Below are 144,179 nucleotides of genomic sequence, written 5' to 3' on the forward strand. Positions count from 1 at the left end.
TCATGCAACCAAGGCTTAACAATAATAGAAAACCCTAGGCCAAGGTGTACTTCCCACAAAGGAGAACCAAAAATTGTCGCGGGCACTTGTGCCCAAAGGGGCACAAGAACCGTAGATATACAATTAGTGGCTCTCTAAGTCTTTTACATGTTCTCTAGGGTTTTCTATTATTGTTAAGCCTTGGTTGCATGAAATTGTAGAGGCTTAACGAGATGAATTTTCATTTTGACTAGTACCTGTCTTCACTTCAAACACATTAAAACTCGATCAATCCAAATTTATTGAATAGGCTACAAGTTGAATATGATCTATAGAACCTAGGTAGCTATCTTGACTTCAAAAACATACTTCCAAGATACATAGCAGAAACATTTTTGTTTAGGGTTTGCCAACCTAAATTATGGAGCTAACAAAATCAATTTGACATTCATTGAACAAAGATAGTAGAAAGAGAAAAACCTTTCTAGAGAGAGAAAGTTTTGTTTAGGGGAAAAATATTTGCCAAAAATTGAAAATGGTTACTTAAGTGAAATGCAATATTTTATCATCAATTTTCTCTTTTTTTGTGCTCTATTTCAGCCTAGAAATAGAATAATGTAAATGAATAACAGAGATGGGCATGGGCTTCAAATTGAAATAAAATTCATAAGTCTAGGACTTCAACTAACAAAATCAAAAACTTGAGACTTAATTTAAAATAGGAAATAAACTCTGGTTCTCTTTATGTAATTTCCTTGAATAATTTTTTTAACTGCTTAGGTATTACATTTCCTTACCTTGTATTAATTTTTCTTTCCATGTTTCCTCTATATGTATACATCGAGTTATAGATTCTCAATAGTAAATACTCTTACTATTTCAACACTATGAAAATTTTACATCGAGTTTAGGACTGTTGTTTGACATAGAATATGTGCTATGTACTAAGGAGGTGGTATACATGCATCGGGCGCATTTATCCTCCGTTTCACACAGAAGGGATACATGCACCTGACGCGTGGTAGATTTTCTTGCAACAGAGACCTCAATTTGAAATGTCATTTTGTAAAAATGAGAATAATAATTCTGTCTATTTTTATTACAATTTTGATCACTTTATCAATGTTTGTGTTTTTCTTTTTAAAAAAAAAAGTGCTTGTGATTTCAAACATTGTGGATCCATGTTGTAATCAAGATTTAGTCGTGAACTAAATGGTCTGCCTTTGTTATCACACCATGAGTCCATGACACAAAAAAACAATCATAAGAAACCATTTTATTTGATAGTAATTATCTCTGCGGTGTTACAGTGAGGGAAACCAAACAAAATTTATTCAAACAATTTAGTGGTTCACCATCCCAATTTACACATATTTTTCCTATTTGTGGTTTGACTAGAATTGTTTTTGAAGATATTCAACTACATTCTTGTCTAATAGGAAGGCCTTGGCAAGAACATCAAGATTGATTGGAGGATTAGATCCGAAGACAGCATTTGCTATGGTGATCACTCTAGGATTTTGACTACTGAGACCAGCAAAGGCAACAGCATTAGTTTGCCCTATGTTGAATTGGAAGTGAATGAGACCAATTGGGAATACAAAGACGTCGCCCAAATTTAGAACTTTGGTGAAGAGTTTGCTTGTTTGGGTTGGAGGTGACAAATCCAACTAAGATAGTACCCTCTATGACAACCAAAAGCTCAGTGCTGTGAGGGTGAGTGTGAGGAGGATTCAAGCCATATGGAGCAAAGTCAAGGCGAGCCAAAGATACGCCTAGAGTGTTAAGACCTGGTAATTTATCGACGTTCACAAGAGTGACATTTGATTCGACTTTATTTGCAGCTATGTTTTCAGGAATATTAAGTCCAGAGAAGAAAAAATCATTGGCTGTGACAAGCGTTGGGTCCTTGCAAAATTTTCCATTCACAAAAACTGCACAAAGAAAAGTCTGTTATTGACATAAATAAGACACTTCTGTAACAATGGACAAGAACATGTCTTGCAGAAGAAATAAAATAAATCTAAGGTAGGTGGTATAAGTGTTGGACATAATTCAAAGGAATGTGTCAAACTTATAATGATTTCAAAGGAACGTTATGATAATTCTACTAATAAGAATGAGAGTATGTACATACCAGCAGAATCGGTGTTGTTAATTGCTACACAAAAGTCTTGCAAAGGACTAGGGTCATAAGCTGAAACAAGGGTGGTTGCCAAAGCCAAAATGGCCACAATTACAACTTTCATCATATTTGAGGTTCTTTCTCTTGTTGTGTAGTATTTTGCGTATTCTTGCTTTGGGTGAGGGATGGGAAACAATGCATATGGGAATGTCTATATATTGAGAGGAGTCACAGAAGCGGTCTATGTTTTTGCACAAACAGAGAGCATATAAGACTTGGTAATTCTTCAAAGGTTATCACATTGTTTTTATTTAATGAATGAACCATTCTTTAACTACTACTAGTCGCAGACCCATGCATTGCGCGATATAATTTTTTTTTAGGGTGATCTTATTAAATATATTTGGGGTAATAAGTAATAACACTCTCCGATTCTGTTTATATTAATAACAAAATATTTTAACTTTATTTAAGAATCCATTTATAAATGTTTAACCATGGTTAGTAAAGACATTACTCATAATTTTAGAATTAAGATACAAATTTATAAAATACCAAAACATTTGAAATGACAAATCTCTCTATAACTCATTGGAAAAAGAAAAGGAAAAGACATTACTTAATATTTTGAAATACACTTTAATTTAAAATTTTAAAATAAGAGAATTTAATTTTAAAATTAAGGTTAATTTTGGAACCTACCTTAAGCACATGCAAGTTAGTACACAATATTTTAATATTAATTTAACAAAGTTTGGTCAAACAAATGTAAAAGGTGAAAATATTTTTTCCTTTCGAGTTTGAGGTAGAGTGTCATTTCTTCAAACCTCAAGAAAGAGGAATGTAATTACCTCTATATTATTATTATTGTTGTCGTTGTTGTTGTTGTTGTTGCTGCTGTTATTAATAATTGATTTTTCATTTTCTTCTAAGTTAATAAAAACCTTACATATACCTTTTTATTTATTTATAGAATATTCATTTTTTAACCTTTACATATCTTTTTTTTTAATGTCAATCTTTACATATACCTAAGTAACTCTATATATTGCACTTATTAGATGGCACAAATATAGACTTATTTCATAATGGAATAGCTAATTAGTTTTAATCACTTTTTTCAATAAATCTTCATTATAATTTTTTTAACTATTATAATTTCATTTCTGAGTAATTTCTATATTATATGAAGAACATCTCCTTAAGTTATGGATATTTAAGAGTTTGATTAGTTTAAGTTTAAAATATGCATGAGTGTTTAATCTATTGATATTGATTCAATTTTTTTAAGTGATGTACAATGATTTATTGCACTGTAAATTTTAATGTTCTCATTTGGTCATATTTTATTTTTATTTACTTCTCTACAACCCATTGTTTTTCAATAATAGTTACTAATATGAATTTGATTTTTTTTTTTCTTACCATTCTCTTCCTCTCCGTTTCTCTCTTCTCGTCTCCCTTCTCTCTCTTCTCTCTCCATCTCTCTCTCCCTAGGCCAAACTATTGGTTCCACTTGACTGCTATTTTATTGCATTAAATATTGCATTGTAGTTTTTTTTTTTTTTTTTCATTTAATTTTGCTACCTTTAAGTTAGTATATCCATAACTATTAGTTTCTTTATATTATATTTGGTTTGATATTCTCATTATTATTATTATTATTTTTAATTTAGTGTTTCCCAATTGGCATTTGTTTTGTATTATATTTTTTCTTTGATGTATTGGGTTTGAGAATGAGTGTGTCCCTAGTATTACTCCACTTAGAGACACTTTTATTTATTGAAGTTTAAGTAAGAATTAATTTTTAAATAAAAATAAAAAGAGGAAATTAAAATATAAAAATATTAACTGATATGAAGAGGGGGAGATGAAAGAGTGATATTAAGGTGAAGTAGTGGGAGATGAAAGATAAAAGGTAAGGAAAAAGCTGGATCAACGGTAATGGAAAAAAAAAAAAAAAAAGAGTACATTTTTTTAAGGATAATTTTATTGATTTAAATTTAAATAAAATATTCCATGTTTAATTATATATATATATATATATAGATGTGACTGAATTTAACTGTAGAATAACATAAGATGAGAAGAAAAAAAAGTAAAAATAAAATATATAACAATAAATACCAATAAAGAGAACAATTGCACATAAAAGATTTTTATTCTTTCTTATAACTCTAATTAAGATTGATGGTTTTTTTTTAATATGTGTTTTAGTATTGTGTTTTTTTAATTTCCCATTAGAAAATATTTTCTTTCCCTTTCATAATTTTCATTGAATTTTGGTTTGGATTAATACTTAGTTGTTCTTGGAAATAGGAATTTGAATATGCCTACCAATTTTTTGACTAATAAATTATTATAAAATCTCTTTTTTATTTCTTTAGTTTTATTTTAATTTTGGTTAAGTTAACCTTGTAATTTTATGATGATTTTTTATTATTATGGTAATTTCCTTATTCCATAAGAGATGAGTTGTATATTAAGCAAATGTAACACACTGAAACAAAGTTAGAAGAATATGGTTCACCTTAAAAAATATTAATGAAATACACAACAAAAATATATTAAAATGATATCCACCCCAAATGTTTTCCTATAATGACAAGCTTTATCTTTTAACCTCTAAGAAATGCAATGCAATGACCAAAGGATATGCCCCTTTAATATATTGTCTCTAATCAAATAAACAAAGGCTCTTGTCCCCTTTAGGTACAGGTTTATATGGAATTCAATTGTTTTCAATTTCTTCTTTCCTCTATAAGAAAGAACCATCAACCTTAACTAACCAAAAAAAAAAAACCAACATTAATTAGAGTTATAAGAAAGAACAAAAATAGGATAACATTTAACAATTAAAGAAAAAAACAATTTAAAAACCATATCTAAATGGCATTAACCAATGTGGAGTTTTAATGAACTCTTGGTCTATCTAGAATATAATAGAAAAAAATAAAAATGAGACTAATACTAATTCTAGGAAACATATATAGAGAATCAGAAATAAGGATGCTAATTAAAGAACATTGGCAATACCATCAATCCCGTTTAAAGCTTAATCATAACTCCACTAATTTGCTGACTTTCAACTTTTGGCTAGTATATATTCAGGCGTTCTCCAATGCCATAAAATTCCTTATTGTCTGGTTTTACTTGAATTCCGACAAACTACCCAATCAAATTAAGGAGAAAATAAGAATAATGATTCTAGTGTAGAAAAAAAAATCCCAAAGATTAGTAATTTGGCATAAATAGAAGAATGTATAAAAAAATTCATCGAAAAATTGAGAGAGAAAGAGAGAGAACATTTTTTTGAATTCTGGCAAACTAACCGATTAAATTAAGTGAGAAAATGAGCATAATGATTCTAGTGTAGAAAAAGAAAAAGAAAAAGAAAAGAATGGATTCCCAAAGATTAGTAATTTGGCATAAATAGAAGAATTTATAAAAAAATTCATCGAAAGATTGAGAGAGAGAGAGAGAGAGAGAGAGAGAGATAATCTCTTTTTTGTGAGAGAAAACCATGCATAGAATGGAATAGATAGTTACAAATTTATAGTGAGAAAATGTGAATAAAAAGAGACAAAATAAAGGAAGATGAAGAGAAAGAAGAATAAAATATTTATGTAGAGGGTAGTGGGGAGATGAAAAGAAGAATAATAATATTTATGTAGAAGGTAGTGGGAAGATGAAAAGAAAAAGAATAATATTTATGTAGAAGGTAGTGGGGGGATGAAAAGGTAAGGGTGGAGAAAGTGTGGAAAAAATGTAAATATTAAAATAAAATAAAAAGTAAATGTTAAAAACAATTATAGAAAAATTAGAAAGAAAATGATAATGAGGTGGACGATAATATAGCTCAACTGGAGCGTAGCAACAATAAATGCTACGCTTCAGCTTTTAGATATAATATAGATTGATTATGCAAAAGACTAATGAAATTAAAAGCAAAATTTCAGCTTTCCATTGTCAAACTATGAAATGTACAGGTTAGTATGGTTCAAGACTACAAACAAATGTATTTAAACTTTTGCCTAGGTGGCTATTTCACCGCATCCTATTCCTAGTTTCCCTTTGACCAACTATCATTTCAGTACAGTTCTTTAGATGAGTAAGTCACACATACACCCAACGGATCTTGAACAACGGCACATTGGCATAATGTGAATATAGTCTTGCTGCCTCAAACAGTGACCATGTATGATAGGGAAAAAACTATGACTTTAGCAGAGGAAAAAATTTTCTTCTAGGACCATTCCAGGAAGTCGTAACCGATCAAATTACTGGAAGCCTTGTGTTGATCAATACTACAATGGTCTGTCTCTTCTCAAAAACTCAATTGATTTTAGGCTTTGGTCGTCTTGGCCTTAACACGATATAGAGGACACCCAAAACAACCAAGAAAGCAGGAATTGTTGTCATATCAAAAACCACATGTACTTTTCTTTCCCTTGTGCAATGAATTGGGTGGAGAAGGGCTATAGTTGCATTTACTTTATCAACAAACCTGTGAGAGATATGAGATTAGAGATTAAGGGTCTGTTTGAATAGAACTTATTTTGCTGAAACTGAAAACTGAAAACACTGTAGCAAAATAATTTTTAAATGTGTGAATAGTATCGTGAGACCCATTTTTAATGAAAAAATTGATAAAAAAAAAAAAAAAGTGCACGGATGCACTGTTCAAAAAACTGGAGAAAACGCAGAAAAAGGAACGCAGCAAACACAATGCACTATCCAAATGAGCACTAAGTCAACTTTACATACAAACATGCATGATCAAATTTTGGCCTTTTATATTGTAGATTTTCTTCCAAGCAAAAAGGTAACATGACAGGCACATTACATGCTATATTACTCCCTAAAAAGATAAATAATACAATAAATTCTATTGCAATGGCAAATAATGCTCGCAACACATGCATCAAAACAAAACAGGCCAATTATGTAGTAAGCTATGACACAGATCCCAGCCAATCAGAGGAACCGACTCCTCACTCTTAAGGCTCCATTTAAATTCAAAATGAACAACAGGAAGGAGAGGAAAATGCTCATGAATTGCTTCCTTGATCACTTTCATCATCTTCAAATTTTCCTTCCCATTGTTATATTAAATATACAAACATTCCCTAAAAGATTTGAACATCTATCATTTTGAAATTATGGAGGTTACAGCAGTGTTCAAAATAAAAGTAAAAAAGAAAAAGAAGAGAAAAACACACACACACACAATCTCTTGCTTACTTCAAGTTTTGCATATCTAGAAAACATTTGTTGCCAGCCTATTGAATGATTAAAAGAAAACAGGTTTCATTATCTTCAAATTTTCCTTCCCATTGTTATATTAAATATACAAACATTCACTAAAAGATTTGATCTATCATTTTGAAATTATGGAGGTTACAGCAGTGTTCAAAATAAAAGTAAAAAGAAAAAGAAGAGAAAAACACACACACACACACACAATCTCTTGCTGAGTTCAAGTTTTGCATATATAGAAAACATTTGTTGCCAGCCTATTGAATGATTAAAAGAAAACAGGTCTCTTTAGATTGATATTTGCTTGCATGTATCTTCTAAAACTGTCCCTTTTCTTCTCTTTTTGATATATTTCTGTTTTCCAATAAAAATTTTCAAAAAGTTTGTCTAAGATACTCAATATGTGAAGCCTAATGATAACATGCAGATACATGAGCAGTTATTTTTGTTGTTATTTCTGTTTCACTTGGGCTTCAGAAGCCCATTGGTTTTTATTTTTTAAAATGGCATCTCAGGAGACACATAAATAAACATGCAATATATAAACTATAAAGAATTGTGCATGTAACCCAGTATTAATAGCCAATGGAAACAATAAAGAAATATTCCAAGTGCCTACCCTTTGGATGCTTCCTCTACCGTATACAGCAGTCTTAAGGCATCCAAATAACGCAATTCTCCAGTAACAGTTGAAATCTGAAAAGACACATTTTACTATCCAATTGTAAAATTTAACAGTTTCAACAGACATGAAATAACCATCTACAAAACAATTCAAGAACAGAAAAAGTTAATTGTATCTAAACAAAGGAGTCATTTGCAATGTCCACCCTGGACAATAAATTTTTGAGATCAACACCCTAATTTGTGATGAATTTGCAATATTCATCCCACCGTCCAAATCAGTGTGAAAATTAAAAATTAATAAGCAGATTGGGTTGTAGCGTACATTATCTGCCAATATTAACATATTGGTGCACATTAATTTGCAATGTCAACCCCATTCTAACCTAGTAATTTGTTAATTTTGACATGAATATGGATAGTATGTAGTATCATGCACATTACAAATTAATCTTGAATTAAAGTGTCAATTAAAAAAATTTAAAGTTGAGGGTAGACATTGCAGATGATCCCACAGTTTAAGGTGAATAGCTACAATTAATTTAATAGGAAAAGAAAAAGAGTTACAAGGAAAGGGCATAATAAATATTAAGATAAGATAATGACCAAGTCACTCACCCTTCTCCACAGGCTGACAACGTAGTTATATTGGTTCACAAGCTCACGTTCATGGGACAGAAAGAGTTTATAGGTTTTTTCAGCTGCCTCTTGTTAAGTTTCCATCAATAAAAACTTCAATTCCTATAGCAATAATATTTCAGGACAAAATAGAACCCTAGATGCAGATTTAAATAAAAGGTAGAAGAATGTTACAAGTAGCAGCATTTGTCAACTACAACTTTTACAGCATTTATACACTAAAATAAGTGGAAACCCCAATAATAATAATAATAATAAGCCATAATTTTTGGCCTTGCAGTTGAGTAATAAAATATATAAAGCTGCTGCCAGACCAAATCTCATAAGAAATCAGTCACCTCTAACAAGGACTCCATTCCTGGCTTTGCTTACCATGCAAAAGTTGCCTATACTGATACCACCATTTTATTGAGTTTGTATAAACTTAAAACTGACATTATATTGTTCATTTGTTACAAAACTACAGGAAAGGATACTTGTACGCTCCATGAGTAGAAGATGAACGGCTGAATTAACAAGTTGAATAGACTCTTCAAGTGTTGTGATGATATAGCTCCGGGCAATCGTATCAGACTGAAACTGTGATATATGCCAGCCTTGAGAAGTAATGGAAAACGGATTGCATCCTACCGACCATGCCCAATCCTGTCAAGTTGCAGACAAATGAAAAAAAAAAAACAAAAGACCTCTGAGTGTGTGCTCGCATGTGAGAGAGACAAATAAACTTTCCTTGGTATTTCTTTATTAATAATTTTGAAATTGAACAGAATGCATCAGTATACTTTTTGTCATCACAGCAAATGACATACCTCAATTGCAGTTTCATGGGCCTGACTGTAAACAAGATGAAGAGGAAGCAAACCAGCAAGATGCTCTGAAGCAGTGGCCAATGCAGCTTTTACGGGCCTCCTGGAATTTTTTTTTTTTTTTGGGGGGGGGAGGGGGGAGCGCAATAAATAAATTTGTCATGATTGTGCTGCTTTTTGTACATAAATACCATTCTTCTATGCAAAATGTTCTAGACAAGGGTGAAGCATTGGTAATATATATAGGTAGACCAAAATAGAACATAACTAGCCACCTCCCCCCACACGCACAAAAAAAAGGGGCTTATCAGCTAAGAAGCACAAGAGATTCCAAAATTCCCAGCCTCTGTGTCTGACATTTGTTCATGTCAAACATGCTAAAGACACTCTTGCATACATGTCTCAGTGTGTTGCAAGGAAAAAATTTATTTAAAAAATATCGTTTGATTTTAGATATATTTTTAAAGAATTTGATAGTTGTTATTTATTTTTGAAAAATTAAAATAAACATAAAATATACCTAAAGATATATATTAATTGTCGTATCTCCACCATGTCATGTCCTAAACTTTCAAGAATTGTAGTGTCATTGTGTCCCATGTTGAGTCCATGTCCATGCTTCTTAGTGTATCAGTATATTGAGGAGCAAGAAGCATTTATCCAAGTTAAGCAACTGAATGCTAGTCGCATGTCCAGATGAGCACCAATAACTAAGGCAGCTACTTATCTTGTCTGTTACATTTCAGTTATAAAAGTCTTCCTTCTTAGAAACAAATTGTTTGATTTTATAGCCAATGAGAACTAGCTTCAAATGGCACCTCCTCTTCATGTAAGAGCAAGATGGAGGATGAGTGGGCATGAAGTCAAGACTTCTAGGGTGCATGTATAGCTTTCCAAAAAATAATATTGATTGATAAAATAGCTCACAAGCAACCATTATGGACAATCATTCAAGTTCCATCAATTGATCCCAACATTTAGAGTTCACCATAGGTCACACTGGTCAAAGCCTAAAACTAAAACAGTGTAAATTGTAGGATTCAAAGGCCACACAAAAAATTATAATGTTGTAACAGGAGTACCAAATTAGATCTTGGCTATAGTAGGATGAGGTTGTACTTGTCAAAAGAGGGAGTAACGCCAATGTGGAGTATCAAGTCTCTCTACTTATTATGTCTCCTTGGTCACTATTCCTACTAGTGTGGCAAATAGGTTGTACTTGTGGGATGGCATGGGTGACAATTTTAAGCATCATTTGGTAAGATGGGACACTCTGTACTCAGACTGCTAATGGGGGTTTGGGGGTTTAGGAAGTTAGTCACTTTTAATCAAGCTCTTCAGGAGAAGTGGTTGTGACACTTTGGGAGGGAGGAAACGCATCTTTAGAGGAATGTAGTGGCTACGAAGTATGGCGAGGATTGGGGTGAACAGAGCACAAAATCCATCTGAGGAACTCATAGGCATGGTTTATGGAAGAGCATCACGATCGGGTGGAATAGGTTCTTACAGTATGCTCGTTTTGAGGTTGACATTGTTCCATAGAATGTCCAGTCTTGTATTATTGTTCCATAGATAGAAAGGAATCCATAAATCCTTGCTGCTGAGACTGAATGAGGGTGAAAGGAGGAGCTGGGATGTGAGATTCCACTATGACTTAATGATTGGGAATTTGGTTCGATAGGCTCCTTCCTCAATCTCCTTTATTCATATCTTCCACTTTAAGAAGGTGTTGACAGATTGTATTGGAAGTTGAAAGGAGGAATGGAGAGTTTGAAATCCCTTCATTCTACAGGACCTTAAAAGACTTGGGTGTTAGTCCCTTCCCATGGAAGAGCATTTGGTGGATGAAGACCCAAGGCGGGTCGCTTTCTTTGTTTGGACTGCAGCATGGGGGAAGATACTAACGTGTGAAAATCTCATCAAGCAAGGTTACATGCCGGTTGCATGGTACTGTATGTATCACCAGGGTAGAGAGACAGTGGATCATCTTTTTGTTACATTTGTTCTATTGCATTCAATCTATGGAGCTTTGATCTTAGATCTTTTGGGGTTCAGTGGGTTTTACTGGAAAAGGTTATTAATCTATTGTTTGAATGGAATGAATAAATTGGCAAGCACTCGTCGAACATCTGGAAGCTAGTTCCATTGTGCTTGAAGTGGAAAATTTGGAGGGGAACCAAACTAACATAAGTTTAGGGATGCAGAAAGTGCAGGGACCCTTCTGTCGGCTAGGTTTACAAGCTCTTATTTAATTGGTCTAGCATTTGGAAATTTACTAATGGTAATCTCATTCTGAAATTTATTTTTTTGACAAGTAACATAACTTTATTGAAGGAAAAAGAAACTCCAGTACACAAGGGATATACTATGGGTACAAGACAATCAACCTCAGGTGACAATGATGAAACATATCTAAAGAGAAGAACAAGAAAAAGATTGCAAAGATAGAATCCAATCAAAAAAAGAATGAAAGAAAAACGACTTCAGCTTGAGATTAGAGCATTCACATCCCTCAAAACTTCTAGAATTTCTTTCCCACCAAAGACACCACATTAAAGAATGTGGCACTACCTTCTAAATAGCTATGTTTCAATGAAAGCCAAATTGACCCTACCAAGAAGCTAGCAAATCCAAATCCTCAGTAGCATAACCCATTGAACCCCAAACAGAAAAAACACCATGGTCTGCAACTCATTAGCTATGGGGCAATAAAGAAGTAAATGGTCCACAGACTCCCCACTCCATTTACACATATAGCACCAATTTAAAACAATCCTCTCTTCCATAAATTATCTATAGCAAGAATTTCCCTAATGCAAGTGTCCACGAAAAGAAAGCAACTCTAGGAGGTACCTTCGATTTCCAAATATTTTTCCAAGGAAAAGGCATGGCATTAATCGTCAATAAAGAACAATAGTAACCTCCTACCTTAAGGCCCCAACCCTTTGTTGTCCTCCAACACAGTTTGTCTTCTCCACTTCTTCTCACAGAAGTAAGAATAAAATGGATCCATAAAAACCTACAAAGGATCCAACTCCCAATCCTGCACCAGTCATGAGAACTGAACATCCCAATGAAGAACACCATTACAAAATTGCAAAGATCAGCTACGGAAGAGTCCCTATCTTGACTCAAACCAGATAACTCTGGACAGGCCTATTTATGCGGACAGTCCAAAATTTATAAAATCATTGTCTTAGATTTTTTTACTCTCTTTTCTTTTCTTTTTTTGACTTCTTTATGTCATTTTTTTGAAGAAGTCGCTTTGCAATCAAACATCTATTTACCTTTTTTTATTTCAAGAATAATAATAATATAAAATTTATAATTTAAATAAATAAATAAATAATTAAATTAAATTCAGAAAAGAGGGAAAAGGTTCTCACTTTTTGACCCATTATTAAGTCAGATACCATCGTTCCACAGCTGATCTAATCTATATCAAAAATGAAAGAAGTAGATTTGCAGAGATATCTCCTTTTTTTATGTCATTGGTAGTTAGTTATACACATACTACAAGCACCCAATGGGCTATGAACCCACCACCTTGCCCTTCATCCACACATGCAAGAGCAGCAAGTGCAGTTTGAGCCAAGGCTCATTGCATAGATATCTCCATGATGTAATAACTTTCAAATACCTAGGCTTTGCCATTCTCTATACTATTAAATTCCCCCCCCCCCCCCAAAAAAAAAAAAAAAACACAACAACAAGAGAGAAAAAAAAAAAAACAAAAAAGACATTTTCCCTGATTCTGTAAGATGTCACCCAAAATTAATCATATTATAGAATATATACATCAAGACGATGAAAGAATGGAGGATTAAAAACTGGGTAATATATTGTCTAAAATACTAACCTCAAATCCAACAAAAGTGAGTGCCCATTACACTGAAGATGGCTTTCCCAGGATGACTCCTCTGACTGAACAACGATAACCATGTCAGAAAGTGCCTTTGCCTGGTAATACTTGTCAACAAACAATGGCTCACTGTGAAAGAACCAAAAAATGGGTACTTCAAGGGTGGATCTGCTATGGGCATGTGACCCTACATTATTCAAGGGAAAAAAAAATGATGATGATTCCAAAAGTTATAAGCAAACAGAAAGCACTATCTCACTTATAAAATGTTTTATTTCTTTATTTTTTTTACATAAAAAAACGCCAAGATCAATCGTTTATATAGATTGGATGCTAAATGATATCCAATTTAAGTAGAATTTGACATATAAGCACGGGAAGGATATGTAATCCAAAGGTGGAAGTGGTAAAATGTTATCCAATTTAAAGTTATCGAGCTATCTAAGATTAACATTAACTAAGCATTAGATTAGGTAATGTGATCCTAACTCTAGTGTGCATTTGGCACACCAAGGTCATCCAAACAAACACACTGGATGTGTGTCAACCATCAACATTTTTATCTTTTTTACTCTTCTATGTGTTTTAATGCCATTCAACATAACCAAAAAATTAAAAAAAAAAAAGGTTAAACCTAGTATCATCCTACTAATTTCCTCTTTAAATGTGAGGACAACTAGGGCTCTTGGACCAATAAAGGTTCTTTTCCTAATTGTCCCACATCTTAATCTACAATGCTCATAAAAATCAGTATTTCAACCTTTTTTTATTTCAGTCACAATCATTGTACCACGTTTAAACCTTTACATGGTACTTTGAATATCATATTAAATTAAATTGTCTGGCTCACAGTTCCCACCCATTAGTAGAATCTTATATAAGGGCAAAATTTAGGTACAACTCTTTAGATGTTGTACCTTAGGCTCCCTCATTAAATTCCAACACATGGCTGAATTGAATTTAATTGTCCTTAAAAGGAAAATATTATCCATACTGCATTGGTCGCAACCATGTGTTTGAATTTACTTGAAAAACTTAAGGAACAACACCTAAGGTTCTATATATAAGTTTGGCTCATAATACAAATGTAGACAGAATACGCCAGGTTGCACTAAATGAACAGCAAGACAAAATTATGTTGGTTTAGTGAATGAAAGAAAAGAGTTATGGTATCAATGAGACAAAACCCAGCCTATAAATAATCTATTTTCATGAACATATGTGCATTTTGCAGCAGAGATAACCTTTCAAAGAACCATGATCATTCAGCCTCTGCAACTGGTACTGGAGAATGGAAGAATCAAGATAGGAATTTGATGTTTTCCTATAAGTTCCATTAACAAGCAATAGAGGGACAGCTGCCGCTCTTCGTGCCACCGAAAATGCCATCGCCAAAGCAGGATCATCAGACAGAGGTAACCTACAAATCTTATCCAGATCAATAAAGCAAGCAGAAATATACAAGCTGAAAGAAGAAACAAATCTAGCATCTAATTTTCAAAAGGGAAAAGAAAATATATATAAAAATAAATAAATAAGATCAAGCAAAAGCTTCCACAATGATATCCTTAATATTAACTCAAAAGACCTTTAATATACAATCAAACATAAAAGAACTACTTAAAACAAAAACTAAAGAAATCCAACAACAATGATGGATGCATACATATGCTGACTGAACATAGCTTTCTGAGAGGGTAATAACAGAGAGGAAAGTCCATCATTGATAGCCTTGAGATCCACAGGCAATAGTTTAATATTTCTGACTTTCTGCAACAAAAAAAAGAAAAAAGAAAAAAAAAATCCGTTCAGGAGAAAAATTTCAGTTTCATTGAAGCTTGTTTGAATTTTGTAATGCACATCATACCTCCTGTGTGATGAAATATAACTGAAAGGATATCTTCTCATAATGATGAAAAGCACCATCAGCAATGGAAGGAGATATAATGTGTCTCATGGATCCCCACAACGTTGAACCTAAATGTGCGAGAAAAGCATCACGCGCAACTGTGTAGTTTTGAAACTCCTGCCCATGAGGAAAAATAAATATATGATGACAGAAATTCATATATCTGATTGAAAAGGCAGAATCATCACAAGAAAAATAATCTAAACATATTGATAAGCCTTACAAATCTCGCAAGGAAAATATCAGAGTAATTACTCAAAGACAGACCAACAAGCATACCTCATGAGTATCACTGAACAAATTCCAACTCTCCATTCGCTTTAACGCCTCTATGGCCTTTTGCTTATGACTTTCATCATATTCATCACCTTCAAAGGACTGGAGCTCATTTTTCAAATCCCGCATTCTCTCATCAAGTTCTGGAATCATAATATTGAAATGTATGATTCACAAGCCATATTTCAAAAGAATAAGAAAGAAAACAGTAATGTCACACCATAATTGTTATATTCAATCACCACAAACATTATATCAAGAGGTATACTAAAAAGCATTTGGATCACCAAGCTGTCAAACCTGCAATGTTTTGACAAGTGAAGTAAAAGAAATACATGCTTTTGTCATTCCCATATGTCATGTATCAGAGATATTAAAACCACAAATGATTTTTGCTTTCCTAAACTACTTCTCAGAAGTGCTAAAATTGCACGTAATATATATATATATATATATATATATATGTATATGTGTGTGTGTGTGTGTGTGTGGGTTCATGCCCCCCTAAACCATTCTATCTCAAAGAACAAGACTACCTTCACAGAGAGCAAGCTTAGTCTTTCTTCCCTTGCAATGCTTAAAAGCAAAAAGCTCATATATGTCAATCTCTGCCAGAAGAATATCAATCGCCTGGTGCTCTTTCTGCAATATTTACATGCACAATCAAAAGAATGAGACTGTGGAAGTCTCACAATTCATGTAAAGTACTGATGTGAAATGCAAGAACCAAAAAATCTTAACATTAATAATTAATTCTTTTATTCACCAAAAAGCACATACATCACCAAATATGGAAAACTTTTCCTGAATAGCATCTTGTAAGCGATCCTCAGCCTCATCTTCAGAAATTTCTACATACAACAAGAAAAGCCAAAATTAATTATAAATAAAGAACTTGTGTAAAGAGCTAAAAATCATTATCCAACTATGCACTAAGGTCAATGCTTAAGAAGTCCACATAATGTACCCCCCAACTCCTGATTGTTTGAAATGATTTTAAGGGATCCACAAAGCAGCCAAAAAACAATGCGAAACATAACTACACAATATAGCATCTTATTGTGTAGCTATACTAAACACCATTCCAACAGAATAACAACATGCACAGTAAATATGAAAGTACCTAACAATGCTCCATAAGGTTTCTGCAACATGGTGAAATACCATTAATTTTGAAGGAAAATACGTACAAGAAAACAACCCAATATGATTGTGGGGGCCGGTTAATCAATAAATTATTAAAGTCTAGTTAATTGGGCCTGTGACCCATCCGAGGACGTAAAGCTGTCCAAGGAGGCTCATATCAGGTTGTAAGGGTAACCAAACGAAAGGAAGAGGAGATATCACGTAAGATGAGTTCAGTATTCATCCGAGGACAAAATCCTTCTCAAAAATATGAGTCCGAGGACGACCAGAACGCCACCTTGTTACAAACGTACTTTGGAGCTACGTTACCACTAAAAGTGGGATATGGGACCAAGGGTAAGAAAGAAAAGGCAAACAAATATCTATAACAACAGCTGCCTCCGCATTAATTGCCTCTCAACCAACTCTCTAACCACATTAATGTGGAGGTGATGCCTGAACAATGATGAAGCAGCCTTACAGCTATTAGTTGGAGGTTCCAAAAGGTGTTAGATGGGACAGAAAGAGATCCCCTAAACCCAACTTACACATGTGTGGTGAAGATGATATCAAAAGGGCAGTATATAACATGAAAGAAAGCATTGAGGAAAGGGGATCGGAACATCGAAAAACAGAGAATACTCGGAAGAAAACCTTATGAACCAAAGAACTGAACTTGTTTCAAGGAATAATTGATCATTATATCCGTGCTAATCTATTTATAAACGTGAGGTTTAATCGTTTTTCTTTTAGAGTTAACCTAATTCTTGGACACCCACGCTCTACAAATTTTATTGTTTAGGCCTTCAACGTACGAACCCAATACTAGTTTGGGATCGTCACAAATTGAGTCCTTACAATGATCATGGCCACATATAAGCCAACATAAATTAAAATGTCCAAGTGATTGAAAGAGTGCAAAGAAAATTTATTTTAATTTAGGTTTATTTAATTTTTTAGAAGTAAATTGTTTTTTTTTTTACTATTGGTCCATTGGATTTTGTTTTAGGTCTTATTAGCTAATTAGGTTATAGGTATTTTCTTTCTCAAACAAAAAAAAAAAAAAAAAAGGATATAGGTATTTTACTTAATTTCCTAGAGTCTTGATTTAATAATCAGACTTCGCGACCCAAATTTTTTTTTTTTTTTTTTTTTTATATAAGTAATGAAAAATTTATTAAACTTGCATAAAAGAGTCACCCAAGTATACAAGAAGTAAACTAGGGACAAGTACAATCAAACACACAAATTACAAGCATCCATCAAAGGATGAACCAAAAATATTTAATGACTTCCTACAATTGACATCCAATTCAATAGCGTTTTGAAATCGAAAAGTTTTAAGTATGGTATTGTCCTTTCAAAATCCTCAAAGCTTTGGCTATTTCTCTCCCGCCAAATGCACCACATCAAACAATGAGGGACAGCCATCCAAATAGCACAATTACGATGACACCTAAACTTTCCTTGCCAACAAACTAAAATCTCAACTACCATCTTTGGCATTACTCAATGAATAACAAACAAAGTGAACACCATAGCCCACAATTCAATAGCAATAGGACAATGGTTAGGAAATGGTCTACTGATTCCCATTTCCATTACACATAAAAGCACCAATCTAAAATCCAAATTCTTTGTTTCTGTGGATTATCAGTTGACAAAATATTCCCCAAAGTTGAAATCCAAACAAAAAAAGCAACTCTAGAAGGAACCTTAGGCTTCCAGTCAAAACCCAGTAATAAAAACTAACCTCAAAACCCCTACTCTTAGCAGGCATCCAGCAAACCTTATCCTCCCCAACTCCCCTCAAAGAGAGGATTTGGATTTAATTCCAGCAGTCTATATAAGTGTCCTATTGTAGTCTAATGGGACAAGATTATGACGAACAAAATATCAGATGGAAGTTTACCAATGGATTGATGCTGACTCAGGTGCTATTTCCTAGGTTTTCTATCACGTTTGGTTTGGTTCTAAGTAATGCCAGGTGCTGATTTCCTAGGTTTATTTTAGTTTTCTGCTCTTGTTGATTTTGTTCTACATCAGTTTTGGTATCGGGGCTCATTGTTCTACTGTACATCGCCAAGACTGCCAAAGAACATTTTCATTTTTGCTCAAAACATTCTAACATTGAATTGTGGTATCAACACCATGACTGAGGAACCCACAAAAAATAAAATTAATTAATTAATTAAAATGGAATTCTGTCAAAGCAAAAGGGAAAAGTGCACACATCAGAACATACAAATGAATAAGCACTGAAATGATGTATCAGTGGTACCTGAAATTGCACCAATCGTTTTTTCAACATTTGGTAAACTTAATTCAGTGCGCACTCCTTCTCCACCAACAGCAGGTCCCCATGACCAAGGGCCTGCACTTAAATCAATAAACGCCCACCTGATGCAGTTTATATGAATATTATGCATCAGTGTTTCAATTATCTATCTGGGTGCAGGTTAGTGTGAGAGTGAAAGAGATATTGAACCTGTCTTTTCCAATCCATGCATCAGTGAGACATTCCACATGAAGATCACCAAGATTCTCAGATTTTAATCCCTTTCCATAAAGGAGCTTCTTGTCTTCATTCTTCCCTTTCAACAACTTGAAATGAAGGAATTGAAATCCATTAGTTAAAGAGTTGACCTTTGATGGCTTTCTTCAGTAACACTTCATTGGTATGCATATATATAAAGAGAGAGAGAAGCCATATAGTATACCTGTAAAACTTTTCCCTGAATAATATCAGCAGTGTCCTTCCCCTGATTCAGCCTCTCAACATTATTCAGCGCATCTAGGCAAAGGTTGTACCATTCCACCTGAAATTACAAATGAACCCCAGTAGCACCTAAACTATAATAATAGATAAAAAGGAAGCTCAACAAAAATAAATAATAAATAATAATAATAATAATAATAATTATGAAGAATAATTTTATTAAAAAGATTCTACTTCATGAAAAAAGAAACAAAGTAGCCTAAAGTATTACAAAAGGAGGCTGAAAATTGCAAGAAATTTATGATTGAAATTTTTTGAAGGAAGCATATCACTGACAATAATTTTACCAGGATTTTTTGACAAATTTGGACATCCACAGGAAATTGCACCTTATAATTCTAATCAGCTTTGGAGGCCAACAAGTTATACAAGTATAACCCAAACGGGCCCAATAATATCCCTCTTCTAAACATAAATCTTAACATGTTTACATTGTAGTTTCCTTCATTTTGAAAAGATGCATTTATCTTTCCACCTTTGAATATATCCTAATTTTTCTATTTCAAATACTAACAACATACTAAACGATAGTACTTCCCAGGAATGTAATTATATTAACATTCACTTTTTCAACATTTTAAGCAAAGATTATACTAACCGTATCTGTATCTTCAGTTACAGTCCAGGCAAACTTTGCCATTGGATGCTTCTCATACAAAGGTCTCTTAATCTTATCGAGAGCTGTAAATAATTTAATATTTAGAATAATTTGATTATAAGAAAAATATACTAGTAATTGAATAAGAATTTCATTATGTCCTGAAAATTAAAACAGTAGAAATTAGAAAGGAAATTCTCATACCAAGAACAGTTTCTGGAACATTGTCTGACTGAATAATTTTTGTTTGCAAATCCTTGTTCTGTACAATAAAAATTCGATCAGTACTGGTTCTATAGACAAAATGAAGGCAGCATAGAAGTTTTTAGCACCAGCAAGAGATACTTCAAACCTAGCATACTAACTAGAGACAAGAGTAATTATATATTATGAAAAATGTAAAACATGAAAATTTACAACACATATTTGAGGAATAGCAAAGGAACGCAAAAGGCAAACAAAGAAACTAAAATGAAAAAGAAAATACCTGTTTAAGAAAGTCTATTTCTGATTCAGATAAACCTCTCCTGCAGCAATTTTTTTTTTTTTTTTTTAAATTACAATTTAAAGCTAAACCAAATGCAAGATAAAGTTGATTAAATCAAACTAAGGAAAGTGCAAGAATGTCTTTATAAGATAAAAGAAGAATGCACTTTAAGACAAACAGAAAGATTTAATCAAGCTGTAAGATAATGCTAGCAGTTTCCAGAAGTTCAACATCAACATTATTACAATATTACATACAATCAGACAAGTATAATAACAGGGATGAAATGTGACAAAAAGATGGTGAATTTGTGGATGATGTTTTATTACACTGCCAAATTGTAAAGGATATAAGATTCATCATGTGTTCAGAGTGATCTGGGAACTGCTTGATGGTTCTTGAGCTACTTGTCAGCTGTACAAAAGTTCAAGAAACTAAGCAAGTTCAAGAAACTAAGGACAGCTTCATGCATGGAAAACTGCCTTGTAATTTTTTACTGTTATGACTGACTATATTGATTGGACCTCTGTTTTCCTTCTTTTTTTGAATTTTCTATCTCCTTCGTGGTCACACCACACAAAAACATTTAACATTTGTAGAGCTCACTAAATTTCTTCTAAAGTATACATTTTCAGATTTGCAAAATAAAAAAGACTATATTTTTAATCTATGTTCTTCCAATTAAAAAATGTTCCGTTCAATTTTCAACATTGTTTCAAATTTTCAATCCATCTTTCTGTCCAAATCTGTCTAAATTAAAGTGACAGTGTCAATCATGTGCAAATCACAAGTCTAGCCTCGTTGACACTAGCTATTTAATCAAAAGAATTTTAAGTTCAATCGTTTAGCCAACAACTTCACAAGCAATTTATATACTTAACAATTGCTTTTAGGAAATTAACATAAATGTGGTAAGCATATTTTTTAGCACTAGAGGACAAGTTATATCTAAGAATAATAATTTTGATTAAATACACAATAAATGGGAAAAAAAATAATGAATCTTACCAACATACTCACCGGTATCCATATTTAGCTCTTTTTACATCACGTTTAGGATTAAAAATGAATATGTTATACGCATTTTGAAGTTGAAGATATTCAACAAGGCTACTGAAAAGAACATCCATCATGTCCACATCAACTTGCCAAAGAGCACCCTCATCAGTCCTGTAAGCAATAAGTTTAGAGAATACTATAGGGAGAAAAATAGATGAATCATAAATGCCAGACAAACAAGATATATATGATCATGTAAGTTTCCTTTCGGTGATTAAAGTAAATAATGAATTAAAAAAAAATGTAGAAGGAAGAAGTTGCTAATTATACCCAAATGTGGCACTTGATTAACTAATTAAGCTTATATCAGTGAAGATAATTAATAAGTGATTTACCTATTACCAGAAACATCATCTCTGCGGCCGAAAACATTGATGGCATGCTCAAAAATGGAGGTAACCTTTTCACCCATTTGTATTGCATGCACAGAAAAACTGCACAAGCACATTCTTCATCGTTACCATCATATAATAGCAACATTTATTGTTATAATTTCCAATGAAATCGAGGAAGGAAATTAATAAATAAAAATGCCAAGCCCATATTCCTAAAATGAACAAGCAGAAAAAATTACAAAGGAACTTACTTGTAGTTTATGCTACTAACAATAGGAAGATGATGACGTTGCCCTTTATCTACGCTAATTTTGTAAAATGGAGAGAGAACTGCTCCAATTTTTGGAATGCGTGTATGTTCAAAGATGTGATCAATTTTTGTGAACCACCGCTCAAGTTCTTCAGGGTGAAGCTTGAAATCTAAAGAATGTTGGCATAAAGAAACAAATAAGGAAACCATCAAACCAAATTTCTAAAAATTAAAGCCAAAAATTCAGCCAGTGTATGAATATAATAAACAGTATATTTATATACCTTGGTTCCCTTTTCCTTCAAATCCAACAAAAATGAAATTCACAGGAACTGGAAGATACATGGAATCAACTTGCAAAAGCTTTAGATAATTGGCAATATTACCTGTAAAACAAGCCAGCAAATATTGTAACAGCTCAGTACTTATCATTATCAAATTGATGCTAGAGATATAGCTTTGTTTGGAAACAAGGAGACTAGAATTAAAAAAATGAAATCTAAGGGTACAAAGACTTGTTCAGCTTCATGTGCAGAGCAAACATAATAAGCTGCAGAGGCCATGAGCATCCTATATAATATTTTTAACAACCCCAGGTTATGATACACTGCTTTTAAATGAGCACAGGAAGCACAAGGGAAATCAACTTTTGACACCATAAAATTTGCAATTTGCAGTTTTCACTTAAAATTCTTTTATGAGGGATCAAGTCAAACTAACATATCATCATTCCAACATTGATCATTTGATTTGAAATTTTCAATTTTCCAGCAGAAAGATGTCATAATCTTCATAAATACATCCAAACCAATTATTTGAGCAAGAACCATAGTACCAAACTAAGACCAATTAAAAGAACATTTGACACTTAAGTTATATATGAAAAGTTCAAAGTTGAATAGGCAGGCACAAAAGCATTAGATATGGAATTAACAAATGGATTTTTTCAGTATACGAAAACAAAAAATCATATAACTTAAGACATTTTTTTTATAAGTAAAAATCAATAGCTTAAGATATGCCTAAGTAAACTAGTATTTGCTATCAACATGAGACTAGAAGGGCATGGAGACTATCACAATGTGAAGATAAAGAAAGCATTCAACCTCCTGGCTATCAAGCACTAATACATTAAAGAAAATGCTGACACACTTCAGGATGATGACATATGTACAACAAGACTTGATGTGTCTGTACATGTCTGCCATTAGATATATTGGACCTTTATAATGGGCACAGCTGGGACACCTAGAGGGTACTCACAGGGTGCAGTAAAGACACCTGACAAGACATGACATCTGCAGCCAAGTTCTTTTATAGCATTGCCAAATTTTGACCCTTGACTTGGAAATGACTCTATTCAAAATTGTATTAATTATAGGGGTGGCAATTCGTGTTCGAGTGTCAGGTTTGTGTCGTATCAACTCATGAGTATTTCACTATATGGGTCAACCTTAACCCGACATGTTTATTAAACGAGTCAGGATTCTTCAACCCTAATACAACCCATTTATTAAACGAGTTAGTCGTGTCGACCTATGTATTTGATTTTATCAAAACGAAAAAAATAATAATAATAATTGCATCACAAACAAATAAATATTTTTTAATTTAAAATTTAGACCTAACGAGTAACTACGTCACAAATAATAATTCAAAACTAAAACTTATCTCAATATCACAAATAATTAATCATAATATGTCAAAGAAAATAAACCATAACAATTAATAAGTTTATATACCTAGGGTTTGAAGAATATATTGGTAAAATCTCATTTAATTAAATGGGTCAGACAGGTCAAACAAGTTCCATGGGATGGACACTAACTCAACCCATTTATTAAATGGGTCAATCGTGTCAACCCGAATATGACACGAATCCATTAAACCTCAACCCATAACCTACTAATTTCGTGTCGTGTCATGTCGTGTCGGGTTTACTGGTCGTGTCAGATTTTGCCACCCCTAATTAATCAGATTTAAAATATGAACTAGGTAAATTTATATCATTTTGAAATTTACTAGTTAAAAAAAAAAAATTAATTCAATGAATAAAAGTTGTCTTTCCAACTCTCAAGAGACTAGACAAAAGCTGGGAAATGAAGACAAAGGAAGACCACATATCAAGGAGCAAGGGAGAAAGAAGACAAGGCCCCCCTTACCCCCATAAACTTATTGAATCTTAAATTTTAAATTAAAGAAATAAACAATTAGGAGATAAGTTAGTAGTTGCGCCCTTTCGGTGTCCTCTAAATTCTTAGAATTTGTTGTATTGCAGTGTCCAAGTCTTAACCTGGCCTATTTCCTATGTACATACCAATGCTTTGTAGACTCCTACAGGCCACCTAAATTCAAGCTCAGTAAAAACTACTAGTCTTCACCACCAATCCAAAAGAAATTTATACCTTTCCTTTTACCTTCTCCTTATTGTTTCCTTCTTGTTAGGAAAAGGGAGGGATAGTAGAGGGTGAAGCTAAACATGGCATTCAACCTTTGAGAGAATGGAATAGAGTGCCATGCATAGCCACTCATAATCTTACCTCTAAATCAAAAGATATTCCCACACACTCTTCCTTCTTCTTTTTTAACTTTTTCCTTTCTTCGTGCTGGGAGAAAGGACATCATACAACATCCTTCTGAGACATGAAGAGTGTCTTGGGACATAGCCAAAATACTCTTTATAAAGCTGTTGATATCGCTTCGTACCAGCTGTTAAAGTCAATTTTGGACTTTCCAGGCAAAAGATATATTTTGGTCTAAGAAATTGTTCTTCTACAATTTTATTTATTTTTTAGATAATTCAACGCCCATACAAAATCAATTGTCCATCGACAGTGTCATGGTGGGGAGAGGCAACCCGTAGGAGGGAGGCACTATGGTGGCACTGATGCTAGGCTGCATTAATGAGGAAATTTGAGAGAGAGAGGGATTTGTATCCGTAAGAGTAAAGCCAAAAGAATAAGGAAGAAACAAGAAATGACGAATCAGAAGGGGGGAGGAGGGAGAGAGAGAGAAAAGATAAATGAAGGAAAAAAAGTGTGGAGGAGCAAAAGGAAAAGGGGAAAACAAAAAGGAAAGAAGATAAAGATGGAGAGAACAGGTGGATGAGAAACAAGAGAAAGAAAAAAGAAAGTGTTGAACTTGGGCTAGTGGGTTGTGTTAAGGTATGGACAAAAATTAAAACAAAACTGTATTGATTGGCCTAGCAATCACTAAATGAAAAGACTAGTCCATCAAAAATTTACTTCGTACAAGTTCATACTACTAATTATTTGTTTTATGTGTCAATGAATATATATTTTAAGTTCATATATATACATAGAGAGAGAGAGAGAGAGGTTAAAAGTGCACTTTAAAATGGTTCAAAACAAAGTAAAATATTTGCATTATAGAAATATACATTTTATTCAAACCAAAAAAACCTCTTCTACACTTTTAATAATATAACAAGCAAACTGGATATCTGCAGTGACCCCGCCAAAAAAAAAGCTCTCAGGCCAAATTAATACAATGACACGAGTACAAGACCATCTCGCTTAAGCATAATCTAAAAAATTATTTACACAAGGCAATTTAACAAGAGTAATAAATAATTTATCATATGCATTGCAAACTTATAAAAAAGGGCTAATAAAAAAAATTTCAGGAATATATTGATGAAAGACAGGTAATTACCTGCCTTGGTGTAATTGAGAGCACCCATCTTGCCAGGGCTCAAAGATTCCAAATCATCAAAATCTGAACATTAGCAGATAACATCAAAATCTGAACATTAGCAGATAACATTACACGCAAAAAAAAATCAAAAAAATCAAAAAAATCAAAAAAACAAAAACAAAAACAAAAAAGAAAAAGACCATTCCTTAGTAATATTTAAAAAAAAAAAAAATGTAAAAATTCAAATATACAATATGTAAACATACCTCCACGTATAACAGACTCACTCCAAAATCTACTCTTCTCCTTGAGATTGAATAAAGAGAACACTGAGGACTTGCCTCTTCTATGAGTGCTGGGGGTAGATCCATGTGACCTGGCTGCTAAGAACTAGTACACATGCCATATATAGATCAGCATATAGTGTTGTCACTCCAGTTTATATTGATTATGAAAATTAAAATTAAATAAAGAGATGTTCATAAGCAACCTCCAGGAATCCATAAAAAAATACGCTAAAATTATTTTCCTTGAAAGCACACCATGGCAAGCCATGAATATCAAGTGAAAACCACAATAATTTGATCCTCGAAATGGTATCACAGAAATGTAAGATTGAACAAATGAAATTGAACTTTATGCATCCATATACTGAATCCAATTTCTTTAATGCCAAGAAAAGAAAAGGAAACAAAAAATCAATGAAAGCATTCAGTACAGATTTTTCAACTAAGAGGCATGAACGCAGACACCAACACGACAATACAGCAGTTCTTGAAAAATTAGAAACGACAGTGGGGATACAACAGTTAATTTATTAACTAACATATATCTTTAAGTATATTTTATTTATTTATAGGGATATTTTATGTTTATTTTAAGTTTTCAAAATAAATAACAATAATCAAAATCTTTAAAATATATATATATTTATATATATATCTAAAATCAGGAAATTTCTTTTTTAAATCTTCTTAACAAATTGAGAACACACAAATGCAGAGTTTGTCGACATGTCCAACATAGACACACTGACTTTTGGAGTGTCTGTGTTTCTAGTCTTTGAAGCTAAAAAGTGTTTTTTCCAGAATAACAAATGATTTTTTAGAGGCCGGAACTAGGTGCGATGGCCACCAAAAGCAATAAATGGCAGGTTGAGTCCAGGAATCAGCCTCTCCAAAAAAAAAAAAAAATTGGGAGTAAGGCAGCACTGGATACAACCTTTTTAAGGTGCAAATTTTAGACATTTGGTATCTAAGGCCAAAAAGCCTCTTTTTTCTCTTTTTTTTGGAAAAAATTTAAAATAATCAGAGTTATTTTGAAAAATAAATAAGGGAAATACTATTTCAATATTCAATTTTTGTCGAAAATTTTGGATTTTTTTTCCCTGCTTTTGCATAAAGCTATAACCAAACTAACCTAATTTAAAATAACAATAATAATAAATAGCAATACCAGCCTTTTGCTGTAACACAATCAATCAAAATGCACAAACATAAGCAAATATAATATAAATTCAAATGATCATAAACCTTAATTTAAATTAGAATATTTGAATGGAATGCTAATATCCTAGTTTTTGTTTATATAGTGAAAGACTAATTCCTAAATTCAATACACAGAATCTGCTTAAACCTCTACTTCCCAAAAAAAAATATTGATATCAAGCCTCTCCTTCACATTTCAATATTGTTTAATCTTCTGTTTGGCAGCCGAGGGAAAAAAAAAAAAAAAACTAAGTGGAAAATGAAAGAAACGGATTAAACAGTTCTAGGTTTTCATTGATTCGAGGCATTTGCTTAGTCCACATGAAGATCACAGTGAGCGCGACTCAAAATTCAAAGACAAAAGCAAACAAATTTTGACGGCGATCAAGAACAACAACAACAACAAAAAAAATGATCATAACGAATCCAAAGAGAGAAGCGATTGGAATTATACCAGTAGAAGAGTGAGGACGACGAGGAATTGAAGACGGAACGATTTGACGAAGAACGCAGACGCAGTAGATCTACTACTACCACGTTCAGATTTCATTTTCTTCCTCGTCTATGATTCTACGATTCTCACAGAGATTTGGCTATTTGTGATATATGTGAAAGAAATGAAATTTCATCAAGGGACTGAGTTCGAGGGACTGAGAGAAATATTGGTCTTTTTCTCTCTCTTCTTTTTTTTTTTTCCTAATTTTTAGAAAGAGAAAGAAAACTGATGGAAGTAAAAAGGAAAAGAAAGAGGAAATATTTTTGGGGCTTTGGGGTTTGGGAGTCAAAACGTCATATGTGCTGACATGTCACAAAATTGTTTGTTGGGCACACCATTGCCACATTGCCCCTCAACAAATTTCAAATTTCACATACAAGAGTATCAATTTTTTATTTTTCAGTTTTTTTTCAAATAATCTAATTTTTAGAAATAAGTTTTTTTTTTATAGCTTCTGTAACTTCTTTAACATAATTAAAAATTACCGAAAATTATATGTTTAGATAAACATTATACAAATAAACTATGTATTTAAAAAAAAAATGATAAATCTAGGGAGACAAGTAATTTTAAACCAAATTTCACAATATACTAAAATGGATGAACGCTGATTACATGAACTGAACACTTTTTGTCAACCACTTGTAGTCAACCAAATTAGAAATGTGTGAAATTGGGTATGAAAATGAGTGTGTTTGTACTATTGTTTGATTTAAGAAATTAAAATATACACAAGAACACAATAATGATATAGACACGATAAATTTCACAACTTTTTCTTAATTTCTTGAAGTGACAAATGGTGATTAGTGTTACATCACTTTCACATGGAACCAACATTGACATTAGTTTTATTCCACACTAATCACAATCTATAATCTAGACAATTATGAAATTTGTTGTGATTTTAGACTTACTAGTATGTAGCCCCGTGCTACCGCACGGGAATGAATATATTATTAATCATGAGTTTATTCATGTTTAAAAGGCTCAGTTAAGTCTAAATTCTTATTATTAACCAGAGAATTTCATTAACAAAACTTAGCAGTATATATATTTTAAACAGAAATATGAACCTTGGTGACAATGTTTATCCAAAAGATCCATTCACGCTTTTGAATCTTCAATCTCTATTGGTGATTGAAATTTTCGCAGCTTAAAAAATTTAAAATTTAAAAAAAAAAAAAAAAAAAAACCCTAAAAGTTGTACTGATTTTGTAGTTTTACGATGGGTCATTTTGTAACATGATGGGCATTTGTGTAAAGAAAAAACCTCTGAAATTCCATGGCTGATAAAAGAAATTATCTCCAATCTTTTTTTATAGAGAGAGGGGTTTGTGCGTGTTTTTATACATCCTTCATAATTGTATTATCACGAAGCAGGTCCAATGGATTTAGATTGGTACTACTGATTCCCAAAGCATGAGTGTTTAATGTGTTATTAATTTCATCTCATTGGCTTCTGCACATGACAGCAAAATTAAAAATAATTAGATTGTACACGTGTATAGTAAAATTGGACTCCAATTTCATATTCTAATTGAACAATTGGAATGATAATATATAATAGTAACAACAATAGGAAAATTCAAATAAAATTTTGAATTAAATTGTAACAATCTGAATAAAAAATTACAGTAGAAAGACAGGGTGGAGTGATCCACTCCAAGAAGGCAACCAAACTTGCGTAAATATAGAATAATAAATCTCTCTCCGGAAAATTTACATTGTTCATAACCTTTACCTTCACTGGACATTTTAAAAACATAGTGACTCACATTTGTCATCCAGACATCTACAGTTAGGTCCTCTCCAATTCACGTGAGATTCCATTGATCACTAAGTTCCTTTGTAGCCTGCAAAAAGTATCATCCATCGGTCCACAGCAGTGCTTTCTTCATTGTTATAGGTGCCAAACCTAAACAAAAAGCCAAATATAAGAATAGTGAATTTTAGGCATAATGTGCATCTAATCACATATTAGCAATTTATAACAAATGTAAAGATGCAAACTTTGTAAGTGAATAATAAACAAAACTTAGTGTCAGAATCAATAAGAAAGCACTTTAATTCGAAACTTAGTGCAAATGTAAAGATGCAAACTTTGTAAGCAATTTATAACAAAGATGCAAACTCTGGCTTTGCTATCTTTTTGGAAATTATGCAATGTATCCAAACCAAGTTCTTATCACCGATATTAATCTCTTTGGTTTTCACGTTTGACTACAAAATCAAGAAAAAACTTAATTAGCACAATAACTCACTTGACCCGATACATAGAAGTGATTTTAATGAGAATGAGCTCACATACATTTAGCCACATGATGCAAAATTCAACTTCAATTTCAGATTCTAGACACATGGCACAAAATTAGAGTTCTAATTTAGAATTAAATTTCACACTCTCTCTACTACACCTATTATTTTATATATAGATTAATCCCAAAAATGACAACACACCCGTACATGAGAAAAAAAAAATACAACCTGAAAATGTCATAAAAAATATCACAAGATCTGTGGAGGGTATGATATTGTACTAAACCTAAAAGGCCTTAAGGTTATTAATTATATTTATACCTCTTAGTAAATCCAATATCTTAAATCTAATGGGACAAGATTTACCTCCAAACCAGTTTGAAAAAAATCTCCCCCAATCCATTAATTAGCGATTTATAAAATTATTCACATATAATATTTAAATAAGTCATATAACTTATTTAAAATGTCATTTGAACTCCAAGAGGTTGGCTAAATGATTCCTAAAGCCTCATGATATCCATGAGATATGGGATTCGAAATCTTTTGTCAACATCTTGGGGCCACTCTTAAAGGATTCCTCTATGTAATAACTTGGTGTGTGTGGAATAAGGGGACTGCATATAACTAAAAGAATAGTCAGATACACGTAGAGGTTTGGACACTCTCATTTGTCCCCCCCCACCCCCCCCCCCCCCAAAAAAATAAAAAAGTATACATAGATAGTCCTTTTAATCACCATGTAGTGGGTTGAAGGAAAATCCCTTCAAATCAAATTTGGAGGTAAACTTTTTTCAGTCCAATATCTTATAAATCAAAATGCTAAATTTGCAAGCTTTGTTGGAGAGTTCTTGAGTTTCTTACCCTCAAAAACAAAATGCATTATTGCTTTTAAAGGGTTACTCTTAATTTCGATCAACTCCATAAAACTGAACCGAACTGTCAACGATAGAGCAGACTTTGGCTTCTTTCTCTACATCCATATCATAGATAATTCTCATTACGAATTTTGCAATGAGACCATAGGGAGATAGTGGCATGGATCCCTAAGATCCCTAAGAGCATCTCTAACAGGAGAACTAAACACAAAATGCTCTTTACTTTAGAAAGTAAATCTACAAAATAGACTACTGTTCATTCTCCAATGGACTCTCTATACCCGGAAATTTTTTTGGCTCATGAGCAGTAGCTTAACAAGTCTGATGGGCTACTGTTCATTATTTAAATGTTTTTTCTCTATTATAATAATAAGGTATTGAATAAAAAAATGTTGGAAGATGTATAATTGTTAAAAAAAGAATAAATAATGAATGAAAAAATAATATTGAAATGAGATAGAGAATATATTAGAAAGTGTATTTGAAAAGAGAGATACTACGTCTATAATATTTTTATAACATTTTTACAACAAATCACAAATGGTTAGTTGTTATTGGTTCAAATTTGAAACTAACACTAAGATTACTTTTTTGCCCCAATAATAACAACTAGTAACAACCTGCCACTTAGGATTTGTTGTAAAAACGTTGTAGACATATCATTTCTCATTTGAAAAAGTGGGTAGCTAAAAGGTAAAAGTCATTGTTCATTCTTCAAATAGTACAAAAATTTGTCTAATCTACTGGAGATGCTCTGAGTACTTCCTCTCTCAGCTAAAAGATTTTCCTCCAAGCCCAAGAGCATTTTCCTAGGATCTTAAGCCCAAAAGTTTCTATTCCAAAAGTGGTCCAAACTGAATGATCTTATGATTGTTACAAAATACCAAATATGATTCCTATTTGTTTTATTGATCCATTCTTTTGATTCTCGAGTCCTCTTTGCTCTTGGAAGACAATCTCAATCCCATACAAATTTTGCTTCTCTTGTTCTCAGCCCCACCTCTTCAATGAGAAATCTATGAGGGTATTTTTAACTTGACTGATTATAGAAGGATGGTTGATACCGTATTTTGTTCGCGTCGGATTACATGTGAAAATCCCAAATTAAGTCCAAAAATATAAAAAATTTCAGATTTTATTTGGGATCAAGAGAATTATTAAAAAAAAATAATAATAATTTACTTTGTCCCAATCAAATATTAGATCAACCGATTTCATGATACAAGAGCCAAAATTATGAAATTACCAAAATCTAAACTAAAATGAAATGTTGAATTTCAAGGGGTCATTTCAATAAATCTCAAGGGAGGGTGCTCTAATTTACCCCCCAAAAAAACTCCAAATTAGTAATCCACCCCTTGTATGGATTATTATATTACAAAATCTAAACTAACATGAAATTTTGAAATTTCAAATCCCATTCTACTCCGATTTCTAAAAAGAGAGTAATATCAAATGCATGCAAGATTGAATATAAACAAAAAGACCAATCACCAAAATGAGAAATACGCATAAAAATCAAACCCCAAACAACCACAAATCCTCACAAGAAAAACCATAAAACTGTGAACTTTGATTACTATAATTTTTTTTTTCTAAAAGAACAAAGTAAGAATTTATGGCATGAAAACCTAGCCATGATTTGATCCATCTTCAGCTATAATTAACAAAATCAAAGAAAAATGGAAGTGATAAAATTGAAATGAATTTTTATAAGTAATACCAAAAGAATACATGTGTGTACTCTTGTACTGCATTCTAGCATTTTAACATTAGTGTGCAACAAGTGAGTTAAATTGAAAGTAATATCTTCATTTGAACTAGCATAAAATTAAGAAATTACATTAGCCATGGACAAAAATTCAGAGATGCAGAGTTCAAACATCAAGTTATACGACCGTTCTAATGTTATTATTTTTTTAATGAGAAATTACATAAAAATGCCCATGATTTACACCTTATTTCATATTAGGTCCCGGGTTTTTAATTTTGTAAATGAAAGTTCAAAACTTATGAAACCGTTTCAATTTGAAGCCCCTATTCATATCCATTATTCATTTTATTATTCTAGACAATAACAAAGTAGAGGGAAAAAAAAGAGAAATCGTTAATAAAATTTTGTGTTTCACCTAGGTAACTAGATTGATTTTATAGCAACCACTTTCTCACTCTAAACTAGACTTTATCTCTCTAAAAAAAATTTATCCCTCTACCTTGTTGTCCACTAAGAGTGTGTTTGTTTGGGGGGATTTAAAAAAAAAAAAAATGAGATGTCTTATTAAAAAGTTAATTGGAGGTAAATCAAACCCTTTCAAGAATTGTCGTAGCCTCATACCTACATTCGTACCAGGTGTTCGTGCAATCTAGAAGCAGTGCATGTGATAATTAGGTTAAAACGAGATTATAATAATGTTATTAGTTGTTAGTCATTTACTACCTGCACACACTTGGGGCCATTAACATTGATTGCATCAATGGCTAACTTAATTAGCCGTGGTGTTGGAGTGAAAATGAGGCTAAACATGCATGCATGGACGGAATGATTAACATGGAAAACCTCGTAAGAAATAAGGTGAAAAACCAGCACATAAATCCTCTACTCCCAGATGTTGCACTTGCACAACCACTAGAAAATATTATACATTATCTTGACTACAAAATATGCTCACCCGTTTTTCTTTCTGCAAAAATTCTACTCCCGACGACAAACTGCCGTTAAGAGCCTAAAGAAACGTCATCAGAATCTGCACACTCAAAAGCAAAAATATGATAACGACGTTTCTTCTTTTTTTGGTTAATCATTTTCCTATTTCTCTGTCTACGTACGTTTGTTTGTCTGTCTCTAACAGTATCTTTGCTCTCTCACTCGTTGCTCATACTGTGCCTTATTTTAATTCATATCACAAACAAAAAAGACTCAGTTTTTTGTACTCTGTTTCTCTCTAATCAATTTTAAGATCAGAAACAAACCCATTTACCCTAAAAAAGAGAGTCAATTTAAAATTAAAGCCCTTGAAATTTCCAAAATGCAGAGAAAGGGTATTTACCTAATGGCTCTTCTTGTTGTTTTGAAAAAGGAATGAGAACATTGAGAAGCAAGTGGGTACATCTATTTGTTCTTGTTGTTCTACACTTGAGTTCAGCGTTTGAGTGGTAGTTTTTGTTCCAAAACCTTTTTTTTTTCTTTTTCTTTTGAGAATACCCCAATGAAAATATTTGGTTGTTCATGAATATCTAGTTTTGATATTTTATGATTTTCTTCTGGTTTTATCAATGTAACTTTCAAGTTTTGATTAATTTGAGAATTTTGTTTCCTTCACTATGGATCCGTTTGGATATAACTTATTTTTGTTTAAACTGAAAACACTATAACGAAATAATTTTTAAATGTGTAAATAATGCTGTAGAACTTATTTTTAATAAAAAAGTTACTGAAAAGTGTAATTTGTGGAACCTATGAACAATACATGAATGCACTGTTCATAGTGACTTCTGACTTGTCAACAATTGCAGGCTAAACAAAACAAAAAAAAAAAAAAAAGAGAAAAACGCATATTACAAAACGCAAATGCCAAATTAGTTTGAATCCAAACGGATACTATGTGTTGCAAAAACTACTAAATATGCTTTTTTTCAGTTTCTCTCATCCAGAGAAAGATGATGTGGTGTTGATTTTTAATCTCAACCTTACGCTAAAGTAATGAGTAACATGACTGCTTTTTATTAAAAAATTAACCAAAAATAAGCCAAACCCTTTCAAAAATTGTCGTAGTCCCATACATCCATACTAGGTGTCCTGCAACCTAGGAGTAGTGCATGTGGTAATTAGGTTAAGACGAGATTGTAATAATGTTTGTTGTTAGTCATTTACCACGAACAGCACACACTTGGGCCCATTAACATTGATTGCATCAATGGCTGACTTAATTAGCCGTGGTGTTGGAGTGAAAATGAGGATAAACATGCATGGACAAAATCAGGGAAGGAGCTAGAGCCTTGAGTTAAAGAGGTGGCTTTACTGTTAACTGTGTGCAGTAATTTCAACTTTTAACTCTATTACTACTTAGCTGCTGAGTGTTTTTTTTTTTTTTTTTTGTTGGTAATAATAAAATTATTTTTGTTTAGAATTTTAAAAATGACTGGGTTGTTTATTTTAAATAAAATTGGTTAATTAAGCTTAATTTTTTTTTTAAGTTTTACTACTGATAATTTTTGTTGTTGAGCTATTTTTTTGGAGCTTGCATATTTTGTTTTAGGTTTTAGATGTATACATTTTTTTATAATCACTAAAATGAGGAAAATATTGGTGCTACAAACTTTTTATTATTATAAATTATTGATGTAATAAGTAGTTACTAGTAAATAAAAAAAATGATGTGATTGGTGGGTTCATGTGCGAATCAATAAGAATTTGTTATCAAAACAGTTTGTAAAAATGTTTAAAAAAAATTTGTGAGTATATCATTACTTTTAAAAGAATCAATAATATTGTTTAAGGGAAAAAAAATGTAATTTTATAGGAAAAAATTACTAAAATTAAGACTCATACACATATAATAATAATAATAATAATAATTTTTTTAAATTAGGAGGGGCCATTGCACCTGGTCCAAAGCTAGCTACGTCCTGGACAGAACGGTTAACATAGAAAACCTCATAAGAACTAAGAAATAAGTTGAAAAACCAGCACATAAATCCTCTGTTCCCAGATATTGCAGTTGCACAATCACTAGAAAATATTATACATTTTCTTGACTACAAAATATGCTCGCTCGTTTTTCTTTCTGCAAAAATACTACTCCCGATGACAAACTGCCGTGAAGAGCTAAAGAAACGTCATCAGAATCTGCACACTCAAAAGCAAAAATATGATAACGACGTTTCTTCTATTTTTAGTTCATCATTTTCCTATTTCTCTTTCTAAGTACGTTTGTTTGTCTGTCTCTAACAATGTCTTTGCTCTTTCACTCGCTGCTCATACTGTGCCTTTACTTTTTCTTCACCTTTTTTTTAATTTCTCTGTCTAAACTCTCGTTTTTTCTTTTGTACTAGCTGTATTTCTTAGATCACATTGTTCTCTACTTTCATCCTGCTTGTTAGAGATATATATTAAACATATATTAGTCCAATGTAATAGGTCTAAGCCCAGTCCTGCTTGTATTAGTAGTCTAGGGTTTAGTCGCCTATATATCTCTAACACTGCTGAACTAATACAACTATCTTTAGCTTCAGAGGTCCTAATTTCTTGGGTGTTTTGAACAGAAGCTGGCTAGTAAAGCAGATTGGAGGCATTAATATCATGGGTTGGTTTTTATTTTCTGTTGGGTTGGTTTCATTGTGTTCAATGGTGTGCACAGTGAGTGGCATTGGTGCCAACTGGGGTACACAGTGCAGTCACCCTCTGCCTCCAGATAGTGTAGTGAAGTTGCTGAAGGATAATGGGTTTCGAAGGGTTAAGCTTTTTGATGCAGATTATGATGCATTGAGAGCTCTAGGTAAATCTGGGATTGAGGTCATGGTTGGGATTCCTAATGATATGCTTCCATCCATGGCCAGTAGTGTGAAAGCTGCTGAGAAATGGGTTGCCAAAAATGTCTCCACACATATCACCACCAATTATGTCAACATCAGGTGAGCTAATTCCTTCACTTCCTCTATCTTTTCTCTTGCTAATTACTTCTGCCAATACTGTAAAACATCAACAATTTCTTGTATACTATTCTTGGTAACTATTACTGCTGTTATAAGCTTCTTGTTTGGTAATTGTAAGCAAGCTTATGGTTGATCTGGGTTATAAGTCAGCTAATGCTTATAGGATCACATCCTCTGTAATATCATAAGCCTAATTAAATCACATTACATGCTAGTGACTCCTTAGAGAATTGCCTACTTTACACCAAAATGGTTGCATTGTATCTCATATCCCCAACTTGAAGTTGGTAAAACTTCTATTATATGAAGAAAAAGGATAGGAGTGTGACATCTATGCCATGATGCTTTCTCTTCAATTTCAAATGATTCATCGTTTATTGCTTTCTGAAGTTCATGTCTAGTGATATTTGTTATGAGGTAAAAAAAGAAAAAAAAAAAAAATAGAACTCACTAGGTGAAGAGAAAGCTGGAGTTGGAGGAGGCTAGATAAAAACTTATGCTTCAAAAAAACAAAAAATAAATCCTGCCTAACAAGTAACAATTCTGTAATAGCCCTATTGAACCCATTGGGTTTCTTACTCTGACTTTTGGTATAATGATAATGCTTCTCTATTCCCTTGTAGAAGAATTCTCACTTTCGGCTAATAATACTGCAAAATGTATCACCATCTTTCCATCTCACCAATGTTCACATGAATCTACAGGTTTGTTGCAGTTGGAAATCAACACTTCTTGGAAACCTACAATGTAAGCCTTCTCAAAACAACCTTCCTTGCTCTGCAGAATGTCCAAATTGCCCTGATAAAAGCTGGTCTTAGCGGCACAGTAATGGTTACAGTCCCCCTTAATGATGATATGTATGAGAGCTCAACTGGCCTGCCTTCTGGTGGTGACTTCCGAGCCGACATACGTGACCAAATGCTTGCCATTGTCAAGTTCTTGATTTACAATAATGGGGTCATTGCCGTGAACATCAATCCATTTATAAGTCTCTACACCGATCCAAACTTCCCTATTGAGTTTGTCTTCTTTGATAAAAAGGCAACACCTATAAATGATAGTGGGAAGACCTATTACAATATGTTCGATGCAAACTATGACACACTTGTGTGGGCACTAGACAGGAATGGTTTTGGAAATCTGCCAATCACAGTTGGAGAAATTGGTTGGCCAACTGGTGGGGATCAAAATGCTAATATAGAGTATGCTAAGCGGTTCAACCAAGGTTTTTTGACCCATATATTGGGCGGGAACGGGACCCCGATGAGACCTGGGATGATTGATGCGTACTTGTATAGTTTGATTGATGAGGATGCTAAGAGCATTGATCCAGGAAGTTTTGAACGCCACTGGGGGATTTTTAATTGTGATGGGTCAGCAAAATACCAGCTTAATGTGAACTTTGTGGACCGCAAGAGGTGTGTGACAAAGCCATCAACGAAACTTGATGACCAACAAGCGGCACCAAGTGTGGGATATGACTGTGGACTTGCTGATGGCACTAGCCATGGTTAAGGTCCTTCCTAAATAGAGGATTGGGTTAAGTATGTGTTTTTGCTTTTACTTCTATCTGTCTGTCTATCTCTATGTCTACGTATAAATCAAAACAATACTATTTTGGACAATATTTGTGTGTTACTGTTTTTATATATTCATAAGATATCAAATATATTGTCCTATAGATATATGTCAATCGTTTGGTTTTTGTTGGAGTTTTAAAACTCAAACCGAAGAGTGAATCGACCTACATTAGTTTTGGCTAATCGGGAACTGCCAGAAGTAGGTTGAATCGACCGGTTTGGCTTGACTTTGGTGGTTGGAATCTGAATAGCCCTAACACGCCATCACTAAGGGTGGAGTATTAATTTGCAATTTCTTAATAGTCATGCCATTTGAATTTTACTTAAGTAGGGTATAAGATTTAAGCAATGTTAGAGAAAAAAATTTCAAAGGCTTTTGCCCAAATTATGATAATATCAACGATGAGCCAATATGAAAGTGATGTTGTTTTACACTATGTTTTGGAAGTTTAGAGGGATGGGAGAGTAAAAGGGTTATCCATTTTCATTGTTTAAATGTTTTAAAAATTAAGTAATAGTAGTAGAAAATATATCGATGTCCTTTTTTTGGATGCTTTAAAAATTATAATGGGATTATGAGAATGAAAGGAAATAATAAGTCATCATATGATTATAAAATAAAAAAATAAAAAATAAAAAAAATAAGAAGAAGAAGTCTTAGACATCATATACATTTACAAGTAAACCAATTTTTTGTTCAATTTAAAGAAATAGATATAAATGACATCACAAGAGAAAGCTTGTCAATCTTTTTTTTTTTAATATAATTTGAATCCCACTCCCTAGAATTTAGGGTAAGTTACACTTTACTTCCTTAAATTATACTATGGAATATATTTTGCACTCTTAACTTTCATAATGCATTGTTACCACCTTAAACTATAAACTGTGTTTATCTTTTCACCCCCATTGTTAATTGGGCTGTTAACCTGGACGATATTACGTGGAAAAACTTAATTACCCATATTCTCAATTCCTTAAAATTTAAAAACAAAGGAGAAATTACATTTCAATACCCTATATAATACTTATGATTACACTTTGCACCTTAATTTTGGTTTTCTACCTAAGATGACAACAAAATTGATGGCATAGTGTAAAATGTAACATAAGTTATAATTTGGAGTGCTAATCGTGCATTCTGAAAGTTTAGAGTGTAAAATATAATTTGAGCTGTAGTTTAAGATGATTAAGTGTAATTACCCCCATAATTTAAGATGAAAAATTTGGAGGATTATCTTACCCCTCAAACACTTTGCTCTCTCCTTTTAAAAGACATCCAGATTAGGTAATTAAACAACTCTATCATGTTCTCAATATTCCCATTGTCTTCCTTTCGTCCAAATATATTGTTAGAGGCTTAGAGCACTAACATTTGGTATACTATATGCTAAATTTTTAGTATTTAACACACCGAAAACCATGCATGCTTCACAAGATGTGTCAAATCTTAAATATTTTTAGAGCATACTACAATACCTTTCTACTATAGCATGTTAAAAAATTAGGCTTATTAGCATTAGCATCCGGAATTGCAAAAAATATTATATTTTACCATCTAAAAAGTTACTTCATCTATTATACAATCCCACTTTACAATACAACCAACATTCCAATTTTTATTTTTACATACAAAACCTTAAAATAATATAAACAACCCAATAAAAATAATATATCCCTACAGTAAAAAGAATATATCCCTGGTGGCCACTGGCCAAAGCCGCACCCATGTTGCCAAATCCCTTTGCATCTCCTTCTTCCCTTTGCACCTCTTTTGATGTGAGTGGCGAAAAGGCAAAGAGAAGTGGCTGTGTAAAGTATGGTGAATGGGAGAGAGACTTGGATGTGAGTTGTGTGAGGTGTGGTGTCTGAAGTATAAGAAGCTGATAAAGATTAAAAAATTAAGAAGAATGATAATTTTAAAAGAAAAAAATGAAGGAAAGAAATAAAGAGATAAATGTGATGTGTATTTAACTAAAGATAGTGATTAGTGAGTGTACAAAGTAAGCTTAGGATAAAAAGAAAAAGTATACATAACAAAAAAGGTAATTACTTATATTAGAGTTTGCCAAAAATGTTTCTGTAAGGCCACGATTTGCAACGAACCGTAACAGTGTTGGGTTCGCACGTAAAAAGGTTCATACAATATCATTTGTAGAGCGTGGGTTTGAAAGGCTAGGCCTTGGTCACCAGGCGGTGGGTTTTTCGTAGTTAGGCGGTGGGTTTTTCGTAGTGTTCATACATGGTTAAGTTGTCTTCACTCCTGGAGTCTTTCTCTTGGAGGTGGGCTGGGAGGCTCTGGTTTTTGGCCATTTTTCCCAGCCCACCTCCAGGAGAAAGACTCCAGGGGTGAAGACAACTTAACCATGTATGAACACTACGAAAAACCCACCGCCTGGTGACCAAGGCCTAGTTTTTCAAACCCACGCTCTACAAATGATATTGTATGGGCCTTTTACGTGCGAACCCAACACTGTTACGGTTCGTTGCAAATCGTGGCCATATAGTTTCCTTTGCTAATGCTCTTAATAACAACTATAATAAATTATGAAAATTTTTTATAAAAATTTGCCGTGTCTTAGACTTTTTATTATAGATCAATTATAATATTGATTGGTCAAGAATTTGTTGGATATACGTGTGAGTAAAGTCCCACGAAATAAGAATAATAAAATAGAGTGGTTAATATAATATTGTTTAACTCAAACTCATAGGATTTAAGCTTTTTGAGTCAAATGGTGTCATTATATGTTATATTAATTACTCAATTAAGATCTTCCCCAAGGTGTTATTTTCCTAATAGAATCTTCTATATCTTACCATCTTTTCAGCTTATGTAAAAATTTCTATTTATTTTAGTATAAGAATATACTTTTTCTATTCTATGTACCCCATTTTTTTAAAATTCTTCACATCAAATTATTTATTTCATATTACATTTCATTAAAATATCTATTTTCTTGATTTTTTTAACTGTTTATATTTCTTTAAATACAACAACCACCATCTACTTTTTTCCTTCATCATTGGAGTGGTGCGGTGCCCCAGACCTATGAACGTTACTATCTAGGAAAGTGGATTTGAGTTCTCAATTTATTTATTGGTGGGTTTCCTCACAGTCCAATAGGTTTCACTTCAAACGTAGCTTAGACAACCCAACCTCAAGTATCCCTATGATTTCCAGCTCAAACACCCTCTTTCCCTTAGACTTAGTCTCTTTTTTCTCTAATCTCTATCTTTCTCTGTTCTTTCATCCTTCCTATGTTTACTCCCTCTCTTTCTCTTTTCTTACTCTTTCTCTCACTTGTATTAGAGACCAACCACCCTCACTGTCTACCCTTATTCCCCTTATATAGTCTCTCCTTAGTAGGGTTCAAATTATTACTATTTCACTAGTTTCCATGCAATCCCACTTTCACCTAGAATCCCAAGAAACCGTCATGTCTTCTGAGAATTCTCTTAAAATTTGTTTCAGATGCCAAATAGCGTTCGACAGCGAACTCCCAAAAGCACTACTAGTACTCGAGGTTGATCTAAATTCCTCTATCTCCTCATTGATTTCGCATTGTCTTATTGGTCAGTAGTGGGCAAGATCTGCCCGAATAATTAGCGAATTCCCCGAACAATACTCTCTAGATCTTGATACACTTATTATTGGGCCAACTCCAATCCCTCGGGATAGTCTCGACTACTCAAGCTGATCTCGGGCTTAAGTTTGGTGAGCCGATATTGATCACCCAGGCCCAAGTCCTCTACAATTGGGTACGTAAAGAAAGAATAAAAAACTGAAAGCATAATGAATAATATTAGTGTAATTTTATTCGACTATAATAACCATATATTTTTACACAACTGCATATAGTCTAATGTGGATAAATTTTGACCTTAGTTGACTAAAATGTGTGTTTTTTTTAAGGGTTCGGTTAATGTGTACCCTATACACATTAAGCCATCTATTTTTGGAAATATTTTCTCGAAAATTGAAAAAATTGTTAATATTTTTTCAATTTCCAAGAATTTTTTTTCCAAAAATGGTTAGTTATTATGTGTCCTTAGAACACATATTAGCAAAATCATTTTTTTTAATTATATAAGTATTGATGTGAATGCTCTTTGTTATAGTTCAAATTTTCTTCTCATATAAAATAATAAAAAAAAAGAATAAAAAAAAGAATATTGTGAGAATGTTACTATAGTGGCTATAGTCTATAATCAAAAAGGAATAAAAATAATAACGTGGATGGTCTCCGTCAAGAGATAAACGGTATCAGAATCTGCACACTCCTCATCAAAAAAAAAAAAAAAAAAAAAAAAAAAAAAGAATCTGCACACTCAAAAAGAACAAAATGCCACGTAACACTTTGGCTTGGCATAGAACACCGTCCCCTAGAAGATGCCACAGAGAAGTACTGGAACTTTTTGATAAACACGACTGAAAAACACACCTTCCCTACTTACTACATAGTCGGTAATATCATAGTAGTACTACACACACAAGTCATAACTACGCACTCACATATTCACACACGCACTGTTCCTTTTTCTCTTTTTTTAGTTTTGTTTTTTTCATTTATCATTTTCTCTGTTTGTGTGTTTGTGTTCTGTCTCTGACATCTTTGCTCTCTCTCACTGGCTGGCTCACTCTGCCTTTTTTCTAATAAGCTGAGCTGAGAGCATTGTTTGGATTCTTGAGCTCACCTCTCACTCCAACACTAGATGTGGATCCTTAACTTCTTCATGTGATTTTGTCTCCCATTTTAGCTTAACCTTTATTTCTCTCTCTATCTTAAGATACTTTTTCAACTTTCCCTTTTTCGTTTTCTCTTGATTTCTATCATTATCAATCTTGTTCAGATTTAAGCATGTACTAGTTCTACTTTACTTGTTAATCACCTTATCTTAACAACTTGAGTAATTCCAAATATTTTCTTTTTTGATTTTTGTATTTGAAGAATCTCTGCTAGTACCTTCTGGGTTTTTTTTTTTTTGGTTGTTCTTTGAGGTAAGTGTATATCTTTAACTCACTTTTTCACTATCCCTTCTGGGATTCTATCTATGTGAAGCTTTGTTAGTACCATAACAATCATGGGTATCATTCCATTTGTGTTTTAGTGTTGGATTCCGCTGTAAAAGCTCTTGCTTTTTCTCTTGTACTAGCTGTATTTCTTAGATCACATTGTTCTCTATTTCATACCTGTTGAACTAATACAGCTATCTTTAGCTTCAGAAGTCTTAATTTCTTGGGTCTTTTGCATAGAAAGTTGGCTAGTAAGCAGATTTGAAGCATTAAGATCATGGGGTGGCTTTCATTTTCTATTGGGTTGGTTTCATTGTGCTCAATGGTTTTCACAGTGAGTGGCATTGGTGCTAACTGGGGTACACAGTGTAGTCATCCTCTGCCTCCAGATACTGTAGTGAGGCTGCTGAGGGATAATGGGTTTCAAAGGATTAAGCTTTTTGATGCAGATTATGATGCATTGAGAGCTCTAGGTAAATCTGGGATTGAGGTCATGGTTGGGATTCCTAATGATATGCTTCTAACTATGGCCAGTAGTGTGAAAGCTGCTGAGAAATGGGTTGCCAAAAATGTCTCCACACATCTCACCACCAATAACGTCAACATCAAGTGAGCTTCCTTCACTTTCCTATAGTTTTCTTTTGTTCATTACTTCTGCCAATAATGTTAACATAAATAATTTCTTGTATACTATTCTTAGTAACCATTACTCCTGTTATACTGTTTAAGCCTTTTTTATTATTATTTTTTCATTTTTTCTTTGATTGGAGTGGTAGAAACATTAACTCCCTAAATCGAGATATTCATGTCTAAGTTTATAAGCTTCTTGTTTGGTAATTGTTGGCATGCTTATGAATTATGATTGGTCTAGGATATATCATATAAGTCAGCTAATGGCTCTATACTGTATGTGTAAATTAATCTATAAATAGATGAGGATAAGGCAGTAGTCCATTATTGCAATTGTGTATTGGCAAGTCAAATTTCTTTGGAATTTCTTTGGAATTTTGGATATTCAGTAACTGGTTTGACTGCTGAAATTTCATAGATCTTCCTGCTGCTCGCTATTTTCATAGTTTTATTTTATTTTTTATTTTTGTTTTTTCTTTAATAACATTATGGACATGTGATTTTGGTTTCAATTTGATCTAGTAGGATAGCCCCAAGAACTAGAACATGTCAATTTCAAGAATAAATCCTTAAGAGCAAGACTTAGGTACTTACAGTATTTAGGTGCTGTTCCTTAGGTTCCCCTTTTAAGAATTTGCCATGTGGATTTTTTCTAATGGGATGATAGTGTATTTTTTAGTTAAGTAGACATAGGATTGAATCTTAAGAGGGGAATATAAGGAATAGCACCTAAGGTATTGTACCTAAGTTTTGTCTAATCCTTAAATCCTTTCAAGGTTCCTTGTCCTTGAATCTACCATTCCATGGGATCCATAAGAAAGAAAAAAAAGGACCTTTCTTAAAATTCTGAAATTTTATTAATCGGTGGTCTAAATATCAAAGGCTACATGAGACCCCTCCACTTGCAAAATAGATAGTTCTTGAGTTAATATTCAGGATCTGGAATCTAGCGCTCATTAATATAATTCCTAGAGTATGAATTTTTGGGCTAGTAATCTTTCTTTGTATATGACAACTAGGGAAAAACTTTAATTACAAGCATCTTTTTTCTTCTTTAGCAATGAGCAAATTTTGTATTTAGTATTTACCTTATTGGATCTTATGAAATTGTGTTCGTTCCCGCCAACCTGAGGCATACCAACTAAGTTTATAGAAACTGAGTTAAAAATTTCTCTCCTAAGAAATACTCATATATTAATCCTCTAGTCTAGATCAAGTAACCAATCAAGAAAATCTTCCTTATATAATCAATCATTACAATTTTTAATTCTTTCATCTGTAACCCTTATAAATAGTATAAAAGGAATCAAACTTAATAGGTTGCCTGTGAGCCATATGAATTATATCTCCACTACAATTGTCCCTATTGTTTCTACAATTCCTATTACTGTAAATCCTTAGATCAACAAGAAAATTTAGTTGTTCATTGTGGTAATAGCATTGCTTGTGGTTGCCATGGTCCTGACCAGTCTCCAATGGCGTATCCTAGCAAAGATATTTATGAGTGTTTGTTGCATGTCATGTAGTATTTGCTAGATGTCACATTCAAACTGAAAGAATTTGTCCCTAATAAGGACTTCTCCTTTGTGATCTCTATCGCCAGAATTTCTATTGTCTCATTTAGTAGCCACTAGATTAGGAAAGGACAAGGCTTTGATAACAATTGACATAACAAGATAGCCACAAGGAATAGAATATGTCTATTTCAAGAAGAAACTCTTAAAATCCTTGGGGTGTTTGTTGAATCTACAAAGAGAACTCTGGAATCCATAAAAAAAGAAAAAAAAAGAAAAAAAAAAAAAAAGAGAATCCTCTCTATAATTGTATTATTTCATAAAAAACAAAAGTGCTAAGGTGGCTAGGAAACCCTTAGGGAACCCTAATTCGTGTTAGGCACTAAATTGGGCTTAAAAAAGAAAAATCACCAAAATGTTTTTATAAACAGATTATAATTAATACAATACCATGTAAGAATTCAATTTTCACTAAAATACTGATAGACTCTCTAAAATGACAAAATATAGCCCTATTCTTTAAAATTCTGAAATGACAAAAAAAAACAAACCTATATTCTGTCCTACATCACAATTTGATTTAGTTAGGCCGGGCCTTGTGACATTCCTATCTGCAACCAATCATTTGTATGATTACCATTTTTTGAAGTTATTGTTATGATTCATATGATGTGGACAGTCTCAGGAGGTCAATCTTCATCTACTTATTGGGAGCTATATAAATTTATGTTTCATGAGGGTTCTAGTTAGCTCAATTGTTAAAATCTCTTGTCATCAAATAAGAGATTTGGGTTTCAAACCCCATTTACACAAAAAACTGATTGGTGTTTTGGCCGGATGATAAAGAGCAATCATCATGAAGTAAATGCCATAGGTTGAAATTCTATCGTATCAATAAAAAAAAAAAAAAAAAAAATTTGCAACTAAAGACTTCCATTCCACAGACTTTTAGATCTTATTTTTCAAGTACTGTACTTGAGGTTGATTAGTGTTATTGGAATGGTATCGATTTTTAAGCCAGGGTCTTTTGTTTTTATTGCTCTGTATTATGAAATTCAAGAATGTAATTAGTTGAGTCTTTTGACCAGTAAGGCCTGTTAAGTGTTGTCTTTGGGCCTCTTTTTAGTTTGTTTGTCAAGTTATCTTACCACCTATATCACCTGCATAGGTTGCTTTCTTAAGTCCCATTTCACAAAGACTTGTATTGTTGAGTAGAATTAGTTCTTACATTCACAGAATACTGTTGGTCAAGTACTGTACTGGTAGTTGATTATTTTTTTGGGACAGCATCATTTTTTACAACTTAAGGTTTTTTTTTTTTTTGGTTGTTTAATTAAAAACATTCAAGAATGTAATTAGTTGAGTCTTTTGACCAGTATGACCTATTAAGTGTTATCCTTTGACCTCTTTGTAGTTTGTTTGTCTAGTTATCTTACCACCTCTATCACCTGCATAGGTTGCTTTCTTAAGCCCCAGTTGACAAAGGTTTATTTTTGACTAGATTTAGTTCTTAACATTCACAGAATTCTGTTGCATTTGTAATTATAGTGATGATTCTCTCTTTTCCTGTTTCTATTTCAATATAGGATTAACTTTTTTATTCATATTTATTTTTGATGGAAAGCAAGAAGTGGGGTGATTCATTAAACGTGTTTCTTCTTTTGAATCATGCTGGGATCATGGTGTAAACAATCAGAATCTAAAGCCCTTATGTTTGAGCAACCAATTCTATTTATAACTTCATTTAAAGATCAAGGTGAAATACGCACCTAAATGCTTCAGTAGACTCCATCTAGTAAAACATCACTCACTATGCCACTTCCCTTAGATAGCTTGCACACAAGAAAGCAGAATGTTTAGAGTTGAAAATAACCATTTGCATTACTTCCTCATTGGGCAAAGGTTGAAGTGCTATGTGGATATAATAGAAAGGATAGGAACCTTTTAAGAGTAATTGGTGGGAAAACAAAATGCATCCAAATCTAAATTTCAAAGTTCTGACCTTGTGTGGCAATCTAAACTTCAAAGTAAAATCCCAACCCATTTTCAGTCACCTACGTGAATTGTTCTATCCATAAAAGCCTTATTATATAGGATCGCATCCTCTGTAATATCATAAGCCTAATTCAATCACATTACATGCTGGTGCAGCCAATTGCCTAGAATGAAACTTCTTAGAGAATTGCCATGACTTTGCACCAAATTGGTTGTATTGTTTCTCATATCCCCAATTTGAAGTTGATAAAACTTCGATTATATGAAACAGATTTCAAAATTTTAGGTTGAAAGTTGGGGGGTTTCATTCATTTTAATTGAGAATTTTGTTAACACGTACATATGTATGTTTTATGCATAATTTTTCTTGATACAAGAAAGGGAAAAAAACGTGACATCAATGCCATGATGATTTCTTTTACAATCTCAAATGATGCATTTTTTGCACAATTGTCTTGTGCCTAACAAATACTCAGTTAACTATTTGTTGGGCCTGTATGAAATGCAAGTAACTTTTATTTTACATCTTGAGGCCTTTTAGATTTATATGCTATCTATGTCAATAGTGTCTATGAAATATATAAAATTTTCGTGCCATCCAAAAACCAAAGTGGAGATCTCTGACTACTTGATGTTCAGGATTTTATTGGTGGGTAAGAAAATAAAAAGTAAACCAGTATGAGTAATGGGTTGCAGTTTTGTTTGCTTGCATTGTACTTTTTAGCAATAGGATGGCCATATCCCTCAGCTTTTTATACCCAAAATATCACGTGTGTCTTCATTTATACTTTCTCTTATGATTATTTTTGTCTGGATCATTGTCAGTGAACATTGACCTTTCTGAAGTTCGTGTCTCACAATATTCTTAATGAGGTTGAAAAAATAATGAACATGTAGGTGAAGAGAAACCTGGAGTTAGAGGAAGCTGGATATAACTGATTCTTCCAGATAAAATTGTTCAAAAATAATAAAATATCCTTTCTAACAATTCTGTAATAACCATATTGAACTCATTTGGTTTCTTACTCTGACTTATGGTATAATGATTCTCCTCTATGCCGATGAAGAATAATTCTCAGTTTCAGTAATATTGCTGCAAAATGAATCACTATCTTTCCAACTAACCAATATTCACTTAAATCTACAGGTATGTTGCAGTTGGAAATGAACCCTTCTTGGAAACATACAATGGAAGCTTTCTCAAAACAACCTTCCCTGCTCTGCAGAACGTCCAATCTGCCCTGATAAAAGCTGGTCTTGGCACCACAGTAAAGGTGACAGTCCCCCTTAATGCTGATGTGTATGCGAGCTCAACTGACTATCCTTCCGGTGGTGACTTCCGAGCTGACATACATGACCTAATGCTTGCCATTGTCAAGTTCTTGAGTGACAATGGTGCCCCCTTTACTGTGAACATCTACCCATTTATAAGTCTCTACACTGATGAAAACTTCCCTGTTGAGTATGCATTTTTTGATGAAAAGGCAACACCTGTAACTGATGGTGGGACAACATATTACAATATGTTTGATGCAAACTACGACACTCTTGTGTGGGCACTACAAAAGAATGGTTTTGGAAATTTGCCAATCATAGTTGGAGAGATTGGCTGGCCAACTGATGGGGATCGGAATGCTAATATAGAGTATGCGCAGCGGTTCAACCAAGGTTTTATGACCCATATATTGGGTGGGAAAGGAACCCCTATGAGACCTGGGGCAGTTGATGTGTATTTATTTAGTTTGATTGATGAGGATGCTAAGAGCGTTCAACCAGGAAATTTTGAACGCCACTGGGGGATCTTTAATTATGATGGGTCAGCAAAATACCAGCTTAATCTTGGTGCAACAAATTCAGGAGCCCTGGTTGCGGCACGGGGTGTGAAGTATCTGGACCGAAAGTGGTGTGTGATGAAGCCATCAGCTAAACTTGATGACCCACAAGTGTCACTAAGTGTGAGCTATGCCTGTGGACTTGCTGATTGCACTACCCTTGGTTATGGGACATCTTGTGGAAATTTGGATGCTCGGGGTAATGTCTCTTATGCATTTAACAGTTACTATCAGAGAAATAATCAGCTTGATCAAGCCTGCAAGTTTCCCAATGTTTCAATGATCACCAAAACTGATCCATCAGTTGGAAGTTGCAAATTTCCGGTAATGATCGAGCCATATTATGGTGGCACAGAAAGGACAGTTGGGAGTCTGCAAAAGCCAGTGATTTTGGCTTCTGTCCTCATTCTCTTTTTGCTAAGAATTCTGTGAATTTTGAGGCTTCTAGTTCCCAAGGTATCATTTTTCCTCAACTTTTCCTAATTGCTTTGTAGGATAGCGTAGTGGGAGCTAAGAGCCATCGATATATGGCATAACTTTAGTTCAAATTTTGCAATCTAGAAGACAAGACATTCTACGTGTCAAATGTATTCATGTCTGAAATCAAACTGCATTTGGAATTCTTTATGCATGGTAAGTAATGTTTGTGAATGGGGGGTACTTATCAAGCAGGTTGAGGTGGAGTGTTGTTGACGAGAGATATCTTTTGCAGCTGGCATATAAAACATTCTCCCTCTCATAGAATGTGAACCCCACAAATCAATTTTGCGTGACTCACATGTTGTGATTGCATATGCCAGATGCATAAGATAATTATTAGGGGCTGATAACCTAGTTGCAAGGATTAGCTCAATGTGCCCCGGAAATATTGTATAGCACCCAAGTCGACAAGGGAGTACTTTGATCACATGGCTTCTTTGTCTGGAAAATTCTTGTTGTCTCATCTTTTAGGCAATAGGGACAACTTTTGTAGGACAGAATCCATAATTTCAGTAAGGAAGAGAATAAAGTGTCTCGTCTTTTATTCCTAGAGAGCCTCTCACATGTCTAGTTTGTTCCAATGTTTGGCTGGCTTCAGATGCTTTTCTATATAACTATTCGCTCTCTCTCTCTCGCATAGTTGATTATTCATCCTACCACATCCTCATGAAATAAGCAATATCATCACATACATGATTCAAAGCCAATAGAACTCCTGGCTTGGTGGAAAAATGAGGAAGCAATTTTATCTATGAATATGCAAATACTGTTCCTTATTGGAGCCCCATGCAAATACAATCCAGTTGTTCAAATTAATAACAATGTTGTTTATTAGTGCTTGAGATATTCTCAACATGTTCCATCGAAAATCTGTAGCAACTAAATTAGAAAACCATGTTTTTTTGTAAGATGGTAGTGCTGATGGCTGCTACGAAATAGTTCCATACTTTAACAAAATTCAGTATTGTTGATGTCAATGGCCTTGAATGATTTACCGTTAGAAAGTGTTGTCATTGGGCTGGCCTGGCCCGTTTTTACTAGGCCTAGTGGGCCGGGTCAACTGAACTGCTGACCAATCAATAGGTCGGGCTGGGTCAGACCGAAAGGGAAAATTTCAACCCATGGTTCTATCTATGGGCAATGGCCATTTTATATTTAGTGGGCTGGGTTATTAGGTAAACCAAATAGACTACCCATAGATTTTTTAATGGATTTTTTTAAAATCTTTTTTTCAAAGGAAAGGATCTAATTATTACTTTTTTTTAGAATTGAAAAATTCAAAACTTATTTAATTTATTTAAGGCCAAAATCGAATAAATTTTTTTTATTAAGGTTTTAAATATTTTTTTCTTTTTCTATCTTTTAATAAACAAAATGTCCAATGTTTAATTTAAAATAAATAAATTAAAAGTTACCAGGCTAAATATTTTTGGTGTTTAGGCTTTATAAAATTAAAATAAAACAAAAAATGCATAAAATAAATTAATTAAAAAAAGAAAATAAAAGGGAAAACTATATAACACTTATTACAATTAAAAAAAAAAAGAAAGAAAGAAAAGAAAGTCAGAATCTGAGTTCTACCTAGAAACACGTATGCATTTGGGTTTCAACCAAAATTTCAGATTCATATTATTTCTAGAAAATAAAATTAAAACATAAGTAAACAACATGTTATCATTTAAATTATTATAAATCATGCATTATATTAATAACAAAACATAAAAGCAAATGAAAAAAAAAAACATAATACAATATACTAGGCATGATTCTAATAACAAATATATATATATATATATATATATATATATATATAAACATAAAACAATACATCCCAAATCATATTAATAACAAAACATAAAAAAAGCAAAAAAGAAGAAGAAAAGACACAAAGCAGCAGTAGCAGTAACAACAACAACAACAAAAAAAATAATAATAAATCAAGGAGGAGAAATATGGGTCATGCAAAAGATCTATACCTCACACCTGTAGCACAAACTTAATACTACAAAGAAATCAAAACAAACTATTTTGCTTTGCAACAACAGTACTGTCAGGCTTTGATGGATTCTATCAGACATCAAAACAAGTTTTCTTGAATCCCCAACAACGTCCTCGTTGTACACGTGAAGCTGCCTGGGACCGCAATCGCTTGCGGCGCCAGAATCGTTGTACAAGTATAGCTGCCTGGGACAATTGCTCTGAGCCTAACAATTTCTGAAATAGTGACAAATCCCATATTTTTTTGAAGTCGTGGGCCATTAGAGCGAAGGCTTCCACTTTTGTGTGGGTTTTGAGGATTTTTGAAGAAACAGGAAGTATGGATAGGTTGCGCATGTCGTCGGAGGTAGGTTTCATAACCCATTCAAGAAGTTCTCCTCCAAAGTATTGACCTTTTTCAAGACGCTTAGCATGTCGAGAGTCAGATCCTTCACCATTATTGCTTGTATTAGTCCATACAATGCCTTCTGTAATATAGAATACCGCATCAATTGGGTCTCCCTCCCTAACAATGTAGCAGTGCTCGTTGTAGAACTTTGGTTTAAGAGAGTCGCAGATTTTTTCAAGCAACAGTTGTTCTTGCCTAGCCAACCCACTGTCTTTTATGATTTCCAGCTGATCAAGGAAAAAAAAAAAAAAATACAGGAAAAAAAAATACTATAAGTTTGTGTAAATCTAAATTATACCGCTTAATAATTAGGTAATTGAGTTTCACGTAATGCAAATTATCTTAATCATGTTACTATACTTATAATAAATTACATACTAAAAGCATGTCAAGCTTAATTAATGCTTATTGTGGGGCCTGAAATTTGGAATCCCGGCCCGTTTCACATTAAGGGCCCAAAGCCCAGGCCGAGGAGCCCTATTGTCAGGGACACAGTAAAAGCTCCTTGAAGGCCCAAGGCTGTGGCCGAGGACAACTTTACGCCCGACATCTCATAAAACGCCCCAGGAAAAGGACAGATTCGGTACAGGAACAACGCAGGGGAGAAGGCTGCCAGCACCTTAATGTGGAGCCCATTGCCTGACAAACCCATACTCATATCATGCTATCCAGCTCTTCCCAACCACTCTGATGTGGGGATTGACAAGACAAGTAACCACCCCGACCAAGGGAAGCTCGTGGCATTGACAAAGGGATCCCATCCCACCTCCAAAAAAGAAAGACTACATGGGGGAGAACATCTCAACAACACCGAACTTCACTGAAAAAAGTCCATCGTTGGGTAACCGGGGTAAGACCTCAATGGTCCTCGGATCACCTCCGAGGAGTCCCATCCCATAGGGTGCGACGCCTTAGGGCTTAAATGTTCAAGCCCAACTCCTTTTTTCTACATAAATTCCTCTAAAACCATGACCGGGCATCGCCCCGTGACCAGCGGCTAGCTTTTCAAGCCCACTCTCTACAAATCATATTGTGAGGGATCTTTCATATGCGAGCCCAACATCATTATTGGGCCGCAATGGAATTGTGTCCTTACACTTATATTGAGTCATTTGACAGTTCATAAAAAAACATAATGAGTAATTTGACATAAAGTGTGTAAAAACCAACTTCTATTATATTAACTAAAATTTCTACAATATCTATATAATTCCCCAAAAAATTATTAATAAAAGTAAAGGTGCTAAGAAATATTTAATATTTTATTTTTTAAAAGTATAATGGATATGAGAAAAAAATACTTTTAGGTCAGCCTGTTAACTTCTAGTCGATTAACATTGTTTCATTATAGGTACTCTATGAATGCATATAGTAGTTTTCTAGGCATAAAGAATACATTTTGAATTTGTTTTTTGGTTGTGTTTGTTAACTCTACTTTGTACTAGATTCTAAGAATATATTGTCCCTAACCTCTATAATTAATTAAATCAGAAATGTAATTCTTATAAATAAATAAATAAATAAATAAATAAATCGGAACAGTAATCGTTAGAGCTGAGGATTCTCATTCCACCCACCCACCCAACTCACAAGCCATAGCAACCCACTGCTGTCTATGCTGCAAGCCCATACCCATTCACGACTTTTGTGGAAAATTGTTTGGGCATATATCTCTATAAATTGTTAAGAAATTGTGTAAAATTGTACATAAATTACAAAAATTATGAAAACTCATATAGATGTTAGGGGAATCACTTCGGCTTTTTTTTTTCTTCTTCTCATTTTTGTACAAATTATCCAATTAAAAATGAGTGTTTTTTTGTTATTTTTGTTATAATTTTTTCGTAGATCTAATTATACTAGCTCTAGCGTTTACATTTTTTTTTCCTTGTGCTTGATCTATTATTTACTAAAATAATTAACATATCGTAGAAAATTTTAATAATAAATTATCATTTTATAAAAAAATATATTCTCAAAAAGCATAATCCAACTCATTTTAATGAGCATAATTATTTTCTCACCTATTTGATCATTATTTAAAACTTTTTTTTTTGAGATCCATTATTTAAAACTTTATTTCTCCAAACAATGTATTTTGCAAATTTCGTTTGGTTAGGATTTGATATTACTAGAATTTCTATTTTCCAAAACTTGCCAAACGTAGCCACGATCGTTCTTTCGTACACAGTACACTAGAAAATTCTAAAATCTATATATTCAACATTTTTATTTAATTCTCAAATGATATTTTATTATTAGATTGAATCTGGTCGGATTTTACTATTAATTTTCAAAAATTATTCTTTGTCACTATAAAATATATACTAAAACTAGTAAATACTTGTTTCTAACTATTCTTCAAGACGATAACCCAACATACTAATGCAAAAGGGAACAAATATTTTGTCATAAGCTATAAATTACACAACGGTCATAAAAACTAGCCTCTAAGCACGCGCTCACGCGTGTGCTCAGAAGCTCTTCTATTTTTTGGGTAAGGGTTAATTTAGAGCATTTATTATAATTTGGGATTACTTCATTTTCCAATCACAAAAAAATCTAGGGGTGTGATTGGAAAATTATTTTTCCACACATGACACTCATCACACCCCTATGTTTTTTTTGTGATTAGAAAATATAGTAATCCCAAATTATAATAAATGCTCTAAATTAACTTTTACCCAAAAAATAGAAGAGCCTCTGAGCACGCGCGTGAGCGCGTGCTTAGAGGCTAGTTCTATGTAATTTTTGTTCCTCTCCAGTGGATATACTATTGGTTCATGAAATGGCATTACTATCTTTTGGTAAGCTTTACAATATTGAGAATTTGTTATATTCCATAATTGCCTGAGATCATTTATTTATTGATTTATAAAGCTTAATTGGTTTTTTAGGCAGTGGGGTATTGAATTCTGATGGCAAATTTGTGTTTTTGGTTATGTTGGTACTAAACATAGGCTCATGTGTATCTCACGTTTTCCTCTTTTTTTTAAATCTCTTCCATATTTTCGAAAAAAAAGACTCCTACAATAAAACTACTACTATAATTATTTTACTACACATAATACTCATCACACCCCTAGGATTTTTTTTTTTTTTTTTTTTGTAATTAGAAAATGCAGTAATCCCAAATTATAATAAATGCTCTAAATTAACTCTTACCCAAAAAATAGAAGAGCCTCTGAGCATGTGCGTAAGCGCGTGCTCAGAGGCTAGTATAATGTAAATATCCTTAATCCAATACTAAAATATTTGTAATTTTTTTTATTACTTTAAAGCCTACAAAGCATTTACTATTCAAGCAAAAAATAAAAAAGCCTGAATACAATTTATGTTCCTTGTAATTAGAATATAGAATCTATCGATAATAAATCTAGAGAAAGGGGTTTCTGTATAGCCTAACCCATTATGTATGTTGCAGGTTCTTTAGGCAGTGGGGTTTTTTAGGCAAATCCAGAGAAAGGGGTTTTTTTTTTTTTTTTTTTTTTTTAAATTTTATTGTGAGTATAATAACATAAATATATTCAACTATAAGAGAGACTTTACCAATTAAAGTAATTGAAGTGCACAAAACTTATAAGTTTTAATTTTTAGGTTAAATGGTATTCTTCTATATTTTATTAACTATTCAATTAGAATATTTTCAAAGTGTAGTACATTGTCACCATGCAAGGGACAACTGGACAAAGCAGTTATTTAGCAAATTTATGAAGGTAATGAAACTCACCTTCTTGAGCAGTTCTAAGCAGATATGGCGGTTGACAGCCCTTCGAAGTTCAGTAGGAAGATCAGGGATAAGGGTCTCTACATAAACGTCTTCGTCTGCTTCATAGCTCTTATATATATGTAGTCAATAATCTTGTCCCTTGTTGTTCTATCAAAGCGGTATTTGGACAACCACGAATTAAGGTTTTGTTGTCGTTTTCTCAACTTTTGTTCTTTTGTTGTTCTCCACTCCATGTATATCTGTCGTCCCACTTCTGCTAGTCAGTTCAACTCGCCAAATCTTACTATGTTTAGGCATTAAAACTAATAATATTTTACAATTATACATCTCAATGTTCTACTTCCACACAACTTTTCTTTTTCCATCTTCTCAAAAAAAAAAAAAAAAAAAAACCTTTTCTTTTTTCAAGAAAATAAATAAATGAAAAAAGAGAGATGTAGATAGGAAATGGGGTAGAATTTATAGACTTAAACAATCTTGTGGAGGGGAAAACGAAGGGAACAAGATTCAGCCAAAAAATAAGAATGGGGTAAAGTACAAGAAAAACCTCATAAATTTATAATTAGGACATATCAAACTCCAGACTTTCAATTGAGATTTGAGACACTTTAATTAAACTCATAACTTTTATAAATTTACATTTCACATGTGAGGGTGAAATTTGTTTGGAAGGATTTTTGTGTATATTTATGAAAGTCATGGGTTTAATGAGTCCCATTTAAAAGTGTAAGGTTTAATGAGTCGAAATGATAAAACTATGGTGCCCTTTTTATACTTTTCCCAAAAAGAAAATACTAACAACTCAATCACCAACTTGTGCAATATGCGAAAAAGTTCCCTAAGGGTAACAACTAGTTGCTAGCTTGTGGAATATGCAAAAAAAATACTAACCTATCTAGCTTCTAATGCAGAGAACACAACTTTGTTGATGGAACGCCATTTGCTGGAAGAAGTTATGTTAGTAACCCCACACTTCTTGTAAGATCCTCTTATCCGAATAATCTTATCCTTACATCCCCTCAATTAGTAGTTAAGTTCCAAGTAAAATAGATAGGATTAAATCAGTTACACATGTTGGGATTATGATAGAGTTAGAGCTATGTGTGTAGGGTTGTCCAACCCACTCGATTACCCAAGCTAAGTGATAAACCCCACTGGATCCAAGCCAACTGCAGCCCGACCTGACTACTCCAGTGGTCAGTAGAGGGTCTTTTCCTATAGAAATTAATGGTGCCAAGTCAGTTGCAGGTCTCCTTCCTCAAAAGCCAAAATACACGAACTAATTGGAATATATATGAGTTTTCTGGCGAGATTTGCAAGATTTGGCGAGATCTTATTGGATATGATGAGATTTCTATCAGATTTGGAGAAATCTCACCAAATTTTCACTGATTTTTGCAGTTAACTAGCCTAATTTTCTCCGTTTTCTAGATCCACAACTCCAACCAAATTGACCACCACTTGTTGAAGGTTCGATCTACCTAGTTTGATCAATCTTTTTGGTCGGCGATGAGTTGAGATATGTTCCACCCGATCAGGTTGGGTCGAGTGTTGCTTGAGCCCAAACCCGATATGACCCAACCCATGGACAACCTTACATGTGTGGCCAATAGAAGGAGAGCTTGAGTTGTATAAAGGGTGCAAGGAACCATAATTTGATATATCTTTAAAAAAAAATGTAATTCCTTGCTTGGTGCACTTCCTTTCTTTCTTAATATTTCTCTATGGAGTGTGACTATCTTGAATTAAGGCAATTCACATACGATTCCCATATATTTCCATACGCTTTCCACCTATTCCCAATAGAAAAAACCAAGTTCCTAACAAGAAGTATAATAATAGTAGCTTAATTTTGAATATTTATATCATTATTAGAAAGTATTATCATACTTATTTTTTGTTAATTCATGCATTTTATATTTGGTTTTAGAATAATATTGAATAATTGATTTTGTGCTTAAAATGAATTTTAATGCATGAATATGTCTTGTAGACACCCCATTTCATTATGACCTATACCCAAATCCCCTAGTCCCAATGATGAGAAAATCAGTCGCTGCCAATATGATTAGCATCATGTGTGGAGCCCAATGAGCATACAAACCCCAAAGTGGCTCAATACAGTTCAAGCCCAAGCACAACTATGACTCAAGAATCAAGCTCAAAAGCCTAAAAGCCCATTTTTGACCTAATTGGGCCAAGACTTACAAAAGGTGCGTACATTAGGTATTTGATGTGTATGCACTCAATTTGTGGCATACACACCATCTAGATAGAAGCCTTAAATCACTTAATTTTTATTTCTGTGAGATTCTAGGGTAACCAACATGATCAACTGATTGCCCAAACGTTTAACCTAATCCTAGATCTCAATTTTTCCTATATAAACCCCCATTTTCACCATCCAAATGGTCCAGATTTTCAATACCTACAGAAACTTTGCTGAAATACCTCTAGAAGGGCAAAAAATGTGAGCATTAGATTGATTTTCAGCCATCTTTGGTTAGAAGATAATCTCCTGCTCATTCATGTTCAAAACTTCTAGTTGGTTCAAAGCTTTTCTAGCACACCACTTAGGGTCATTAAGCTAAACCTGACCAAACCATTCAAATCATTCCTCCACACATTAAATTGCGGTAGTTGATTTCAGTTGAGGGGCTGGTAATTAACATCACTGTAAGTGCCATGAGGAGGAGATATGGATCTTTCCTATGATCCACACTTTTCCTTTTGATTCTTGTTTCTTTTATGTTTTTTCATGTTGTTTTAATGTTTTAATATGTTGCTTTTGTACCATAACATGCTTTTCTTTAGTTGTTTGATTCATTTTCTTCATTTTTCTGCAAATCTGTAAAAAAACCCTAATTTGTCTTAGGATGCTTACGCATGGGATAAGATGCATACGCACCAATACCCCTGTGTACGCATGTTTTAGACGGCTAGGGTTCATGTTTTTGTTGTTTTTCTGGGAATCTATTTGAAGCCTAGATGTGCATGCCAATCTAGGCAAAAACTAGATTTCTTTCATTTACTTTTAATGCCATATTTTACTGTCTTTCCTTATTTGTTTTATTTGCTTTGACTGTATATATGCTGTCATGTTTGTTTCCTTTTGTATCACATGTGTAATAAATCCAAAATACCCAAAATATCTTATTTTCTTTCCTTTCTTGTATCAAACCCTAATGCAGTTTATCTCTTCTCTCTCATTCACTCTCTGATTTTGATTTGATCCTCATAAGGCAACTAAAATTTTTAGAAATAATCAATGAAAGCCTTACAACTCATAAAAGCTTAAATACTTTCTAAAAAAATCAAAATCAAAAGTCAATTAATATTCAATTCCTTTTCGAATTAGTTAACCATTCAAAGATAAGGAAAGTATCTTGACAAGCTTTAATGTTATTAAGGTAATTGATTTGAACTTAAATAGTAACATAAAAGTTAAGTTAATTTTGTCTTAATTAATCAAATCTTGTTCAAGCCTTAAAAGATGCAAGATCATTGATGACAAATCAAGACAAATCTAATTTTAATAAAGGGAAGATATCCACACATCAATGAAGACTTCACATCAATTTTAATGATCCCTTTTTGCATAAGACATAATCATCATTTGAGAGAAACTCGCAATCTTGGTTGGTATCCATTTGCATGTGTGCGAGCACATGCATAATTGGGTATACACATGCACATACTTGGATGTTGATGTTTTGACCTCTATCATGTTTGTATGCTAATGCTTTGAGCTTGATGCCATGAGTTGTATGATTCTATACATGTCTATGCTTCCATGATCACATGTTTTATCTACTTTCCCGTGGTTGTCACACATGATACATAGGCTTATACCTAGGCTTTAGATGCAAGTGCACATCCATTTGGGCCTCTAAGATAGCTTACTTTCCACCAAGTTGAACAACGATATATGAAGGTCACTATAGCTAGGTAGGCTTGGGGTGCCTAACCTATTCCCATCCTGTACCCTAACTCTGAACCTAGTCTAGTAGAAAGATCTTCATGGAGTCATGTTTTGGTTTTTGGACCTATAACCAAGTGGTGACTCCTTCATCTCTTTTTAAGAGACTTCGTATACTTTTAAGCTTGCGCTGGCTTCAAATCTAAAACTGTTTTCAAGGAGATTGAGTGTAGCGTATCCCACCTTCGTGAGAAGGAACCGACAAGCTGATGTGCCATAAAGGGGGTACAAATCACAGAATTTACATGTCTTTTGTAGAGAATGAGATTAATTCTAGCAAGGAATCCTAATGGAATTAATTTTTACAAGGGAGATAATGAAGTTAAAGAAGGTCAACCTAATTAAATTTGAGTCCAATTGGAGCAAGGAATCAAAAGAGATTTACATAAAATCTAAGTCCAATTTAGGTTAGGATTCTAGACTACACAACATTTAGTATTTTGGGCATAACTTTCAACTCCGATATTAATTTTGAGGATTCAAGTAGTGCTGGAAAGCTAACTTATAGGGCTAAAAATTTATAGTTTAATAAAACCCCGATTCTGACTTTAAATGGGCCAAAAATGTTGGTTAAATGAAGTCTAAAAACTAGGGATTCTCTCTAAATGAGAATCCAACTTATAATAAGATTTCTTGGACAATTTAAAGGCTCTTTAGGGAAAAACTCAAGAGGTAGCAGCCATAGAAGGAGAATTAGATTTTCTTAAAGTTTATTTACAATTTTTAGAGTTTTATTTGGTGTAATGACTTGATAGAAGCCTTGCTAAGATAGAGGGTGAAACCCAACTATTTATTGGTATGTTCATGACAATAATTTTATGGTTTTAGTGCTTATGTTCTTGCGTTTTTTATTGATTTAATTATCTAGAATAGTGATTGTTTCTGTATATTCTTTGATTTAGCATAGACTTTGGCATGTTAGATGCTTAAAATTTCCTGTGAATTAATTCACTAGTTTTGTTTTGCCTAAAATGAATCAAAATTTAGAAAACTAATTCTTGATTTCTAATTGCTAAATCATCAGACTAAGATCATGCTTTGTACGAATTTTAGTTGAGTTATAAATTAATATTGTTAAGACTACCAATGGATGTGTGGCGTGTGAACCCTTAAACCTTAGTGTTTTAATATATTGTTGTTTTCCCTCATTCTAAATTTTCTTTACCAAACCCTCAATCAAAATTTCTCTTACATTAAATTTTATTGTTTTTAATTTTTAATTTATAATGTGGTTTGCTAATAAATTCCTTTTCCTTATGGATTTGACCTCGGACACATTGAAATATTATTTTGTGACTCTTGCACTTGGGAGCATTATTTAAGTCACAACATGGTATTAGAGCAGTTGATCTTGAGATGATCGAATTCATTGCACTGCATCAAAGTTTCATGGAGTTACTGAAACTCAAATGTGGATATTCTTTTTGATGGCTTCTCAAGGTCTACAAATTCTTTGCTCTTGACAACACTCCACCACTTCTCATGGTTCCCATTGCCTCTTATTATATGGAAGGAGAGGTGTTGAAGTGGTTTCAAGACATGGAGGCATTAGGCTTATACAAAAATTGGGTAGATTTCATATGCACCCACAATATTAGTTTTGAACACCAATCCTTCCTGCATCAATGGAGACTACCACCCAAGAATCCAAATGCAAGAGCCCGTGAATTACATGACGGAGAACCAAGAACTAATCCTTGATGTACCCACTCAAGAGTCCACAATTCAAGAATTAGAAATCCAAGTGTCTTTGATCCAAGAATCAAAGATGTAAAAGCTGATAATTCAAATGGTTAAAGAATCACATGAGGTATTGAGAATTCAAAGACAATCCAAGGTCCAAATAACTAATGAGAATTCAAAGACAATCTAAGGCATCAGATGATGTCATGGATGATGTTATAAGAAGCTGGCATAGTTCTTCGGTGCGTGGCAAGAGTGTGATGGCGACAGCGTGTGTAGGACTTCCAGGTGGCACATGAGAGCGCTTGTAGGGTCAGATGAGGGCCAGATTCTTAGGTTTTTGTAGATCGGCGAACAACAAGGCCTACATGGTGGTGTGTGTGACCATAATTTGATCAAGGAGTTGATAATCCTTGGCGGCACCTGTGAGGAGAGTCGGAGCCTGTGTCTGTGCGTGGAGGCGCGTGCAGTTGCCATTTGGGATGAGTTTCTTGGGTATTGGTCATGGTAGGCTGTTGAGCACGTCTGTGTGGTTGATTGTGTCAGGTGAAGGCTACTAGGAGTTGTGCATTGAACGGAGATATTGCCGCTACATCACAAGTCCAATTGGGTATTGGGATAAACTGTAGATTGGTATTAGGTATTGAGATTTCTTTTACTTGTAACCGCTTGTTTTGATAATAGTGGATTCTCGGGAGTTGTGACCTTACATTCACCTGGTGGGGTTTTGCCTCAGTGGTTTTCCCCATTCGTTAACAAATCAACTGTGTCAAATTTATTTTCCGCTGCATTTAACGTAGTTGGTGATTTGTTTGTGCTACCACATTTATTGCATGTAATTGAATCTAATTAATTCACTTGGCTAATTAATTGATTAATTTATCAAAGAGGTCAATGCATTTTTGGCCTATCATAAAGAAATAATAACATACCAAAGATAGAAATTCCAAGTACAGAAAAGTTTTCACAAAAAAAGAAGTGAAAGGAAAGGATTGCGCACTCACCTGTAAGTTTCCAATGAAATAAAGAAATAATAACAGACCAAAGATAGAAATTCCAAGTGCAAAGATGTTTTCCCAGATGTAGCTACTTGTTTGGAGGTTTGACCCAAAAGAACTGCAAAATGCCACAATTATAATGTATGAGACACTAAGCTTAAAATTTCTAACTAAAATTCAAAAAATGAGAATTCATGAAAATTTAGGGGAAATGTACAAGTTAAAGAGAAAATGAAAGATCTATATTTGGGCCTTCAAAGTAAGAAAGCAGGGTCAAGATCACATGTTTATGGCTTTTGGACAAATAGGAACCCCAACCCCATACACAAGAGCAGTTGTTAATTAAGGATGGGGTTCAAGCCCATTACATCTATGAGAGAAGGAAGCATGAATGTGACACAATTAGAGTAAATTAAGGAAAGAATGAAAAGCAAAAAGAAGACAATGGCTACAAACTTCCCTTATATCTTTTTATCGGATGTGAATTTTAACAAATCCACCATTTGATTGCATTTTCTTATTATGTCCTCAATGCTTGTAAACTTTCAAGAAGATTAAAAGTCAATAACTATATCAATAATTAAATGTTTAAATTTCAAATTTTTATAATCTTAAATTATGCATAAAATTTTCTTATAGATTGAATAATAAATAACATCTTATTTGAACGAAATATGACATATATGTTAAGAACATGAATATTGGCTTTTGATATTGTAATGTAAATAGTGGTAATGAAGGTTGAAGTATCTATTCACTATACAAGACAATCTTGACAATGCAAGAATGAAGGCTCGGTCATGTGAGATTGACAATCAGGAAAAAAAAAAAAAACACTTAGAAGACTCTTAAAAGACTCTCGGTCAACTAATAGCCTATTACAAAATTTTTGAGATTTGCTTCTGGATTGTTTGCTTGCGGCACTAAATCAGTGTGAAGACTAAAGGCTAGTTCAACAATTGTAGCAAAAGCGGTAAGCTAGGATACATTGTCTATTACTTGTGCTGGAGGTCTAGTGACTTAGTTTCTATCTCAAAAATCTTTATGGGTAATTATTGTATGGGTTACAATCGAACCCAACATGTTTTTTAAAGTGATATTTTTTGAAGTTGGTTATATGATTCTGTTATAGAATAGTCATAATTTTTAATTCTTTATTGAATCACTTTCTTTGTATGCTTGACTTATATTAAAAAATTTTATTGTAGATAAAAATACTAACAAAATTACTTGCCAACTTATAAAAAGAAGAAGCCTTCTGGTTAAGTTGAATCTACTGTCAAAGAACCAATTGCTGCAGATAAGCTCATACACACAAAAAACAGGGGAAGTTAAGATATAGAAGATAGAGCACGACATGTAGTTAGTTGCTATATAGGACTTGTAGTTTAGTTAGTAGTATATTGTATATATGTTTCACACGTGCTGACTACTATTAGTAATACACGTGCCAAGAGCTATTAGTATTTTAGTTTTTTTGATTAGCACATTTTATGGGAGTTAGTTAGAGTTAGTTACTTCCTTTAGCTTGTATATATAGATTAGCTTTTGTAATTCTAATTAATGCAATGAAATCATTTTTCCCAAATTAGTTTTTCACATGGTATCAGAGCACAAAACCTAGGGTTTTCTTCTTTTAACAGATTTGAGAACTTTCTTCTTCGTTTTTCTTCTTCTTCTTCAAAAGCTTCGAAGCTCCTTCCATGGCTGCCACTAGTACAACTACTGCTTCAACCTCTAAAACTTAATCTTCAACACAGGATTCATTAAATGTGAATGATCCTTTGTTTTTACACCATGGAGAAAATCCTGGTGCTGTTCTTGTTTCTTAACCTCTAATTGGTGGAGAAAATTATCCTGCTTGGGCTTAGTCTGTTAGGAAGTCACTCATTGCTAAGAATAGGCTTGGCTTCATAGATGGCTCTCTCACCTTGTCATCTCCAATTGTAGATTCTCCAACTGCAATTCAAGCCTGGATTCGTGCAGACAATATGGTAGGGACTTGGATAATCAATTCAGTCTCTCCAAGGCTTCAGGCTAGTATTGTCTATAGGGAAACTACTTTGGAAATTTGGAATGATTTGAGGGATACTTTCTGTCATAAGAATGGTCCAAAGATCTTCAATTTGCAAAAGCAAATCTCAGAGCTCCATCAAGGTGAAGTTTCAATCATTGATTTCTTCACACAGTTGAAGGTCTTATGGGATTAATTGCAAAGTCTCAGCCTTTTTCCTTTGTGCACTTGTGGAAAATGTTAGTGCAATGTGAATCAAAGGCTTACTGATCTTCAAGCCAAAGAATCAGTGATGAAGTTCCTTATGGGACTAAATGATTCTTTTTCTCAAGTCATAACTCAGATTTTATTCATGGATCCTCTACCTTCTGTTAACAAGGTGCATTCTTTGATGATCCAAGAAGAGATGCAAAGGAGTGTTAGTATGGGTGCGAGGGTTGAATCTACTGCTTTAGCCACCAAGACTCAGAATTTCACTAATGGGGGTTCTAATGGTAAAGGCAAAGACAGACCATTGTGTACTCATTGTGGCAAGCTAGGCCATACCATTGATAAGTGTTACAAGTTACATGGATTTCCACCAGGTTACAAATCCAAGAACAAGTCCATGGCCCATCTAGTCTCTTCTACTATTCCAGATCAACTTTGCAATCATATGGCACTGACTCCTCAAGAAGGTGTGCCTAGCCATGCATTTGTCACCACTCATGCTCCTTTCACAATAGATCAGTACCAATAGTTGCTAGCTTTGATTGGTGCACTACCAAGGCCATCTCAATAGCATTCTATAGGGCAGGAGTACCACATGGCCAATACTGTGGGTTTTCCTAATAACACAGTAGCAGGTATGTCTTTAAACTTTAAGCATTCTGTCTTTTTTGCTCAGCTTGTTAATAGAAAAGCTTATAATATGGAGACTTGGGTTATTGATGTTGGGGCTACTGATCACATAGTCTGTTCTGTGAGTTTACTAACCTCAATTATTGCTATTTCACATTCTATGGTACAACTGCCTAATGGGGAATCAGTTGTTGTCACACATGTTGGAACAATTCAACTTTCTTCACATCTAATCCTTACAAATGTCCTTTGTATACCTTCTTTTTCTTTTAACCTTTTATTAGTCAGTTCCATGACTAAGACACAACCCCTTTGTCTTGTTTTCCTTTCTGCTCATTGCTTTATATAGGACCTTACCAATTGTAGCACGATTGGAGTGGGTCAAATGTCTGATGGTTTGTACTTGTTGCAACAATCAAGCTTGTTATCAGCTTCTAGTTCTCTAGTTGACTTCCTGTCCAAGCACAAAATAAGTTCTTTTACTACCTTTTCTTCTAATACTCATCACAATAATCTGTATTCTTTGTGGCATTTTAGACTAGGACATCCCTCTGATGTTAAGCTTCAATCTTTGAACAATGTTTTTCCTTTCTTGCAAAATTGTTGTACCAAACAATGTATTGTTTTTCCATTGGCAAAACAGAAAAGATTGTCCTTTCCCTTCAATAATAAAATGTGTGATTCTCCTTTTGATTTGGTGCATATGGATGTTTGGGGTCCATTTTCTGTTCCTACCTCAGCTGGTCATAGATATTTCCTTACTTTGGTTGATGATGCAACCAGGGCAACTTGGCTTTTTCTCATGAAGGCAAAATCTGAAGTCAAAGCCTTGATTGTTTCCTTTTATAACATGGTTTTCACTCAATTCAATGTTAAAATCAAATGTTTTAGATTTGATAATGCTCTTGAATTCAAACTTTTTGATTTTTATTTTACTAAAGGCATAATTCACCAAACTAGTTGTGTTTATACTCTAGAACAAAATTCTGTTGTGGAGAGAAAACATCAACATATCTTGTGTACTGCTAGGGCTTTACAAATCTAGTCCAATCTGCCTCTTTCCTTTTGGGGTGATTGTGTGCTCACTGCTGTATATCTTATTAACAGACTGCCATCTCCTCTTTTATAGCATAAAACTCCCTATGAACTTCTGTTTGGGAAGGTTCCTTCTTATTCCCATCTTAGGGCTTTTGGTTGTCTATGTTTTGCTTCCACCACTGGTCCTAAGTCTTCCAAGTTCTCTCCTAGAGCAAGGAAGTGTGTTTTTATTGGATATCCCTACAATATCAAGGATTATAAGCTCTTTGATCTCTTATCTCACACTGTTCTTGTATCTAGGGATGTAGTTTTTCATGAGACAGTTTTTCCTTTTGTTGTGCTTGAAGATGTTTCCTCTTCTTCTTCTCTTATTCCACTTCCTGAAATGTCCCCCATTCCATCTTATTTTTATGATGCTTCTCCACAATGTTCTTCTTTTCCTTCAGCTTCTTCCCATAACATTTCTGATGACACCATCATTGATATTCATCATGATCTTGATGAGGATCTTCCTCAGGATCTGCCTGAGGCTCCAGATGAGCCTTTGGTTCTTAATCCTCATCTTAGGCAGTCTTTTAGAGTTTCTAAGCCTCCATCTTATCTTCAAGCTTACCATTGCAGTTAGGTAACCTTAGTTCCTACTTCTAATCTGCCTTAGTCAGGTACATCTCATCCTCTTTATTCTTTTCTTTCTTATGATCACTTGTCTCCATCCTATAAATCATTTTGTTGCTCCATCTCTGCTATTGTTGAACCACAATACTATTCTCAAGCTATGTTTGAACCTAAGTGGCAAGTTGCTATGGATGCTGAAATTGCAGCATTGGAGGCAAATAACACTTGGACCCTTACTCCTCTTCCACCCAACAAAAAGGCCATTGGTTGTAAGTGGGTTTACAGGGTTAAGTATAGGTTTGATGGCTCTGTGGAAAGGTACAAGGCTCAGTTGGTTGCAAAGGGGTTTACCCAAAAAGAAGGCTTGGATTATATTGAGACCTTCAATCCTGTTGCCAAAATGGTCTCTATGAAGTGCTTGTTGGCAGTGGCTGCTGTGAAAGGTTGGTTTTTGAGCCAACTTGATGTCAACAATGCATTCCTTCATGGGGATTTGCTTGAGGATGTTTACATGGCTCTTCCACCTAGCTTCCATAGCAAGGGGGAGGTTGTTTGCAAATTAAACAAACCTTTTTATGGCTTGAAGCTAGCATCTCGGCAATGGTTCTCCAAGTTCTTTGAAGCCTTGATTCAATTAGGCTTTGTGTAGTCTAAAGCAGACTACTCACTATTTACTAGACAGTAGGGTGAGTCTTTTATTGCCTTATTAGTCTATGTGGACGATGTATTAATTGCCCGCACTGACAAGGACAAGGTTGATCAATTCAAGGTTTTATTGCATCAAAAGTTCAAGCTCAAGGATTTGGGAGATTTAAAGTTTTTCCTTGGTCTAGAAGTTGCAAGGACTGATAAGGGTATAGCCCTTTGTCAAAGAAAGTATGCATTGGAAGTACTAAGTGATGCTGGTATACTTGGTCGTAAACCTTATAAGGTCCCAATGGAGCAGAATCTTATGTTGAGCAAGTATGATGGTGATTTGCTCAATGATCCTAGCAAGTACAGAAGATTAATGGAGAGGCTGCTGTATTTGACAATCACCAGACCTGACATCACTTATGCTGTTCATAAGTTGAGTTAGTTTATGTCCAAACCATGAAAACCACACCTTGAAGCAGCCTATAAAGTCTTGTAGTATTTGAAGAATGAACCAGGGAAGGGAGTGTTCTTTTCAGTTGCCTCAGAGTTGCATGTGAAAGGTTTTACTGATTCAGATTGGGCTGCATGTCCAGACACAAGAAGATCAGTGACTGGATATTGCATCTTTATTGGAGACTCCTTAATTTCTTGGAAATCCAAGAAATAGTCCATTGTCTCAAGATCTTCAGTAAAAGCTGAATATAGAGCAATGGCAGTAGCTACATGTGAAGTGGTATGGATTCTTTATCTTCTAAGGGATATTCAAGTAAGGCATGACAGAGAAGCTTTGCTCTTTTGTGATAGTCAGCCTGCTCTCCACATTGGTTCCAATCTAGTGTTTCATGAAAGAACCAAACACATAGAGATTGACTGTCATGTGGTCAGGGACAAGGTGTTGGCTAAGGTGATAAAGTTAATTCATGTCAAGACTCAATGCCAATTGACTGATGTGCTAACTAAGGCTTTGAGTTTTAATCACTTCTCAGAGCTCATTTCAAAGATGGGACTGATCAATATTCATTTGCTCTCAGTCCATCTTGAGGGGGAGTATCAAAAGAAGAAGCCTTTTGGTCAAGCTGAATCTACTATCAAAGAACCAATTGCTGTAGATAAGCTCATACACACAGAAAATAGGGGAAGTCAAGATATAGAAGAACAGAGCACGACCTGTAGTTAGTTGCTATATATGACTTGTAGTTTACTTAGTAGTATATTGTATATATGTTTCACACGTGTAACTACTGTTAGTAATACACGTGCCAAGAGCTGTTAGTATTTTAGTTTTTCTGATTAGCATATTTTATGGGAGTTAGTTACTTCCTTTAGCTTGTATATATAGATTAGCTTCTGTAATTCTAATTAATGCAATGAAATCATTTTTCCCAAATTAGTTTTTCACACAACTTGAAGTTTGATTCTTGAGGTACAATTTATATTAAATATTTATTTATTTTTCTTTACCTAATATGTTATGTTTTATTCTTAAAACTTTTTTTTTTGTTTATTTATATTTCTAAATAATTTAACTTTATTATTATTTTACATGCAGTAAGAAGAGGCACAACTAAGAAGGTTGATAACTTGACATAGTTCACAAACATTAGCATTTTCTTTATGTTATTTTATGGTGATGATATCATTACTCATTAGTGAACTTTGGATTGTGTAATCTTAGAAATCAATGTATTAATTAAGTTTTATTTAAACAGTTTTTGTTTTTTTTCCCAAAAAAAAAAAAAAGTTTTTGTTTTTGGTTCTCTTTTTTTCTTTTTCCTTTTTTAGTTATTTGCAATCTCTTATTTGTATTGAAAGGAACTAGAAAGACAATAATAATATGATCATATTATTATTATTATTATTATTACTATTATTATTATTGCATGTTAAAAACTACTAGTTAACTTATAAAATGATTAATCTGACTTGCTTGCAAACTGTTTAAGTTCGATTTTTACCCGAACAGGACCTTTTCACCTTACTCGACCCTTAAGGATACATTAGATTATAAAATACTTAATATATATATATCTTGAGTTGTGCTTAAAGTACTATTTTATAGTACTACAAAGACATATATATCTATATTAGGAATATAATATAGCCAAAGAAAAAAAAAAATACTAAAGCATCTCCAGGATAAAAGCAAACCATAATTCTATTAGTAGCAAACTTAAAAAATCCTGTGAACTTCTAGGATGATCCAAATCTATGAAAATTCGTTAAGAACTCAATTCATGGTTCAAGTATTTCTTTCTATTGTGATCCCAATGTTCATTAGGAAATTCTATTCTACTTGACGATTTTACCATGTAAGAAATAAAGAGTAGAAGTTAATGATATTTTTATTTAATGAGATCATTAATAAAACTAGGAGAAACTAATAACTATTGGAAAATATTATAGGCATTACAAGTTTGGATAAATTGCAAATTACACCCCTAAAGTTTGGGGTGATTGGATTTTACACCGTGAAGTTTCAAAATTTAGATTTTACCCCCTATGTTTTAGAAGTGTTTGGATTTTACTCCCTAAAGTTTTGGGGTGTTTAGATTTTATACCCTAAAGTTTCAGAATTTGAGGGTGTAAAATCCAAACAACCCTAAATTTTAGAGAGTAAAATCCATGTTCTGAAACGTCAATGTGTAAAATTCAAACACCAAAAACTTTAGGGGGTAAAATCCAAAGTTTGAAATTTCAGGGTGTAAAATCCAATCACCCCTAAACTTTAGGGGTGTAATTTGCAATTTACCCTACAAGTTTTATTACATATAATATAACTTATAAACTTATATGCTAATGAATGTGATTGGTAGGCTTTAACCCAAGGATGTCAATACCGTACCGGAGGCCGTACCGGTTTGGCCACCGGTACGATATATTTCGGATACCGGTCAATACCGGTGTACCGTTTCGGGTTTACCGCTATTTTTTATATTTATAAATATATATATATATATATATATGTATGTATGTGTTTGTGTATATATATATTATAATAAATATAAAAGTTTACCATAAAACATTTCCTCAATTTAGAACTAATTATTCATGGTTTTAGACTTTAGTATCAATTAAAAGGGAAAAAAAAATAAAAAATTAAAATAGAAAGCTTAAAGTTACCATTGCATACTAAGAAAACAAATAATACTAATAAGTTAATACAAATAAGTTACCATTTTGTCCTAACAAAAATTCAAAAATTACAAAACTTAAAAAAAAAAAAAAAAAAAAAACTTTTTTCTGTACCGGCCGGTACGCCCGGTACCGGCCGGTATTGCCCGAAATTGGCCGGTACGGCCGGTACGAGGCCGGTACGGCCGGTATTTTTTCCGGTACGAAACAGGGGGGTCGAGTGTACCGGATTGCTGGCCGGTACGGTATATTCCGGCCGGTACGGCCGGTACGGTACGGTATTGACATCCATGCTTTAACCACCTCATAATTGAATATTTGAATTACCTTTTTATTATTGGTGACACTTCAATTTGTATGCTTAATGTAGTAAACTTGTAGTACATATTGCATGTAGCACTACTCATAACTATTTTAGCTTCAATTGTGTGCAAACAACAAATTTAAGAATAGATTAAAAAGCCATAAACCTTGTAACTTTAAACAATGTTACATCACTCAATATTTTTATTTGAATGCAAATTTTAACAAATCCACCAAACCATCTTTGAATTACATTATTTTCATAAATTCTTCATGCTTACAAAAATTCAAGGTGATCAAAGATCAATAGTCATGTCATTAATCAATTATTAAAAATCAAGTTTTTTTTTTTTGTTTAAAATAATATATAAAATATAAATTTATTAATCGAATAGTAAATAACATCCGATTGACATGAAAATTGTCATGCATGTTAAAGAACATATAGAACTTATAATCCAACAATGAGATTTTCAGAATATGAATTCAATAATAAATTACTAAGTGGTGTAATATTTTTAAAGTTATATCATGTGTAACTTGAACGACATAGAAATACGCAGGACTTATATATTTTGATATGGAATAGCAAAGAGTGTATCATGTGCAAACCTTAGATTTCGCATGCCCCACCAGAAACAGTAGAATGCTTTAGGCAGAAAACCCGTGGACTCTAAGCTTCCAGATCGACGGGCTTCAAGAAATATTCCAAAATCAAAGGTACTTGTGTTTGGTGTATCAATAGGGCAGAAATCATCTAAAAAAGAGAGATTTCTAAAACTGTGGTCACAGTTAAAAGAAATTTCAACCCCATCACTATGAATTTTACAAGCTTTGTGCCAGCAAGACGCTAGTCGTTGGGTAGAGAAAAAGTACCAAAAGGCTCCCAATACCTAATCGATTAGATTATCATTATAAATTAGTAAATTTTGCAGATATCGTAACCAAAGGTTAATAACCATTACAACTATAACAATAAGAGAAAAAGAGAATTGTATGGATATGAAACTACTACTTAAATTATTCTCCCTTTCAAAAAAAAAAAAAAAAAAAAAATCCTCAATAAGTGAATCGAGATGCTTTTCTAAACCTTACCAACGGATGGAAACATACTTGGCATAGATTAGGCACAAAGGCATCCAAAGCACAGGGATGGGATGTGTGTACTTGGAGCCTTCACAAGTAGGGATCACACCAAACAAGCCTATAGAAGCTCATACAGACAATCTTGAAAAAAAAAAAAAAAAAAAAATCCGACAAAAGGGTATTGCCAAATGGTGAGATGCAAGGTTCCATAGACAGTAGTGCAAGCTAAGTTCTAAAAAATGAGCATACAAAGTTGAGATGTGGTTCTTATGGATGGCATACATAAGGCTCATGGATGACATGTTGACAAAGAAAAAGTCCATAAGGCTATAGAAGCAAATGAGACTTGTTTGTTGCCTATCAAGAGGCAAAGATTCACAGGTGAGGGGAAAGATTGTTAGGTATACATATATAAGTGAAGTCTCATATTGAATAATAATGAGAATGGTGAGTGGTTAATATAACATAATTAGGCCTATACCCATTGGTTTAAGCCAGCCTTTTGAGTCAAGTGTTGTCCCTATATACATGTTGTATTAACTACCCATTTTGAAGCTTTCCAAGGTATGATCTCCCCAACACAACTCTTACATGAGATAGCACCTTCTAAGTTTCATTCTTGAGGTATTTTTTTTTAAAAAATCAATAAAATGAAACATTTGTTATTTTTATTTTTCTTTCTTTTTTGGATATTTCTTCAATATATGATTTTGATTTAGCAAGGTTGGTTGGTTTAGATTTTTTTGAGAAGAAGGTTGATTTGGAATTTAAATATTAAGAAAGACAACAATACATTGATAAAAGAATCAACATTTGTGAAGATTAAAAATAAAGAATATGAAATTACTACGTAAGCAAACTTACATGACCAGCAAGGATGTATAGAAATAAATTCAATGAAGCTGTGATCCATAGGGAAGCCTTATTAGTTTTCCCTGCGCGTTTGAGTTCCTTCCAGTATCGGTAGATTTGGAAAACTCTTGGCCCATATTGCAAAAGAATTACGGAGTTCAAGATTGTTATATTTGAAGATTTTGTCCGTCGTCTCATCTCTGAAAATATGCTTGGCATTACCACCTGAATGGATTACAACAATTTTTTTTTTTAGAGTCAATGGATATAATCTAATTATGTGTAGGACGGTGATAATTTAAAGAAAATAGTAATTATGTGTGTATTAGAATTTTTTCAAATTCACATTTTGATTTATTACTAATCTATTTGAAGTTTTTTTATTAAAGGAAAATATTTTTGTTGTAAAATAGAAGTAACTTAATATTCCTTATCCAAGAAAAAATTTAGTATTTTTTGTCCGTTGAAAATTACGTGTTAGATCTTTATGATATAGGCAGTTAGGTATTGCTATTAAGAAATAGGAATTAGAAACATTGGCATGGTTGTCAAAATTGCGATTTAGATCGTAGGATCGCACGATTTACGATCTTACCTAACCAAAACGTTTAGAATCGTAATAGGATCGTAAAAATGGTAGGAATGTATGTAAGATCGTGCAAGATCGTATAGGATTGTAGGATCGTATGAGATCCTACCAATCTTACCAAAACATGTGCTCTTGGATTTCATATTTATAATTAGCTAGTTTACCTTAGAATGAGAATTTTATTTTGGATTTCAGATTGTAATAAGCTAATTTTCATTTGCTAACTGGCTTAACTTATTTTGGATTTAGAACTTAGAAACTGGAAAATATTTTCAATATTTTGGATTTCATATGCACGGGGCTATATACTAGTTAATATAATAGTTTGCTACATAAAGATTCAACAAGCTAATTTGCCTTAATGGTTAATGTGTCAGCCTGGCCTCCGGTTTCCACTTAACCCGGTTGAACAAATTGGTCTGGTCCGGTTATGAAAACAATGCTTAATTATAAGTACTCAATAATTTTTTGAAGGCTTACGTCAAAAAAGAAAAAGGAAAAAAGAAAAAGAAGAAGTGTGTGTATATATATAAAGTCTTTTTTTTTAGTTCCAAATTACTAGAAAAATACGCGAAAATAGTATTTTTCCAACTTACAATGTAGCTAAAGTCTCCCTTACCTGTGGAATAGGCAGAATAACTAGAACGTTGAACATGATGGACCATAAATGCCTTCGACCTTTTTCCCAACATGTTGTATTTGCCTTCGACCCTCGCTGCTTGTAGGATTTCACTACAAAATGCACTAGGTAAACGACATCGGTGACCGATCGCGAAACAATAGCTATGGTCCACAACAATTTGTTTAAGCCAATGCACTTTTTGTCTTCTTTGATCATGGGAACGTAAAAGAACAAGGGATCCAGTGATACTGCAAACGCGCGAAACAATACAAGTATTTCTTCATACCATTTACGGAACAAACGTACCAATGACTTTGAAACAAATTCAACAACTTTGCTCGGACGACATTGCCCCTCGATATCCTTATTCTCTTTTTTTGAAAGGTCGATATCCTTATTCTCATTCCTGCACAAAGACCTGGCAAACATACAAATTAGAGGTTGCCTTAAAAAAAAAAAGCAAAAAGCTAAACACTATCAGATATTCTGTATTAGGATCTTCTTTTAAAAACAATTATGTATTAGGACTGAGTTATGTCGACTTTGTACACCACACCTTAAACTAATATAAGCTAACCTTACTCAACTTTCAACCTATAACATGTGTTCTATAATGATGGTTCTTTATCATTAAGCTAAAATTCTAATTAGTTTTTGGTGTAAGTGAAGATTAAACTTCAAATTTTTTATTTAATAATAAAAATTTTTATCGATTGACCTAACTGAAATCCACTATTTATTAAAAATTAAAACATCTCCATCATGAATTCTATTTACAAGAAAACTAGATTTTATAACAAAGTACCCGCACTGCTTTCTCTCTATTTATAATAATAATAAAAAAAAAAAGGTTTGGAATGGAATTCCTCATATTTAAAAAGTTTGGGATTGGAAAGAGGCTAATCCATCCCAAACCTAACCAATTACCACTCTTATGCACATGTGAAGTTGAATTAGTGGAACCGTATATATGTTTTCTTTCCAGACTCCTACTCTTTTGCACAAGATGATTGGAGTGCATTATTTTGGAATTTTACAGAGCAATTAGCATTAATAATATGTTGAATTAAAGAAAATATTATAATAATTTAATTCAAATTGAATAATAAAAATTACTTTGAATTAACTTGGCAAAAGCATATGTAAATTCGAATTTTGTTCAATACTTTGGTAATAAGTAGCATAAGGCTGCAGCATTTTCTTCTTAGCTAAACATTTCTATAAGCAGTCAATTACTTGGTCTTCGAATCATGGTTCAACTTGGACTACTATGCTTTGGGGATTCTGCTATCTAGCGGGTGAATTGTTTTTCAATTTTGAGTAATGTCGAAATTATTCATATGCACTTATTCACTATTTAATTTCAAATGATTTTGTTTTGTATGCATCTAACCCGACTGACCCACTTATATTTAATATATATTTAAATTTTAATAAATATTAATTTTTTTTTTTTACCCCTCTTCTCAAATAAAATCCAAATCTTTGGTTCTCCTCTTATAATTTGTGTTGATTTGGTGTTATACTAAGTAGTATTTGGTTATAAATTTGTTCTTATTTGTAGTGGTAGTGTTCTAATTCTCAATTTAATGTTAATAATAGCAATTAAAAAAAAAATCTGTCCAAACCATGGGTCCAACCCGATCCACATGGGTTCGGTTGGATCCTTGTAATGGTTTGAATTAGATTGAATTTTTGTAACCCACCATGATAGATTAAATTGAAAAAATCCTTCAACCCAACCCATACACACCACTAGCCACTAGTAAATACTAGTGGAAAACAGAATAGAACAGACATACAAAATCTTCTTCAAAAATGTTTTAGCTGAGAGCCTAATAATAACCAATTTATTTATTAAAGAAAACGACAACAATTTAGAACTAAATTTGTTAGACTATTGGCCAAAAGAAGAAAAAAAAGAAGTTATTGTTAGCACTAAAGTAGAGAAAAAGAAACTACCTTTCGTCGTTCTCTTGCGATGGGCTAAGATAACTCATACTTAAAGCTTGTCGATGATCCAACCTCCAAAACAAAGAACCAATCTCTGAACTATGCTTACACAACCCAACGAGCTTTACCAAAAAAAGTATGAATTTTGATCCCTGGAGAAGTGTAAAACATAAAGCCACGTCAGCATGAAAATCAACACTAATCCAAATTTACATTTCCCTTTGATTTCCTCTATTTCCTGTGGCCAAAGTGCCAAGGAGGACGAGAAGAAGAGAGAGAGGAGAGAGAAATAAGAGAAGAAAGGGAGACATGGAGATGCTGAAGAAAAAAATAAAAAAAGACAACAAATTTTTAAAAAGGACGAGGAGAGAGAATGAAATAAAATATTTTTATATAACTTTACAGTAAAGTGCCAAAGATGGTGGTCTACTTAGCTTGATTGCTCAAATTTTTAACTTTAACACTATTGATGTAGCTTGCTTTTTTATGTTTTGGTGGCTAAAATAACTTTTAAGCAATTTTAGCACTATCAATATGAATGCTCTTGCTGACCAAAATAGAAATTTTGAAATATTAAAGACCAACATGAAAATAACCCTAAATATTAAGGGTCAAAAATATATTAAATGAGAGAGAGAAAGAGAGTGTTTGTGTTAAATAAAATCACGTCAAGAGCAAAAGAAACTAACCTAGAATCGTTCCCTTGCGGATGCCGAAGGTAACTCATAACTAAAGTTTATCAATGGTACAATGTCTAGAAGAATGAATCAACCTCTAAATATGTATAGAGCCCACGAACATTACCACAAAGTTCTGACTTTGGATCCCTGAAAAAATGGAAAAGAAATTAGTGAGCTACAACCGATTAGCCACTATGGACACCACGCTTATAAGGGGAAGAATCTCATTCGAGCTAGACATGGAAAGTAAGCAAATATCATTACATATAACATAATTTAATTTTAGCTGTTTAGAAATGTAAATATTAAAGCAAACTATTAATAGTTTAAAACATGAATCTTTTTTTTTTTTTTTTTGATGAGAAAAAAAAAATGTATCTTAGAGAGATATGAATGTGTATTCAAGAAGTAAATTGAACCTGCTTAACTCAATTAGGAAGCATTTTACAAGCGGGAGGCAAAGCAAAAAGAGGCAGAAGTCATCGGATTCTAAGAGTGCATAGATGCAAATGAAGATGCACATCCAAGTAATATAGCTAGCTCCATGGGCACTAGTCCACCTTAAGTCTTTCTTTAAATTTATCTTTCTAACCAACCACTTAATAAAGTTTCAATTTACTGCAAATTCAACTCAGCCAACTAACCTAGTGCGTTGGAAGTGTAAACATAAGAAAAAAAAAAATTAACCTCGCGATTTCCAAGTAAAATAAAATGATAAACAAATGAATAAAATAAGCTTATATTTGCAATTTGCACATTAACTATAAGCTTGAAATTGCAATTCTACATGTGGTAGTACCGTAGCAAAAAACAGTCCAACTTGGCGTCTTCCTAGAAATTAAAATATTGGTAAACAAATGATTAAAAAAATAAGCTTAAATTTTCAGATTGCTAATTGACTACAGAGTAAGACTAATAACCTGTTTGGACGGAAAGAAAGGAAGGGAGAGTAGATGAGAGTTGGTTGAAAATAAGTCTATTTTCGGTCAATTCTACTCTACTTTTCCTCCCTCTCCCCTAAATCCAAACAGGCCAAAGGAATATATTCTTGAATATATTCTTTTGCACCAATTCACATCCACTATTTCATATACACATCCACAATAGGAAATAATATGCTTACAACATTTACGCAATAAATCATAGGTGATAAGTTATTATTACCTCTAATTTGAATTCACAATTTAAATTATTTTCTTGCTCACTCATAACAACCAATAACAACCTACCACTTAAAATTTATTATGAAAATGTTGTGAATATGACCTTTGTCCACAATTGAGGTGAAAATGTTCACATGTTAACACATAAAAATAAATGTGAAATAGTGGAGTGTGAAAATCAAAACCCTAATCCTGGACTAAAACCTTGAATTAGCAATCGCAAGTGGTAGTCTAAACAAAATATAGAAGAGTTCAAATTACGCTGGGGAATTGACATTTCAGTATCCAACCTCGAAATTTTTACATTAGATATAACTTGAACATATGTACGTGGATTCCAATTAACTCAATTGGTAAAGTCTCTTATGGTTAAATAAGAGATCTGAAGTTCAATTCTCGCATACACAAAAAACCTATTGGTGTCTTGGTCTAATAATAAAAAGCTATTATTAAGAGTAGACATCATAGTTTAAAACTCGATCTCTCAAAAAAAAAAAAAAAAAAAAAACCTTGAGAAAAATGAACGAGTGGATCTTGTAGGATTCCCAAGAAATTCTTCAATTTCTTCCATCTTCCAACTTTTTAAAGAAAAAAACCATTTAATACATTTCTTTTGGATAAAAATTTATAAGTTTGCAACTATGATCAAACTTATAAATTTTTATCCAAAAGATAATGTACAATTGCCCTCTCATTGCCCTCTCATGAGAGGGCAATTTTACCCCTAGACTTCTGGCTCCACCGTTGTTGAATGTCCAAAAGTGTTGTATTTTATTGTGATTCTATAATTTTTCATATATAATTTGGCATTACAAAATTTAGCATGTAAGTGAATAAGTCCAAGAGGCCTCCGTTGCTCGTTTGGTGGCATGAGAGATCATGTCTGATCTACTTTAGGAAATGTTATTGCTTGAACAGTCCCAACAATGGCATCCTGCTAAAAAAATGAAAGCAGTTGGTCTTCATGCACTTGTTGCGCTTTGAACCACTTGCTGCACTCAAAGGAACACGAGGATAAACGACAAGTAGCATAACCTCGCTTTTCAAATCAGCAAAACCTTATTCCAAAATTCCCAATTAAATCCATGTTCAGTATATGATTAGAAGTGCATAATAAGATGAACCAATTGTTAATGCATCCAAACTCGAGTGGAAATTCTATATCTTTTTCGGTTCATATGCACAATTAGTTTAAGTAATTCTGGACCAAAAAAAAAAAAAAAATCATCAAAAATTATTAAACAAAAAAGCATAATCTAAACAAATCAAACAACTCAACGAAAATTCGAACCACCTTGTTAATGAACCTCTCGAAACCATCTATTAAATAGTAATGCATAATGGGCTGGCTTAAGGCCTAGGCCTAAGGCTTTCTTTGCCCCCAAACATTTTGAATAAGTTCTTAAGCCCCCCATTACATATGAAAAAGCCCGCCAAAATTGCATAAAAATGTCCCCAAAAAAGAAAAAGAAAAAGAAAAAAAGAATGACAATTGAATATTTTTAAAAAGAGAATAATATAGGTGGGTTTTTTATTCTTCCCCACCTCCAAGTAGACATTCAAAATATTGAGTTAATAGAAATCAAACCCAATTAAAATGTCAAAGAATTTCACTAAAAAATGATATTAGTGTGCCAAAGAAGTACGATATTTTTTTTAATAGTTTTTTGGCTCAACTTCATCTTTTATCCTATTTTGTTGTAATTTATACATTTTTTTAATAGAGTTTCTAACATGTATTTTTTTTTCTTCACTCGATACAATACATATCACACAATATGTATGAACCCTCATTGTGCCAAATAAGGTGCGTATGAGTTACTAGCTAGCTGTGGTTCGCGCCATTGATGTAGCGAGTGAAAGACATTATGGTATATAAGATTGTTTTTAAAGGAACTCTTGCAGCTGGACTGCGACTTATGAACACCACCAATCCTATATTTTTATCTTCTGGTAAGGCATGGTTCTTGAAGATCCTAGAGGCAAGTGCACAAAATACGCAAAGTGAGTGGAGCTTTGTTAGTGTCCCATCTATTATAAAGCAAGTTGAAAGGGCCCTTGCCCGTTATGCATGTAAATGTAATATTTATTCCACGCTTGAGTGGAATGGATCGATGTGGTCCACCCTTCTTAATGGAAGCGATCAATATAATAAAGATTTATACTCAAAGGATATAGTTTTATATATTATCAATAAAAATTTCTACCATTTTTTTAAAGCATTATTCATTAATTAAAAAAAAAAAAAACATTAGACACTCAAATTTTGTGCATCCCATGAGTTACAAGCTTTGTACTATAATTAAAATAAATTCTTCTTTTACGGGTCCATTTGGAATCCGCTTATTTTGCTGAAACTGAAATTTTTTTTACTGAAAGTACTATAAATAAAGATAAAAGTTAGCAAAAATAGTACAGTGGGACCCATAAATAGTATCAAAAAGTGCAATGAGACTCATGATTAGTATTAAAAGTGAGTTGAATAATAAAATAAGTTAATAAAAATAATTTTTACCAAATAGACACTACATAGTACGGTATAGTACAATATTATATAAATTTATACTATATACAAATAAAAATAGCAAATATTATACATATTTACAAAAAGTGATAAATATTGTACACTTCTTACAAATTTGTACAAAATTTGATACATTTTGTGTAAAAGGGTAAACATAAAGTTTGGTATCAAACATTTTATCTTTTCACATGCATATTCATCTTTTCCTAATTTTACTATAATCACTCAAGTTTCTTATTTCACACTCACAATATTCTTTTCAAAACAAACTATTTCTATTTTGATTCCCAAAAAAAAAAAAAAAAAAACCTATTGCTTTGCAACAACAGTGTCAGGCGCTTCTGGAGCTATGATCAGTCTATGGATTAGCGGTAAGCCGGTAACAAGGTGGTAGTAAAATAGAAGCTGCCTTCTTGGATTTAACAACAGCATTACTCTGAAGTTTTGTTGAACCACCAACGCTATCCTCCGTCTTCGGGTGCGTGCGGCGCCAGATTTTTTGTACAACAGAAGCTGCTGCCGATGGCAATTGCTCAGGGCCTAAACTAGACAACTTAGAATGCAATATTTGCTTCAAGTCCTGTGCCATTAGTGCAAAAACTTCCACTTTTGTGTGGGCTTTGAGAGTTCTTGATGAAACGGGGAGTTTGGATAGATTGTTCCTGGAGGCTGTGGATTTCTGAACCCATTCCAAAAGTTCTTCTCCAAAGTACTCACCTTCTACAAGACGCTCAGCCTGTGTGAGGACAGTTCCTTCGCCATTATTATTGCTGGCTGTATTTGTATAGGTCCATGCAATGCCATCCGTAATGAAGAATATCGCGTCGATTGGGTCTCTCTCCCGAATAATATAGCTGTGCTCGCTGTGGAACATTGGTTTCAGACTGTGACACATCGTACGCAACATTTGCTCTTCCATTCCTCGAAGCACTTCTACCTAAATAATTTAGATGAATTTATTAAGGAGTTTGAATAGGTTTGTAACAATTATTACTGATCGAATAAGAATGCTTATCAAAATTTTCATTTTTTTCTTACAGTATTCGATCTACATGTATCAAATAGGACACACGCTCGCACACTTGTCAAACACCTCTTAGATTAAATTATATATATTAATTTCAATACACGAGAGTATAGATTTAGATTACATAGGACTTCTTGAGTTTTCGTACATGATATAGGAAAATTATTGTTTTACTCTCCCTAATTTACACTAACTTCACACAATATCCTCAGTTTTTTAAATTAGATATCCAAAATTTTCAAGAATGTTTACATTTTATACATGATATAAAATTGTGTGGACACTATTAAATGTAAAATAATCAAAAGTACCTCAAAATATAACATCTTATTATTACATACAAAACTCACATGTCATTATTTCCACGAAACCTGAGAAAAACTATTGTTTTACACTAATGCCTATAATAAAGCCGTAGGACCTGGTTTTTTTTTTTTTTTTTTTTTTTTTTGTGATGATAAAACAATTATTATATTAATTTTGTTTAACTTTTTTAATGTTTGGGATGAAATTTATAATACCATTCTTTGTTATCATGTTAAGAGGGCAATTGATTACACAAATATTTTTTATAATTTGATAGTTGGAGAATGAAGATTTGATTTTTAGACATTTTTAATGATAACACAAAAAAGTATTAATTGTGCTATAGGCTCTTGATAGTTATATAACATATTTATAGAGGCAAAGAAACTCACAGTTTTTAGTCGCTTTAAGCCAATATGCTCCTTTACATTATTCTGAAGTTCCCCAGGAAGATTAGGAAGAAGGCTCTCCAAGTAAACATCTTCGTCTTCTTTAAATCTCTGATTCATGTCATCTATAATTGGCTTTCTCATTTCACTAGGGAGATGGTGTTTGGAAATCCACAATTCTATTTGTTCCTTTTGTTTTGTTCGTTTTTTTGATTTCATCTTCATGCGTACCTCTTCTGATCTTGAAGTTTCCAACTGCATATACATCTGCCAATTCTACACGTGAGCTCAATTTGCCTAATATATATAACAGAATGTATCCATTTAATTTTTTTTTTTTTATATTAAAAAAAAAAAAAAACAATTTTAGAGCATCACATTGTGCCACTAAATTATTGCCCTAAAGTTGAGAAACACCTAAGATCAACCTTCAAGTTAAGTAATACTTCTCCCTTTTCGGAATTTGAAAAACAATAGCATTAGGACTTGGTTTGTGAACGATGATAAATTATTGACTGGTTTATGAAATTCCTTGGTGAGGCTTGGAGGAACTGGAACAAAAAATCTAGTACCAAAAAAAAAAAAAAAAAAAACATTTTGCTATAACTCTCCATGTGATTATGATTAGTGAATAAAAAGTAGTAAACTTATGTAAAAATTACATGAATCTAGTCAAATTTGCCATATAAGAAAATTATGGCAAAAATTGTGAGTTTGTGATACTTGAAGAATTTAATGTGGAAAGGATCTTATGTCCGTTAATACTTTTGTACTACTTGTACCATTTTTCATTGGGTTTTCACTAAATAACCAAATAAATAAATAAATTCAAAACCCCATTTGATTGAGGCAATGTTATGTAAGTATCTATTTCCTTTACTTCCTATCTAGAAACATACACCCTCCATTTCTCTCTAAACTATTTTCAATTCATAATTGTACAACTAAAAGCGTTAAACCTTTTAAAAAGAATGTAAATAAGAGAAGAAAACACCTTGGGCATTGGGTACTAACCTGTAAATTTCCCAAAAAATAGAGAAACAGTAACAAGCCCAAGATACAAATGGAAAGTGAAAAGCAGTTTTCCCAAATATAGTTACTTGTACGAAGGTTTTGACCAAGTGAACTGCAAAACAGGCACAACAACAATATATAAGATGAGATGCTAATATGAAAAATTATAACTAAAGGCACAAAGTATGACTCGACAACGCAAACCTCAAATTTAAGAGTTGCTTAATATGAAACAGAAGAGTCTAATTTGTGTGCAAACCTCAGATTTTGCAGGCCCCACCAGAAACAGTAAAATAATTTTTGTGGAAAATCCTTGGATTCCAACACACCAGACTGAAGGGCTTCAAGAAATATTCCAAAATCAAATAGCTTTGTATTTGGTTTATTTATACGGCAAACATTATTTAGAAATGTGTGATTTCCTTCAGTGAGGTCACAGTTGAAAGAACTTTGGACACATCCAGTATGTCTTTCACAATATTTATGCCAACAAGCTGTCATTCGTTGAGTAGAGAAAAAATACCAAAAGGCTCCCAATACCTAAAACACCAGCATCTCATTAAACATCATTATATTCTGCAAATATTATAACGAAACAGCAATAACAGTGGTTTCAGTTAGTTGAAAGGTAAAGTTTTTTGTCCTAACAATAAGAGAGAAACTAAATGTATGTTTAGAACTAGTTTATTAGTTTTTATGCCATTCTAAATATATATATATTTAAAGTTAGCTTTTATGTAGAACTTTTTAAAACCTCATTTTTTTTTATAAAAAAAATCATTTTTTTTTCAAAATATAAATATATTTTAGTACACTTTCAGGAAAAAAATTTTTAAAAAAAAATTACATAAGTTATTTCCAAACATATATTAAATAAAACTTTTGCTGAATTCCTTTATAAGATTCTTTTCTTTTTCTTTTTGTTTTAAACAATAAAAACAAAAGAAAAGAAGTAATAATTAATAATCATTCTAAAAAGGAAAAAATAGATTCTCTTCTAAACTTTCATGACCAATGGAAAACTACTTTTGAAGTTAAGCCATGAGATCACATATTGTTAGATATATAAAGTGCTATTACGTATAGACTCGGGAAAAATAGCAATAAAAACAACACATGCAAAGAAATTATTTTAATTTTAGTTTTTGTGCAAATTCAATAAGTATTCCAAGTAAAACTATCCAAACACAATAATTAACAAAAACAAAACATTCAACATGCAAACTCACAATCAAGACACCAAATTGTTGTGTGAAATCCCTCAAATGAGAAGGAAAAAATCACAGGACCTACCTCAATAAAATCTTCTACTATAGAATAATTGGTTTACAACTGTCTTCTCCAAAACAAATGCTAGGCTACCAATTTTAAAAACCTGTTATGCTCAAGGTATTGATTAGTGAGAATTCTCAAGACGTTTGCACTGGAGGTTTAATCCGTGTAATTGCAAAAATTAAAACTACTACTACTACTAAAATAATAATAAAAATAATAGCATTTGACAATTATGATTTATATTGTACTGCAATATAAAATTAAGATTTGCCGAGGATTGTTCCTTCAAAGGCTAAATTTTTATCAAATGTACCATCAAAACATAGATAAAATTCTATAATTGTCAAGATTAAATTTATATAAAATCTGTATATGTAATCAAACTTACATGGCCAGCAAGGAGATACAGAAAGAAGTTCAGTGCAGCTTTAAACCATATGGTTTTTTCAATTTTCTCGTTACTTCTTATCAGTTTCTTCCAGGATAGGTAGATTGGGAGAATTCTTGGCACATATTGTAACAGAACAAAAGAGTTGAACAACTTTATTTTGTTTGAAGATTTCGTTTGTGCCATTTCTGAAAAAATCCATGAAGTTACCACCTGAAAGATTACGCTAGTGTTTAGACTTAATGGATAAATCTAATTATGCACAGGACAATGTTAATTTAAAGATAATTCTGAGTTGAAAATTGTCTAAAACTTTCCCTTTTCACTTAATAGACTATTTGAAGTTTTTTAGTATTGAAGGAAAATTATTTTCCCTGTTGAAAAATTAATTTGGCAATTCTTATAAAAGAGGTAATTTATTATTTCCTTATCTTTAGAAATTAAAAATTAAAAATTAAAAGCAATCACTATGTTCTATTAAGAATGGGAAAAAGTTCATAAGAAAAAATAGTTTAGAAAACAATTCCTCCAAGCCAATTCATGGAAATTGATAAAACCATCTATGCCTCATAATAATTAAAAAAAATTAAAATATTTAAAAAAAATTGCGGGTACTTCTAGTCACATTGGATAAATCAGCGTTGTTGTGATGAAATATGAATCAAATTGTGGTAGAAAATTATTACACGGGAGGAATTTTAATAGATAGAAGCCTAGATCAACGTCTAGACCATGGCAGAGAATATTAATTGTAAGGAGTTTTATTAATATCATAAGATGAGATACCATTAGTACCTTTGGAAGATCAAATATCAATAACTATATTATCCATCAAATTTTTGTAGTCAATAATTATATATGCATAAAAAATAAGTTTATAAATCGAATAGTAAATATTATTAAAATTGTACAAAATTTGACATTGGTGTTAAAAATATTAAAAAAAAATACAATCAAACATCTAAATTTTCAAAATATATAATCATGTTAATATTTTTTACTGAGAGTTATAGTCATTACAAGTGAATTTATGCTAATATAAAGAACATGCAATGAGTGTGAATCTGTGTGAACGCTCTTTTGTTAGCATAATTACAACATGAGGTGAAAATAATATTTCTCAATATAAACATTATAGTTAAACAGAAGTATACCTGTGGGATGGGAAGAATAACTAGAAGGTCTAATAGGAAGTATGGCCACAAATACCTCTGAGCTATTTTCCAAGAATCTGTAATTAACGCAGGTCTTCCAAGTTTCTGAAGTTTCTTGTCTATAAAACCAGTACGAAATTGTAATATGATATGCATTAGGTAAATCATATCGTTGAATGATCGCAAAAAGAGAGCTCTGGTCCTCAACTTTTTGTCTAACTCAATGCACTTTTTGTCTCCATTGATCACGGGCAGGTAAAAGAACAAGGGATCCAATAATATTGCGATCTCACACGACAATACAAATATTATATTCCACCTTTGTAAGAATTTTCCACGCGGGTCAATAATTGTCTTTGACCTCGTTCTTTTTGACGCTGAATCACCACCACCATCCTTGACCTTGTGAGGTTGCCTCTCGATATCGTAATTACTGAACAAATACATGGCAAACATAAAATTTGGTCAGTGAAAGACCAAACTCAAAATGTTCTCAAACCTTCCCATTATCGAAATAATCTTTAATCCCATTATCAAAATAATCTTTAAACTTTCAAAATGATTAAAACACACTCAAAACCTACATTATGACTTTAAGTTCCGAGAGTTTGGACATTATTTAAAATCTAAGGATTTTGGGTTTTAAATCCTTTGGTGGATTTGGCCCAAATCCAATCGTTACCTTCTTAAACTATGCAAATAGGTACCGGATTTAAACTCTCAAATCCAAATTCACAGGAAACAGATACTGTTTTACAAACACATCGATGACTCCATATTAGTAGTAACTAATTTAGAAGTAGCTAAATAGTTTAAACTTCAGGTCAAAAAATTAAAAAAAAGAAAAATGTCATTGTCAAGTGTCAATGCTTAAGTAGAGGAGAAAAAAAATATATTAAAAGTCTTATATCTCAATTAATACCTTATAATATTTTTAAATAAAATAAGTAAGGTTCAAATTCAACTATTCTATTTTAACCATCAAATTATAGCAAAAAATTTGCCACTTTCATCTTTTTGTGTTTCCAAGGAAAATGTTAAAATATTCAAATTCCCCCTCCTATTGTTGTAACCAGAGTTTTGAATTTCATGTTGTTCTGCGGCCGTTCCAGCTGGAACTTTTTGTTCCAGCGGGTGGGTAGATCAGTCATCTGAAATTTGGGGTACGTCTCACTTCAAATTCCGACCTGCACCGGCTTGAACTGCAGAACTTGTGTGCCGGCCGAAATACTAGTTCCAGGTCGAAATAAAGAGATGGCCTCATCAGCTCGACTCCTGTGTACTTGATCTTAGTTGATCATGGGAATGAGTAGGTATGGAGGTGATATGTTGCTTAGCACTTGACTTGGAGAGAGAAATTTTGCTAGATTTGGCGAGAAGGTCAAAGAGGGCTAAACTAAAGAAGGTGAGAAAGATGAGAACAGAGAGTGTGAAAGGGTTCTATGAGACGCTGATAATGAAATAATAAAAAGGAAAAAAAAAAAAAAAATCTAGAATCACAAATTATTACACAATTTTTTTTGCTCTAATTGTGATGTAGCAAATTATGAAAGGTGAAGAAAATATAGCGATCTATGTGTGAGTGATAGAACTCTTGAATAATAAGAAGACAAAAAAGATAAGGTGCGTAGAAAATAAATTACAATGAGGAGTGGGAAAAGAAAAGTGATAGTCACGAGAGTGGGAAGGGTCGATTTTTGAATAGTATTTAAGTTGAAAGGAAGTTTCTTTGAAGGTCGATGCTTCCTTATTCACAAGAGTCCCAGCCTACCAAGTTTGATTTTTTATTTTTATATTTTCACTTTACAACTAACCATTTTGTCTTCTAGAAAAATAAGACATGGCCTACGTAGTTCAAGAATGTAAGGAGTATTTACCATGTTTTTCTGCAACTAACCAAACTAGCTAATTGTGAACAGTGAAAAAATTATGATTAATTAATTTGAAACGATTCAGAGGTTCAAATTGGCGACACAAAAACTGAGCCAAAGAAACGAACCTTACACCGTTCCGAAGTTGATTCCAAAGATTATGAATAACAAGTGATACAGTGGCGACAACCTTCATAAAATCCATACTTGCATAGACCCAGAAAACTTTACTTGAAAATCAGAATTTTGATCCCTGGATAATTAAATGGAAAACAGATTAGACAAAAATACAACCAATTTTTCATTTTCTTTTTCAAGAACAAACTCCCAAGTGTGTGCGCCATAAAACAAAAGTTTTTTCCCGCAGAAGCAAAAGGAAAAGTAAGAGTTGTAAATATGTATGTATACCCATGGAGAGAAATAACATTTGTATTCATAAAAAAGTAAATGGTACCTGATAAACTCAAGTTGAACGCATTTTACAAGTGTGGCCGAAACTGGGTTTTTTATAGGATTATAAGATTGCGAAGGTGAAGGTGAACATGCAGATACTACAAAGTTAAGAGTCATAGTCAAAGTCAACCTCTGCCGTGCAAGTAAATGAGCAAAGTCCAGTCGTCAATCTTTCAAGTCTTCCTATACAACAATTTCCTAACATCTTCGGCTTTCACATGGTCCACCACAATATATTGTCCCATATATAATGTGAATGTTCATTTAAAAATTTGTTTAAAAAAAAAAAAAAAAAAGCTTCAAATATGTTGGAGTTATTTTATATCAACTCATTATTACGTGACAATTAAGAAAATCGGTCCGTGTATAGTTTTGGTCACTTTTTAAAATGAGTCGTGTGGGGCCTAATAATTTAAGGACCAAGTCCGATTGCTCCTAAAAAATCCGAAGGCCCAGTCCGAGGAGAGCTGTGGCCCAAGCTCTACAGTACAGAGCACAAAACAATTTTGGAAGGCAGCCGAGGACAGTTTGGTCCTCGGCAGATCCTGAATCCCACCGAAATAAAGGGGTAAAACTGGTATAGGGACGAATTTGTAAGGAGATCCAAAATATCTTGGGGAAGTTATCCTTACTACCCTTCCAGATAAGACCCAACACATGACAGAGCCGTACTCTGCAGCCTTATCAACCATACCCAACAAATCTGGGATTAGACTGATGGGACAAATATCAGTCTTGTAAAGATTGACCCTACACGTGGACGAAGGACAATTAACACAGACGAGTATAAAAGAAGAAAGCAAGTAAATCTAAGGGGGATCCCATCCCACCTCCGAAAAAGGAGGATCACATGGGAGAGAACATCTCAACAACACCGGACTTCACTGAAGAAAGTCCGTCTTTGGATAACCGGGGTTAGGCCTCAATGGTCCTCGGATCAACTCCGAGGAGTCCCATCCCATATGGTGCGACGTCTTAGGGCTTAAATGTTCAGGCCCAACACCTTTTTCTACCTGAATTCCTCTAAAACCAGGATCGGACATCGCCCCGCGACCAGCGGCTAGCTTTTTAAGCCCACTCTCTACAAATTATATTGTGAGGGATCTTCCGTGCGCGAGCCCAACATCCTTATTGGGCCGCCAGAGAATCGTGTCCTTACAATTGGCGCCGTCTGTGGGAAAGCTTGCGCGTTGGCGCAGGTGGCGGTGGAATCAACTCATTGGCAAGCAGAAATTTCTGGGATCTCCTCCGTCTCCGGCGACATATAGTTGTTGCTCCGACGTAAACTTCTGCTAGGGGCTACGCCTCGCAGTGCTAAGGGCGCGGGCGTCTCTAGGGGCTTCCAGCCCCAGGCCAACTGTCCCCGCCTTGGTGTAGGGGCTGGTGGTTGAAAAATAAAACAAATAAAAAGATCGTAAGTTTTGGACAGAACCAAGGCCTTGCATGGTCCTCGGACTCAAGCCTATGGGGAAACCAAGTACATTAAAAAGATCATAAGTTTTGGACAGAACCAAGGCCTTGCATGGTCCTCGGACTCAAGCCTATGGGGAAACCAAGTACATTAAAAGATCATAAGTTTTGGACAGAACCAAGGCCTTGCATGGTCCTCGGACTCAAGCCTATGGGGAAACCAAGTACAAAAAGTTATTATTATTACAAGTTTTGGACAGAACCAAGGCCTTGTATGGTCCTCGGACTCAAGCCTATGGGGAAACCAAGTACAAAAAGTTATTATTATTACAAGTTTTGGACAGAACCAAGGCCTTGTATGGTCCTCGGACTCAAGCCTATGGGGAAACCAAATACAAAAAATTATTATTATTACAAGTTTTGGACAGAACCAAGGCCTTGTATGGTCCTCGGACTCAAACCTATGGGGAAACCAAGTACAAAAATTATTATTATTATAAGTTCTGGACATAACCGAGGCCTTGTATGGTCCTCGGACCCAAGCCAAGGTGGTAAGTACTACTTTTTATTGGTCTGCCCTATTGTGCCAAGCACTCCTATTAAGATTATGGCAACATCTTTTTATTATTAAGTATTTTGGTCTTAGTCGTCATTGATTTAGATGCGGTATTATTGAGCCGAGCAGCACTTGCAAATTTATAAAAACAAAGAGACAGAACATGTAAAGTGAAATAGAAACAACTTTTATTAATATGAAAAATTATTACAATGTACAAAAAGAGGCTTCAACAAGCCTATACAAAAGAGGGGCTGCCGAAACAATACTAACATCCACAGTACAGATAAGCAAACGATCAAGCGCCTTTTTGAACTTGTCTTCAAAGTCTCTCCAATCTCTGCCTCAGTGTTGCTCATACTAAAAGAAGAACTCACTTCAAAAAAAAAAGAGAACGAAGAAGAAGGAAATAGTAAGGAAGAAATCAATGAAGAAGATGGAGGACATGAGTAAGAGAAGGAGGAGAAGAAGAGTGGGAGAAATGAAAAGACAAAGAGAGGAGCAAAAGAGGGAGAAGGACAGCACCAAGGCGGAACTGGTGCTGGGAAGATTATAAGAGGAAGACGGAGGAGGGCACCAGTGAGCAAGGAAAGGGAGAAGCAGAAGCACTTCGCCCCTGCCTCAACCCTGACTCCTAACACACTGGTGCCATGTTAGGTACGCTCGTGAGGAGCCGAGTGGTGCTGATATTGGGTGTTCTCGACTCAGTCACGCCAAGAGTTTGACATGACGAGCCCCTGCTTTGGATTTTGGCTGAAAGAGAGGCGGGACAGATCTTAAGTCTACGCCACCCTTGCCCCGATCGATCCATTTCAAGCTTTATCGGAACATGGTGTTTTGAGGAAGGGCATGGTTCCTTCATCGTTCGTTATAGTAGGCGTGTACTGATATGGCGTATAACAAACGGGCTAAGCAGGCGCTAAAGGAGGCTACGGGTTTCAGATCTCAGAGGGAAGGAGAGGAGTCTGCACAAAAGTGATGGCCTCCTGCTTGCCTTCTTATAGGAAGGGCAGAACGGAGGGTATTAAATGCATTCAAGTTTCCCAAAGGAATCTGAAGAAAAAAGAGGCGTCCGTTCCACTTCCCCACCTTATCAAATGAGCCGCCGGACATAAATGAGCCTCGTAAAGGGGATTCATTAAGGGCGCGTCTGGGACAGCCAAGCGGCAGGAGTAGATCACGAGCAAATTAAACGGAATCCCTAGAAAACTGGCTAACCTCCTGGACAGGTGGAAAACCGCTCACATAAATGCGGGGTTGAACTAAACAAACCGTATTAAGGGCACGGGTTTGCCAAAACCCTCCCTTCCAACCCGGAAGTCGGATAGAAGGGTTTTGAGGGGCTATTGTGGGGCCCAATAATTTAAGGACCAAACCCGATTGCTCCTGGAAAATCCGAAGGCCCAGTCCGAGGAGAGCTGTGGCCCAAGCTCTACAGTACAGAGCACAAAACAATTTTGGAAGGCAGCCGAGGACAGTTTGGTCCTCGGCAGATCCTGAATCCCACCGAAATAAAGGGGTAAAACTGGTATAGGGACGAATTTGTAAGGAGATCCAAAATATCTTGGGGAAGTTATCCTTACTACCCTTCTAGATAAGACCCAACACATGACAGAGCCGTACTCTGCAGCCTTATCAACCATACCCAACAATTCTGGGATTAGACTGATGGGACAAATATCAGTCTTGTAAAGATTGACCCTACACGTGGACGAAGGACAATTAACACAGACGAGTATAAAAGAAGAAAGCAAGTAAATCTAAGGGGGATCCCATCCCACCTCCGAAAAAGGAGGATCACATGGGAGAGAACATCTCAACAACACCAGACTTCACTGAAGAAAGTCCGTCTTTGGATAACCGGGGTTAGGCCTCAATGGTCCTCGGATCAACTTCGAGGAGTCCCATCCCATATGGTGCGACGTCTTAGGGCTTAAATGTTCAGGCCCAACACCTTTTTCTACCTGAATTCCTCTAAAACCAGGATCGGACATCGCCCCGCGACCAGCGGCTAGCTTTTTAAGCCCACTCTCTACAAATTCTATTGTGAGGGATTTTCCGTGCGCGAACCCAACATCCTTATTGGGCCGCCAGAGAATCGTGTCCTTACAAGTCGTATTACGTGTTTAAATAAAATAAGTAAATATATAGTCTAATAGATCGTTAGTTAATGGATTAGAAATATACTTCACACATATATTTGGATTCAAATTTTATCAATTATGAATTGTTATAAATTTTTGTTGTACCACTAAAGAATACTCTTTTCTATAATGGGGAATTATTTCCAGTCTTTTTGGATTTAATTAATCACAGAATTATAATATTATTTTTTTCAGCCACTCATACAATAAGGCAAGGATTTAAGACTGGAATTTATTTCCAATCTTTTTTGGATTTATTCACAGATTTTTTTTTTTTTTTATGTCATATTCATAGAACTATTAACAAAATACAAATGTGACAAAAACAAACTGTTTAGTTGCTTATAAACTAGTATGTAACCTCATATATATGCATGGATATAATTCAAAACAATTACAATTGCACAATTCAAATTATATATATTTTTAGAAAATGTTCAAGCTATACACGGTATTAGCTTCATATTTTTTTAAATCATATATTTTTAAAATATGTAATGGCTTCTCATTATATATATATGACTTATAATTTAATTGGATTTAAATTCTTCAATTTTAGTACTCAATAATTCACTTGCCATAAAAATTAAAAAATTAGATGAACACGTAATGCAAAATTAGACTCCAATTGGCACGGTGACATAGGCTAGTCCCTCGATGGTGCTGACATTGGCATATTTTTCAATGAACAAAGTTTAGCTACAAAATTGGTTGAAACCTAAGGCTACAATCTTACTCAATAAAATAAATATTACTACATATTTTGAAAATCTAACCGTTAGATTGTATGTTCTTTATGCTCTTAATACACATGTCAAATTTTATGTCAATCAGATATCATTTACTATATCATCTGTAAGCTTATATTTTATGCATAATTTTAAACTACAAAAACTTGCAATTTAAACAATTTATTGATGACATAGCTATTGATCTTTAATTTTCTAGAAAATTTTGCAAGCATGGAGGATATAAGAAGAAGATGTAATCCAATGGTAGATTTGCCAAAATTCACATCCAATAAAAAGATATTGAGTAAAGTTGTAGCCTTAAACTTCAACCAATTTTGTAGCTAAACTTTGTCATTTTTTAATATATATATATATATATATATATATATTAGTAAAGACATTTATTCCTTTCCAAAAATAAATTCTTTTTCATTTTATATTTAGAGATTTAGGTTTATAAGAGGTGTGCATGGATCGGGTTGAAATATATATATATATATATATACGTGTGTAGCTTAGTAATACTTTTTTTTCAAAATAAATAAATAAAAGAAAGAAAAATAAGAAAAGGAGAGGAGGTATAGGTTTCAAATCCTCTACCAAAGGATTAGAATTTATAGATTTTTATGTTTGGTTCAACATGAATTGATTTTTGAAAAATATTTTTTCACCTTTACAAATGTTTGGAGCAACGAAAAATGTTGATCAACTGAAAATTGTTTCCCGCTTAACCATAAAATAAAGGCACTTATGGCGGAAAATAATTTACGCTTTCATTTTCAATAAACCACTTCCCCCTCACCCAAAATTTATCAACCAAACAACCACGCCACCTCCCACTGTCTGTCACCCAACCACTACACTCCACTAATGTCCCTGGTCACCACCACCGGTCCTTGATCATAGTTTTTTTTTTTAATCTAAATTATTTATTTATTTATTAAATATGTGTCTGAGAGATAAGAAAATAATGGAAAATATATTTTCCATAACATTTTCAAGAATGTAACTAAACACTTGAAAATATTTTTTGTGGAACTAAACACAAAAAATCTTATGGAAAGGAAAACAAAGGGATTTTTAGATTAAACTTTAAAAAAAAAAAAAAATGTCGTGTTTTGATCTATGCACAGCCTTTAGTAAAACGACGTGATGTGATTTAGTTATTTCATGTGTGATCTTTTGAAAAGATTTTGAAAGTTCAAAAACGTGTAAGAACACCTTTGAACGTTTAGACCCCCAAATAACAACTTAATCAATTCAAGCAATATGTCAAACAACTAGTGTGCGGAAACTTAACATATGCTATCATACGAAATTGATTAAATACTATCTAAGCCATAACAAAATAAAATCCACAGCAGATAATTTAAAGGTAAAGATAGAGGAAGGAAGATGCAAACACAAAGACAACACGCGATCTGTTATCGAAGAGGAAACCGAAGTCCTCGGCGAAAAACCTCTCCGCCACCCTCCAAGCGGTAATCAATCCACTAGAAAATATAGTTGGGATACAAGGACAGCAATAGACCCTCCAAGCCTAATCTACCCAGTGCATCTAAGCCCTCCAAGCTTCTTGCTCCAACGAGGTTGCGCCGAACCTTTTTCTTTTCTAGCTTTCCGGATTCCGCTTCTAGACCGTAGCATCAACCAATGAAGATTGGTTCCTTCCTAACTGCTTCCCAGAAATCCAAACAACAGACTCACAATGATGATGATAGTGAGAACCTGGTTTGGTATAATGCCTCTCAAGGATTTGACAATGGAGAGGAAGAGAGTTGAGGAATTTGAAGAGATTCTAAGGTAGAGATTGTGGGTGAAACAATCTGGTTTTTCTTTAGGGTTTCTCTCTCAAAATTCTCTCTGGAAGCTCTCTTTCAATCATGGGTAATAGGGGTATTTATACTGGAGTGGAGAGGAATGTGAAACGTCAGGTTTTTACAAAACAGGGGTGGCTCGCGGCTTGACCTCGCGGCTTGACTAAGTCGCGAGATCCAGTCGCGAGATAACCGTATGGCCAGTTGTCCTGTTTTGTCCTGTAGTGCTCCAGCTAGCAGACTGTTTACCTTCCAGCATGCTTGGCACGTGAGGTTGCTTCTGGCAGCTTGAATCCGCGAGTCACCCGCGAGTATGCCCTTGTCTTTGCTCTCAACTTTTGGCAATTCGGTCGAGTATGCCCTTGAAGTCCGCAATAGTGGCACACATAAGTTCCTCTAGGACCTCTTTGTGGTCGAGGACGTGACTTGGCACGAGATTCAGATCTGTCTGCAAACTGATTGCGAGGATTTAACATCCGTTGGTTCACCAAATTCTTCTTCTCCTCCACCTCGAGCTTCTCACCAGTAAGGTTAGCTACAACTGGAGCTTCAGCCTTTACAAACTTCACTCCTTTACTAACATTTCCAGACGAACTACCTCCTCCGGTATATCCCAATCCGGATTTGTCTGAGAAGCTCTTTTGAGATGAGATTACATCATCTAGCTTCTTGGTGGTGACCCTCTCGACTCTAGCATTTGCTTGCACAACCTCACTCTCAAGAAATCTTACTTTTGTGTAAGCTTCGGACAACTCTCCATTCAGAGTGTCTATCTCACATTTGGCCTCCTTATATCGGATTAGGAGACTTTTGTAGTCCTCCTCAGCCTTCTTCATTTTTCTCACAGCAGCCTTGGCCACCCTTGTGTATTCCCCGGACTTCTCCAAGAGTGAGTTATACTTCTCCTGAAGATTCGCTGTACTTCCATCTTCTTCAGCATCCGATTCTTCAATAAGTCCTAGTGATTCATCATCACTATGTTCTCCAAGGTCTCGCATAAGCAGGTTCAGCTCATCTGAAGACTCAACATGAGCTATAGTCATAAAAGCCGAATAGTTCCCCTCTCCATCACAGCTCTCTTCAGACTCTGAGTCAGACGAATCCGAGTCACTCAAGGTCGTGGCATACACTTTACCTTTCGATTTCAAATAATTCGGACATTCCTTCTTGAAGTGTCCATGCCCATTACATTCGAAACAAGTGACACCTTGTGTAGGTTGGGATTCTTTTCCATCTTTCCTTTTGAATTCCCTTTTCTCCCTTCCAGAACTTTGGAATTTTCTTTTATCATCAAATTTGCCATTATTTTTGAATTTCAAAAACTTTTTGAAATTTTTGACAAGATATGCAACATCTTTGTCAATCACATCTTCTCCCGATGAGTCTTGATCTTCTACCTTCTCATTAATGGTCTTTAGAGCAAGAGATTTACTCTTCCGTTGATTGGGCAGTGACATCTCATAAGTCTGCAGAGAACCAACCAGCTCTTGCACTTTGATGTCATCGAGGTCCTTGCTCTCTTCAATTGCTGTCACTTTAGCTCGGAAGCTTTTCGGCAATGATCGAAGGATCTTCCTTACAATCTTCGAGTCCTCCGTTTTCTCCCCCAAGTTGAACTTGCTGACAACCACTTCATTTAACTTCCCATAAAAAGAGTCAAAAGACTCATCCTCACTCATTTTGAGCTCCTCAAACCGAGTGGTCAGCATTTGTAACTTGGTGTCTTTCACTTTCTTCGTGCCTTCATAGGTAGTTTCCAAAATCTCCCATGCTTCCTTGGCCACGGTAATATGAGAAATCCTGTGAAATTCATCTGGAGACACACCACAGAAAATAGCATTGAGTGTTTTACTGTTAGCATTAGATGCAGCAAGTGCTGCCTTATCCCATGTGGATTTGGGTGCCTCTGGTTTGGTCCAACCAATCTCAACAGCATCCCAAACGGATTCATCAATAGAACACAGAAAAACTCTCATTCGAACCTTCCAAAAAGCACCAAGTATGCAACAATGGAGATTGGAAATGGGAGCACGGAGTGTTTGGGAGGGAGAAGATGAACAGTCACAAATATTCGAGGGAAAAAACTGAAACAAGTTTTAAAACTGCTCCTATTTCTGCCAAACACGCGAATTTCGCGACTGGATTAAATAACATAATTGATGGAGAAAGGAATAACATAATGGGCGAGGATAATTAATTGGGGTGTTAAGGAGGGAACCCAAAAATGTTGTGGAGGTATTAAATAACTAAGAATAATTGAAAAAAAAAATGTTTTGGATCCTAAAAAATTAAGAATAGCTTTAAATATTTTTGCATACTCACCATACTGCATATGTATAACTTACCAAGAGACATCATCCGAGTCAAGGCGACTTTTATTTTTTATGTTTTGGGAGTGCAATATCCGAGTCAAGGAAGCAAAAGCAGTTTTTTATTTTGAAATAACCGTTATAATGACTACTTGCATTGGTGCTTACTTGGGCCAATAGTCTGTTTGAATGTAGTGATATTGGAGATGGTTTGTAAATGTCTAGCTATTCAACCATTATTAATTAAGCACCTTACATTGTTGAAACTTGAAAGGTGTAATGTACGTTTTTGTCCATTAATGAATTTAAGTTTAAGGTTGCTAGACCTAATATAGGTGATGACTCCATTTACACATTTTGCCATGGTCTACCCTAGGTCAAGGCATACTTCCCAAAAGAAAGACCTGTTGCGGGCGCTTGCGCCCACAAAGATCATGAAGGACAAGCAAAGAGGAGAGGGAAATTAAGTGTGAGGCCTGAGGACATTACACGTGTCCTTGGCAGTGGTCCAAACTCGTACTAATCAATGAGAGGTGTCCTACAACATCTGATCATCAGGAGTTGAATTCTCTCTCATGGTAGTGCTAGGTGTCCATGCTAGACTACATACTTCTCTTCCTCCAATGGCATTCACACTATTGGCACGAGCCAAAGTCCATGTGGAGGGCCAAGATGTAGCCAAGTCGATATGCTCATTTACACCAACTTGCGTACTGTATAGACGCTAAAGGTTTTTTTGTTTTGTTTGTGTTTTGTCTTTGATGCGTGTGTTTGCTACTAGGTAAGGACAAAATTATTTTATTTAAAATTTTTTAAAGGGCCGAGTTATTTGTTTTTGGTAAAATTTTTTAGTTTTGCTATTGGTATTTTTTGTTGTTGCGCTAATTTTTTTCGGACTCATATATTTTGTTTTAGATTTTAGATTTATAAATTTTTTATGACCTTTAAAAGGAGAAAAATGTTAAAGATACAAACATTTTTCCATAAATTAATGATGTGGTGAATAGTTATTAGTAACTAAAAAAATGATATAAGTAGTAGGCTTAGATATGAATCAATAAAAATTTGCTATCTTAACAGTTTATAAAAATATTATGGAAAAATTTGTAACTATAGAATTAGTGTATTATTCTTAAAAGAATCAATAATATTATTAGGGTGGCAAAGTATAATTTTATAGAACAAAATTGCTAAAATTAATACAAAATAATATATATTTTTTTAAAAAAAATCTCCCCCCCCCCCCCCCCCAAGTCCAAGCTTAACTCTATCCCCAATTGAATTCTATCTATAAAGTTGTGATTTCCAACTAGTCTTTGTTGGCTTTAATTCCGTGCCATATTTGATTGTATTTTCTTTAATCATTTCCCTATATTTATGTGGGTTTATTTGTAAGGTATGAATGTGAGAGATTGGTGAAGAATCAAGCTTCAAAGAAGAATCAGAGCAGTTCACGACTAGCTCATGAGAAGAGTACCCCGCGAAAGGCCATGAGTGAAGCACATGACTAGAAGTTGAAAAGTCATACTAGACTGTCAAATACACGAGTACTTTGTGAGAAAGGCCATCTCGTGAGGTACCCATGAAACTCTCTATTTGACAAAAAGAAAAAATGCTTTACCAAATTCTTTACCCAGACTATATATACTCTCATTACCCACGAAATGTAAGGAGTGCTTTTCAGAAAGAGAACCCTAGCAAAAACACTTGAGAGTTAGAGATTGTTATGCCCACAATCATCTACACATTTTCTCTTGGTTTTCCTCTACTCCTATCTCTCCATCTCTACATCCTTGAGAGGTGCTTAGCCCAAACACTTACCTCACTCAATCTAAGTATTGAGTTAAATTTTGGTACCTTTGGGAAGTATTGGAAGGAGCTATTAAGTGATGGATGCAATCGAACTAAATTGCGAGATCTGGAATGCTAATAAAGACAAGACTCCGAGAACTCCGTTGGTAGCAGGAGCTTGGAGGACTTAAATACATGGGATAGACTAGGCTTGGAAAGTCTTTTGTTATTTGTGTACTCTAACTTATTCACTAGTGGATCGATTTCGACTTGCAGAATCGCGGAAAGGTTTTTCGGTTTCCTCCTTAATAACACGTCTTGATGTTATCTTGTGTTTGCACCTCTCTTCTCTACTCTTTAAGCTTTTCTTTTATTGTTCATTGTGGTTGAATATGGTTTAGAGTAGTGTTATCAGTTTATTGCGCATATTTACTCTTATTCCGCACTTTGATAAGTTAGAGTAAAAGTAACCTAGCCGTAATTTTAAAATTGGGGTCTGAACAAGTATTAGTGTTTTCACACTAATTGAGCTTTCACTATCATAGAGATATCCAAATTCATCACACGGTTACAAGCTAGTTTGAATCAAAAGGTGTAAATATAAGGTTCTAAACACAATCCTTACTGAATTTAATTGCGTGCATCAAACTGTTTATTATTTCAGACGTCTTTTTCCTAATTTTACCATTATCATTGAGAATCCGATGTCCAAACAAGTAGCACCTCCATCACTAGAAAAACAAACGTAATACAAAGACATCAGTACAAACCATTTCTTTGCAACAACAGTGTCAGGCACTGCTAAATTCTGGCGTTTTCTTTAAGCACCAACACTTTGGGCATTCAACAATATCATCAGGCTCTGCTGGATTCAGAAGTTTTTCTTCAACCACCGATGCAAGGTCGTTGGCCATTAGAGCAAAGGCTTCCACTTTTGTATGGGTTTTGAGAGATTTTGAGTAAATGGGAACTTCGGGTAGATTGAACATGTTGGTGGAGTAAGGTTCCCTAACCAATTCAAAAAGTTCTTCTCCAAAGAAGTCACCTGCTTTAAGACGCTTAGCACGTCCGGAAGCAGTTCCTGTTCCTTCACCATTACTGCTGCTTGGAAAGGCCCATGCACTGCCCTCTGTAATCAAGAATACCGCATCCATAGGTTCTCCCTCCCGAACAATGTAGCATTGCTCGTTGTAGTACACTGGCTTGAGAGAGTTGCAGATGTCACACAACAAATTTTTATGCCCAGGATTAGCCAAGCTATTCTTTTTTTTGTTCAGGAGCTGAGCAAGAAAAAAATATTAGTTGAAGTGCAAATCCATTTCCTAACCAAAAAAAAAAAAGAAGCTTTTTTAACAAGTAAAATAAAAGTGTTTTATAGACTAATTTTTTTTAATATATTAATCGACGCCAAATAAAGTTTAGAGTTATATATATATCACTATAGAGCTGCAACCATTAATTTTTATGTTATCCCTTTTATCTAGTACAAAATTAACAATTTTACAAACTAAAAGCATTCACAGAAAAAATATGAAAAAAGCTAAAAAGTTATTTTAACAACTCAAATCATGAAAATCAAGTTGCATCAAAGTTACTACATCTAAAATTTTTAGCTTTTAACTACAATAAGCTGTTATCTATAATAGCTCACTGTGGCATCAACTTAAACATAAAACTCAATTTTTTATACTACCGTCTCTCTTCCTACAATTAAAAATTCATTTCTTTCTCACTCTCCCCAACATTTCTCTCTTTATTCTCCTCCCTCTCAAACCCAATGTCTTTATTCTACCATCTCCTTCATTTCCTTATTTTTTTTATTCCTCTCATCTCTCACTCTCCAATATCCTCTCATCTCTCATTTTCTCTCGTCTCTCACTCTCTTGGCTGTGTTGTGGGTTATGGTGGTTCTAATTGTGGCTGTGGGTCTCGGTGGTTCAATCGTGATTATGGGTGACTGTGGGTTCATGGATTTGTGGTTGGGTTGATTTTGGAATGGGTTATGGTGGGTTCATGATGGTTGAACTTTTGTGGGTTTTTTTTTTTTTTCTTCGATGGTGGTGGCTGGCAGTGGTTGTGGTTGAAGTTTGTGGGTTTTTTTTTTTTTTTTTTTTTTTTTTTTTTTTTTTTTTCTAGCAAGTTGCTTGTTTTCTTGTTTGTGGTTGAAGATTTTTTTTCCTCCAACGGGTTGTTTTTTTTTTTTTTTTTTTTTTTTTTTTTTTTTCTTTTCTGGTTGAAGTTAAATGGTTTTTTTTTTTTTTTTTTCGATGGTGGTGGTGGTGGCGGCTGGCAGTGGGTTGTGGGTTCTTGTTTTATGTTTTTTTTTTTTTAAAACAGTGGTGGTGGTAGATGGTGGCAGTGGGTATGGGCGGCAGAGTAGGGAAGAGAAAGAGATGGAGGAGAAGAATAGAAGATAGAGAAAGAGGAGAGACTAAGAATAAAAGACGAATATTTATATAAAGTGGTAAAAAAAAATGAGACTTTAATGAAGGGCATATTGTAAAGTAAGATATTAAAATAAATAAAATAGGTTTTTGAGTTGCTCAAAGTTAAAATTTTTAGCTCCTTTGATGCGAATGGTCTAATTAGAAAAGAACTGTCAAAATTTATATTCAAATCACACGAGATGAAAATTATATATTGTTAAGAAAATGATAATGAGAGAGAGAGAGAGAGAGAATTTAAGGCAAACTTTTTTTATTATTTGTAAGGATATTGTGACAATGACATGCATCATTGAAGAAGACCAAGAAGTCTTTTATTTATTTATTTATTAAGAAACAAACACATATATGGGAGAAAAAAAAAATGAGATTCTAAATCCAAACTAATTTGGAAAGAAAATTTTTCAAACTCCAATGATATCTTTTTATTGGGTGCGAATTTTGAAAATCAAACTTTAGATTGGATGTTCTAATTATATTCTTCATGTTTGCAAAATCTGAAGAATATCAAAAATTGATAGATATGTCATCAGTGAAATGTTTAAATTTTAAGCATTTGTGATATAAAATTATGCATAAAAAGTTAGTTTATTAATCGAATAGTAAAAACATTATATTCGAATGAAATTTGATATGTGTGTTAAAAACATAAAGTACATGAAATTCAACAGTTTGATTTTTAAAATTCACATTCAATAAAAAAATATACGAAAAATTTAATACATATTTTTGTAAACTAGGTTGTAGACAAACTTTGTCCTAGTAAGAATACGCATGTATGTATATATCTGGTATAGGCACCTCTAGAGTGGGTATTCCAATATTTGATATGTATCAAACGCAGACACGCCTCGTACACTTGTCAAACACTTATTCAACAAAATAATATTGATCTCGACATTAAAAATAAATATATAAATAAATATTTCAATACATATTGGACAAAAACTTTTTCTAACTTTTGTAGATAATAAAGGTATGCAAGATGCTCGTATCATTTATAAAACAAGATGTTCGTATCAGTGCCAGCTCTAGGAAATTTTTTAGAGTCATCACTAAGAAAATTAAATTATATAAGATTTAATAAAGAGATAACTTGAATATATCAACATCAAAAAAAAAAAAAAAAAAAAAAAAAAAAACAAAAAAAAAAACATGAAAATACATGAATTATTACAATTTTTTCCTACTAACAAAGAGAAAAAGAAAGAAATTTACTAATAAGAAATAAAGTGGGAATTGAGAATGCTAAAATTAGAGTAATAAAGTAAGAGAATTGAAATGATAATAGAAAAAAGAAAGAAAAATGAATGATATTTGTTACAACTACGAGCTAGTTTACTAAGAATAGCAAAATTATTGCGATTGCAAAACCAAAAAAAGCATAACTATCGGCACTGCCAAAAAACCTATGAAATTATTATTTTTATCAAATAAGTTGAAAGAATTACAAATTTGAATGATTATTTTTATTTTTTCTTTTTGAATAGTTTTTTTTTTTGTTGAATAATTTGTTTACTAGTTGTTGTTTGATCTAGTATTGTTTTTGTTTGGGTTATTTTTGTTGTTATTTGGGCTTTCTCCTTTTTTTTTTTTTTTTTAGGGGTTAAGAATTATGTTTGGGAAGCCAAAATTATTTTTGGAATAATGCTACATTTATAACATTAAAAAAAAAAAAAAAAATCGTATGCACCAATTTGTTATTATTGGGTTAAAAAGTGATATTAATGTTGGACTCAAATTAGAATTAGAAACCACTTTCCGCTTATCACATAAAATTTATTGTAAAATTATTATAAAAATGTTGTGAATGTAGCATTACTCTTATTTTTATTGAATCAAAATTTTTGTAATTCTCAAGTTAGGGTGGTCAATATTTTTATTAAGGTAGTCAAAATAGGTTAGTTGTGTGTGTATATATATATGTGTGTGTGTATATATATATATATATTTTTTTTTTTTTTGCAAGTGGGTAGTCCTGTGACCACCCTGAGTTACCACCCTGAGTTACATATGGAGCTACCACTTATGAGAATATAATCCTTCAATTTATAGAGGTGAAGAAACTCACATTCTTTAGTGGATTAAAGCAGATTTGCTTCTTGACATCCCTTTGAAGTTGCGAAGGAAGTTCAGAGATCAGGATCTCCACATAAATATCTTCTTCTTTGTGAAATTTCTTTTGCACGATCTTAATAATTTCACTGCTTGTTTCTGTCTGGAGCTCTTTATTTTCAATCCACAAGTTAATGCTTTCTTCTTTTCTTTTTGCAGCTGTTTGGTACAACTTATCTTTTTAGTTTTTGAAAAGGAAAATCTAGGATTTTTAAAAAAGTTATACTTGGAAAAAAAAGTTAATACTTAAAAGAAAAAAGTTGTACTAGAACGCACCTTCTGCAATTGATTTTTTTTTTTTGCTCAAGTTCTGCAGTTGATTTTGAAGATATCCACCGCTGCAAGTATATCTGTCCCGGCCCACTTATGCTACTAAGTTAACTTCGGCATATCTTACAATTTACTACATTTTTACAAGCATACATCTCATTGTTCCAAACACTTCTTTTTTGGAGAAAGTTGTCCCAAACACATCTTAAGTGGGAGATCCACGAATGAAAAAAAAGAAAAAAAAAAAACACTCGTTACCCTAAAATTGAGAAGTGTAGCTTAGTAATATCTCTCTCGAAAAAAAGAAAAAAGAGAAGGTTTGATGGCATAATAAAATTAGATTGGTCTTGGAATTTAAAAAAAAAAAAATAGAATCTTTGATAAAGACCAAAATAATAGGAGTAAATAGTATGAGGTCCCAAGGTATTTGGGTAGACCAATGACAATAAATGTTGTGTGATTCCTAGATGGTTATGTTTGAAGAGAAGAATTCCAAGACAATTTCATCTACTTTACTAAACATCCAAACTCATGCGATGGGATAATTATTAAATTTTGATAGGACATTAACCTAGTCTAAGAGTTGGGTCATTTGGTCATTGGTTCAACTAATGAGTTAGCATTCAAACCACATGTTAAATAAAAAAATTATATATTAAAATAAATTTGAGGAGCCATAAAATAAATATGAAAGTTGGAAAAATAAGCATGTCTAAATTAAGTCTAAAATACAAGCCATCTAATATAATTCAAACTCAATGTTTCTCTAGCGACAACACTAAAAAAGAAAAAATATGAGATAAAAGAATGTCAAATTTGTGGCCAAGTCCTTACTATATAATTTTAAAAAAAGAGTCTTTACTATATATATATATATATATATATATTTTTTTTTTTTTTTTTTTACAACACATTTCTTAAAATTCTAGGAATAAAAGCATATCCCACCTTCAAAAAGTCACATTTTACATTTACATATTAAAAACCATATATGAATATAATTTCATAAAGATGTTATATGTTCATGATTAAAAATCAGATTTGAAATTTCCTTTGAAAAAGTATTTCTTTTTCATATAAAAAATCAGATCTGGAAATTCACTTTCAAGATCATTCTCTTTTGCATATCAAAAACCAGATCTGAATCTTTTTTATAAAAATCATTTTTTTTTCTTTAATAAAAACAACAGGTCTAGTGTTTCCATGAAATATTCCATTTTTCCTAATAAAAAATCAGATCTAATATTTTTTATATATAAAATATATTTCTTTCAATAAAAATTAACAATTAACAACAATAGTAAAAACGAGAGCAGCAACAACAAATGACAGAAATATAAAAATAGCATTATGAGATTTACAATCGTATCAATGTAATAATATAGTAGGATGATTAGTATATTACTTGGAAAATTATGGTGTTTCATTCTTTCTATTTAGAAACCACTGTCTCTCTGCTTTATAATTGTACAACTAAGAGCCTAACATTAAATAAAAAATAACATAATAAAAATAAAATAAATAGAAGAATTGGATTCACACCTGAAATAGAAACAAGCCAACGATAGTAATGCAAAGTGCAAAGCAGTTTTCCCCTACATTCTTACTTGGTCGGAGGTTTGAACCAAAAGAACTGCAAAAGTGGCACACAATAAAAATAAAATAAATAGAAGAATTGGATTCACACCTGAAATAGAAACAAGCCAACGATAGTAATGCAAAGTGCAAAGCAGTTTTCCCCTACATTCTTACTTGGTCGGAGGTTTGAACCAAAAGAACTGCAAAAGTGGCACAACTATAATGTATGAGATGCTAATCTTCAAAATTTATAACTACAATGAATTTACAAAAATTTATAGGGAATGAATAAATTTAGAGAATATATATATATATATATATATATCTCTGTGTGCGCGCGCGTGTGCGCATGCATGAATCCACTAGGTAACGAGTATAGGTTTTAGGCCCTCCAATCCTAATATGCAAGACGTAGAGCAAGGACAATGCTTTTGGCAATCAGAGAAGTCCTGAGCCACTCTGCTGATACATATCTACCAGGGTAACAGTTTTAACATCAAGTATAGAGGTCTGTATGTTGAGCACGAAATCCAAGTCTCCATAGTGGATAAATGCTATGGTATATACCACCTAGGAAACTAATAGTAACTCTTTTAGTCCGTAATGTAAGCAAAAAACAAATTTAATGCATTGAAATAGCTTAATATTGATCTTCTCAAAAAAATAAAAAAAGCTTCATATGGAATTGTACATAGTCTAATATGTGCAAACCTCAGATTTCGCATGCCCCAACAGAAACAGTAGAATATTTTTTGTGGAATATTTTTGGACTCTAAGATATCAGACTGATGAGCATCGAGAAATACTCCAAAATCAAAGAGCCCCGCATTTGGCATATTTTTAGGGCAAAAATCATCTAAAACGGAGTGATAGCCAAAGTTGTGGTCACAATAATAAAAAGAATTTCGGACACATCCACCATGATTTTCACACGCCATGTCCCAGCAAGCCACAGTTCGTTGAATAGAGAAACAATACCAAGAGGCTCCTAATACCTAAAAGACGAGCAAATCATTTAACATCAGTAAATTTTGTAGATATTATAACCAAATGTAATAACAATTTCAACTAAAACGATAATAATTAAAAGAAAAAAGAAGAAGAGAAGAGAATTCAAAAGATATGAAACTACTTAATTTAGTTAAAAGATTTAAAAAAAGGAAAGAAGTAATACACTGAATTCCAGTATTAATGCCAAGTTTCCTTAATTAGCCAATTATGCTCGAGTAATATTGTTTGTGATTTACCCACAGGGAAAATTATTGTATACTCTCGGAATACCATAAATGCTTATTCCCTCCTCTCACATGAATGATGGGTCCTACTAATTAAATTCATGGTGAGACCCACCATTCATGTGAGAGAAGGAGGGAGTACGCATTTATGGTACTCCAGGAATACTTAATAATTTTCCTTATCACAGTATGCAACCATATCGCAAAATAACGAATTGTAGAAAATAAATAACATTGACAATATAGTTACAAAGAAAAAACCATATATACAAAAACCTCTCTGGGAGTTTACTACCAACCCTCCAGGAAACAGAGCCACTATAATAGAATGAAAGTTTTAAAATATACTTCACTATAAATCTATTGCTACCTCATGTACTACTTAGTTGCATGACTATACTCAACTCCATGACCATTGACTCTTCTATCATGAACTCTATTTCACATGACCGTTCAGCTTGCAAATTCAAGAACCTTTTGAAGATTCTTCATAGCAACTTGACTGTGTTCTTATTGCAGCAACTTCAACTTGATCACTAAGTCTTGAATCCTTGATCACTGGGTGATGCTTTGAGAGGAATTGGTTAACCCTAACCCTAGATATACAATCCTTAGCTCTCCAAAAGTCTAAGTTCATGTCCTCTATATGCAGGATTCTTGATCGATCAAATCTAGAAAGCTATTTGTCAACATCTCAATTGATCAATTATGTGTAGACTACGTATTGAGATTTCAAACCTTGTAGATCTTCATCAGTCGTCCAGGGCATATGTCTTGGACTTTAAATACATCTCAAAGATACAAGTGTATACACCCCATTTTAAACCTCTAATTTAACTTCACTTGCATTACATTTGCATATCATCACCATCTCATTTCTCCAAGGCAAGACTGTGACTTTGACCTTTTAATCTCTAAATACTTTTCAAAAAACAAATCATGAGGTTACAAAAATCAAAAAGATAGTTCATGAGCATTAATCAGATCACCGGATTAAAAGATATATATATATATAAAAATTAATTAAAAAAAAAAAAAAACAGTTTAAAGGTAAAGTGCACTTCAATGTTGGTAAAAGCGTCAAGCACACTTAAGCACATAAGCCTCTTGGAGCCTAAGCACAACAAGCGTGCTTGATTGAAGTGAAGCGCACAATTTTCAAATATAATATTTCATAACTTCTAATAGAAATATTCATAACATATTAAGGACAAAGTTTAGCTAAAAAAAATTAACATTACTACATATTTTAAAAATCTAACAATTGGATTGCATATTCTTTATGCTCTTAATACATATCAAATTTGTGTCAATTAGATATTATTTACTTTATGATTTATAAGCTTATATTTTGTTAAGTTCTAAGACTTTAAGTTTAATGTATTAGAACTTCAATTTGTATTGTTGACAAACCATGATCAAAACGTTTTAGTCTTGTTTAGACTTGCTCAAAGTATGTGATTGTATGTAAAATCGAGTAGCTACACGATTTATTATGTAAATCTGCCTAGCTCGATTGATCGAGAATTAGACTCGATCGATCGAAGCTAGTGTAGAATGTTTTTTTGCAGATTTTTCCAACTCAGTCCAAGGCCGTTTGACGTGTAGAGTTTTATGTTGTCTTAAGTATAAAAGGGAAAACCGTAGCCACTTTTTTTATTGCTCCTTATGCTGTGTGTGTGAATCTTTTGTGAAATCAAGAGGTGTTTGCCTTCACACGTACTTAGGGTTTTCAAGATTCAAGATTATGTCAAAAACTTAGTGATTGATTCAGTTGCTGCAACAAGAGTTTAAAGATACACAAGCGGGAGTGCTTGTACTTGCTGTGAATCCAAAAAAGAAGTAGTCTGTGGACTCGGAGCTATCACGTGGTCGTGGTAGTAAGTTTCCTACTCGAAGTAGCAATAGGATGTTAATAGTCTAAGTCGCTATTGTGTAAATTTCAATTCTTTCATAGTGAATTCAAGTTTACCTTGAGGATAGCTAGGTTAAATCCTCCCCATGTTTTTACCGATTTGATTTCCTGAGTTATCATATTTTTGTGTTCTTTATTTTCCGCACTATACAGTGATATGATATATTTGTATTAACCTAGATCTGAAATTTGACTAAGTAATCACTTGGCTAATTTATTAGATTAATTTGGTTGTGTTTTAAGGGGTCTAAAAACATACATATTTTATGCACAATTTTAAACTATAAAAACTTGCAATTTAAACAATTTATTGATGATATAACTATTAATCTTTAATTTTCTAGAAATTTTGCAAGCAAGGAGGGTGTAAGAAGAAAATATAATCCAATTGTGGATTTGTCAAAATTTACCTCCAATTTTGTAGCTAAACTTTTTCCAAAAAATAATAATAGCCCAAAATTTCTATTTTTTACCTATTAGGGAAGTCAATTGTATAATGTTTGTAAATTCAATTTTTACTTAAGTTATTTCAATTCTTAAAACTTTTATATAGTAAATTGAAAACAATTATCAATGGTCAATATCATAATAATCTAGTAATAGTTTTATACATAATATTTTCTATATTTCTCTTGTGCTTTATAAAAGTACATAACCATGATAGTTATAATCAAATGATGTATGTGGTTCAATCAACATACATCTAAAAGTCAAAGATCAAGAAGCACAAGAATTGTAAATTAACCTATCTTATGACACATAAATAAAAAAATAATTTGTGTAATATAACACCCTAAAGATAATAGTTGTGTAGTAAATCATTGGTCCATGTTATTTCTTTTAGGATCAAACAATTAATTTTGATGATCCATTATCTTTTTTAGCAATAAAATAAAATAAAAATGTGCCTATGCATGCTTTATTCTTCTTTAAAAAGCTCCAAAAAAACATGCACAAGGTTTGCTTCATTCAATGATCTATTTTTTGGCCTTGCAAAGCTTTGACAGATTGGGGCTTCGAGCTTTGAGCATAGGCGCACTATGAACAACAATGGTGCACTTACATGAAATCGGTCTTGACCACATGTGATTCTGATCTCTTAAGATATGAAACTACTTAATTTTAAGAGGGAACCTAAGTAACAGTACTTAAATACTATACCTAAGTTCTACCCATAGTTATATATGATCTAACTTTAACCCAACTCCTAAAAAAAAAAAAGGAACCCATCTCTCTCTTAGAGAGAGAGAGAGAGAGAGAGAGATGGGTTCAACACTTGCACACTTGCCAAGATTAAATTTAATGAATATGAAATTTCTACACAATCAAACTTACATGGCCGGAAATGATGTATAGAAAGAAATCCGGTAGATCTAGGTCCCATAGCCTTTCACCAAGTATCTCATGATTTGATCCCAGATCCTTCCTTGGTAGGTAAATTTGAAAAAGTCTTGGCCAATATTGGAAGAAAATAAAAATGTTTAAGATCTGTAATGTTTTTAAAGATTTCATGGCTCTCACGTCTAAGAGTAAGCATAACATTACCACCTGAACAAATTACAAGTAGTTCCATGATTAGAGGCGCTGAATAAAATCTAATTATGTGTAGGACAATGTTAATTCAAAGAAGATAGTATGGGCGTATAAGAAATTGCATCAAATTTCTGCTTTAAACTAATAATTATTTTATTTGAACCCTTTTGTTGTGGAAGAAAAATGTTTTATTTGTCAAAGAAATAATTTAGTTTTCCTTATAAAAGAATTAGTATTATTTGTCCATTAAAAATTAGGTGTTATAGCCGTAGGTAGGCACCGCAATTAATAAGTAATTAAGAATTAAATATATGCAAAAAAAAAAAAAAAAGTGATTATGTTTAGAGGTTGAAAGATATCTTATTGGTTTTGTGGTCAAAAGATACAGGTGCATGATTTTTTGTTTATTTTTGTGGTCAAAAGATACAGATATCATATTTTTGTACGTTGGCGTAATTCGAATTAAAACAAACTTATAATGTGTTAGAGCGGTATCTAGGCACTGCTATTAATAAGTAATTAAAGAATTGAAACATACGCAAAAAACGTGATTGTTTTTGGAGGTTGACAGATATCTTATTGGATTTTTGGTCGAAAGATACAGGAGTGTGATTTTTTGTTTATTTGTGTTAGAGGTATATATTAGACATATTAGCCCAATGTAATAGGCCCAAGCCCATTCTTACTTGTACTAGTAGTCTAGGGTTTAGTCGCCTATATATACTCATGTTAGGGTTCATTGTAACACAGAGAAATTATTGTACTACACTCTCATATAATAAAGATGTAGCCCTTAAGGGATTCCTCCATGGATGTAGGCCGTCAAGGCTGAACCACGTAATCCTCGTGTTCTCGGTGTTCCTCTGCTATGCTTCCCCTTCCGCATCTACTCTAGCATACATAACATGGTATAACATATCTCTATGCTAATATTTAACAATTTGTATGGGTGAACACATTGACTACTGTTTGGGTCATATTTTTGTATTTTGGCATAATCTGAATCAAAACGCACATTTTATGTATTTGAGTCTTAGTTTAAGTGTGTTCATATTCATAAACAAACAGAATATATTGAAGACGCAAAAAACTACTAAAGAACTGTTGAATCTGCTGCCTCAATATCAAGCTCAACTCCACTGCAATGGCTTGGAGGTATGACCAAATTGCTTTCCTTAGATACTATTTTCCCCCATACTATGACCAAAGGGTTATTGTAAACTTGCCCCCAACATACAACCAATCCTATTGGGTTTTACAAATTGCAACTTTGGAGAATACCTAGTGTTTCTAAAATTTTTTGTTAGGGAGAATAATGAGAGTTTATACATTATATATAGACCATGAAAATTCAGAAATAAAATGTTATAAGGGCTAAAAAGGTGGTAAAAACAATCTCCAAATATTCATAAATGTTTAAATATGAAATGGTGCAACTCTTGGCAATAACTCTCTGAAAAGAAATTGCATAATCTCATAAAACATTTGGTCAATGGGTGTCTATCGAGTTTCGGACAAAAACTCTCGTAAGACATTTGTTAGATGTTCAATCATTCGAAAACACAATTTCAATCAACTCAACATCTATCCAAACATTATAAATGCATTTTCCACTTGATTTTCGATCATTTCTTTCACACTATCTCCTCTAAAGAGATAATAACACTTTTCAACTTGCAAAGTGGAATTAAACGACATTATTCCATTACCAAAGTGGGATCAAACTTGTACTACAACTTATTTAGATATACAAAATATCCAATGAGAAATTGGTATTTTGATTCTAGGTTGTTGCTAAATTTTATGCTTTCAGCTGCTCAGGAAGTGACTGGCTGCTCCTTCAACCCAGAGTGGATTCTAGGGGAAGGGCAAGGAAATAGTTCTTGGCTAATTTATTTGAAGCTTCCATTGAATTTGAACAAACAGAGGGCAAGGAAATAGTCTGTTGTGTGTTATATCTATTAATTGACTCTTTTTCCCAATAAAATATTTGAGAATTTGTTTTGAGCTTAATGAGATTTAGGTTAATTTGTGTTTTTTAAAGGATTGTGAGTGCATTGATATTTGTAAGTTCGTAAGTGGGGTGCATAAAAACATATCAAATGTGTAATATTTATCATTGATAATAAATTTTAATTGTTGTCGCATGTGAATGAAAACATGTGATTTGTTGAACTATGTTACATTTTTGTGTCGTTAAATTTCCGTTTACATGAATGTGCTTTTGTTAGTCCCAAACTACAAGAAGATGTGAAAAAAGTATTTTGCAACCAAGAATTTAGCTCTAGTCTACTCCATTACCTGTGGGATGGGAAGAAAAACTAAAATGTCAAATAGAAAGTGTCGATGCAAGATACATTTTCTGAGATCTGTTTGCCGCTTATCTGCGTAAAGGAACCGGGATTTTAGTTTTGGAGGAGCCAAATTATAAATAATTATTTTTTTAATTAAGAATTAAAAATATACTTAGGGTTCATTTGGGAATAGTTTATTTAGCTAATGTTAAAAACTTTTTGCTGAAAAAAAAAAAGTTGAAAAATAAGTTGAATAGTACAATAGGACCCATGAATAGTATTAAAAAGTACAATGAAACTCATGAATAGTAGCTAAAATTGCAAATAAGCTAAAAATTTCGACTCATCCCAAACAATCTTTTAGACTGTGTTTGGGATTAGCTTAAAGCTAGCTTTTTGTTTTTTAGTTTTTTTTTTTTTTTACAGCTTTGTAAAACCTTTTTTTTCCCCTTACTTTTTTAAAGTGTAAGTATATTTTAACACACTTTCTGCAAAAAGTTAAATAAGTTGTCCTAAACGACACTAAAAAGCAAGATGCTAGCTTATAAGCTAGTCCCAAATACACATAAGATGCATTACTAAATACTATGAAAAAAATAAAACTAGTATCAATTCAATATAACACTATATAAATAAACGAAAAAACAAATAATTATTACTCAATGCATTTCAATCAGTCATTTATCAAAATGAAATTTGAAAGTCTTTTAAATACAGGAAATCATTTATGATATAATTTCTATATTAAATTCAAGGTAATTTTCTTTTCAATGAACAAAATCAAGTAGTCCTTTAAACAATCATTTCTATAAGAGTAACTAGTATGCATAAGTACAATCACCTTATAAACAAGTTGGGTAGATCTTTATCTTTAAATCACTATCAACCATTTGGTACCATTCAAAAAGAAATGGTGAATAATTTTTATTAAAAAAAAAATTATATATATGTGTGTGTACTTCATATTTACTACCAATACATCAAAATTTTGAAGAAGAAAAAACACACACGTGGACACCTGTACATGCAACATATATAAGATCAAGAAAGCAACTTAGAATAAATATTTAGTAAAAAAACTGGGGGCTGTAGTTTGGATTGTTGATATCATTATCATTATTATTTTTTCTTATGTTGTTATTATTATTTAACTAGGTTCATTTTGACTAGGTAGATTACAATTTAGATAGCATGTAATTATGTTGATATTTACCTTTAACAGGTGTTGAGTGGGAGGAATCGGTTGGTCTTGACGCGGCTCCTTTTCTTTCTGCGTGTAACTTATTTCTTGTATATATCCGTAATTGGTTGCCTAAAAACCCAGTATGAAATCGCATCACTAGGCAACTGATATCAAGCAAAGATCGCGAAACTATAGCTGTGATCCCCAACTTTCTGTCTACCTCAACGCATTTCTTGTATTCATTGATCATGAGACCGTACAAGAACAAGGGTTCCAGTGATAATGCGATCATGTGCACCAATATAATTATTATTTTCCAATCCCATAGAAATGCAACTCTGCCAACCTCGGGAGCCTGCTCTTCGGTATCATTTATCCTAAACAAAAAGCATGGCAAACATAAAATTAGTTTATATGACTCTTATGTACGATGCAGAAGAACCCCAAAAATACAAAACCATAAATTGCCCCCCTCCCCACTGGCGGTTTTCTTAATGGCTTTTCAGTGGAATGTCAATATTGGAGAGCCCAACTCTAACTAGCTGAAGTAACTACATCTATTCATCCATTCGATTCTATGGTGGTGTGAAAGGAGAAAGGAGAAACTAGAGTCCATTTAAAATATTTGACTATTGTGCCCATAGTTTTAAAAAATGGTCTGGTCAAAGTATCGGGATAGAAAATGGCTCTTAGTTTTATGGTAGGATCAAAGTCAAATCAATGGTCAAACCAATGATGCATAAGTAAATAAATAATTAATTAATAATTATAAAATTATATAAATAATTAAATAAATAATTTTATAACTGTTCATTGTAACTAAAAAAATTGAATAATAGTAAAACATTAAACTAATGTATGTAAGCTCAAACAACCGTTTTTAATGTTTAAACGCTAAAAATTGTAGGCCCCAAAAAGAAAGGTATACTTGGCAAGAGTTTTTTTTATTTTTTATTAAGAGTGTTTGAGCCATAGTTCTTAATTTAGGATGTTTAAAATATGTATTTTCAAAATCCATCTATATCAGTTTTTAGTTTTTAATTGATGTTGTTGAATGGTCTTTTTGTAAATAAGTTAACAATTGTGGGACCCATTGACAAGACCACTCTTTCTTTTTTCTTTCTTTTCTCCCATTGGCTCATCACTTTGTCCTTCTCTCTTCTCTTATTCTTTTTTTTTTCTCTCACCTTAAATAAAATAGTATTTTTTATCACTTCAAAAAAAAAAAAAAAAACACATACACATACCAAACATACAATTATATTTTTTTCATATTTTAAAATATATTATTTAAATATAATACCAAACACATTTTTTGCATTGTGAGTATTTTAAACACGTGTGTTCACAATATTTTTAAACCACAATTTTTACATCATTTTGAACAACAATACTTAATCACCGCTACTAAACATACCCTAACTTACCAACTTTTGGACACCACTTCACAAAATAATAATAAAAACATATAAAGGCAGCCACAACCCCAAAGCCCACTACAAAGTATTTTAGTTATTTTTTAATCTTTCAAATAACAAAAAGTAAGTGCACCAATGAGTAGCAATATCATTGTCTACTTGGTATTTTTTTCGACCACATATCCTACACTTAAGCATTAGTATTGGTGTAGGCATTTTGCTAAAATGCTAAATTTACCATTAAAATATAGCAAAAGTGGGCTGCATCAATTGGACCCATAAAAAATATCAAAAAGTGCAGTGAGATCTATAAATAGTAGCAAAAATAAGTTAAAACCGTAAAGAAACTGAATTTTTCAGCTCATCCCAAATGGATGCTTAATAGTAACCAATTTAGAAATATGTTAGACTAGTAAAAAAAAAGACAAGTGTTATTGTTAGAACATAAAAAGAGGCAAAAAAGAATAATAATTAACTAAATATGATTAATTAATTTGAAAGGATTAACAGTATTTTGAGTAGATATTAAAGACACAATAGATGAGGTAAAAAAAATGATGTCAAGAGCTAAGGAAACTAACCTCGTACTATTCCCTCGCTGATGTGAACGAGAATTCATAACTAAAGCTTATCAAGGAAACGATGTCCAAAATAAAGAATCAGCCTTTAAACTATGTGTATACCCAGCCAACTTAAACAGGAAAATCTGAATCTTGATCCCTGGAGAAATGGGAAACAGATTAGACAAACAAGGCAAATTTCTTTTTCTTTTTCTTATGTTTTTTCCTCGAGAGAAGCAAAAGATTTTCACCAAATGGGGTAACAAGCGTGTGAAGTGGGAGAAGGTGGAGCAATGCATATAGTGGCAGAAGTTGGCTTTGTAATGGGATTTTAAGAGTGCTCAGAGGCAGATGCAAGTAATAATAAGCAAGAGCAAATCCTGGCTGCTATTGGTCAATCCAGGCTGCTAATGTTGTCTAGTACTAGCGTGTGAAGTGTGAGAGCCATTCACAGTGGTCAATAGTCTTCGAATGTTGTCCTATTTAATCTAGTCTTTTTTTTTTTTTTTTTTTTTTTTTTTTTTTTTTTTTTTTTTTAATAAAGGAAGACCCGGTCAACTCCATCTGCTCAGACTAGTAGTGTGTGTAATGTGGACCATGGTCCATGGACATTGGACAATGGTCTAGTCTTTCTTTAGCATAGTCTTCTTCTCCAACCAATAAGAACTCAATTTTTCTAACTCTCATCAACCGATAAAAATTCAATTTGTTCTGAGAAATCATCAGGTCTTTCTGGTGGAGGCACCCCCTCATCAAAGCGTATGGGCCAAGGGGGAGGACCCCAAAAGGACACGTCTCCTTTCTTCCAAAGTAAAATCAGCTAACTAAATATGGTAGTGTTGTACATATGGCGGAAATGAAAATAAACAATGTTAAAACTTATTAAGGACATATGATATTTTTCAAAATTTGTTAAGGTAGCGAGGTGTGATTAAAGCAAAATCACTTTTAAAATGATATATTATTGATACATTTTTTTATTATATACTAATTACAATATATCACATTAATAATTATGAAATTTTATTTTATGAGAAGACTTTTTGAATAAAATTTTAAGTCGCTATTTCCTAACAAAAAAAATAATGGTAAAAAAAATGAAAACTTAATTACACTTCGTAATATTTTCAATAAGTTTTTTTTTTATAATTATTTCAAGTGCTAACAATGCAGGACCTAACCACAAAAATATTTTTTGTTAGTTAGTTGATGGTAAGGACCTACTTGATTGCAAATTAAAAATAAAATATATTCCATTAATATACCTTAAGATTTGGACTAATGCCAATCAGATCTAAAAATTTTCAAAACTGGTCAATTTGATCCCCAAAAGCCAACTTAGGCCCTAAGATAGTTGAGAAAAATAACTAATAGACTTTTTTTTTTATTGAGAAACAAACACACACACACAAGAGAGGAAAAAATGGTCTAACACAAAAGCACACCACAAACTCCACTCAAAAGCCATAATAAATTTTAAATATTTAGAGATTAAGTTGACTTTAAAGACCAAATTGAAAAAATTTAAACCTAATTGGTATTAACCCAAATTTCACACTATTTTAATAGAATTTTCCTTTAAAAATAAAATAAATCAAATTAACAGTTACGGAAATAAAATAAACTGTGAACCAAAATTATATATAGATACTAGAATTGGGATTGAGATCAATTGCACCATACAATTTCTTTTTAAATGGTTATGATCAAAAGTTAAAAAAGTTACTTTTAATATTAGGCATAATATTTAAAAAGTTAAGGCCTGTTTAGTAAGAGATTTCTAATAATGTCATTTGTATTTTTTGAAAATACGTATTGGTAAAAAAATGTGTAATATTCGTTAAATACTTAAAATTGTTATTTAAATAACGATAACAAACTAACCCTAAAAGTTACCAAAAGTAAAACATAAACATTAAAAAAAAAAAAATTCAAACTTTTTATGAGTGATTTAAGAGGTATTCAACCTATTCCAATGGATCCAAATCTCCAAAATTCTAGGGGCTGTTTGGTATATGATTTTAAATACATGTTTTTAGTTTTAAATAATATTATACGTATTTTCATATACTTTTTTACCTACATCTATTTCTACAAATGTTTTCAAATAACAAAATACATATTTTTAAGTTTATTTACCAAACACTTTTGACAGTCTATTTTTAAGCTATTTTCTTTTGTCCGTTTATGTCAAGTGATTGCCGGAGACTCTAAGAGCACTAGCATTGAAAAATGCTAATGCCATATTTAGGTCCTTTTTAGCATTTTATGGTTCAAAATGTGTTGCATCAAAGGATGCTAAACACAGAAATGGTAAAAAATTATACAATTGTGCTACAGTACAATTGTATCTTTACAATTGTACTGTAGCACAATTGTAAAATATATATATATATATATATATATATTAATCAACCCATAATTTCTCTCTCCTCCCATAAATTCTGTTATCTTCTCTCTCTTCATTCTCTCTTTCTCATCTGCTCTCTCCGTTCTCTTCATTCTCTCTTTCTCATCGGCTCATCTGCTCTTCAAGCACCGGTCACTGCTCTGTTCTCTTCATTCTCTCAAGCACCGGTCATCGCTCCGTTCTCTTCATTCTCTCTTTCTCATCGGCTCATCTGCTCTTCAAGCACCGGTCACCGCTCATCTGCTCTTTCCTGTTTCAAACCCAAACATCATCCATCTCTTTCTCATCTTTTTTTTTTTTTTTTTTTTTTTTTTTTGGCTATGACCGGGGCTTAAAAGAAGTGGTGGGTATGGCTGAGGTGAGTTGTGGGTCACGGAGATCGGAGTGGGTCATGGCGTGGGTCACAGAGATCGGAGATCGGAGTGGGCTGAAGTGGGTTTTTGGCTGTGACCGGTGTTTTTGGTTGTGGTTTTTGGTTGTTTTTGGCGTGGGTCAGGTGTTTTTGGTTGTCGTTTTTGGTTGTTGTTGTGGTTTTTGTGCTTAAAGGGGTTGTGGGTCGTGGTTGGGTCCGGGGTTTGGGTCTTGGGTGACGGCATGGGTGTGGTGGTTGTGGTTTTTGGCTGTGACCAGTGTTTTTGGGGCTGGTTTTTGGTTGTTTTTGGCTTAGGTCCAGTGTTTTTGGTTGTGGTTTCAAATCGGCGGTGTGGTTTCTGATCGGTGGCTTGGGTGGTGGGTGTGGTGGCCGTTGTTGGCTCTGGTTTGATGGTTTGTGTGTGTGGCTCTGTTGACGGGTCGTGTGGTTCTGTGAGATGAACCGGTGCTAGAGGTTGAGGGAGGCTGAGGAAAAAAAAAAAAACGGTTGAAAAGCCTAGGAAAGTGGAATTGAAAAAAAAAAAGTATTTGTTAAAAAGAAATAATAAAGAAAGATTAAATAATAATATTTTAATAAGAATAGAGTTTTAGGATGTGAGAGGTATTGTAAAATGGGATAGTATAAGTAATAAAGTGGTTTTTTGGGATGGTATAATAGTATAGCATAGCATTTTTCAATGCTAGTGCTCTAATGTGAGACTAAATAATGGACAAAGTAACTTTAAAGTAAACTTTGTGCCTTACAGCTTGATTCAACTCACCCTCAAAAAACGTGCCAACTTGAATGTATTTTTGCAAGATTGCAACTTTAGAGCAACCACATCAGTGTTTCTAAAAGATTCCGTCTATTTTACACAAAATACTTACTTTTTTCTATTTTGCACCATCATTTTTACAAAACATACACATCAGTTTATTTATTATACACACATTTTTATTAAAATAATATTTTCCTTACTTTTTTTTTATTATTTCCGACCTAACCCAACCAACCCTTCTTTTTTATCTGCATACACCCACTTTCCCTTCTTCTTCTTCTTCTTCTTATTCTTATCTCTATCTCGGCCACTCTTTCTTCTCTTTTTTTTTTTTTTTTTTTTTTTTTTTTTGAGAATCTTTTTCTTTCCTCTTCTTCTTTTACAATTTGGGTTTTATACTTTTATTATAGATGATGATTTTGGGTTGGGTTTGATTAAGGCAGGGATTTTGGGCGAAGAAAGCAAAAATTTTGGGTGGAGAAAATGGTGATTTTGGCATCTTCTTCAGCATCTTCTTCTTTCTTTCTTCTTCTTCTCCTTCTTCTTTTTTCAATTTTGGTTTGATTATTTATATGAATTTGTATATGGGTTTGATGAATTTGGATCTAGATTTGGTGTGTCCATGTTGTTGTGGTGGTGGTTGCCGGTATTGGGTTGCAGTGGTGGTGCTTAGCGGTTAGCGTTGCTGGGTTGTTGTGATGGTTGGCTGCTTCTTCTTCTTCTTGGCATTGATCAGTGGGTAAGAGAGGGTCTGATAAGGCAAGAGAGAGGAGAGAGAAAAAATATAAAAAAATATATAGAAGAGCTACAGTAACCATGAAAATTTTTAGAAGACTTTACACAATTTTACTTGAGCTGATGAGGGCGGTTTTTTGACCAAAATGTGTAAAATGGAGGAGTTTTTGTATTAAAAAAGACTATCCACCAATTGATGTGGATGCTCTTATTTCATTTTATTGTTTTTCATTATATAGGTAGACAGTAGCAAGTATCAGTCAATTGGTTATACAGTACCGCAGCCTATTCAACAACTTTTGATTTGATTTTAATATAAACTATTTGACAATTTTTTGCTAGAACTATAATGAAGTAAATTATGAGTAATCATAAAATAAATCTACAAAATTAATAAAAATATTTTATAAATTTTTTTACGTGTGAACAATTTTTCATAAAAAATTCTTCCTTTAATAATTACGTAGTTAATGGCAATATTTTAATAGAATTGGATGAAAGCAAAGCTCAAGCATATATGTAAGAGATGCAATAGCCTAAAGATCTGTTTGGATACAATTTATTTTGTTAAAAACTGAAAACTGAAAATACTGTAGTAAAATAATTTATTAAAAAAAAAAGTGAAACTCAAAATGCAGACACGCAATAAGCCCAATCCAAACGCACACTGGATTGACCACAACTAAAAATAAATAATATTGTGAAAATATTGTCACATTTTATTGTATATCTAGACTTTTTAAATTAGTGCTATTTTCTTTAGAAAAAAAAAAATAGCGCTATTGACACAATATTTTCATAACAATCTCATTATAAATTTTACATAGTAAGTTGTTAATGATTCTCATTTGGACTTACTAGCGATATTATTATTTTTTATCTACGGTTAACAACTTGTCATATAGACTTTTTTGTGAAATTTTTGTAAAAAAGTTGTGTCCATAAGTTACATTAAGAGAGATAATTAAAACACAGAATTCTCTTTTATATATATATATATATATATATATATATCTTGTGTAATTTACAACTCAAACCTCTACTTTTATAAGTACTAGCCAAAAACTCAACTTTTTCAAAAAGTCTAGTTTCATACTGTACTTTTTGAAAACCCCACTTTTTCAAGCTCAGTTTCAAATAGTTTAACCAAACTCGCCCTACTATAAGTTATGTGTGTGTGTGTGTATATATATATATATATATATATAGAGAGAGAGAGAGAGAGAGAGAGAGAGAGAGAGAGAGAGAGATACCTCAAGATCAAGGCAGTGGTAGAACTGCAGGTCACGGGCGTCAACAACCATTACAAGCTGAAAAGAACAAAATGAAATCAGTATTAACCTAAACTAAATCATATGATTTAAGACGAAGGAAACAATGTGTTCCAACAAAAGAAATGCAAAAAAATAAAGGGAATGCTTGATACGTGTGCAAGGAATACTAACATGAGACTTTAAAAGGGAAATCTAACAGAGAGAGATACCTCAAGATCAAGGCAGTGGTAGAACTGCAGGTCACGGTCGTCAACAACCATTACAAGCTGAAAAGAACAAAATGAAATCAGTATTAACCTAAACTAAATCATATGATTTAAGACGAAGGAAACAATGTGTTCCAACAAAAGAAATGCAAAAAAATAAAGGGAATGCTTGATACGTGTGCAAGGAATACTAACATGAGACTTTAAAAGGGAAATCTAACAGGATTTCATAATTATGGTAGATTGCATGTATCAACATTACAAGTGAATAAAAACTGAAATCAGCCAGTAAGGTCAATGCTCAAAAAAGATAGCTCATTAAGTATGATCACAAACTAAAACTTAGAGAAAACATACTATGACCACAAGGTCCACAAACTAAAACTTCAAGAAAACATACTCCAAACATGCATTAAGGAAGTTATTGCCAAATATAATCACCAAATGCCTACAAGAATCTTAAGTGAAATAAAACAAGTCTTACAATTACAGGCGATGACACCTAATCTACAATATTTAGGCATGTTTGTTAAATTAATTATATGATAAGTCGAATTCTAGCATGTTTATAAAAAAATAACTGCCTGGATAATAATGCTGAAGGCAAACAAACATCTCGGGTGAACAAGAGTAAGAAAAGAATCAAAATCAGATGCCTTAGCCTATGAGATATTTTTATGCAAAGAGCAATAATTTCCTAATATAACGGTGGTTTAGAAATATCATTACAATTACACTCCTAAATAAATGTCAAAAAAATGAAATATCTTCATTCCTAACAGTGGCAACGCCACGTTTGGTTCAAGGTGTTCCCAAGAACACCCTGACCCGAAGGAAAAAAAAAATATATATATATATATATTATATAAATTTAAAATTTTTTATTGATCTACCCTTAAAAAAAATTAGGAAAACCCTCAAACTTCTTTTATGCCAAAAATATTTTGAACTAAAATCTAAAAAAAAAAAAAAAAAAAAACAAATTATAACAGAGAATCTGGAAAAAAAAAAAATTGTAACAGAGAATATGTGAGAAAATGATTATGAAATAAGAAATATCTCTTAATTTGGGCAAAGAGCCGAACTAGGCTTGGAGGAAACAGAGAAAGAGAGGAAACTGCAGCTCAACCACTGCTTCTTCAGAGTGAGAGAAAAAGATTTGAGCAATTTGTTTAGACTTTTTAGATAAGGAGAGGAGAGGACAATCTTTTTAAAAAGTTTAGTATAAATGTGGGTGGATATCCTTTGGCCACGTTAATGGTTAGGTGGGAGAGGCAAACCACTTTACTTTTCTTTTTCTTTTTCTTTTTTTCTTTTTTTTGTTGAGAAATACGTTTGTGATATGGTTTACGTGTAGGGGTGTAGCCAGGATTTTTAACTGAGGGACCAAGTTATAGTATTTATACAATAATCATAATTTATAAATATACTGAATACAAAGTTATCAACTCTAATATATCCATAAATTGTCTAATTCACAATAGACATACATAATATCCCAAAAAAAAAAAATTTGCATGACGATAATCTTTCATAGAATAAAATTAATCTATTATCATCAAATTATGAATTCTAAATGTTGCTACAGGAATCTTAAATTCAGCCACCATCATCAAATCATTAAAGAAGAACATTTTGCATTTAAAAAAAAAAAAAAAAAACATTTGCTGCTACAAGTGTCCTAAAATTTAAATTACTAATATCTTTAATATGACTCAAGAATTAACCTAAAAAGAACCTTAATTTTTTTCTCAATTATATAGATGTTACTCACATTAAAGGGAAAAAAAAATTCCACTATTATTTTAAGCAACATCCACTTTATCATTCATATTATTTATTTTTAAAATATTTTAAAGAATTATCCCCCAACACAAACCCACATCCTCACACACTTCCAAGTTCACCACTCTACTATAGCAGCAATGAGATGGAAAGAAAAAGGGATAGATTTGTTTTTACTAGCTGTGAGGGTTTTCAGTTTTGTGTGACTGTGTTGAGATGAGTTTTGTTTTGTTAATATTAACTAAACAATGAGGCTGGCAGCAATATTGAGGAGAAAAAAGCAAAAGGCACATAGCTTGAGAATGAGAATAAAGAGGAAAATGTAAAAGCTTTGTTTTAAAATGGGCTAATATCTATTCTATTTGTAGAGAGTAATTCATTGTCCACTAGATTAATTACAAGTCTTTGGATAATTGGGGAGTTCAACTATTCTTTTATTTGAGGAGAAGTTTTACCTATTAGACAAAGTTTAAGTCTTCTGAACAAATGTGGGGGCCAGTTATAATTTTTTGAGGGAGCCTATATATTTTTGCTATATATGCTGTTGAGAAAATTTAAAATTTTTGCACTTCATACACCAGTAAGGTTATTGCAATATTCAAGTTAAGCATAGAATATTTCTATAATAAATACAATTTTTTTAGAAGAAATATTTAGATGTGAAATTATATTAACATAGATAAATATTTTTAAATTAAATAATGGTTTTGTTAAAAATACTGAAAATTATATATGATTATAAAACTTTAAAACCATAACCTTGTTCTTTTTTTGGTAGTTTGTTTAGGTTAACTTCTTTTTCTTCCTCTAAAAAAATAATAATTTATTTTTCTTTTAATTTGAGTTAAATTTAACATGAAAATACTTCTAAAATTTTATATCTTTTTTTAGTAAATATCAGTAGCTATATTCTTATTTATTTAATTTTATTATTTTTTATAATTATTTATTTATTAATTTATTTATTTATGACGTTATCGGTTTGACCACCGATCAGATCCCGGTTCGACCAGAAAACCTGTAATCAATCCATTTTCCGATTTTTTCACCGTACTGATTTTTAAAACCATGATGGGGGTGGATGAGGGCATGGGGCCGGGGTGGGATACCTAAATTGGGGGAAGTAAATGCACATGGGGTGTGTGGTAGTGCAACTAATAAACAATAATTTAATTAACCAATAATTAATGGGAGGAAGCGACTAATAAACAATAATTAATAATTTAATTAACCAATACATTATAAAAGACAAACAAATTAAATTATGTTATGCTAAACAACAATTAATAATTTTATAATTAATGAAATAACAATATAACAAATTATAATTTATAAAAGACAAATAAATTAATTAAACAACTAAACAACAATAATTAATAATTTTATTAACATTTCAAATGAATTTATAGTTTATTGTTTATTCTTTTGCTAGAATTATGGACAAATATTTGATAAGAAAACCATGTACACAATTAAGAAACACCTTGGGAAAAATTCTTGGAATCGCCACTGATTCCTAATAGTTAATTAAGTCAATTTAAGAATGAAATATTCCTGTTAACATCTTGTATTAACTTTTGACATCCCAATCATTTAGAAAGCAGCAGTGTTTAAAGACAATTAGAAGTCCCATTTACTGTGAGAGCTGATTATATGATGATAGTAGGTAAACTCAAAACTAAGTTGTGATGTATGAAATTTTCCTATCTTTCCAGGATACTTCTACAGCCATTTAATAGACTAAGAAGATATGGCCAGACAAATGCAATAATTTTTTTCAATTCGTCTCTTTGTAAATTCTGTGTTTTAATACAAATATTTAATACCTATAAAAAGAACATAAGTAAACAAGGCCAAACATGAAACCAACAAACGGCACGAGCACTCAAAATCCCCAAACTATAAACCATTTTGAAAAAAAAAAAATATATATATATATATATATATAGAAAATAAAAAAAATAAAAAGCAAAACTAATTAGGTAGATTGAAGCCAGTTCCTACCCCTACATTACATCTTGTTATCAAGGGTACTTCAAAAGCCATCCATATCCCATATATGGGGCAATGTCATAATATACAACTGTTTATTAAAGCGACAGTCTTTACAAAGTTACTAGTCTAAGCTTACATGGTTTTTAATTGAGTAAATCCCTTCCGGCTTCATCATTATCTAGAGTTCCAATTTTCATGCCAATTTACAGAATAACTCCTTCAGATGTCTAGTACTTGCCATAACAATTTCAGAGTCAAAGAATAAAACCATTATTTATTTATTTATTTTTTATTTTTTTATTTTTTTGATGAACAAACCATTATTTATTAAAATTCATACAAGCCAGTATACTTGAATCTGCCTTAACAGAATTTCAGTCAACTTAGAAATTGCACCATTATTTCTATATTCATCCAATTGCTATGATACCAATTCCATTACAAAAATGTGTATTAGCTTTCATAAGAACTGCCCCTAGCATCCAAATTCACAGAATAGGATTTAATCGAACATTTTCATGTTGAGAACACAGTATCTGTCGTACTGGCAGATTTAACACACTTACACAAGATCATAAAATAATATTATATTGTCTTATTATCATCTGGGGATTTTTATACACTCATAAGACATGTCAAACAACACTTATAAACACTCATTTCACCATTTATAACAAAATGAATTATAAAAAGAAATCCAGCAGGAATTTAGTAATCAAAGTCTAAACAATAAACACACTAAGAATTTTGTTTTTGGCAGAGTTTCACCATGACTGTGAGGTTATCAAAATCTGCTTCTTAAGGTATTTTATGTAGTATTTTCATCCGTACTACATTAGTGAAACTTTTACTTGGCAAGACAAGTATTAGCTGCATGAGCTGTTGTTCAGTAACAAGCAATATATCATAAACTAAAAAAGAGCACGTGTATAGCATACCAACACGCCATCTTTTGAGCACTCAAATAATAAATTCCAGCTAACCTAATACTAGAAAATTTTAAAACCATTCAACACTTATGCTACCAAATACCAATAAGATGGCATCAGCTACAATGTTGGGCATTATCAATTAAACCAGTATGGTTTTGCACTACCAATATCTTCATGCATCATTCATGTGTCATTTAAGCATTATTCATGTTTAAAGTTGTATTGCTCTGTTTAATTGCTAAAATGAGATATTTTCACTACAAAACTTTGGAAGTTAATCAAGATTGATTTCGTCTGCTTCCTTACCATATCTTAGAATCCAAATGTGGTATAACCTCTAAGCCATATAGAAACGATGCAAGATCTTTATACAACCTATTTAAATTATCTATAAAATTTAACTCAGACAAATGTCAAGCATGTGGAGTTCACTTTAAAGAACAGATAAATAATACCAAGAAAATAAATGATCTTCTCAGCTAATGGCATGACAATTAGAGATCATAATCTTTATGACATAATAAGCAGGATTCAAATTCAATCCTTCCATTATTTTCTTCTTCAAATCATTTAACGTCTTAGTCTTACGGCATATCATCTTGTAGTAGCATTCGATACCCGACCCTTTAAATGGGAATCTGTCAATCTCTCTAGGATTGACAAGGGGTCCACCGTAGTATATATTTATATCAATATTCTTCAGATATTGTGATCCTATTAGAGTCAAGTGTAATAATATGTTAGTGACATATTTTTATCTCTTTCATTTAACATCAATTGCAAAACTTTTTCTATCTACTCAAAGTTCAAAAATTACAACTTGTCACCCCACATTTGCATATACTCACCCCACATCACATACAAACACACAATCATTATCATTTTATACTCAAACAAAAAAAATCTAAAGACAAAACTCACCCCCATTACAAAATTTCAAATCAGGTCTAACAAAAATATAAATAAAAATATCAAACCAAACAACAATACAATCATTAAAAACCTAACAATACAAATATACCAAGACTACATCTTAAATATATCAATCATTATTTCATACTGAAGCAAAAAAAAAAAATTAAAGACAAATATCAAACCAAACAACAAAAGAAATTCATGATACATACCCATTATAAAAACCTAACAATACTCAAATGATTTTCATACTAAAGCCAAAAAAAAAAAAAAAAAATACTAAAGAAAAATATCAAACCAACCAACAAAAGAAATTCATGATACATACCCATGATAAAAACCTAACAATACTCAATGATACTCAAGCAAAAAAAAAAAATAAATAAATAAATAAATAAAGAAAAATATCAAACCAAACAACAAAAGAAATTCATGATACATGCCCATGATAAATTTATAAACTACATTTTCTGTTATCTTATTTTATTCTCAACTAAATAAATGAGTTTTTCATCCATCTATTTTTTTTTTTTTCATCTTTTTAATATTTTTCATCCTTTAACCAAATAGAGCCTTAGGGAGAAAATTTGTTATTTTTAAAAAGTCTTAATAATACTTAGTATTAGCTAGCCTAAACCTTATGATCATTTGTGTGTTTTATCCTAGATTTATTGTTTGATTAAGGTTCATGACTTGCAAATTGCAACATTGTGGGTATTTGATTAAAGTTCATGGCTTGCAATATTGTGGAAGCATAAAACATCACCTTCGGCAACAATTGTTTCTTTTGAATTCTTTCCGCGATTCTTTTTAATTATTATTTGGGAAAAAGGCATTGATTTGACGAAAACCTCTAGTATTATTATTATTATTATTATTTTGGTTAAATAAAAACCTCTAGTAGTAATTTATATGTATTGGTTGTCTCAAAAAAAAAATTACAGACGATATTGGTTACATAAACAAACAATTTTATTTTTTTATTATTATTATTATTATTATTTTTTTTTGAGAAAGTAACAATTTTATGGTCTTGTCAAAATAGTTGGTAGAAATTGGGCTATTGGCTTGAAAGTAACCAGAGTATTAGGGAAAATAGAGTAGACCCAAATATCAAACCTAACAATACTCAATGATTTTCATACTCAAGCAAAAAAAAAAAATAAAGAAAAATATCAAACCAAACAACAAAAGAAATTCATGATTAATACCCATGATAAAAACTTAACAAATACCATCAATAATTATAATTTCATACTCAAGCAAAAAAAAAAAAAAAAACTAAAGACAAATATCAAAACCAAACAACAAAAGTCATGATACATACCCATGATACAAATATATGTTAACACTGTATACACTAACACTAGCAAAATCCACTAACACTATATACACTAAACAATCAACAGACCCTTACCTGACATGAGGATTTGCAAATGTGCTGAGATTGTATGAGTGAGAGGGGGAGTCAGAGAGGAGAAGACTACAATGAGTGTTGGGAGTATGACCTGCTGAACGTGTGTGAGACCTGAGAGACCCAGACAAAAATTAGATCTGATATAGGGACCTAGACATGATTGCCACGTGAAGCATTTTTTCCCCATAATTTATAAATCGAGTTTCTGAGACTCAGTTTCACTTTTAGCAAACTGAGTCTCTAAGACTTGATTTCCATGTAGCGTCTACGTGGAATTTTAGACCACAGGAATCGAGCTTCTGAGAATCGAGTATGAAAATCGAGTCTATAAAACTCGATTTCCACGTGGAAAAGAGCCACGTCAGGATGCCTCAGAACATGAAAACTGAGGCTCTTAGGCTCGAGATGTTAGAAAGTTATATAGTTTGAAAAAGTGGCCTACTAATTATATTGTTTGGAAAACGAAATTATTTTCCCATTTTCGCCTTGATATAGCCCTTACAAAAATTAGAATTACTTTTTATCTAAAAAAAATTGGAATTACTTTTTTTTTTTCAAAATTCAAAGGCAGGTTGTGTAAAAAACGTAATTGATTAGTCAAACAAATAGAATATATATACATACATATATATATATATATATATATATTTTTTTTTTTTTGAGAAAAAAAAACAAGTATAAATTAATTAAAGGTAAAAAGTTTTCTTTAGGTTTTTTTTTTTAGGAAATTTTTCTTTAGACTTAATTATATGGTAAAACCTATTAAACTTAATTATTAGGTAAGAATTTCTTGCATAATTTGTTTTAGAATAAAATTTTAGATGCATTACATTATATTTTCCAATTAAATTTAAACATATAATTGGTCAATATAACTATGAATTTTTATTTATTTATTTATTTATTTTTTAGAAAATGTAATGTGCTACATTGAATGTACTATACCTAAGTTTTGACTTTTTTAATCTTATATGAATTAAATGGTTAAATTTTATGTCTTGAAAAATTCAACCCATTATACCACAAATAATTAGTCGTATTGATTCATATTGATTGTAGGTTAGGCATGTCAACTTGCAATTGAATCATTTCTTGGGGTAAACACATTTTAGAGGGATGGAATATTTATGTTATAAATCCACCAATTCCTAAAGAAAAATAGATAGGAATTGTTTGTGTATTTACTTAATTTAATGTAGTTTTTCTCCAATTGACCTATTAAGAGAGACAATGCGCAAATACAACAACTTTGTTATTGTTAAATGTGATACAAAAAAGGATTATATGCATTTATTTATAGACACATGACATGCTTAATAGTATTGTCCCACATCGCTCAAGACTATTGGTTTATTAGTATTCCATGTGCTTTTACTAATATCACATGTGTTCATAAAAAATGCACATGTGATAAATGTGATTAATGTGCTAGACTACTAACCAAGCTACCATTGATTATCCAATTGAACTAACTATTAATTAATTTTTCTAATCTAATTCCACCATTTATATATCATCCCTCTAAGTTATCGGGGTTCCTAGTATTTCCCTCTCCTCTTAAAAACCTTTCCCACAAGGTGGTATTGCCAAATGTTCATCTTGCTTCTTAATTAAAAGGGATCTTTAAGTGGAGCAATTTTTTGGTGGCATCTTGATCACCATGTTGACAAGCGGCCTCATGTACATTAAAGTTATTTCTTCATATATGTTCAAACTATGCTTAAATCTTTTAGCCTTCAATGGTTCTTCAATCTTCAAAGTCTTGTTAGTTCTTCAGACCTTGGATTAATCTTGGATCCTTAAGACCTCATTTGAATTTTGAATCATTGGAATTTTTTGCTCTCTCATATTCAATTCATGGATCATACTTGGATGGCCAATTGTTGAATCATGGAAGCTTTAGTAGAGCCTCCATTGGTGCATCAAGGATTAGTATTTGAAATTGACATTGTATGCTACATATGTATTCCACCAAATTCACAAATAGTCTTGATGCCTCCATATATTGAAATCAACATGCCTCTCATTCCATGTAATAAGAGACAATGGAAACCACAAGCAGTGGTGGAATATAGTCAAGAGTATGTGCAAATGTGGCTAGCACTCTCCACAGATCGTTACAAATGGTATCATAGCAACTTGGTAACACCATGTGGCTCAAGGGAACTATAGTACAACATGAACCTTAATGATGACATTAAAAATTTAAGAGAGTAAGATTATGACATCCTGAATTGGGTGAATTGAATTGTTTGAGTGTGTGTTATGCAAATGTGTACTAAGCCCCATAATGGGTGTTTACTATGTTGATCTTAAAATTATAATAGATTACAAGGACCCTCAATTGCAACTTGTCTAGTCCTTGTGGGGTATAAGCACAAATCTGGCTAACATTTTTTTATTGTTACAAAATAGTAGCATATGATAACGAGTGTGATCCATGTAAGTTGACGAAAATGTGTATGCAAATTGGTTAAGTTCATGCACTAATTCTGATCTATGGGTCATAGATGAGAGTTAAATTGAGATAAAAACCATAGGAATAACATATGTACACAAATTGGCAAGGTTATGCTCAAAATGTGTTTTTAAATTTAGTCTAAAGGTAAAATAAATTTAACAACTACCAAGGTAGGAAGTTGTTATTGGTAAATAAAAAAGCAATGTTAGTAGTATTCTCACATATTAATAAAATTTGATAAATAAATTATTATGAACATTTTTATAAAAGTACTTATAAAAAATGGAATTTTTATACAATTATCATGCATGTAGGCAATACTCGATGTTTTTACTAAGAGAAAGTCTATAGAAAAAAAATCATACATAGTGTGCACTTGGCATTGGTTTAAAAAACCAATTTTTTTACTATTTAGCTTATTTTTGCTATTATTAATGGTGTCATTGCACTTTTTAGTATTATTTATGGGTCCGACTATACTATTTCAGTTATCTTTTCAGTTAATCTATAGTACTTTCAACAAAAAGTTTTCAGTTTTAGCAAAATAAGATGTTTCCAAACAAACTCGCAACGTGATAAATTGTGAGTGAGAGGTAAAAATTGTCCAATTCAACTATTATAAATAAATAGTTTAAAATTATTTGAGTATGCAATACTACTTTTTATTATTATTATTATTATTATTATTATTATTTTGGTAAAAGGGAAATATTATTAAACACAAAAGAAATAACTACACATCAACAGAAGCCATACTGGCAGCAGCAAGTCTACAATAGTACAAACCATTAATGTCCTTAAAAGTTTCTAGATCAGGAGTAAAAGGAAAATCAAAGGTAGCAAAGTCCTCCTGCATAGAATAGCCCCATTTTGCCAGCCAATCCGCACATTTATTGGCTTCTCTAAACATGTGAACTACTCGCACTTGAGGAAACTTGTCCAGGAGGTATCTGCAATCAAATAACAGAGGAGCATAAGCTGAGTTAGGATTCTTTTTTGAATTTAGCAGCCCAACAATCACCATAGCATCTAGTTCTACTTCCAGTTGCCGAATTCCAAGGTGCTCCACTAGTCTCAACCCATCTCTCAAAGCCCATAGTTCAACCATGATGCTTGAGGTAAAGCCAATTGATCTTGCATAGCCCTTAACCCATGCTACTTGACTATCTTTAATGATCCCACCACCCCTGCCTTATCCAGATTTCCAAATGATGCACCATCTAAATTAAGTTTGAACCATCCCTCTCTTGGCTTATTCCAACCAACAGGTATTACAATCTTTGCATTAGTTTTCTTTCCTTTACTCAAACAAAAATGGCACTCTCTAGCTTGATTGATACAATCATTAGGCAGTTTCAGGTTAGGAATAGAATTGTCAAACAAAATCTTGTTTCTATTTTTCCAAACAGCCCAAATAGTGAATAAAAAGACCGTGCTCCATGGAATACCAGATCTGTGTAGAACAATATTCACACTATTTGAGTGCAGCTAACCCTCTAAACTACCAGTGAAAGTGTTAACATAGTCTGGAGGGACCTCAATACTTCTCCAATAATTGTGAGTTAACTCGCAATCACGGAGAAGATGAATAATGGTTTCATCATGGGACCTGCAGATAGGACACTTGCCATCACAATTTATACCCCTTGCTCCTAGAATACTCTTAACAGGAACACTATTGTGGAAACACAACCAAAGAAACATAATAATTTTGGGCAATATATCAATTTTCCATATCCATTGTCCCATGAAAGGAACTTTAGTGGGCTCATTCTCAATGCTTAGTAAGTAAGCTGAATTAATGGAGAAATCTCCGTCTCTAGTAAATTTCCACATAAGAGAATCCTCTCTATGGCCAAATTCCTGCAAAGGAAGAGATTTAATTTTATTCTTAATGGTATCTGGAAATTCAAAGGATATTAAATCCCATTTCCAGCCACCCACATTTCTTAACTCTTCAACAGTAAGTGAGTTATCCCTTAGGCTTAGAGGCCCCTGAATCATTTCTCTTAGGGATTCTCCCTTTAGCCACCTATCTAGCCAAACTTTAGTCCTTGCTCCAGTCCCAACACACCAACAGATTCCACTAGAGAAAATAGTGAACCCCACTTTAATGGCCTTCCAGTTAGGGGAAGAGGGGAGAGCATTCGGATCCCTTGCTCTCATTCTAGAGGAGGAGCAATATTTCTTCAAGATGACTTGAGCCCACAAGGCATCCTTCTCTTGATACATTCTCTAATTCAACTTAGCAAGTAAGGCTAAATTTTTTGCTTTGGCTGCTTGGATTCCGAGTCCCCCATCCTTCTTAGGCTTCACAATCTTGCTCCAACCAACAAGGTGCAACTTTCTCTTTTCACTAGTGGATCCCCATAGAAAATCCCTATTCACTTTATCAAGTTTATCACAAATATGTGTTGGAAGAGCCACCCCTTGCATAATATGATTAGGAATGGCTGACATGACAGATTTAATTAAAACAACCCTACCTGCGAAAGACAGGAATTTAGCTTTCCAACCCAAAAGTTTACTCATGACTCTCTCCACCACAAAGTTATATTGTCTCCTATTTGCCCCTCTATGCCTCAAAGGAAACTCCAAATATTTGCCAATACTATGAGTTTCCTGTATGCCCAGCAACTCACACACTTCCATTCTCTCCTCTTCCTTGACATTGGGAGAGAATTAAATTCGAGATTTCTCCAAGCTAATCTTTTGGCCTGACTCTGAGCAGAATTTATTCAATACATCAAAAATAGCATCACAAGCATCATGCCCCACTTTGCAAAACAAAATGATATCATCCGCAAAGAGGAGGTGAGAAAATCCCAAATTATCCCGAGATGCCTTAAGGGGAATCCAAGAACCTTCCACACACTTTTGCTCAATGAGATGGCTTAAATATTCCATACACAATATAAATATGTATGGAGATAACGGATCTCCTTGCCTTATACCCCTAGAAGGTTCAAAGGGTTCAAGCATTCCTCCGTTCACCAAAATGGAGATATTAGTAGATGAAATGCAACTCATAATAACCCGAGTCAGCTTAGGAGGAAAATGAAAAGCTTGTAAGACTTTGTGGATAAAATTCCATTCTAATCTATCATAGGCTTTCTCTAAATCCAGTTTAATCGCCATGAACCCCATTTTGCCTTTCTTCCCATCTATAGAATGAAATAACTCTTGAGCGATGATAGTATTATCAAGACCCCTTCTTCCCTGGAACAAAGGCAGCTTGAACTGGAGAAATCAAATTAGTAAGAAGAGGTCTAATACGGGCCACAATAATCTTTGAAATGATTTTAAATATAGAGTTACAAAGACTAATAGGCCTGTAATTATTTAAGGTCTTAGGACTTTGGCATTTCGGAATCAAAGTAACAAAGGTTTCATTAATGAAACTCGGAATGGCTCCTTTGATGAAAATTTCCTTGATCTCGTTACAAACCGAGTTTTTCACATCTGCCCAAAAATGTTGAAAGAAACCCACATATAATCCATCCGATCCAGGAGCTTTAAAAGCTTTAAGAGACCATAGACCAATCCTTATTTCTTCTTCTGTTACTTCAATTTCAATTCTAGTGCTATCATCCTCTAATAAAAAACTACAAGCAAACTTGGAGACATCCGAATTAATTGGAGAAAAGGAGGATTCAGTGGAGTACAATCTTTGAAACCCAGATTTAATGTGATCCTTTACCTCTAAATCATTTAGGATCCAGTTTCCAACAGAATCTTTAATACATCTAATTTTATTTCTGTGACGTCTCACCAAAGTAGTAACATGAAAAAACAAAGTGTTACGATCCCCAAAATTAGCTGCATTTAACCTTGACTTGAGAGCCCAGAATTCCTCTTCCTGGAGCAAAATAAGAGAATATTCCTCAATCAACTTCTTTTCCAAATCCAGTAAGAAATCATTGGGATTTTTAGCCAAATCTTTTTGAGTCCCATTCAATCTAGCAAGGGTTCTTCTCTTTCTAGCAAACAAATTTCCAAACACTTCAGCATTCCATTTTTTTGCTCTGTTAGTAAAATCTGAAATGGTTGAATGTAATCTTCTATTGTCTGGCCATGCCTGCTGCACCACTAAAGGAAATTCCAGATGCAGTAACCACATTGTGTGAAATCGAAATGGTTTATTAGGATGTCCCACTTCTTGCCTACATAACTCCAAAAGAATCGGGCAATGATCTGACCAGGTTCTAGGTAAGTGAGTCACTGTGGCATCCGCATATAGTGTTCGCCAAATTGGGTCAGCGAAACATCTATCAATTCTTTCTAATATAAGGTTAGTAATGGGCCTACAATTCGTCCAAGTGTATTCTGGGCCCACAAAGCCCAAATCCAACATATTGCATTCATCCAAACACTCTTTGAATTCTAATGCTCTATTAAGATTGACACTATTCCCGCCAAACTTATCTTCCCCATTCAGCACTTCATTGAAGTCACCCAACATGAGCCAAGGGAGGTTATGGAGTTGACTAACCATTTTTAAATTATTACAAAGAATTCTTCTTTCTACTATTCTAGGACTAGCATAAATAGCTGAAATAAGCCAAGATAAATTAAAGGAACGCACCTTAACAGTTGCATGGATTTCCTGCTCCGTAGTTAATAGCAGGGTGATCTCCACATCTTCTATCTTCCAGAGAATCCAGAGTCCTCCAGCATACCCAATTGTATCAGTTACAATGCTCCCATCAAAAGGCAGATCTTCAATGATTTTTTTTGCCCTATCACCCCCCACTCTCGTCTTCGTTATCACCATAATAGAAGTTTGATGATTAATAGCCATTTCAAAAATTCTTCTTTTGAAATCAGCATTCAATGCTCCTCTGAAATTCCACAGCAAAATATTCATTTTGACAGAATGACCCAAAGGAACCTCAATCTCCATAGGATTAGTATTCATTACAGCTGTTTCCACCATACTCCATCCCATCCTCCTCAGTATATCCTTGGACCCCATCCAATCTAGTTTCCATATCATCATATATTTCAGAATGCCTACTATGTCCTCCCTGCAACAAAGGAGGACATTGCATCTCTGCACTGGAGCAAGAATTTGGATGAGCTTCAGAGTTCGGTGATTCCCCATATGAGCCGTGATTGCTCCTCTAAAATCCACCAGCTTCCTTTCCTGGATGATCCAACCCGATTCATCCCAATGGGGCACAACTGATGGCCGCCGCTGCCTGCTCAACTCCTCCGATGCCTCCGTTGAGACCGTTGGAACATCCGTGAGGAACTTCCACCACGGGTTGGGTGTGAGGTTCCAAGCAGGATGGTCTAGTGCAAGGTTTCTTGATCTGATGCTTGTTAGGGTTAAGGGAAAGATGTGCTTCCACGCTTGCCCCAACTTCTCCTCGAACCATCTCGGCGTTTCTGTCGGATTGGCTCTGATATGCGCGATCACCTCATTCAGAATTACCACAATTCTGTTCTGATACCACATGGCCCATCCAGATTGAGGAAGTGGGCTCACTCCCGGAAGAAAACCTTCCATTCTCAAGCTCATCAGTTCCTACAACCTCACTATTTCCTCCCAAGCTTGAAGTGAAGCGTTTTTGGGTTTTTGAACCCTTAAGACTCTTGGTACTCTTAACGCCCAGACTTTTACTATTTTTAAATTTGTTTTTCTGATGGGTCTTGTAAATAATCCCATCCGCCCCTATAGAAACCTGACTTTTTTCACTGCATACGGCATGCTCACTGCTCAAAGCCTCCTGGCAGACGTCTATTTCATTCTCAACTGCCAATAAATCTGTCCTTTGCTGATTTTGCACAACCATAGCACCCAAATTACCCCTAGCCGAATCAGCCAAGTCCTTAGAACCAACTATTCTAAGCTTATTTCCTTCAGAACCCGTGACATTTGGCTCTGAAAAGTTAGATTTACCCTTAAGCTCTTGAAAATTTCCTTGATTTAAGTTGCTGGGCCCGCGATGACGGCCAGGCCTATTAAAATTCTTTTTCCTAGTAACCACCATCCAGGGTCCATAATTGGAATCCAACTGGTTCATTTCTTTTTGTTCAATTGAGATATTCTCATTTACAACTACTTCTTCTCTAACAGCAGGTTTGATATAGTACGGGCAAGAATCACGCTTATGACCTAAACGGCCACAAGAGAAACAAAGTGTTAAAACACCTTCATATGTGACTCTTTGAACCAATCTGCCCACACCAACTGAGGTGATAAGTGGTTTGTCCAAATCCACTTGCACACAAAGTCTGGCATAGCTCCCTCTAGATTCAGATGTTGTATATGAATCAATACGAAGAACAGGTCCAATAGCATTTCCAATTTCTCTAAGGACAGCAGCATCATAAAACTCTATTGGTAATTCAAGAAGCCTCACCCACATTGCAACCGAGGATAATTTGGCCTCAGATGCCTTAAAATAAGGCTCCCATGGTTTAATGGCAAGGAAATGCTCCCCTACAAACCAAGGACCCCCCTTGAGCACCTTGTCATAATCATCACTACTGTTGAATCTAATCAAAAAATAAATCCTTTCCCAAATTAACAGAGTCAAGTTTAGCCAATGGTTTCCATAAAGCATTGATTTTGAAAGTCAGGTAGTTGAAACCCACTATCCTACCATAAACTTTCACGATCAAAGCTTTCGACCATGGTGCTCTTATTCGAGAGAAAGTTTCCTTAAAGAGTTTAACCTCAACCATACCTTCTATCAGCGGCTCTAAATCCGTGTCTGACTCGTCGTTATCATCCCAGTTCCTCTCAAAGCTGAAAGCTTGCTCATATGCACCTGGGATGTCCCCAAGCAACATGTCTCTATAGGAAACGATAGTCCTGGGTTGGGTGAAACTCCTCGCACTGTTACTGTCCTTGAATTTCTTAACACTCCATGTAGCTCGTCTTCTTCCTCACTTGATCGTCATGTCGGCATAGCAATCTCTGTCATATTCTCGAAGGTTCTTTCAGTTCTCTCTAAACGGTTACTGTTCACTTTTGGAAATCGTCTGGAAGTCTCCGCCACTAATTTTTCTCTACTTTTTATTATTATTATTAATAGTAGCTAAATGGTTATTCCGTGTATATATATATATTTTTTATTATTTTTTATTTTTGGGTTAATCTGACAACAACAACTTTTGGACAAAACTTTTAAATTATGAAACGTGACTCCAATTTATGGAGACTAGAGATGCTCAAGTTGTTTTGTTAACTTTGTTCATTTCGGTGTGAAGTCTTGCAATCACATTGTGATGCTTTTGTTTCTTCTTCTTTTTTTCCTCCAATAGTGGGATTGTGGTAGCAAAGTAATCGTGCATAAAAAACCAGCTCCCCACTACCTGAGCTTCTAGACCAACACTGGAGGCTGAGGCTTGGGCTTGGGCTTGGGCTTTGGCACGGGCACGGGCTTTGGCACTGGCACTTAGGCTTAATCATTATTATTATTATTATTATTTTTAAGTTACTTTCAACCTTTAACATTATCACTCTTTTGTGTTTATTTTTATCTTTATTATTATTGTCTTCTTTTAAGAACTGACTTTTTGATCATTTTTTTATTATCAATTAGACGAGAATATGTATTTTTTGGGTCCACTTTTGGATCAATTAGAGAATGGTAGTTATGTTAATATTCACACAAAACATACCCTTATTTTATTTTTTGTGGAAAAACAATAACTTCATTTCATTTAACTTTAAAAGAAAACATTACAAAGCTTCATTGGCAATTATAACAATAATACAGTTAGGATAGTCTTAATCCATACATTCTCTAAATCAAGTTTTTATTTTTGCATTTTGTTAAATATATTAGCAACACGATGTACCATGTTGTATATGCTAGAGTGGATGCGAAAGGGGAAGTATAGAATAGGAACACTGAAAACACGAGGGTTACGTGGTTCAGCCTTGTCGGCCTACATCCACGGAGGAATCCCTTAAAAAAGAATGTGCCAATTGACCAACTTCGGAGTTTCAAATGAAGAAACGGAGTCAAAATCGAAATCTATGCAAAAAACTGAGCAAGATAGGCCTTTTCGAAAATTTTGACTTTTAATCAAAGGTTAATACAAAAGTCAAAGTCAACGATGATCAAAGTCAACAGATCTAGGTTAAAGTCAATGGTCAGTCAATGGCTACATGGTTTGGGTCGGTTCTGGGTTTCTGAGTCGAGTTATGGGTCGGGTTGCATAGACACAGTGATGTCATCCTAATGACGTGGCATTGACCTCGACTAGGGCTGACGTGACTAGGGCTTGCGAGGTGCTAACATGGCTAGATGATGTCATCAGTTGATGTCAAGATAACATCATCAGAGGTTTTCGACGCGAGGCTGGAGTGTGCGATGTCCACCGGCACGTCGAAGAGAAGCCAGAAACCCAGGCGACGTGTGTGGGTGCGTGTTGGTAGACTGGCAACTGGACTTCTTGGGTTTTACAGATCAGCGGGCTACTAGGCCGACAAAGCGGCACGTGTAATCATAATCCTACCTGAGAGTCAAGAATCTTGGCAGCATGTGGGAGAGGCACCAGAGTCGTTGTCACACATTGTGGCGAGGGTTTTGGTCGTGAGAGGTCACGGAGCACGTTTATGGTGTTGGTTTCATAAGGCAAAGCTTGGATTTGCACAAATTTGAAAGGGAGAAGCACGGATTGCTTGGGCTTAAGGATCTTGACATAGCATTGAGCCATGGAGGTTGCATGATGCCATGGAGTCTAGATATGAAGTTAAGCAAGGGCACTGTGAATCTGTGCTATGCATGTATGAATCTTCTTTGTTGTGTAGAGATGTTTGTTTGATGCTAAGAATGAAGTTTGGCTATGATACCATGTTAAATATATTAGCAACACGGTGTGTTATACCATGTTGTATATGCTAGAGTGGATGCAGAAAGGGAAGCATAGAATAGAAACACTTAGAACATGAAAGTTACGTAGTTCAGCCCTGTCAGCCTACATCCATAGATGAATCCCTTAAAGGCTACATCTTTATTATGTAAGAAAGTATTACAATAACATGTGTTATAATGAACCCTAATAGGAGTATATATAGACACCTAAACCCTAAACTACTAGTACAAGTAGGAGTGGCCTTATGCCTATTACATTGAGCTAATATGTCTAATATATTTCTAAAGATACTCCTAGTCATTCTCAACTTTTCCATTCTCTGGGAATCCCGGACCTGGACCATATTTTCTAAAAGCTTAGACCTTATAGTCTCCTCTGTGCAGAGGTAGAACTCCATACCCATTATGGTAGGAGCTTTATCCATTTTGACATGTATGCATTAACGCATGCCGCTACATCGCACGCTCTAGCCACACGCCGAAAACCTTTGATGATGTCATCTTGACGTCAACTGATGACATAATCTAGCCAGGTCAGCGCCACGCAACCCTAGCCACGTCAGCCCTAGTCTAGGTCAACGCCATGTCATTAAGATGACGTCACCATCTCTACAGCCCGATCCGTAACTCGACTCGGAAACCTAGAACCGACCTGGACCATGTAGCCGTTGACTGACCGTTGACTTTGACCTAGATCTGTTGACTTTTGCGTTGGCCTTTGACCAAAAGTCAAAATTTCTGAAAGGGCTTATATTGCTTAGCTTTTCGCGTAGATTCCAATTTTTGACTCTGTTTCTTCATTTGAAACTCCAAAATTGGTCAATTGGCACATTCTTCATTGTGGTTTCTTTAAAGGCATTCTTTTTGGCATCTCCAAGTGATCTTTTCATGTTTATCCAACCTCAAACCTTCATCGAGCTTCCTCCTTGAGTTTGAGTGAGGGTGTTAGAGTTATATTAGACATTAGCCCAATATAATAGGCCCACTCCTACACATTTCAAGCCATCGAATGAGCAACTTCATTGGCCTGTCTATCACACGTAAGAAGTCCCATTTCCTACTGCTCTGGCAGCAACTTTTGCATCCTTGATTATAGGACATACAGAAAAATTATTAAAATTAGAGAATAAGAAGATATAATAAATGTTGATGATGAAGAAAAAAATTTAAATGAAGAAATAATTTCACAAGATAATGAACATTATGATAATATTGACTTAGATAGAATTGATTAGACATTAATCAATTTGAATGTGTATGTTATAAACACATGTGAATTTGATTTATTTAGATAGTTTTGTTAAATTTTATTTCATAAGTAATAATTAAATTAGTTATTAGTTGAATCTATTTTGAATTTATATAAATATGCATTTTATATGTATATTTATAATTTTTTTTATAAATTTTATTTGGTGTTTGTATATCGTACGGTACACGATACAATATGATACATTAATTGATAATTTTTTTTTTTAATATTCCTACCATTAGTTGATATTGTCTATAAGCCTCATTACATTAGACCTAGAAATCGATTGAAAAAGATTCTCTAGAACTTTCTCTACATCAATGGCCGAAGTGCAACCTGCTGTAAGTTCAAGAACAGATGGTGAAAGAGTTGAGCTCATGAAGTCTTTAGATTTTCAAATCTGGTAATCTGGATTGAGTATTGCTGTAATTGAACCAGAAAGATCTTTGAGAAATTTCTCTGGAATCGGTTGAAACTCATCAAGTAAATCGAACATTAAGTATTTTTCAAGCACCATAGTAATCTAATGCTTCCAAACAATATAGTTTGTACTATCCAACTTCACAGTCTTCATATTCACCATGTTAAAAAGAAGCAACAGAGGTGGATTCATCAAGTTCACAGACATAGTTGTAGTTGAGGGAGCATTGCTGAAGTGCTCAAATTAGAAGTTGAATTACATGATACTGTAGGAGGCAAAATTTTGTCAAGCCAATTACAAAATGCCACATCAAAAATTTAGTGACAAATTCCAAATTAATATGTCATTAAATTAATTAAGTCAAATGATGACATGTGTCATCCAAATTGACATCACATTGGCATATTAAAATTTGCCAAATGCCATTCGGCCCACAAGATAAAGATAAATTTTCTATTCAAAATTGATAGATAATTATCTTTATTAAAATAAATTAAATAGAGATAATTATTTATCTTTATTGATTATTATCTTTGTCAAAATATGATATTTGTCAAAATAGATAAAAAAGAAGAATTCGGACCAATCAAAAGTCTGCTACATATTTTCAAGCATATCAATTCGTAGTGGAGCTTATCCTCTGAAATCACTATGAATAGAGGACATCCCCTCTCATTTTCAAGACGAAGTTTTCAAGACGTCAAAGCTCTGAAGAAATTTTGTCTCAAGAACACACGAAGAACATTCAAATAAGTTCTTTGAAGTTCTATTGGAATTAAGCTGAAAAAGCCTCCATAAACTTCAACAAACCTCAAATCCTTGAAGCTCTATGGATCAAGCCTCTAAAACCCCAAAGAACTTCAACCTAAAAGCCTTCATATTCAAAGACTTGAAGAACAATAAATCTCTAATAAGCTTGAAGCTAGAGATTTGTTGTGGAGACCGTTCAATCCATCTTTCAACTAAAATCAAGAAGATTCCTTGTTTGAGTCAAGTTCAATGAAGATAGAATCAGAGGCTATTCTTTTGTAAAAGAATTGAAATAGAGATTGTACTTGTTATTCATCAATACAAATTATTATTTGCAAACCATATTTCTTTTCAATTGCTTGATTTTCTATAATTGGAAAAAATTTGTGTTTACAAATTTTTGGCATGCCCGGTGAGACAATCTCTACCTCTTATCTCTTCTTCATCAACTTGTCACATCCTTTGAAGCCATATGGCTTCAAAGAAGACTCAAATCAAAAACCCTCTTTTTGGAAAAAGTGAAGTTGATCCCACACTTGATTCAAACTCTGATATTCCTTATACTGGACCCATGACAAGGGGAAGGATAAAAGCCCTTGCAGAAGTCTATGCTCAAACAACACCTATACCCTAATCTTCGTCTGTTTTCAACACTTCTGAAACCGAGAAGTCACAAACAGCCTCATCTACTCAGGGGGCAAGCAAAGATGTAGCTGGCCTCGTCAAAGAAATGTTGTCTCAACCAGCTTTGTCACTAGATCCAACACAAGAAGCTCTGATTGTTGACGAAAAGGATGAATCACTTGATGGCTTTGAATTCTCTTTTTCAGACGATATTCCTGCTTCCAAGCTTAGGGATTCTCCTCACTCTGTTAGCTCATTTGCCATGCCAGTCATGATGACTAACACAACATCTTTGGAGGAACAAGTCTCGACTATAGCCCAGACCTTAGAAGAATTAATGAAGTCTATGAAAGAAAGGGAAGCAATGAGAGACGCACAAATAGCTCTCCTAATGGATAAGATGGGGAATACATCTGGAGTGAATCGTGAAGATGAAAGCTCTAGGTCGAAACAAACCCATAATGACAAACCTGAAAATTCAACAAAGGATCTTAATTTCTCTATAGAGGGATCTATCTCTCTTGACCAGCTTAAGGAGTTAATCAAGGAGGCTATCAAAGACCAAGTAGGGGGAGGAAGTCAAGCATCCATTGCCTACGCTAAACCATACACTCAAAGGATAGATCTCTTGAGGATGCCTCAAAACTATTAGCCACCAAAGTTCCAACAATTTAAGGGTAAAGGCAATCCAAGGCAACATATAGCTCACTTTGTGGAAACTTGTAACAATGCTGGAACTTATGGGGATCTCATGGTCAAGCAATTTGTTCACTCTTTAAAGGGAAATGCGTTTGATTGGTATACCGACCTAGTGCCCGGCTCCATTGATAGTTGGAATCAAATGGAGCGTCCTAAACCGTTTTTATAGTACTCAGCGTACTGTTAGCACGATAGAACTCACCAATTCAAAGCAGTGGAAAGAAGAGTCTGTCATTAATTACATTCAACGGTGGAGAAATCTTAGTCTCAACTGCAAGGATCAATTATCTGAAGCGTCTGCAATTGAGATGTGCATTCAAGGAATGAATTAGGCTATAAGCTACATTCTTCAAGGAATAAAGCCTAAAACATTTGAAGAATTAGCAACACGTGCTCATAACATGGAGCTTAGTATTGCTTCCAATGGTCACCAAGGCCCACCTGTTCAAGAACCCTACAATGGGAGAGAAAGACAAGATACTCACAAAGGGGGCAAATTCCCTCCTAAACTGGAAAACAAACAGTCTTTGATTGTAACTACTGCTCCTCTCAAAGTTTCAGTTAAACCTAAGATAAAAGAACAGACATATGCTCTTACACAAGAGAGAAAAAGAAGACCAACCTTACAAGAAATGCAAGAAAAGAAATATCCATTCCCTGATTCCGATATCTCCAACATGTTGGATCATCTGCTTGAGTTGAAGTTGATTGAGCTACCAGAGATGAAACGTCCTGAAGAGGCTG

General features: G+C 33.3%; 5 protein-coding genes and 2 pseudogenes across 14 annotated transcripts; 2 read left to right on the forward strand and 5 right to left on the reverse strand.

Moving 5' to 3' along the window:
- Positions 1 to 1,373: 1,373 nt before the first annotated feature.
- Positions 1,374 to 2,231, reverse strand: LOC115967361 (annotated as a pseudogene).
- Positions 2,232 to 6,045: 3,814 nt separating this feature from the next.
- LOC115967932 lies at positions 6,046 to 27,955 on the reverse strand. Of its 2 annotated transcripts, XM_031087090.1 has the most exons (25): positions 27,711 to 27,955; positions 26,036 to 26,159; positions 25,788 to 25,850; positions 22,397 to 22,498; positions 22,114 to 22,282; positions 21,863 to 21,961; positions 21,489 to 21,638; positions 20,469 to 20,508; positions 20,186 to 20,243; positions 19,982 to 20,064; positions 19,325 to 19,423; positions 19,093 to 19,208; positions 18,886 to 19,004; positions 16,260 to 16,330; positions 16,016 to 16,121; positions 15,483 to 15,622; positions 15,162 to 15,320; positions 14,961 to 15,064; positions 14,539 to 14,714; positions 13,292 to 13,481; positions 9,436 to 9,535; positions 9,103 to 9,271; positions 8,606 to 8,688; positions 7,983 to 8,059; positions 6,046 to 6,611 (listed from the first exon to the last, which is right to left on the reverse strand). In XM_031087090.1, exons 1-25 carry the CDS (start codon positions 27,804 to 27,806, stop codon positions 6,440 to 6,442), a joined length of 2,865 nt encoding a protein of 954 aa, XP_030942950.1. In that variant the 5' UTR covers positions 27,807 to 27,955; the 3' UTR covers positions 6,046 to 6,439. The 2 variants fall into 2 exon arrangements, with proteins under 2 accessions (XP_030942950.1, XP_030942951.1); XM_031087091.1 differs by lacking the exons at positions 26,036 to 26,159; positions 27,711 to 27,955 and having other exon boundaries at positions 25,792 to 25,850.
- Positions 27,956 to 36,055: 8,100 nt separating this feature from the next.
- Positions 36,056 to 38,166, forward strand: LOC115969176 (glucan endo-1,3-beta-glucosidase 6-like). Its single transcript, XM_031088766.1, has 2 exons — positions 36,056 to 36,520; positions 37,246 to 38,166. Exons 1-2 carry the CDS (start codon positions 36,189 to 36,191, stop codon positions 38,054 to 38,056), a joined length of 1,143 nt encoding a protein of 380 aa, XP_030944626.1. The 5' UTR covers positions 36,056 to 36,188; the 3' UTR covers positions 38,057 to 38,166.
- Positions 38,167 to 42,537: 4,371 nt separating this feature from the next.
- LOC115968666 (glucan endo-1,3-beta-glucosidase 6-like) lies at positions 42,538 to 49,731 on the forward strand. Its single transcript, XM_031088125.1, has 2 exons — positions 42,538 to 43,747; positions 48,425 to 49,731. The coding sequence occupies exons 1-2, from the start codon at positions 43,416 to 43,418 to the stop codon at positions 49,539 to 49,541; spliced, it is 1,449 nt and encodes a 482-aa protein (XP_030943985.1). The 5' UTR covers positions 42,538 to 43,415; the 3' UTR covers positions 49,542 to 49,731.
- A 1,752-nt stretch (positions 49,732 to 51,483) lies between these two features.
- On the reverse strand, positions 51,484 to 76,198 carry LOC115968667 (annotated as a pseudogene).
- Positions 76,199 to 80,702: 4,504 nt separating this feature from the next.
- LOC115969134 (cyclic nucleotide-gated ion channel 1-like) lies at positions 80,703 to 88,309 on the reverse strand. Its single transcript, XM_031088703.1, has 8 exons — positions 88,291 to 88,309; positions 87,965 to 88,089; positions 85,966 to 86,398; positions 84,812 to 85,024; positions 83,408 to 83,688; positions 83,149 to 83,260; positions 82,138 to 82,401; positions 80,703 to 81,349 (listed from the first exon to the last, which is right to left on the reverse strand). The coding sequence occupies exons 2-8, from the start codon at positions 88,039 to 88,041 to the stop codon at positions 80,771 to 80,773; spliced, it is 1,959 nt and encodes a 652-aa protein (XP_030944563.1). The 5' UTR covers positions 88,042 to 88,089; positions 88,291 to 88,309; the 3' UTR covers positions 80,703 to 80,770.
- An 11,339-nt stretch (positions 88,310 to 99,648) lies between these two features.
- Positions 99,649 to 122,536, reverse strand: LOC115969439 (cyclic nucleotide-gated ion channel 1-like). Of its 9 annotated transcripts, none has more exons than XM_031089090.1 (12): positions 122,433 to 122,536; positions 121,351 to 121,407; positions 121,121 to 121,177; positions 115,614 to 115,752; positions 113,645 to 113,991; positions 112,439 to 112,521; positions 109,940 to 110,152; positions 106,166 to 106,449; positions 105,564 to 105,654; positions 103,883 to 103,956; positions 103,563 to 103,765; positions 99,649 to 100,327 (listed from the first exon to the last, which is right to left on the reverse strand). In XM_031089090.1, exons 4-11 carry the CDS (start codon positions 115,649 to 115,651, stop codon positions 103,738 to 103,740), a joined length of 1,158 nt encoding a protein of 385 aa, XP_030944950.1. In that variant the 5' UTR covers positions 115,652 to 115,752; positions 121,121 to 121,177; positions 121,351 to 121,407; positions 122,433 to 122,536; the 3' UTR covers positions 99,649 to 100,327; positions 103,563 to 103,737. The 9 variants fall into 9 exon arrangements, with proteins under 9 accessions (XP_030944950.1, XP_030944955.1, XP_030944956.1 ...); XM_031089095.1 differs by lacking the exon at positions 122,433 to 122,536 and adding an exon at positions 105,419 to 105,509 and having other exon boundaries at positions 105,629 to 105,654; positions 121,351 to 122,181; XM_031089096.1 differs by lacking the exon at positions 122,433 to 122,536 and adding an exon at positions 105,419 to 105,509 and having other exon boundaries at positions 103,883 to 104,080; positions 105,629 to 105,654; positions 121,351 to 122,181.
- Positions 122,537 to 144,179: the final 21,643 nt, after the last annotated feature.

The sequence above is a fragment of the Quercus lobata genome, chromosome 11 (assembly GCF_001633185.2).
Source record: "Quercus lobata isolate SW786 chromosome 11, ValleyOak3.0 Primary Assembly, whole genome shotgun sequence".
In the NCBI taxonomy this organism is placed as follows: domain Eukaryota; kingdom Viridiplantae; phylum Streptophyta; class Magnoliopsida; order Fagales; family Fagaceae; genus Quercus; species Quercus lobata.

Excerpts from the sequence above, each read along its gene's own strand:
- LOC115969439 (XM_031089090.1), bottom strand. The coding sequence starts at position 115,651 with ATGAATTCTCGTTCACATCAGCGAGGGAATAGTACGAG. Across the intron at positions 112,522-113,644 it reads CCACTCAACACCTGTTAAAG|ATAAGCGGCAAACAGATCTC; the intron begins GTAAATATCAAC and ends TCCTTTACGCAG. Across the intron at positions 103,957-105,563 it reads TTGGCTTGTTTCTATTTCAG|ATATACTTGCAGCGGTGGAT; the intron begins GTGTGAATCCAA and ends GGGCCGGGACAG.
- LOC115969176 (XM_031088766.1), top strand. The coding sequence starts at position 36,189 with ATGGGTTGGTTTTTATTTTCTGTTGGGTTGGTTTCATTGTGTTCAATG. Across the intron at positions 36,521-37,245 it reads ACCAATTATGTCAACATCAG|GTTTGTTGCAGTTGGAAATC; the intron begins GTGAGCTAATTC and ends ATGAATCTACAG.
- LOC115968666 (XM_031088125.1), top strand. The coding sequence starts at position 43,416 with ATGGGGTGGCTTTCATTTTCTATTGGGTTGGTTTCATTGTGCTCAATG. Across the intron at positions 43,748-48,424 it reads ACCAATAACGTCAACATCAA|GTATGTTGCAGTTGGAAATG; the intron begins GTGAGCTTCCTT and ends TTAAATCTACAG.
- LOC115967932 (XM_031087090.1), bottom strand. The coding sequence starts at position 27,806 with ATGAAATCTGAACGTGGTAGTAGTAGATCTACTGCGTCTGCGTTCTTC. Across the intron at positions 20,509-21,488 it reads AGAGCTAAATATGGATACCG|GAGAGGTTTATCTGAATCAG; the intron begins GTGAGTATGTTG and ends AAATTGCTGCAG. Across the intron at positions 6,612-7,982 it reads GTAGAGGAAGCATCCAAAGG|GTTTGTTGATAAAGTAAATG; the intron begins GTAGGCACTTGG and ends TATCTCTCACAG.
- LOC115969134 (XM_031088703.1), bottom strand. The coding sequence starts at position 88,041 with ATGGATTTTATGAAGGTTGTCGCCACTGTATCACTTGTTATTCATAAT. Across the intron at positions 85,025-85,965 it reads TTATTCTTCCCATCCCACAG|GTGGTAACTTCATGGATTTT; the intron begins GTATACTTCTGT and ends GTAATCTTTCAG. Across the intron at positions 82,402-83,148 it reads ATTTTTTGGGAAATTTACAG|ATGTATATGCAGTTGGAAAC; the intron begins GTTAGTACCCAA and ends TAGAATTGGCAG.